The 143,294-nt window shown below is 26.7% G+C and overlaps 12 protein-coding genes across 16 annotated transcripts; 4 read left to right on the top strand and 8 right to left on the bottom strand.

The window, feature by feature from the left end:
* Window positions 1–4,193: 4,193 nt before the first annotated feature.
* On the bottom strand, window positions 4,194–26,988 carry LOC134830984 (protein bric-a-brac 1-like). Its single transcript, XM_063844609.1, has 4 exons — window positions 25,542–26,988; window positions 8,878–8,935; window positions 6,408–6,820; window positions 4,194–5,068 (listed from the first exon to the last, which is right to left on the bottom strand). Exons 1-4 carry the CDS (start codon window positions 26,484–26,486, stop codon window positions 4,349–4,351), a joined length of 2,136 nt encoding a protein of 711 aa, XP_063700679.1. The 5' UTR covers window positions 26,487–26,988; the 3' UTR covers window positions 4,194–4,348.
* Window positions 26,989–42,071: 15,083 nt separating this feature from the next.
* LOC134831023 (tryptophan 5-hydroxylase 1) lies at window positions 42,072–45,034 on the bottom strand. The gene is made up of 8 exons (XM_063844656.1): window positions 44,602–45,034; window positions 44,435–44,542; window positions 44,315–44,372; window positions 44,202–44,252; window positions 43,955–44,116; window positions 42,757–43,003; window positions 42,245–42,694; window positions 42,072–42,182 (listed from the first exon to the last, which is right to left on the bottom strand). Exons 1-8 carry the CDS (start codon window positions 45,008–45,010, stop codon window positions 42,141–42,143), a joined length of 1,527 nt encoding a protein of 508 aa, XP_063700726.1. The 5' UTR covers window positions 45,011–45,034; the 3' UTR covers window positions 42,072–42,140.
* A 5,141-nt stretch (window positions 45,035–50,175) lies between these two features.
* On the top strand, window positions 50,176–53,357 carry LOC134831559 (JNK-interacting protein 1). The gene is made up of 4 exons (XM_063845314.1): window positions 50,176–50,311; window positions 50,439–51,516; window positions 52,616–52,797; window positions 52,861–53,357. Exons 1-4 carry the CDS (start codon window positions 50,232–50,234, stop codon window positions 52,931–52,933), a joined length of 1,413 nt encoding a protein of 470 aa, XP_063701384.1. The 5' UTR covers window positions 50,176–50,231; the 3' UTR covers window positions 52,934–53,357.
* A 4,696-nt stretch (window positions 53,358–58,053) lies between these two features.
* Window positions 58,054–62,056, bottom strand: LOC134829029 (uncharacterized). The gene is made up of 5 exons (XM_063842022.1): window positions 62,027–62,056; window positions 61,540–61,780; window positions 61,101–61,482; window positions 58,556–58,686; window positions 58,054–58,502 (listed from the first exon to the last, which is right to left on the bottom strand). The coding sequence occupies exons 1-5, from the start codon at window positions 62,042–62,044 to the stop codon at window positions 58,054–58,056; spliced, it is 1,221 nt and encodes a 406-aa protein (XP_063698092.1). The 5' UTR covers window positions 62,045–62,056.
* Window positions 62,057–66,413: 4,357 nt separating this feature from the next.
* On the bottom strand, window positions 66,414–68,541 carry LOC134829578 (uncharacterized). Its single transcript, XM_063842728.1, has 4 exons — window positions 67,367–68,541; window positions 67,194–67,309; window positions 66,803–67,133; window positions 66,414–66,744 (listed from the first exon to the last, which is right to left on the bottom strand). Exons 1-4 carry the CDS (start codon window positions 68,451–68,453, stop codon window positions 66,521–66,523), a joined length of 1,758 nt encoding a protein of 585 aa, XP_063698798.1. The 5' UTR covers window positions 68,454–68,541; the 3' UTR covers window positions 66,414–66,520.
* A 1,495-nt stretch (window positions 68,542–70,036) lies between these two features.
* Window positions 70,037–71,355, top strand: LOC134831070 (neuralized-like protein 2). The gene is made up of 4 exons (XM_063844711.1): window positions 70,037–70,210; window positions 70,319–70,370; window positions 70,427–70,974; window positions 71,035–71,355. The coding sequence occupies exons 1-4, from the start codon at window positions 70,168–70,170 to the stop codon at window positions 71,151–71,153; spliced, it is 762 nt and encodes a 253-aa protein (XP_063700781.1). The 5' UTR covers window positions 70,037–70,167; the 3' UTR covers window positions 71,154–71,355.
* Window positions 71,356–72,156: 801 nt separating this feature from the next.
* On the bottom strand, window positions 72,157–77,534 carry LOC134831170 (uncharacterized). The gene is made up of 6 exons (XM_063844832.1): window positions 77,327–77,534; window positions 75,195–77,252; window positions 74,119–74,294; window positions 73,846–74,059; window positions 73,639–73,782; window positions 72,157–72,695 (listed from the first exon to the last, which is right to left on the bottom strand). Exons 2-6 carry the CDS (start codon window positions 77,223–77,225, stop codon window positions 72,543–72,545), a joined length of 2,718 nt encoding a protein of 905 aa, XP_063700902.1. The 5' UTR covers window positions 77,226–77,252; window positions 77,327–77,534; the 3' UTR covers window positions 72,157–72,542.
* LOC134831171 (uncharacterized) lies at window positions 72,857–73,644 on the top strand. Its single transcript, XM_063844833.1, has 2 exons — window positions 72,857–72,968; window positions 73,026–73,644. The coding sequence occupies exons 1-2, from the start codon at window positions 72,879–72,881 to the stop codon at window positions 73,626–73,628; spliced, it is 693 nt and encodes a 230-aa protein (XP_063700903.1). The 5' UTR covers window positions 72,857–72,878; the 3' UTR covers window positions 73,629–73,644.
* A 1,247-nt stretch (window positions 77,535–78,781) lies between the features above and the next one.
* LOC134831896 (phospholipase A-2-activating protein) lies at window positions 78,782–82,757 on the bottom strand. The gene is made up of 4 exons (XM_063845729.1): window positions 82,411–82,757; window positions 81,107–82,339; window positions 79,679–79,978; window positions 78,782–79,619 (listed from the first exon to the last, which is right to left on the bottom strand). Exons 1-4 carry the CDS (start codon window positions 82,545–82,547, stop codon window positions 78,899–78,901), a joined length of 2,391 nt encoding a protein of 796 aa, XP_063701799.1. The 5' UTR covers window positions 82,548–82,757; the 3' UTR covers window positions 78,782–78,898.
* A 336-nt stretch (window positions 82,758–83,093) lies between these two features.
* Window positions 83,094–84,409, top strand: LOC134830597 (G protein pathway suppressor 2). The gene is made up of 3 exons (XM_063844134.1): window positions 83,094–83,293; window positions 83,357–84,120; window positions 84,177–84,409. Exons 1-3 carry the CDS (start codon window positions 83,185–83,187, stop codon window positions 84,276–84,278), a joined length of 975 nt encoding a protein of 324 aa, XP_063700204.1. The 5' UTR covers window positions 83,094–83,184; the 3' UTR covers window positions 84,279–84,409.
* A 4,709-nt stretch (window positions 84,410–89,118) lies between these two features.
* On the bottom strand, window positions 89,119–113,060 carry LOC134832715 (gamma-aminobutyric acid receptor subunit beta). Of its 5 annotated transcripts, none has more exons than XM_063846839.1 (10): window positions 112,460–112,563; window positions 111,864–112,362; window positions 109,859–109,953; window positions 108,510–108,577; window positions 101,936–102,162; window positions 100,826–100,908; window positions 95,962–96,099; window positions 93,453–93,737; window positions 92,830–93,332; window positions 89,119–89,908 (listed from the first exon to the last, which is right to left on the bottom strand). In XM_063846839.1, exons 2-10 carry the CDS (start codon window positions 111,986–111,988, stop codon window positions 89,744–89,746), a joined length of 1,689 nt encoding a protein of 562 aa, XP_063702909.1. In that variant the 5' UTR covers window positions 111,989–112,362; window positions 112,460–112,563; the 3' UTR covers window positions 89,119–89,743. The 5 variants fall into 5 exon arrangements, with proteins under 5 accessions (XP_063702909.1, XP_063702906.1, XP_063702905.1 ...); XM_063846836.1 differs by lacking the exons at window positions 89,119–89,908; window positions 112,460–112,563 and adding exons at window positions 91,085–91,358; window positions 112,905–113,060; XM_063846835.1 differs by lacking the exon at window positions 89,119–89,908 and adding an exon at window positions 91,085–91,358.
* A 4,471-nt stretch (window positions 113,061–117,531) lies between these two features.
* Window positions 117,532–140,475, bottom strand: LOC134829233 (glutamate receptor 1-like). The gene is made up of 21 exons (XM_063842232.1): window positions 138,986–140,475; window positions 131,336–131,488; window positions 131,015–131,142; window positions 129,170–129,299; window positions 127,036–127,289; window positions 125,395–125,580; window positions 125,049–125,270; window positions 123,258–123,597; window positions 123,073–123,161; window positions 122,829–122,996; window positions 122,686–122,773; window positions 122,411–122,563; window positions 120,393–120,476; window positions 120,246–120,281; window positions 120,092–120,116; window positions 118,795–118,837; window positions 118,622–118,703; window positions 118,372–118,497; window positions 118,184–118,289; window positions 117,790–118,066; window positions 117,532–117,694 (listed from the first exon to the last, which is right to left on the bottom strand). The coding sequence occupies exons 1-21, from the start codon at window positions 139,083–139,085 to the stop codon at window positions 117,626–117,628; spliced, it is 2,859 nt and encodes a 952-aa protein (XP_063698302.1). The 5' UTR covers window positions 139,086–140,475; the 3' UTR covers window positions 117,532–117,625.
* Window positions 140,476–143,294: the final 2,819 nt, after the last annotated feature.

The following is a 143,294-nucleotide window of genomic DNA, read 5'->3' as shown; positions in this document are numbered from 1 at the left end:
TATTAATTATTAACAAAATAATAATTATTAAGACATGTTTAGGGATAAATTATGAAAAATTCTTACTTTTTATAAAAAATATGTGATAAAAATTTTAAATCAATTTTTATTATAAAATTATATAAAATATTCTGAACTGATAATTACTTTGAGTTTTTTTAATATTTTAAAAAATACCTGATTATCATAAAACAAAAAGTGCTATATTGACTTACAGCTCCCTCTGTCGACAAAAAAAATTTCGCTGAAAATAACAACGCCATCTATTGTTGGTCTTATTAAATTATTTAAAATTTTGCATTTAGGTATTATATACATATTTTTGTAAAATTTTAACAAAATAATATTTAAAAATGTCTTAAAAAAATTATTAAAATCTAAAAAAATCATTAGCTTTAAAAAAAAAAATTAATTTTTATAAAATATTAAAAAATAAGAAAATAGCTTATATTAATTATTTGTGGAAAATTATAAAAAATATTTAAAATAATAAGAAAATTATAAACTAATATTTATTTTTTATAAAATATAAAAAATAATTATTATAAAGTAAAAATCATACAAAAAAAAAAAAATAAATAAATAATAAAATAAATAAAAAAGAAAAATTTATAAAAAAAAATTTCTAAAAATTATTTTTAATTTATTGTAAAATAATTAAGAAATAATTTAAACAAATATTTTTTTAAAAAAGTTTTAAATACATAAATAAAATAAAATAATTTAAAATAAAAATTTACCTTTAATTTTTTTTTAATAAAAATTCAATAAATAATTTCTGAAAAATTTCAAAAAATTTATAAAAACAAACAACATTTTATATTATTATTATTATTTTAATTTTTATTAAATTTTAAATTACAATAATAATTGTTTCTTATACACAGAGATAATTCGATCATTGCGAATTGTTTATTTTTTTTTTAATTTAATTTTATTTTTTTTGTAAGATTTCAAGATGATGATGTGATACAGTTACTTTTATATTTTGTAAATTATATCTTTGATACAATATCTATTGCATTATCGTCTATTTACTTTAATTATCTTTATAATTATTTTTTTTGTTTTGTTAAATATAATATTATTAATACGAACATACATACACTAAATAGCATACATAATTTTTTTTTTTTGTTGTTGTTGTTCTTGTAATATAATTTGTTGTTTGTTTTTGTGGTGTGACAAGAGTAACAAATTTTTTTTTATCATTGTTGTTGGTGGTTTGTAAAGAAATGCTATGAGTTTTGTTTTTTGTGATGGAACGTATTTTTTAATGTAATAAATATATATGTTAGTTTTAATAAAGGTGGAAATTATTGTTAAAAAGCGTCATTTGCCACTTTGCTCGTTTTTTTCTACAAATATATAGTTTAATGGTAATAATAATAAAGATAAAGTGAAGATATTACGATTTCTATTTTTATATATATTAAAATATATAATTGTTTGTTTTACATCATTCAATTGCAGTCTTGAATGAATGACAATGATTGTTCGTTTTTTTTTCTTTACTCCAGTGTGCGATAATAATTAATTAATTAAAATTTTATTTTAAGGTCAAATCATGCAAATATTTTGATTTTTTTTTTTACAAATTTTTTACTTTTTTTCTCTACATTTTTATTGTTTCAGTTTTTTTTTTGTATTTTACCACAATTGAGTTCTATAATATGTTCTGTGTGAGTTTATGTGAGTCTACGAGTAGTATTGAAAGAAATGACCAACTAAGTATAAGACATTATTATTTTTTTTTCATGTGTGATTGAAAAAGTTTCGTTTTTTCCTTTTTTAATTGATATTTGTTTTATTTTTTGTTTTTTTATTTGATTCGAGAAAAAAGAATCATGCAAGATATTGTTTCTGTTTCCACAACCTCTTTAATTTTTATATATTTTTTGTTTGTTTTTGGTTCATTTAAAATTTTTAAAATAAAAAAAAATAATAATTTATTTATTTATATTATTAAATAATAAAATATTTTTAAAAAATGTCAGTTTATGTTTAAATAATTTTTCCGTAAACTTTTTCCATTCGTTACTTTGTTTTTTTTGTTTAATTTTGTGTCTAAACGTGTTTTTTTGTGTTCACTTAATTTTGAAGGGTTTTTTAAATTTTTTTTTGGAAGGCACTTCTACATAATGCTGTTTTTGATACACATTGGCCAAAAGTTTAAAATTTCATTTAGTATAATAAAATAGCACTATTTAGCGAAATTTTTACTTTTTTTTTTGTATGCCAAAAATTTCATTCATAATACTTTACATTTTTCTCCTTTTTTTTAGAATAATAATAATTAATAATTTTTTTTATAATAATAATAATAAACAATCAACCTATATTTTTTTTTGCTTCTTCTTATATAATATCCTAAAATATATTTTTTTTTTAGTACGTCCGAAAGTTATTTTTTTATACTTTTTTTTATATATAATAATTTTTTTCGCTTAAAAATTATCATCATCATATAAATTTCCCTAAATTTTAATTTTGTTTTACATAAACTGCATTTTTCTTAAAAAATTAACGAACGTTTAAAATACTAAACTTTTTTTATTTTGTTAGTTAGCCAAATATAAATTTTTCATCACGATTTTTTTGTTGTCGTTTTTTTAGTTAAATTTATATTAATTTTTTTTTAATTTTACTTCATTAAATACAAAGGCCAAAATGACGTGTACTCGTGACACGGAGGTTGTGTTCAATATACTCCCATATGTTTTTGAAGGCATTTTTTTTTCTTTTTCAATCATTCACTTATTATGTTTTTTTTTTCATTTTAAAGTAGTTTAATTTATATAGTAAAGAATTTTGTACGTTACACTTGAGGTTTTTACACTTTTTTTGTCGAAATTTTGTGTGGCTGTTTGTTTTTCTCTAAATACAATTATAATAATATAATTTTTTGTTTTAATAATTGCAAACACCAAATATGAGAGATTTTTGTTAAATATAAAGATTCTCACTTTTTTCAATCTATATAATTTATAATACATGGTAATATATTAATAGATAATTTTTTTCTTGTATTTTTGTGAATACTTTGAATGTTCAATACTTTCATGATCATCATCGTCTCTTACTTAAGGTGAACTTTTTTTAATGTTTCTTTTTGGAAATCTTGTGGCGTGTGGCTGGAAAACGATTTTGGTTTATTATCTTCCACGATTTCGGTTTTAATTATTGTAATTTTAGATTTGAATTCTACTTTATCGGTAAAATTTGTCGGTGTAGTAGAGCAAAAATCGTAAGTATGTATGTTATAGAGCTCCATACTGAAGGTTTTCTACAGTTCTACAGATTCAATATGGAGCTGTATAACTGAATCTATAGCTTCTTACTGAAACTTTCTATACAGAAACTTCAGTATGGAGCTCTGTGACATACCTTTATACGAGTTTTTATACGTTATCTATAGAAATCCGTACAGAGCTCTATAGGAAACATACGAAAATTCGTATGTATGTATGATATAGAACTTTATACTGAAAATTCTGTACAGGAAGATTCAGTATGAAACTCTATATTATATACATACATACGAATTTTCGTATGTTTCCTACAGAGCTCTGTACAGATTTCTATAGATAACGTACAAAAACTTGTATCTATGCTAAGAAGCTTCATACTCAGCCAATTTTTAGAAGATTCAGTATGAAGCTTTTTAGCATAAATTTGTACAAATTCGACTTTTCGTATGTCTCCTATAAAGCTTCATACTGAAATTCTGTACAGTAGGTTTCAGTATAAAGCTCCATAGGAGACATACGAAATTCGTAAGTATACCTTATAGAGATTTATACTGAAACCTACTGTACAGAACTTTCAGTATGGAGTCTCTATATTGTATAACGTACGAAAACTCGTATAAATGCTACAAAACTTCGTACTGAATCTATTTATAGAAGATTCAGTACGAAGTTCTATAGCATTTATACGAGTTTTTAAAAATTCTGTACGACAAATTTCATCGATAAAGTAGAATTTAAACTAAAAATTACAAAAAATGTTAAAATATGGTAAAAATGCGGAAAATTAAAACTATTTTGTGTGTTTTTCAGTGAATTGGTGTGACTATCAATTAAAAATAATTCTTGTATCACATTGTTTAACTAATCTAGATGTGTGTTTTTCATGTTATTTTTTTGTGTAAGTGTATTATGTTGTGTTGAAATATTTAAAAATATTTGTTGTTGTTAAAAGAAACTAATAAATAACTTTTTGGCTAGCAAAATTTTTAAAACTTAAGTTAAAATTAATGAGGTATTCTTCAATCCTTGTTGCGAAATACTATTTTTTGTGTTCATTTTAAAACTTATTTGTGAAAAAGACACATAACACGCATTTTCTATTCGCCACGACAATCCGCCTCAATTTTAATCGGCGTATCTTTGTACGAGTCAACGAGCGATGATGACGACGGCGATTGCGAATTTTTCTTTGGCGTATCGCGATCTGTGTTGCTGGACGAAAAATGATGACCTCTGTAATGTTCGCCGCTTGCGCTTTCGCGTCGCGCCTCAAGCAGTGTCGATGGCGACGTTGGTGGGCTCACTTCGGGCGAAATAATTCGTAAGTCGTGCGCATCGTTCGACGGCGATGTCGCGAGTCGCGTAATACTCAGCGCCGTAGCGTGACACAAATCGTCGCGAGCATCGCTGCTACTGAAATTCTGGTTACTTTTGTGGGATTGTTGTTGCTGCGATTGCTGCTGCTGCTGCGACTGCGAATGGATATGGCTAAGATTTGGCGGCGAACCGATGTGTTGCGGCGTGGATGATTTGCTCGGCGTTAAAGTTTCCGGCGGCGATCCTAACTTTGGTATACTGATATTTGGATGAACGGACAAGTGCGAGGGCAAGTGAAAGCCCCCAATGACGTTGTTACCTTCCGGATGTTGTTGATGTTGTTGCGCCGCAGCTACCATATTGCACATTTGTTGACGAACGGCAGACATTGCAGCGGTTACGGCATCAGAAGACAACGGATCGGCACCGCTCATCATTTGGGATCCGAGACCGTTTGTGGATGGCGGATAACCCAAAGCGGCGTCTTGGAATGGAAAGGGCTGAAAATAGAGGAATTTGTGAGGTAAAGTTATGAAAAATTATCAAAAATGTTAAAAAATTCATAAAAAAATATAATTTAGGATAAACAAGTAGAAAATTTTTAAATTTTTACTCAGCAGAATTTCATATTAGATAAAAAATTAAAATTCGCGAAAAAATTTTGATATCACAACGAGACCTATTCATCTTAAAGTAATGAAATTATTTAAAAAGCAGCAAAAATTTAATTTTATGTGCTAAAATATGTCTTTTAAGATTAAATTGAAATTTCTTAATTTTTTTTTTAAACTTTAGGTATATTATAAAATTAAAAAAAAATGATTAAAAGAAATAATTTTAAATTAATTTCTTTAAAAATAAGAATGTTCTGAGGGTAAAAGTTTATAAAATTTTAAAATCTTTCATTGAATTATAAAAAATATTTTTTTCAGGTTTTTACCTCAAAATTTGATAAAAAATTTAAAAATTATTAATTTTTTTTTTTTGTAAGTTAAATAAGATGAGTTTTGTTTAATTTTTTACAATTTTTTGTTTAATTTGATGAAAATATTTTATGAAAAATTAAATTTAATTTTTTTTGAATTTTTATTGATAACTTAATAGAAATTTTTAATATATGTAGCCTGTGATTATTTTTAAAAATTCTTAAAATGGTAAAAATCATAATTTGTTAAATTAACATAAAAATTAAATTTATTATTAAAAATTAAAAAAAATTAAATTTAATGTAAATTATATATCTTGTTAAAATTTACAATTTTTGATGAAAATTAAATTTTTTTCATAAAATATTTTCATATCAATAAAAATAAAAATTAAACTTTAAAGTTTTTTTTTTAATATTAAATTTAAAAAAAAAAAATTAATAAATTTCAATTTAATCTAGAACAGACACATTTTGGCTAAAATTATAAAAAATCTAAAAAATCATTTTATTCAAAATTTAATAATTTTAATTATAATATAATTTTACTAAAAAAAAAAATAAAAAGAAGAAAAATTTAAAAATTTTTAAAATTTTATAATTTTTTTTTTAGATTTCAATGGAAAGATTTTTAGATTTTCTAAACTAATTAATGCAGAACAATTTATTTTTTCTTTTAAATATTTTTTTTTGATTTGTACTAAGTTTTTGATAAAATATTTTGATATAAATGATTACTTCATTGTATTCATGTATCAAAATTTACTAAATTTAAAAATTTTTCATATTTTTTGAAGATAAATTCATAAAAATTTTTCATTTTCGAAAGTCTGTTTGCTTTCAATTTGTAAAAATTCTATTTTTATCAAATAATTCAAACATTTTCTCTTAAAATTTTCAGTTTCATCACTCACCGAAGCCCTCCCATACATCGCCATCTGCTCCTCCTTCAAATCTTTGGCATCCCGAAACACGACACTCTTAATAACCCCCTTGATATGTTCATCTGGCCAGATCCCGAGCAATATCCGCTGCGGTCTTCCCCTCCCTTTCGGACGCAAATCTGTTCCGCCATCAATTGACGGCCCAAGCATGTTATGCACGCGATTCGCATACAACACAAACGTCGGATACGGAATATCAAACTTCCGTGCGGCCTGCGACAACGACAATCCTTCCTTGAGCACGCTGAAAATCGCTTCGGCCATCGTTTCGGGGCGCCACGACTTCAAGGGACCCCTTTCACGAAACCGCAAATGATGAATTAGGTTTTGACTGTTCCAACATTTTTGCCACATCGACTGTAATTGGTATTGATAACTATCACCTGGAACGAAAAAAAGAGGAAAATCGATTAAAATTAAGAAAAAAAAAATTTTTTTTTAAGACGCGCCGATTGATTCGACGACGAGCTGCTTCTTTTTATTATTTATATTACGCGGCGTTGTACATTAAAATATAAAATCCAGTATAGATGTTTCAATTATTGATATTAATATTCCTTTGAAGTCGAATTTAAAATAAATTATTTACCACTCGATGCATGCGATTTGTTTACATTAATAAAATAATAATAATATGTTTCATTAAAACACACCATCGACATATTTACTCGGGCGTACGAAGATTTTTTTTTTATTTTTTTTAACGTTTATGTAATCTTCTGATGATTCATAGAATTTAAATATTTAAATAATAAAAAGTTGAAAGAATTTTTTTTATATTTTTTTCTAACGAAGGATCAATCATTAGTAAGAAAAAATTCTGTTTTTAATATAATTTATTTATATTAAAAAAAAATTTCTAATTTGTGTTATTTTTACTTTGATATTTTTTGTTGTTTTCGAATAATAATAACAACATTTAATAGGAAGCCTACAGTTTTTTTTTTGTATTTTAATAACATGCCTTGCATTTCTTTTCTTCATAATCAATAATTTAACTATTATTATTATTATATTTCTCTACCGCTATATTGAGGCAATTTATAAAAATAAAAACAGACTCATTTGTAAACTATATACGCAACAGAAAATGCCATGCTGACAGACACTCACAAAAAAAAGAGTAAATTTACGTATGTACAACGTTTTTATTATTATATATGTAGTATAAAAATATATGAATATTTTTTTTTCAATAAAATTATATTATTATTATATACAAATTGAAACTGATGTTTTTTCTTTCTTAAAATATTATTGTATAATCTCATTTATTTTAATGAGAAGTTATTATATTTTAGCTTTTTTTTTGTTTCAGCGCCTGTATGTTATACACGGTGTGTATTTATAAATTTATATTTGCTTTATTAGCATAATATGTAATAATATAATAATAATCGTCTACAAGTTTCCTCTTTTATATTTTATTTTTAATATATACGTGTAGTGTAGTGTAGAGATATAAACCTATATGGACGACCATGAGAATTTCGAACGATTATTAAAAGTATAAATAATAATGTATAATATAGAAATACTTAAAAAAAATAATTATGATTGTTGTTTTTTTATTAGCTCTTTTTTTTATTTTTTTTTTACTGTACGCAGTGTTTTAATATTTGCTGCCGTTACCGCTGCGAGTACTAAAAAAATATGTCTACGTAATATTTGATTATTAATTTATATATATTTTGTTTTTTTTTTATGAATGCGAAGAAAAAAAAATAATAAAAATTTAACTATAAATCGAAATTACCAGTAAAATGTACACGTTTTGTAAGTTTTTAAGGCACACAAAGTTTTGTTTGTTCGCTGCGTACGTATATGATGTACATGTGAGATTATACATTTTTTTATTTGAAAAAAAAAATAGTTGTTGTTTTATATTGAAAGATTTTGTAAATGATATGTGTAAGAGTATAGTATGGCCTATTTTTTTTGTAATAATAATAATTTCAAAGGGAATTAAGGTAAAGATTATTTTATTGAGATAAATTTATCTTTTCTAATGTTTATTTCGTGGATGGTGTATTAAAAACTTAGAAAGGTCAAAATTATTATAACTTCATTTTTTTAATGTTTATAAGAAAAAAAAATTTTTTTTTTCAGAAAACAAAAAAAAAATAACTTTTATTATTACTTCGCCTTAAAAAAAATAAAAATATTTTTTAATATTAATTTCGTACCAGGCGATAAACTAAAATTTTATTTTATTCACATATGTGTAATTAAGTTTTTCGAATAATAATACATTTATATTATTATTTTTTATTTATCATGAGACTTGTAAACGATGGCGAAATAAAACTTCAAACAAAACGCAATCAAGTAATAATAAATACATTTCTCGATATTTTTTTTTTATTATTATTGTATAAAAAAGGCAACTTTATATTCAAACTATATCATTATTAAAATAATAATAAAAAAAAATACTTGCCTGCAATCGATGATGATGGCGCACCAAGCCATGCTTGCGAATTTTCTAATAATTTAGCCTGTAAAAAAAAACATATATGATTGATGTATTAATATAAATATACAAAAAAAAAATGTATGGAAATGTTAAAAACTTGAAGAATTATTATTATTATTAATTTTGTTTCGATTTCATATTTAAACAGTATCAAGAAGAAGTTTTATGTTTATCGTAATATATATTTACTATTTATATAATTGAATAATCGTGAGATTTCCACCGATCATTAAATACAATCTACTCGATTATTATATATGATGCCTACTGTCTTTTTATTATGATTTTTTTTTGAGTTGTTTAAAATAAAAACCGATAATAATATAAAATACGGATGCAAAAATCACATAAGAAACAGGTAATCATAAAATATATGTGGAATAAAAATAAATAAAATTGGTGTGTGCACATATAAAGACCAACAAAAAAAAAAAAATAAAATGCTGTTGAAACCTTGAGAACTCTCGCTGTTCGGAGGCAAAAATATGTTACAATGTAAATTATACTTTATTAATAATTTCGATGCCCAATAATTTTCCATCTTATATGAATGTGTACGAGAAAAGAAAAAAAAATATAATAATATCTAAAAAAAAAAAAATAAAAATGTATATGGTAGAATGTTCATTTGTTCGATTCCCGTTTTTCTGTCTGTCTTTAAAAAAAAAACTTTTTTTTTCGAACGTTGTTTATACTTTATTTTTTAATATTATACGCATATGTGGAGAATTTTTATTACGAAGTCAAGATTTCGATTATATTATTATTATATATTTTTTTTTCATATTCAGTAGTTTTATGTTATATGTCTAACGAACAAAACATACATTTTGTACACACATAAAATAAAATAAAATATAAAAAAAAATATAAATGCAAAGCAAAATGATAATTTATTTTTATATTTATATATATTTTTATTTATTATTCATATATACAATGTAGCTACATGTTTGTTATTTTATTCTTCGTACATATATGTTAATACACATTTTTTTGCTGTACGTAAACAAAAAGTTATGATGACGAAGAAAACGTAGATATTTTATTATTATTATTATTTTAATATTATTATTATTGATTCGATATAAGTTTGAGGCAGTATTTATAGAGCTACTAAAAATACATACATATCGAGCGTAATTGTATATGAAAGTTCAAGAAATTATTATTAAATATAATTGTTTACTTGAAAATAATTAAATATGAATGAACGTTGTTGTTGTTACACACCGCATACAGTTGTGTATCTTGTTTTTCTACATTGGGTTTGATTATAAGTCGTTCGCATTATTTATAATAATAATAAATAAAACAAGAATTAGGAATTTATTTACGATGCGATGACGACGTTATGGTACCGACCGAGGTTAAAAGTTATTTTATTTTATTTATATTTATTTACTGACGATAAAAAAATATATCATATGAAATATTAAATGAAAATCTACCCCTTGCTATAGAAACGTTTTTTTTTATGATGAAGAAATATGAATCAAGAAAATGAAATAAATATGTAGAATAATACGTCATAAATGTTCATCCATATAAATATATACAATTTTTTATTATTTATAATATAAACTGATAGTGTACACGTCGTCATCATACACATGTCTCGTCGTATGCACAAAAAAATATGAAAACACAAAAAATGAAACGAAGAAAGGAATTCTACCATGTGTGTATGTTTTTATGTCTGTATGGTATTACATTATTATTTATTGTTAACTGCTACAAAAATTAAAAAGAAACAAAAAATATACATAAACATGTATATTTATGTGAGTAAAAGCGTTTTCTACCCTCTATGTCATGCTATGCATTTTTTATAAACTTTTATTATACATCCATACTTCATGTGCAGTATAGTCAGCAGCGGCGGCGGCGAGATATAGTGCACACACATGTGTGAGCCACCAATCTACCTCTTGGTACATTCTCGCTTCTCTTCTACAAATATATTTACTCGCACGTTAAAGAAACAGTATTTCTAATAAATATTTATGATGTAATATAACATTGTTTTTCATGTTTGTTTTTATGTTTGCTGCCGCTCCACGACTCATTCTGATGTCTCTATACTTTTCACAACAACAACAACATCAACAAAACGAAAAAAAAACAGCAGAAGCAGCAAGAACACGATGTGCGATGTCTATTATACGTCTTTATTTATATTCGAATATTTTATTATATGTTATAATATATATTTAAGTATATGATAAAAAAAAGGATGTGAAGCCATAAGCCTTTTGCTACTTTTTTCGCTCTCTCTACTTTCTTTTTTCATATTTTTTCTACATTCATATTTTATCATTTATAAAAAAAAAATATGAAATAGAAATTCATAGGTCAAACTGCTTTATCAGAAATAATATGTGTACTTATGGAGGATGTGACAATTATGTAAAAAGTTTCCTGTCACATTTTTTATATTTATTCGTGCTTATTATTAGCTTGCATTGTGTAAAAGATATTTATGAGTATTCAACGAGTGTCTTTTTAGTGAAATATAGATAAAAATCAGAGTTTCAGGTAAGTCTCTTAATTTTTTTTTTACCGCATTTCGAAGATGAGGAGTACAAAATTGTGAAATGGGGAGTACAAAATTGTGAAATGGGGAGTACTAAAAAGCGTAGATATATAACATCGAAATGCGGTATAACATGTCGTTCTTTAGACGACTAATTTCTCTATTTTTTTTTGTAATTTTTTTTTTGTTTTTAAAAATAATTTTTTAAGTTTCTTTTCAGGTGTCTTGAATGCTATTTCAATTTATGACAAAATATCTTAGATTTAATATCTTTTTTGAAAAATAAACTTATTCAAAGCATGAGGAACATCATGCAAGAACCAAATGAAAAGCTTCCGTCTCTTCCAAGGAGCTTCAGAATACTAACTTAAGATGCCATGGATCTTCCATGGATCTATATCTTCCATATAGATCTTTTAATAATTTGCTTAAATAGCGTTGAGGTTCTTATGAAAATTTTTGGATCGTTATGAACACTGTTTGGAAGACTTCAAACAAGTAGAGATCTTGATGCGGAAGGAAAATGTTAGAACGTTCAAATTCATCTTTCTTTTATTAGCATGGTATATTCTAAGCAAGTTGCTATAAGAAACAAAATTCGGCAAAAATGTTAGAGCTTAACGAAAGTACTCGAAGAATCTCGATATATTGAAAATATTTGACCTACAACAAAACCAAAACAAAACTAAGAAGTACATAACATTTTTATTCAGGAAACCTGACATAGTTAAAGATACATTTTAAAAAACGTAGCTGACATTTTAACGACTCGAAATGAAGAAAATTAACTTATGAAAAAGGTTACTTATTAAATTTCTTGTAAGATTCGAGAATTTTTTAAAAGGTAAAAGTCAATTCAGAGTAAATATCAAAAAATTTTCTAAACTACCCTTTGACCATTAAATGAATTCGTAACGTAAAAGCATTATATCTCAACTCAATTACAATTTGATACAAAGTTACACAGTCGTAAAAAACAACTTAAAAACAGACACTAAGTTCGTATGTTGTAATGACCTTTCCAAATACGATTTAACATATATATATGAAAATTATTAGACGGAGATAAAGTTTCAAATCATATTTTTTTATTATAAATATAAAACATATATTTTATATTATTAATATTGAATGGTCCGATGTAGTTCAGCAGCAGCAGCAGCTACAAACAACAACAACGTGATATATACAATATATAAAATAATAAATATCATTGTAATTGAATTGAAGAGGAAAATTATGTGAAATCGAATGAATAGGAAATGAATCGATTTAGAAGACGTACACATACGATGCATATAACAAACGCGTGTCAGACAGTACATACGTTTATAATTAAACTTTTCAATAAATGTAATAAAAAATGATAAATCTACAAGTGCACTTATTTCCAGTTTTTTAATTTGTTTCGACGACCTGGAAAACGACGCGCACTGTAGCAACAACAAATTCATTGTCGGGGCGGCATACACGAAAAAGTCTTGATGCCTTGTTTCAGTTTTTGATTAGTGTCTGTGTACCTTGCTAAATATCGAAAAATATAAAGAAAGAACGTCGTTGTGAAAATGTACATACGAGAAAACGAGCGAACGCTTGACCACAAACTATTGCAGCAGAATTAATGTTTGAAACATTTATGCATAAATTTGAAAATGGGTGATTGATATATGATAAGGTGAAATAAATTTTCGATCTCACGTTCGTTAGAGTTCTTTTCATACCCTTTTTCACGAAAAAGCTAATTAAAACAAAAAGCTGAACAGGAAAAAAGGCGACACAGTCGAAAAAAGGGATGAAAAGAAAATGAAAATCTTTTCAACATATAGTTTTTGGGACTGCGATGCGATGAGATAGAGAGATGCAGTCCAGCGTATTGAAATTTTTTTGTTCGATTCGATGATGAGTCGATCCGTTGATATTTGCATCAATGTCTGTGTGTTCGTTTTCTAAGCATTTTTGGCAAAAAGTTTTCGTTGATAGGTAAGTTTGCGTGCAGCGAAGCATCACCAGAAATGATGTTCTCTGTATATTTTTGAATGTGCATCTATCATCTCTTCTATTGCAATCTCCTCGCACACATCACCCCATCGCACGACGACGGAACATGTAGGAAAATTTTTAACATTTATATATAAAATACATATAAATTTCAGCGATGCATCGCATCTCATCTCACATTTCGCTCAAGTAAATGTTTTTGACCGATTCCTCGTCGTCTCTACGCGCGCGACGCGGCGATGTTTGTTGCCTATCTACGCCGCCACACGGAATACGTCGCGACGTAAAACACATTTCAAAGCATGTATGAGAAAATAATCAGTAGAAAGGGGTGAAACTAACGAATCATGCATGCATGTGCGAGGTACGATAGGCAAAGCGCAAGCAGGAGTAGCAGTGCGCCTTTTACCTAGAATATTTATATTTGTTAGACGTTTCAATCTATCATACCAACTGTTTCGAGGTGCCTCTAGTAGTACGTATGATGCGGCGATGATGATGACGATGATGATGCAAATGCAACAACATACAACAAGCCACCTACAACATCCCCAAACATATCAAATATACGCGTCTTTTATTATTTGTTATGAGGTGCACACACACATGTATCGTGCCTACCTCGCCTTAGAGTAGAGCAGAGACGAGCGAACGAAAAATTGTTTTATTTCATAGACGCGCGTATGCATAGACCACCCACAGACAGTCCAGTTGCTGGCCCTTATTTGACAATTTTTGCAATTTCTTTTTTTTTTCCTTTTCGCCAAATAAATATATCGAATGCGAGGCGAAGAGAAATGAAATGATCTCATAGGAAAAATTTTCTGTGCAGCAACGCAATCAGAGAACTCGCCTATGTTGTGCGGAGACAAATTTCGTCAGGTGAATTGAATTAGAAAATGTGAATATGCTTTTTTTTTGTTTCGTGATATGCGAATTGGAATGAGAGGAGTGGACATGTGATTGTTAATAAATATGCGAGAAAAAAATCTCCGCTCTTTTTTTTTCGTCGTCGTCGTCGTAGGAAATGCATTAACTCCCCATACCACGAAGCATTTCTATGGAGATGGTTTGATGGACTGTCTTTCTGTCGCGAAATGAAACAACTGAACCGCGATATGATATTTTTTGTGTTTGTGAGTTTTTCGCGAATTTGAAACTTTTTGCATTTTTTTTTTTTTTTTGACAAATATTCAATTTTTCATATTTTTGTCTTTTTATCATTTCAGATAGAAGCAACTTCAAAGGGATATAAATTTTGAAAGTGAGTATAGTTTAAAATCTATTCCAATTAATTCAAACCAAGCATTAAAAAATATCTTAAACTTATTTTTTTTGAAAATATTTCATAATTCCATCATAAATTATTTACTTAAAAATTTACATTTTTAAAGCATTTCTACAATCTGAAAATTTTTTTTTTACAAATTTTTATTTTTTTTTAAATCTTGTAAGTACCGTAATATTAATAATTTTTATGAAAAAAAAATAGTCCGTTCTTTTAACGAAAATAGAAAAGTTCTTCCATTACCAATTTTTTACGCAAAATATTTTAATTTTTAACAAAAATTCGAATTTTTCAATTGAGAATGAATAATTTTGATGAGCTTTTATAGTTTAATTTTTTTATTTTATTTAATTTTTTGATTTTATGAGAAATAATTCAAAATTTATCTTAATAATTGCAAAAAAAAAAATCCAAAAATTGATGGAAAATATTGTTTTATGAACTTCAAAATTGATTTTCTATTTTTTCCATTAGAATTATCTACATAACGGTATATAAGGTCGTTGGTAACAATAGGATTTCTGAAATGAGGTGTTTGAAAATGATAAATGACGATCACATTACATCATTAATTGCCATTTATTCACTACAAGTCTCTCATTTCAGAAATCCTATGGTTACCAACAACCTTATATACAAGATTTATAAAAAAAAAACAAATTTTGTATAAAATAAAATGTCAGATGTTAGAAATGCTTTAAAATTTTTAATTTGTAAGCAAATTTTTTTTTGTAAGCAAATTTTTATTTGTAAGCAAATTAAAAGTAGGTAAGTTGAAAAGAAGGTAAAGTTAGTTTAAATATTTTCGAAAAATCCTTAAGAAAGTTTAAGTTATAGTTTTCTAATTTTTAATAGAAACGAGTTTAATTCGTGAGATTTGAAAAAAATTCAAAACTTTGTACAAAAAGTATAAAAAACGATTGAATTGAATGACTTTTTGATACAGTAACATGAACATTTTGCTTCAACATGCGAGATGACTTCAACTTTTAATAAGTAATAAGTCACTAATAATATTCATTTATATTTATATTTTATACATGTCGGTCGAGTGTGAGTGTAGTATGAGACCATGTTGTTTGTTTTTCAAATACAAAATCAAATCATAGAACAAATAGAATTGATTTATTTCAAAATATGTATGACGTGTTGTAGATTAATGCCGTACAAACGTACCATCGCACAAGCGATGTAGTAGAGATGAGCTTGGTATTAGCATTACTATAACAAATTTTCCTAAATATTATTATGTTAGAGAAATGCAAAATACTCTACGCATACGGAGGTTTTGTTGTGAAATTTGCTGCCCTTATGTATATTCGAATGCTCCTTGTTGTACAAACATACCCAACATCTCTATGAATTAACTATGGACTTGATAGCAAATTTGTTCCTACTTATATTTAGTTAAAAAGCATACATCACCGTATGCTAGTTTTGGGCTAGAGAGCGGAGTGTATCGCTATAAAAAGCATTGTCCACACACTGCACTCGGGCAGGAGTTTTACGGAGGATGTCGACGACGACGACGAAAACGACGATGTCGAGAGTGGAGATATATGCGAGAATACCAATGGGAGGCTAGTTAGTGTGCATGCCAGTGTGTACAATTATTATCAAAGCAATATTATGTGCAGCAGTAGCAGAGTTGGTGTACATTGGTATAAAAGCAGAAAATTGAAAATAGAAAATAAACAGTGCCTCATATAAATATATAATGCAGAAAATGGAAAACTAAAATGTTTTGATCAAATGCTGCTGCTGCCGCTGCGTGTGCATTGCAAAGATAGAAACATATTTATTTGTAGTTTAAATGCAGAAAAGGAAAAGCATAAAATTTGGTATTCTATTTAGCCTAACGGAACACAACAGAAACGCAACTTGCCATCTTTTCATATTTATTTTCCTCGTGCACACACCAACGATTGCGATATTTTTGCGAGAGTGCATAAGAAGACCGGGCTTTACAAGAATTTTATCAACAAAGGTTGTGATAAATTTGTTTGCGGTTAACCAATCTTCCATTTAATTTTTGTAGTATTGAAATCATTACCTCCTCAACCTGAACATCGTATGAGCCGGCACCGGTATGAATATATGATCATGTTTTATTTTCGAAAATAAAGGTTTTCGTTTTTGTACATATGCACTCTCTCTCCCGCTACGACCTATGCCTCTGAACGTCGTCATGCGTTGCATTGAATGCATTTTCAGCCGTTCAAAAAACTGTAGAATAACAAATTTTTCGTCAACAGAAACTTTTAACTATTTATTAAGCTAAATCAAACCTGTTCCTTTTGTTGTGTTCTTATAATGCATCATCGTACGCTCATATTATTAGTATATTGTTTGTACTATCGAAGGAACACGCAAAGCGAAACAATGTGCACTGTACTATTCATTAAAACTGAAACGGCTTATTTGAGTGATAAAAGAAATTTTGCTACAATTAGCTTTGGATATTTTGGATTTTTGTTTGGCTTTCAATCGAGCGATAGCAGCAAATGTCGAAATGTTGACGACAAAACGTTGATGTATTGGCAGAATTGGTAATAAGGGACGCTTTTTAGATTTTGTGGGTTTTTCTTTCTTTTCTATTGCATTTGTGCATTTCAAGTATTCTTTTGCCCGTAAGACAAATGTCATTTAGAATGTTATTTAGAATGTTAAATGCATTTTTGCGGGTGAATCAACGAGCATTGTTTTAATTGTTTGATGCGGTCTCGGGAGATTTGAGGAGGTTTTTGAAGGAATGGTAAGTATTTTGAAGTACTTTTTAACAAGTTTTTAATTGAACTTTTTCTATTTCAGAAGTTTTCAGGAAGGAAATCAAGTAAGGTAAGTCTTATAAAATTTAGCTTCAAAGATCTTTTTTAGGTTATATCAGAAGATCAGAAGAGATCCAACAAGAACAAAACTATTTAAAAGTCGAAACGTCGCAACAATAAAGAATTGATGTAAAAATAACAACAACAACAAAGTAAATTTAGACCTGAAAGCCCAACTAAAATAAATAAATTTGAAATTAAGAAAGGTCATGAAAAATATATCAAAGATTCTTGAAGTTAAAAGGTATTAACCAATTCGATTCATGATTTGATGTCAAGACATTATGGAAAACTTCGTGGTTATCATCAAATGCTCGCAATTCATGGTTAATTGACGACTGTACGAGACCCATTAGTGGATTTGACCCTCCAAGAAAGATATGGGTGAAAGCAAATCGATTCCGTACTGACTGCGGAAGGTGTAATTACTTGTTGCATAAATGGTCACAAAGGGACTCGCCAAATTGTGAATGTGGATCAATGCAAACTATGAGTCACATTTTACAAGATTGTACGATTACAAAATTCAATGGAGAATTGCGAGAAATGCATGAACTCAACCAAGATGCGATAGACTGGCTATCAAATATAGCTCCATCAGTATATTTCATTTTCAAAAAAAAAATCATACGATAAATAAACCAATTTAACGATCATCTTCAAAAAACATTTAAGGATCCTTACATGTACAATTTTATATGGATGAAGACTTTTTTAGTCAAAATTAGTTACGAAATGGAAAGATATCAACTTAAAGATTCTAATAAAATTGAAATGCTCGTCAAATAATTTTACAATACGATCCAAAAATTAGAAATAAATCATCGAAAGAAAATATTCCATGACCTAAAAGACAAAACGAGACACATATACACTCACGAAGAAAGTTTAATTAATATTTCCGTTAAACACAAATTCAACATATCATTTTAAATATATTAGCAAAGATGTAATTTTAAAACATTTGGCACTAAGCAAAAGTTAAATATATATCAAATAAATTGATCAGACACAATTTCTAAAATTCTTGCGTGTGTGTGTATTTATATTTATGATTATATTTCATAATAATAATAATGAAATAACATAAAAGTACAATAGTTGATATAATATGATATGAAACATGTTCCAAAATATAATCAATTTAGCGAAATGTGATAAATTCGTATGACTCGCATAGCTGATGGTGTCCAACACCACTGTGTTTATGACAAACACACACACACACACACACACACGTTCGTAGAATAGAATTAAAATCAATGCGAATTGAATCAGTGATTTTGCGAGTGCAACATATAGCCCGCTATACAACCTGTTCATTCGTAAATAAACGATTTAAATATTTCATTTAAAATTATACATTAATCGATGTGTGGTATGGCTTATAACACCCATGATAATTAACTGATTAAAGAAGTGATACATCAATTGATTATTATTTGTATTATGATCTATATTTGATAAGGTCTCATTTTTGCGTAATATACCCGACACTCGTGCTGCCACACTCAACAATATGCTATTGGCACATTGCACATTTTTCACTTTCACTTCGGGTGGGAAAATATGCGTGGCACGACGTGCAAAAATTACCGAGTGCAATTGAGTAAATTTTTTGCGTGCATTTTTTCGTGTGCACTCTCTCTCTCAATGAAAAGTGCGGTTAAAAAAGGACTTGACCATACATTTAATCCGTCACCGCACACGACATATTACAACAACAACAACAACAACTACTTAAACACACAAATCTCCGCATATATTGACACTGGTTAATAATTTGAGCACATGAAACACACGTTGTTGTTGACACATGTACTTCGGGTAGGATATTAGTACTGTGCTCTTACTCTACGACAAAACGAGTAGCTAAATGTACCCGAAGCATGGTATGAGAGTATACGAGTGAGTTGATGCGACAATAATGTGCGAGTTCTCGTAACATCGTTCTCTCGTGTGTAATCACATTTTCCACTTTTCACTTTCTAAAAAATTCACCGAGCCTGTTCCGGTTCTTGTTTTACAAATGCGACGATAAATTAAAAATTCACATTTTACCAAAGAAATAAATCTAAATATCGTGTTTTTTTGATGGCGCAAAATGCGCCGCATTCCTCTCGATGGTTGTTGGAAAAAGGAAAGCAAGAATGATCGGAAACAGAAGTTTTTCATGAATATCTTGTGCGAAGCTAAAGGAGTTTCCGTGTTACGAAGAGAAGTTTTGGAGATTTCCAACCAAGCAGTTAAAAAATTCATTCAAAGACATTTTTATGTTGGATTGGATTTGAGTCACGTGACTTCTTTTGAAACTCAGAATGAGAGGAAACTCATATTTTTCCATTTATGAATGAATTTTTGATGATAGGCTTTGATTTTACATCAGCGAACTTTTCATTGAAATGCATTAGCTGCGGAGATCACATCAAAACTGTTGAATAAAACAAATCAGCGGATTTAAGAGATGAGATATCAGTTCAATAGACGACTATCAGCCCTATGGGCGAAAAACGGATCAGATTGATCCCTTAAGGGTTCAACCTGATCCCCTTTCGAGTTACTCTTCCGCAGACCCAAAAAATTGAATCTGTCAAGAGATCATTTTGATCCCTTAAGAGATCAATATGACCTCTTGAAGGGATCAAATTGACCTCTTGAAGGGATCAAATTGACCATTTAAGGGTTCATATTGATCTATTAAGGGATCGAAATGATCTCTTGACAGATTCAATTTTTTGGGTCTGCGGATGAGTAACTCGAAAGGAGATCAGATTGATCCCTTAAGGGATCAGGTTTACTCTTTAAGATTCAAATTGATCCCTTAAAGGGATTTTGATCCCTTAAGGGATCAATCTGACCCGTTTTTCGCCCATGGGGAGGAAAGTCTTTGTTAATCTTCAATCTTCAGCCTTAAGAAACTTTGTTGAATCAACCTGAAAGAATTTCTAAACAAATGTGAGTTCAAAAAGTGTCAAGTTAAGCTTCAATGTCTTCTTAAACTCAAATCAGCTCATCAACTGTCATCGATTGATACCAACTTTGACAAAATTCTTCAAAAATGTTAATTACATGCATCAATTTCCCTTTACCTTTAACCACTCTTAATTGCACAAATCATAAATAACGCGATTTTAATCCCTTTTAAGCCAGCGATCACTCGTTGCTGTATATACCGCAGCATCTAAAGCACTATATGCATACAAGCTATTAATGAGTTGCCAAGACAATCCATTCCCAATTTTATTAACGAGCTACAAACAAGCAACATAGACGTCGCCTCGTACATTAAATACACAAAATGGCCCAAATATTTCATAAAAAATTAAGAATATGTTGGACTGCCATTTGTTTTATTAATATCATTTATAGTTTATGATCGATTTTGAAATTGAAACAGTTAATCGAATATCAGTTTGAATTTCACACATTTGCATAATTATTTGCTAGTTTAATTTAATCCTATTTTAGGGTTTTCACATGCGAAATCAATGAATGAAAATTTTGTTTGTTTCTCCGTTTTGGTACATCATTTTATGTTTATGATTTATACACACAGCGAAAATTATGTGTGCATGTCTGCTGCTTGCATTGACCATAGGTAATGTGTCAATTAAGGTGAACTCTTTTAATATTTATGTATGTACAACAACGAGGTATGACGGCGATGTTTTTGCTCTTTATTTTGGCACCATATCCATCCATCGCGCGCCCCGCGTAACGCTTGACGACGAACTGACATCGTCATCCAAGTAAGTGATTGAATTTGTTTTGTGAATGTCGAGATTATGACGAGACATCCTATTGTAGGTTAGATGTTTGACATTTCCGATGTAAGTTGAGCGGTTTGGCGATATATTGCCAAAAATTGATAATTTTGCTATATCTGTGAATCGTGAAGTAAAATTTTGAAAAAAATTGAAATAAGGATTTTTTTTTATTTTTAGAAATATTTCATTAATTAAGAGAAACTAATATTTTTCTTTACTAATTGATCATTTTTATTAAAAAAAAAAATGAAATTTTATGCAATTTCTTACATTACAGATACTTGATATTAGAAATAATTTCTAAAAATCTCTAAAAAAAATATACCTATGTTTTAGAAAAATTAATTAAAAAATATAAAAAAAAATTACTAAGAAAAATTTTTTTTAAATTTATTAAAAAACTTTTAAAAAATATTTTAAAATAATATTAAAAAAAAAAAAAAAATATTTAAAAAATATTTATCAAAAAAAATTTATTAATGTTCATAAGATTATTTAAGAAAATAAATAAAAAAATATATAAAAAATATATTAAAAAAATATATTAAAAAAATATTTAAAATAAAGAATTTTTTAAAAAAATTATTTTTTTTTTTTAAATTAAAAAAAATATTTAAAAAAAATTAAAAATTATTTAAGAAAAAAATGCAATTTATTAAAAAAAAATATTTTAAAAGTAAAATATTAAATAAATAAAAAAATTATTAAAAAATATAAAAAAAAATTTAAAAAAATATTAAAAATTTTTTTAAAAAATTTATTAAAAAAAAAAAATATCTAAATTAATTTAAAAAATATTTTTAAAAAATTTATTAAAAAAAAAATTATAAAAAAAAAAAAAATTTTAAAAAATTTTTAAAAAATTATTTAAGAAAAATTTTTTTTGAAAAATATATTTAAAAAAATACAAACTAAAAAAGTAAAAATAAAAAAGTAATTGTGAGAACAAAATTAAAAAGTGCGAAAAAAATTTACATTTAAGAGATCTAAAAATTTGAGAAACCGAAAACATTTTTGATTATTGTATCGACCTTAATTAATAATTTTAACTAAATCAGAGGTAAGAATTTTTGTTCTAAATTCATGAAAAATTTTTTAAACTGTCAAATTGGTTCTATGAACCCTTTAACAAAAATTGTTGGTAATAAAATATTTTTTTTTATCATTTTACAGGAGAACATATTTTGGGCGTTCGCGAGATATCAAGAATTAATAACGCAAAGGTACGCGAAATTTTTCCATTTCATAAGTCTCAATGAATAAAACATACTAATTTGAAGTAGAAGCATAAAATTCGCGAATCAATAATGCACACATATGCCTCCTATGCTACATTGGATCCATTCGTGCGGTACGTAACATATCTATAACTGGCTTAGAGAATCGCATGTTAAAATATTTTCGTGTACGACGTCGTCGTGGAAAATTTTTGGAGAAAGAGGCAAACATGGGGTAAAGACTTTTATTATGAATGTGCAGAACAAACCAGCTAAAATTTTGCGAAAACCTCTACCTCGCAAATATATATGAGTTATATATATATATATATTAATCTGCATCTCTTTAGAGGTAGCAGTAGGTTTTTTAGAATAAATGCATGCATATAACATAAGCGCGTCTATGCAAAATTCAATTGTTAAAATGATACAGGCAGAGAAGGTGGTTTTCTACATTTATAAAAGGACACGCTATACGCGCCACAGTATTGACATGGAGCATAAGAGAGAAAGCAGGACTAGAAATAGACTTTTTGTGCATACATATTCGATTTTGTATTTTATACTGCGAGGGAAAAGGATTAAAAGGATCGTGCGTTCCTGTCAGATATTATAGTTTTTCCGCACATACGACGACGACACACAGGCACGATACCTGCTCTTCGAAGTTCGGCTCCTATCTATCGCAATAACAACAACAACAACGAAAAAGCAATAGGAGTTGAAAAAAGCGGGACTACAGAAAAAAAACTTATCAATGCCTGCAGATTTATTATGTTTTAGTGACTGTTCGCTCGTCATATGTAGCGAGAGACACAAAAAGAAAACGCGCTGCTTTTTTTTCGGGGACTGCATGTGCTTTGCTCCACTCTTTGTCTAAACACATATGCACGCAAAATGATTAAAAGGAATGATTGCAAAGGCTCTTTTTTTTGTAGTCGTCGTGTTTTCGGGAAAAACGTAGCGGAAAATGATTAAAAAGAATGACTAAAAGCGCGGCGTGCTATCATTCGAAATTTGCTTATATATACATTTTATTGGATTTGAACATAAGGCGTGATTTTTTTTTGTGCGATGCGCTCCTTTTTCTCTTGCCAATATCTATCTTCCTCTGATGCTTTGTGCAGTAAAAAGCACAGATTGAAAAATAGCGAGATGCAAGTACAATTAATTGCATCCCGAGATCGAAATTAGTAGCGAAATGGATGAACGGAGGTGCTTCTGACAATATCAATTTTTATCGAGCATATCGGCGATTCAGATGGGAAGGATTTACTTTCAACAATCTTTTTTTTTGTTTCGTGCAATGTTGTTGTTACAAAAGAGAGCATTTGATTGATTTGAGCATCAATCAAGGATTTTTGATCGGGAAGAGATTGGAGTGGCATGTTACTGTGAAGACATGCAAGTTTTGTGTTGATCGAAGCGATAAATTGCGTGGAATATGTTGCTTGATCGATTGCGATCAATGATTTGTCCGACGGATCGACAAGTGAACAAAGAGTTTCATTGATCGTGGATATGAAATGTTGGATATGTTTGAGATTTTATGATTAATTTTATGCAAATTACGTAAGATTTTGCTTTTTTAATGAAAATTAGAAAAACATTTAATTGAAAAATTTATAATTTTTTTTTAATTTTACAAAATTTTGTTTGAAATTCAAAATAATTTAATTTTTTAATATCTTATCAAGAAAAATATTTATTAAGAAATTTTTAAAACTTTTTTTAGTCAAGATTTTTTAAAAAATTAAAAAAAAAAAAATTTCATTTTTTTGTCATTGATGGGTTCATGGCTGTATTATTTTTTTATTTAATTTTTTTTTTTTCAAATTTAAAATTATTTAAAAAAATTTTTTTTTTTGTTTTTTAATCAAAAATTAAATTTTTATAACAAATTAATTTTTTTTTTAGAAAAAATTCTATAATAAAAAATCAAAAAAATTCATTAAAAACGAAATTTCTTCGAGATAAAAATATTATGATTATTTTGAATTATTAATTTTTTTATTTTGCATTTTTGTAAAATTTTGTTACATTATTTTTTTTTTCAATTTAAATTAATTTCTTTTTTTTTTAATTCAAAGTTAGTTGAAAGAATTAGTTTTTGTTAAAATTTTCAATCAAAATTATTAGTTTTTTTAAAAATAATTTTTTTTAGAAAAAATTCTATAAGAAAAAATCCTTAAAAACGAAATTTCTTCAAGAATTTTTTTTATTGTCTTCAAATATTTTTTTAAATTTCGCATAATTTTAAATATTTAAATATTTTTATTTTACCTATATTAATTTTATATTTTTAAATATTTTTGTTCAAATTGTATTATTTAAATTAATTTAATTTTTTTTTAAATTCAAAGTTGTTGAAAATATTATTTTTTATTTATTTTTAAATAAAAAAATTTATTTTTAGAGCAAATATTTTTTTTTAGAAATATTTTATTTATATTAAATATTTTATTTTATATTTAAAAAATCTTTAAAACAAATTTCCTTCAAGAAATTTTTCTTTTTTTTTACGAAAATTAACATAAAAATCTACCGATAAAAAAATTAACACAAAAGACATTCAAAAATAGTGCAAAAAATTTTTTTGTTTTTAAATAGAAGTTGATGATAACAAAAAAATATAATACGTTAGTAATAAAAAGTCCATTCTCGCTGGTTAAATGACACTTCGCCACTGCTCACAGGCCAGAAAAAGTGATAAAACACTATTTCAACATTCATGACATAATAAAAACGTGAAAAAAACATGCTAAACATTTTTATAAATTTTTTTCTCTAACTAAATTTTGTCATATATTTTATGAATTTTTATTATGACTTCCGACATTGTTTCAACATTTCGCTCAAAGGAAATGTTTTATACAGAATTTGATTTAATTTTGATCGAAATGTCATTTTTATTTTTTTTTGTTGATCAATTCAATAAACTTCTTCTTGATACTCAATTAAAAAATTAATTTTAAGAAAATTTTTAAAACTCACCCTTTCTTCCTCTCGTATCATTTCAGCGATGCCCGGTTTGATTTCCATGTCGTCATGCACCATTGGAATTGCTCCGACAGCTTCTAGTTGCGTTGGCGTGCCCGGAAATGCTGGCGAAATCGCTGCACCCACAGAAATGGCATTCGGGGGAGGAATACCCCCGCCCGAGGGAATCGGCGATGGAGGCTCCATATTTTCCTGCACACTGTTACTCGGCGATTCGATGGAGCTCGAACAATCGCCCGATGGCCATCGACGTTTCCGCATCTTTGGTATGATATTTGTGTCACGTGCCTGCGTCTCAACGGGACTTTCTTGACATTCCTTCGTTAAACGTGCCTTTTTGACGACAGTTTCTTCCGTGGCGAAAGCCGTACTTGCCATCGTTTCGGGAATTTCCGCGGTAAGTTCCTGATCACTATTGACTTCAGCTAATCCGCGAATTTTCAGCATTTCAGCAACTTTGAGCAAGGGTCCGATTTGCTCTTGGGAGACGTTTATTTCGCCTTTGTACATGAATTCGACAGCTGCCTTGAGTTCGGCCCATTTGATGTCGCGCATTATGATGATGGGATGTTGGCAGGGATTGTCGAAGAACAACGTTTGAAAGTACGGGCTGCATGCCGAAAGGACCATCTTGTGCGCTTTTATGGAATGCCCATCGCAGGCGAGCGTAACATCGACAAAGGACTCACTTTGGAGCAGCTGATCGAAGACGCTCGTCAAATTTGTCTGATAATTATTCCAACGCAAGCAAAATTGCTGGGCTTGTCCGTTACTACTACTACTGGTATTACTATTGTTGTTGTTGTTATTGTTATTATTATTATTATTCGATTTGGAGATTTGGGCGGCATTCACACTGCTGGATCTCGGCGATGGACTATAACTGTGCCCGTAACTGGGCGAACCAGACAGAGCTTGTAAAGATTCGTGAAGTGACATTTTTAATTAATTTTTTTTATTGGTTCTTAATATTTTTTTAATATTTTTTATTATTTTTCAGTTTAATTTTCCGATTAATTCAAACCAAGCAATTTAAAAAAGCATGTCTCATTGTTGCATTTCCCGTACGACGACGACTAAACTGTTGCATGATAAGAGAATGTTTGACGGTTCAATCATCATCATCAACGTGATCATCAAGCAACATACACGAAAAATTTGTACCTAACTATTCAATTTGTTTCTGTGTGTCACATGTGACAAAGCATTTTAATCACTCACTCGCCCCTTCTGTAAAACTGAGCGCTCGCTATACTCTCCTGCGTCGCCTCCACGATGCCCGTACGTCGTATATATGGCGGAATATGAATGAATGTTGTTTGTTTGATATCGTTCCGTAGTGCACAAGAGTTCGTACACGAGAGTCAGTCTCTAAACACAATAATAATGTTTCTTTTTAGTTTGTAATATTTATTATTGTTTAAGTTCTGCCGTTATTATATTGACGTTATTCATTTGTCTGTGTAGTAATAATAATAATTATTATTATTTATGAATGTAGAGTATATATAAATATATTTTATTACTATTTATTTTTATTACAAATACAAAATGTATGTTCCCATAATAACATTTTTTAATATTATATATGTATCTGCCTTTTATTATTCAAGTGCTTATTAATTCAATATATATATATATATTTATATTTATTTTATATTGTACACATCTACACAAGTAATAATAATAATAAGTATGTTGTTCTCATTCCAGCTTTTTAATAATTTGTATTTATATTGGACTGACTCGCTGTGTTTATCGTCGTCTATACAATGTATATGATGTGTGTGTTACTGCTGCTATTATTATATATACATGTTTATTATTATAATGCGTTTTTAATTACTTTAGCTTTTCTCGATTTTAATGTAAATATACACACACATTTATTTTATACTTTATTTTATATTCACTCTACAACATTAGTTTAATAATATAATATAATTCATAAAAAAAAATCATGATAATAAAAAAACACAACACGTTACACTCGGCATTCGTATTCGTTCCAAATGTTGTTATGATTAATAATATTTTTTTTTTATTATTATTATTATTTATATTGAATTAAATTCTCCTTGAAGTTTTTTTTTATTATTTCAAATTTAATTTATTATTTATTATTATTTATTTTAATTTATACTCGGAATGAAATACGTTGCTATCATATACACATTCAAAGTTTAATTAGAAAATTGATATTTTTTATGGCTGTAATATACAAATAATAATAATAAAGCATAACAACGTACAATGTCTTTGTATATATATATATTATGGATATATATGTTATATATATATATATTTTATATTAATATTTATTATTATTATTATTATTATATGCCTTTTGCCGAAGTTAGAGAGGAGTATAAATGATACGATGTAAACATCACGACGTTCAATTGAACACTGAATTTGAATTTTGAAGAAAAGAAAAACATACTGAAAGCATACAGCGAGGGAATATAATTGTTATTGAACAATTCTACGACGACGACGACAGTATAGTATACTATAGTATCACTCACCGTACGTCGAATGTTTTTATTTGTGAGCGCGCTCCTATCCTCCACGAGAAAAGTTACTTTTTTGTGTAGGTGTGAGTTTACAATCGTGTAGTGTTCGTGGTTAAGAGCCGATCAAAAACGTGGTTCTCATCTCATCTGTTTTCCGTACAGCCGCCGTACAGGATCATACGCCTATAGGACATATACGTGTCTCTCGTATTTGATATCAAGAATTATTATAATAATTTTTTATTCTTCGTTTTATGATAGATACGCGTCGTATACGCTGCCGCTCTTCGCGAGCACTACACAACACAAAAAAACGAAGAGGTATTTTTCCCCCACTATCGCAGAAGAAAATGTCCGGCCTCCATATTAATATATGTGCATAACGCGCGCGGATATTTTATATTATATTGTATAAATACTCCACTTTTTCGGGGGGATTTGGCGGGTGGACATGCAGCACATGCACGATCTTTGCTGCTGCGGTGCGACGTGCTGATGCCGCTTCGTGTACGAGAGGCGGGCCAATCGACATGTCACGTGTGCTTATTTTTTAATTTATGTTAATTTAATATTTATAAATTAATATTTTTTTTTTGTCAAAGAACTATTTTTTTTTCTTGTTTTCCGTCTCTGACTTTTTTTTTTTGAACTTTTCAATTAAATTACACGACGACGACGACGACGAAGCAAGCTAACTATTTTGTTTTACATTATTAATGATGATAAAAAATGAATGCAATTTTGTACCTTCTGTCTGTACAAGAAACAAGCAATCTTACAACTACTATACAACAACTTTGTACATTTTACATGGCAGAACGTTAATTTATTTATAAAAATAAAAAAAGGACTGATAAAAAAATATAAGGCAACATTAAATATTTAATAAATTCTTATAAATTTTTAATATCACGTAACTTTTCTTTTTTTTTCATTCATTTGTGTAAATGCAATCGCAAGCAGAAACATTTTGCCCTCCGTGTAAAAAAACACTGCCTTCGTTGAATAATTGATATGATGTTTGAATAATATCATTTGATGAACATAAAAAAAACTGGGTAAGTTGGGGTGAAAAATTTTATCTAAATTATGACTTTTGGGTATAAGTTGTGATGATTGTTTTTTGTAGTTGTTGTATTATTATGATAGGGAACAGATATCTTTTTGTAAATTTTTGATTATCAGATGTTATAAAAAGTTTTTAAATAATTATTTTTTTAAGATTTTAAAGGATTTTTTTAGAATTCATTATAAAATGTTTCATTATTCGTAAGAAATTAAAATTTTTTGCTTAGAAATTAAAATAAATGTTTTCTTAGCAAAAAATGTAAAATAAAACATGTAGTATGAACTTGATTGATTTATAGCTTTATGTTCTTACAATGGACTTTTTGTTGAATAAAGATGTTTTTTATTATAAATTTACTTGAATAAAACAATAGTTTTGTTAAATTCTTTAAAATTAAATTTAATTTTAAAAAAAAAGTTAGAAAATTTTAATTTTTTTCATAATTTTTAGAGAATTTTTAATAAAAATTAAATAAATTTATAGAAATTATGTAAAAATTTAAAATTTTCTAATTTTTTTTTTAAATTAAATTTTATTTTAACGAATTTTAAAAAAAACTTTAACTTTTATTGACTTTTATTAAATAAAATTCATTAAAATTTGATTATAAATTAAACATAAATATATATTTTTTTAGAAGATTTTGATGAAAAATTTAACTTTTAAAAATATAATTAAAAAAATTTAAAATCACTTAATTTCAGAAAATAAATTTTTGAACAGTTAAATACCTAACATTATTAAGAAATTTAGTTATCTTAAAAATATTAAATTCAGCTAATTATTTTTTAAAAATTATTTTTATAAAGCTTTATAAAAAAATAATAAAATAAAATTATATTAAAACTTTAATGAAAATTAATAAAAAATTATTTAAAATTGTGTAAAAGAAGATTTTTAAAATTAACTAATAAAAAAATAATAAAAAAAATAATAATATTTTTAAAAAATGATAATTTTTAAATAAAAAAAATATAAATTAAATTATAGTATACAAAAACTTCAAAAACTTTTTTAATAAAGGTTTAATTAAAAATTATAAACGTTTATTTCCTTTCATCATCCATCTTTCTTTTCATGTACATAAAAATCGATTTTTGAAAAACATTTCTTTAATTAATTAAATTAATTTATTTTATATTTAATTAATTAAATTAAATTAATGAAAAAAAATATATATTTAATGAATGTAAAACTTAATTTAATTTAATTTGATAAATTTAAATAAATAAATTTTATATGCATACTCTATAAACCTATGATATAAAATATATGTACCTCCCCTATTTTTTTTATTTTTATTTAATTAATATTAATTAAATTCTAAAATTCTAAAGAATATACAATTTTAATTGAATATAACTTTGAAAATAATTCAAATTTATTTTTTTAAAACTCAACTTTATATTTTTTTTTCCTTTCTAATCTCAATAAGTCTTGAATATTTTATATGAAAAAAATAATAATAAGTAATAACAACAATCAAGTCAAAACATCAAAACCAACCTCAACCTATGTTCATCGAATTCATTTGAAAATAAATACGAACGAAGGTAAATTAAGTACAAGAACATGAAAATGACTAGAATGCGTGTTTACAAAGGACAATTACGGTTGATTTGTGCATTTATTGAATTATTTATATCAAATATATAAAAATTACTGCAAACTATTTGTTTATTGATTTTCCCTTCTTTTTCCAACTTTTGTCGTTTTAACCAATAAATTGTATGAACTTTTTTTTTCAGGTAGTTTGCCTTCCTTGAGCCTTCTTGTGCAATGAAGTAAAACGTGTTAATTGTCGATTATTATTAAAACGGGTCTCAATGAATAATTCGAGGAAATTGTCTTCTGTGGAACAATTTGAGCTGCCAGAATAAATCAAAATGCAAAAATTACAAAGACAAAGTCGGCAATTCTTGACTCAGATCTGATTGCAATTGTGCAAATAGTATCACAGCAGCAGCAGGAAAATAACAACGCGCCACAAAACATGGAAAAGAGAGGAGAATTGCCTATAAATGCAAGATCAAAACTATAAATACAAATTAGTTTTAGGCAAATATGATGACGTTTCATTTATTGCTTAAGGGAATACCAGAAACGCCGCATGACTGTTTTAAAACAAAATTTCTATTCAAAATCACCGATTTATTATTTCGCCTGTACCGCTACTCTTGTCGGTATGTAAAGCGCAGTGAGTGGGTGAATGGAGTGTCCTCTTTCTCGTGTCTGCCCGAAAAATGTTGTTTGTGCGGTTTTTAATACAAAAATCTCTTAAAAATACATCATAATTGCCTATTTTGTCCCATTTTAATGTAAAATATTCGGAAATCCATCCATCTTCGCATCATATCAACACATCAAGTGTTAAAGTGCACTTGAATCTACCACGAAGTAAACGTTTTGATTTTTATTTGTTACGCTATGAAGACATGTATCACCCTTCTGTCGCGAGTCTCAAGTTTGTCTTCTGGAAAAATGGCGCGTTCCCTTCGTCATATTTTCATATAATTTAATTTAATTTGGCGAAAAAACCACAAAATTCACTCCCCTCAAGAGATATTTGCGTCAGCAGACTTGAAAATTGTTAAAATTACATTTTCACAAGATGCAAAAGTTATTTCGTGATGCCATCTTCATTCCATAAATAGTAAGTAGTAATAATAAAAATAATATAAATTGAAACGAAAACAAGAACTGTATCAATTAGTATTCAATCGAGAGATATTTTTATGTTCATTATAAGAAAAAAAAAATTAATCCACGGAGAAAGAAAAAGAAGAAGAAGCTGCAAAAGTTCAGACAATGTTTGTGTATTTTTTAATAATAATATTATTATATTTTTTTATATATATATTTATATATATAAAGTAATAATCAAACGATAATATTTTATTTTAATATCCTCGTACTTTTATCATGCACGAAAAATCGTGATCATCTTGTGAGATCTTTATTATTTAACGAAGAGAGATGAAGAAAATCATATTTTAAATATTTTATTATTGATAAAGCAAGAAAAAAATATACATCGAATATAAATAAGTAATAATATTATTATTTTAGTGCATTTTCTGTGAAGAAAGAAAAAAATTGTTTGAGAAAAAATATTTTTTTTTCTTATAAAATTTTTTATGCAGGTTTCTTATCGGACTTTGGATTGATAATAACTCATGAAAGCACATTAATGTTATTTTTAATTGGAATTTATTGAATTATATATTTGTATTTGTAATTATTACGTTCATAAATAAATATGAATAAGAATTTAAAGCGGTAATTACGCAATTTATTGAAAGAAATTATTTTTTAAAATATTTTATTAAAAAATAAAAATATTTTTGTTAAAGTATGGGATTGAAAAAAAATTTAAAATTATTTGATAATTTTCAAAATAATAAATTTAAATTTAAAATAATAAAGAAATAATTATAAATTAAAATTCAAAAAATTATTTATTATTTTTAATTAAATATAATTAATAATAAAATAGTTAAAATTAATAATAAATAATATTAACTTTTAATATTTAATAATAAAAAATTTTAAAATAATTTATTATTAATTTTTTTCGTTAATTTAATTATATTAATTCTAAGAATTATTTAATTCTTAATGTTTTGAAGGAAGTTTCAAAAGTTATTCTCATTATGGATTTTTTTTTCATTAAAATACTTTAAAAAAATTATTTAAAAAAATACTTCAATATTCAAAGTATTGAAATTATTGAAAATGTCCTCTGGCAATCAGTCGAAATTAAGAAAAAAAAAATTTTACATTGTATTAATTTTCTTAGAATCGATAAAATATAATTTTTAAGTAATTTTAAGAGATACAATTTAAGTTTTAATCGAGGTTTTAATATTTTTTTTTAAATTGCTTTAAATTATCATACAGAGACTCAAAAATTCATAGAAATTCAAAAATATGATAATAATAATGCGAAATATATAATCAACTTTATATGACTTTAAATTGAGAAAATTCACGCTTATTACGACAATTAGTAAAATCTAACTCAAAATTAGTAATATTTTAACTTTTGTCGACTATTTTTATGCATTTGTTGCAATAAACAATCCGGCATGGACAAAGAACGACCGAAAGTTTAATAAATATTTACCCACAAAAGTTTGAATGTCAATTAGTTAAGGCAACTAAGGCAACCTCTCTTCTGATGCAGTGTTCGGTAATGCAATATTTTGTCTCGTTATACAGTTCGTTGTAATATTTGCAAAATTTCACTATTTAAATTAAGTAAAGCTTTTATATGGTTTGAACTTTAAATCAATCCATAAAATGGCAATGCACCTTCCAAAATTGCTAAATTTCATTTTAATCTCGCTCCGTTCCCAATTTATCATAACACATCTTGCTCTAAACGAATTACTGATCGATTAAATGACAATTTCCTTTCAAATAATAAATAAATATTAAAAAAATTAAACTATACACAACTAAAAGCTAATTTATTCGAATAATAATATTTCATATACGGAGAACACGAAAATAATTATTTTCGAAACTTCGATACAAATTGAGCTGCAAAATTGTTGTGTATTTGTTGGTCGGCATCATTTCATTAGTTCTTATAAAATTTTCCTCAATTTTGTGTGTAAAACATGCACAGAGAGTCTGATATAGAGAAGAAATGTAACACAAAAATAAATAATCTAAAATAAATACAAATGTATTGAAAGAACACTCGAAGCTGCTTCGTGTGTATATTGGCGCGTTGCAATATGCAGTCCAGCATCGGAGTAGAGACTCTAAAATTCATATTCATTAAAATTGAATTTCAGATTTATATAACAAGCTCTGAATATAAACTTAATTAGAATTTAATTTTGTTGTCATTTTATTTTTGTATTCTCTTTCGTACTGACATACCCAGCGTGTGTGTTCGCATTTGTCTCTTATTTTTACTGTGATAAGAAAAGAGATTAATTTAACTCAATAAGGAATCAAAATAATTTCTTTCGTTTTAAAGAAAATGTTATTTATGGTTTTCATAGAAATATGTCATTGATTAGATGTCTCGATTATACTTTATAATTTTTTCTTGAGTTTCGAGAAAAAAATGAATATACTTTTAAGCCGTTTAATAGTTTTGAGAAGAAGTATACAAGATTAAAAGGATAGTTAATATAGAGTTCTTTTAAGTATGTTTGGCTATTTAAAGTTTGTGTTTTTGACTTCTGGTCTTTGGCTTTGCTTATTGATCTACTTCCAGGATCTTAAGTAAATTTATTTCAACTTTAGGATCTTTTAATGGTTTTGTGTAAAATTTTGTTCCACTCTACCTCTTTTTGATCTTTTCATATTTCAAAGAAAAAATTTAGAAGTTAATTCAATAGATTAAGACGTCAACTTAACTTTTCTTAAATACCTAACTTAGCGATACAACGACAATTTTTTCAAGTTCGTTTTTTAACTGTTCAAAGTATTGGTCGATTGTTTCTTTGTCAAAACAATAGGCTGAAAATTAAAAAAAACACTTTATTTTAAACCGTATGAACAAAAAAAATGAAGTCATCTCAAATAAAGCTCAAAACTAATGTCCAATAAAATGTTGAATACAAAATGGGATAAAACTAACAAAAATTCAAGTAGAAAAAAGTTTATTAAATTTACTAAAAAATTTGACGTATAAAAAATTAAAGTTATAATTAAGTTCAATGGTTAAATTTAAATTTAAATAAAACCAGAAATAAAAAAAAAATAAAACTAATATTTTGAAGTGTAAAACTTACCTCTTTCCCATCCACAGAGCCTCACGTAAAGTTGCAGTTTTGTACAATTATTTTATCTATTATATTGTTATTTATTCCGAATGGAGAGAACATCGTTGAACGAATTCCCGTACTTGACCAGAATAAATTTTAAAGTTGTAACGACGACGACGACAAGCTAGAATTTTCGGCAATCTCATAATAAATTTATAAGACACACATATTAATTAAAATATGTTAACTCACATTTTTTATGCGATTTTTTTTGTTTTGTATTTTTTTTTGGCAACCTCCTGAACAGCAACATAGACGTGCATCATTTTATTGTCAGGTAAAATGCGACTGACCAGCAAAAAAAAAAGTTAAATTTTTAAATAACAATTAAAAAATGTCAGTCAAAAAAAAAGCCACAAGTAAGGCCATATAATGATGATTTACATTTTTCAATTATTGTTAAATAGAATAAAAATAATAAAAATTCCTTGTTGTCCATCATTTCAATTAGGTAAATGGCATCATTTTTAATAGTTAATAAATTTCTGTCAATTTTATTGCGCTTACAAATCTGCATTGAACGTGCATATGGAGTGCGACGTGCAAATGTGTTATTTATCAAATTACCATTGATATCATTCATTCAGTATATTTTGTACGTATGACACGTGCTGCCATGTATCTGTGTATACGAATAGCTATTATTATAATAAAATATAGTATAGCAGAAGACTCAATCATCTCACACTATAAACTACTCACCTTTTTATCATTTCATTATTGCTTGTGTCAAATTGTGTACCTACTTCTTCTCGTGACATGTGTACTTGAACAGAAGCTGGCTACATGACAAAAGGCAAATTACCCAAATACAGAAGCTACGACGGCGACATGACAGTAGGTGCATTTAATTCTCCTTCTTATGCATCTCGTACTCGTGTCGTCGTGCAAGTAGTCATCGTGGGGCAATGCACGAACAAAATTTTTTGATACACAAGATTTATTGGTAGTCTTTTATTCTCTTATTATTCGATTGTTTCTTCTTCTTCTTCTTGTTCCTCCTTGTTTCCATGCTGCTGCCGTTTTTGCTTGAAGACGCGAATTTCTTTGAAAAACGAGAAAAAAAGGAGAAGATTAAAAGGTGTTGAAAGTTATGGTGTAACACTCATCATCAGCAGTTGTTACTCTTGTGTTTTTTTCCGCTATGATTATGTTTGCACTGCATGGAGGAAGAAGAACGAGCGAAGAAAAAGTGTGTAATAGAAGCTACAGGTTGCTGTTGTCGCTCTTTTGTTGGAGATTATTAACGCATTTTTGGAGAAGAAGTATATGCAAAGAGGAGGAAGAGGAGGGAAGTTGTCGGAAGTTTTTTGTTGTTGCGGAGGGATTTGGTAAAGATTTGACCTTGGGGATTATTTGTTAATTTTGTGATTTATTTTTGAGGATTATAAATGAGGGTTTGAGTTTTTTGTGCTTTATCTCTAGAGTTACTTCAGAGCCTCAGATCGATCAAAATAACTCTCCTGAATTTTTTTAATCTTTTAAACCTTTTTAAAGGCCTTAATGAGGTTTCAAATCAATTCAAAGTCGAAAAATTAGCTGAAAAATATCTCATTTACTTTTGAGTTAATTTTTCGACTTTAAGAAGACTTTGAATTCCTTTGAAACCTGTTTAAGGCCTTTAAAAAAGTTTAAAGTGATTCAAAGACTTCAAGGGAGTTTTTTTTAATCAATCTGAGGTCCTTTTGGAGCTCTGAAGTGACTCTATAGATTCAAGAGAGTTATCTAAACCAATCCTAAACTTTCAACAGGCTTCAAAGCAAATCATAAGATCCAGTAGAGTCTTCTGAACCTATCTTAAGTCTTCTTAAGCCTTTCAAGCGAATCTTTAGATCTAAGAGAGTTCACTGAACCTATCTTAAGTCTTCAAGTTGATTTGAAGCGAATCTTTAGCTCCAATGAAGTTTACTGAGCCTATCTTAAGGTCTCAAAAGACTTCGAAAAGATTTGAAACGGTTTTCATGAGCTACCTTAGGCTTTAGAAAGCTTTGAAGCAATTCAATAGATCTAATATGGTTCTCTGAACTGATCTTAAACATTATTGAAGCTTTTATAGATTCAATAAGTTCAGAAGAGTTATCTAAACTAATCTCGAGGCCTCAATAAAGCTTCAGAGTGAATCTAATCGTTCAAGAGATCCAAGATCTAAGTGATCCAAAGTCTAAGATCTAAACTTTAGACTTTCCCTTATCTAAACTTAAGATCTTGGACTTTGGATCAATTAGATCTTGGATCTCTTGGATTAGATTCGAAACCAATTCAAGATCTTAACTATTCTTAACAAAGGTTTTGAAAGGCTTCATTGGATTATTTCAACGAAATAATTTACATGAATTGACTAATTTAATTTACTATCAAATTTTTTAACGATTTCAGAAACTCCAATAAAGTTCAAGAAAGATGTGATTAAAAAGACCTTTCAAAGAAACTCGCCTATAAATTTCTAATTAATCACGTATCGGTCTCAATTTCATTTTAAAAAAAACTCTTCTTTGTAATTTTCATTACTTCTAAAGTTTTTTTTTTCACAACACGATACCTTGCCGAGCACCTCGTCGTCATTATAATAACACATCTAAATAAAATATTATTCCAAACAAATACATCGAATAACATTTGTATGTCAATAATTAATACACATATCTAACTCGTGTAGCAACTAACTAACGAACTAGGGAAAAAAATGTATTTATTTCTTTCATACATGCACATTAATAATTCCATACGGTACACATAAAATTACAAACAGCGTATTAAAAACATTAATTATTAATATTGTGTTTTTTTTAAGTAACTAAGGTTGTGCCTCGTGTTCCGTTCTTGTGAAATACATTTTATATAAATATATATATTTATTATAAATATGCCTCATTTTCGCTTTTTTACACTCGGAATGGAGGAGTCCTGCGAGCGATTCTGAAACAAAAAAAAAATTACAAACATACAGACAATTTTTTGTAACGTGAAATTTTCACCATGCCATGGAGAGGATGAAAAATATAGATTCGCGGAAAAAATGTAATGCATGGCTTTTGTTATTTCATTAACTTTTCTTGTCTCCGTTCGCATATTTATTCCTAACAACAACGTACAGTGTGTATTTTTTTTTTAAATATTGAATTAAAATAAAAATAAAAAAAAAGAAATGCTCGTTGTTCATCTCCTATCACATCAGAATGAGAATGTTTTCGGGTTACGATAGAAATCGGAGCGTACGAACGAAAAAAAAGTGAAGAAAAAAATATGAAAAATATTTTTATAAAAAGCAATATACGGACATACACTCGCCAGATATATGCGGGTGATTTTTTTCCGGGTACGTATTCCTCCAACTTATATTTTTTAATGCAGTTTCAAAGCATCATTTCGCGTATTTTTTTGCGCGCTATTCGTCGCCGTATGAGAGTTATATGGCAATAGGTAGTATTAAATTAAGCGTCGTCGTCTACGAAACAACAACGATGATGATGATGATGTACACCCCTTGTGTATTTACACGACATGACAGAAAGATACTGCTCGGCTCTGTTATAAATGCGTTTCTGTATTTTTTTCCTCCAGTGGTACAATAACTCTTTGATTATATATATTTCAGCACCAAAAAAGAAATAGAGGAAAAAAATAATAAAATAGAGAAAAAATTCGCGTAGAAAGTTTCGTTTGGAGGAATGACGAATGATTGTGATGGATTTTCATTTTTGAATCCTGTGAAGATTTTTATAAGTTTTGACCTAATGCACATTTTAAATTATCATCCCAAAGTAAATTCTGAATTCTTTTAAATTTTTTGACTTATTAAACTTTAAAAATTTTTAGCCCTATTTTTGCTATTTTTAATTTTAATTCAATACGCATTATGAATTTTTAACCCAATGCATATTTTAAATTTTTGACCTATCTCACATTTTAAAATTTTATCCCATTACACATTTTAAAAAAAATCTTTTAATTATTTACCCGAGGCAAATTTTTCATTTTTGTCCCAATGAATATTTAAAAGATTTTTTTAAGAAATTTTTTTTAAACCTTGCCTTTTGCAAATTTAAAATTTTTCACCCAATAAAGATATTTTAAGAGAAATTTTTAAAACTTTGCCCAATGCATATTTTGAAATATCATCCAAATGTAAATTTTGTCTTATTTCCATTATAATTTCTTAACCCAATGCGTATTTTGACTTTTTAACCAATTGCATATTTAAAATTATTAACCCAATGCACATTCCAAAAAATTTCCTATTACAAATTTCGAAAATATTATCCTCGTTACTAATTATCACATGGTTTAAATTTCAAAATTTGCATTGGGAAATTTTTTCGAATGTGCAATGGGTCAAAAATTTTCATCAAAAATTCAAATTGTGTATTGGGTCGAAAAATTAAAATGTGAATTAGGAGTAAAATTTCAAAAATCACACTTGGATGATAATTCAAAATGTGCATTGGGCAAGACTTCAAAAATTTCTCTTAACATAAAACCTGAAAATTTTCATTGGGTCATAAATCTCTCACAGACAATCATCAATCCCTCCACAATTTCTCATTTTTTCTTCAAAATGCCAACACAAAAAAATAGAAGAACGCCACTCAATGATGTAGAATACTATTCCATATCCCGTCGTATATTTGTTGTTGCTGCCATCGTTGCTCCTGATGATGATGACGTTCTCTATCTCCTCCTGTATATTCTCGTTCTTGTTTTCTTTTTTTTTTTCGCCGACACACAATTTTTTCGTGAGTTGATCCATTTGGCAACGACGAAAAAAAAATCGTCGAACGAAGCGAGCGAGGCAAAAGGAATTTGTACAAGTGAAGTGTAGTATCTCTAATGTTTTTTCTGTTAAAACAAATGAATATATGCAATGCATCACACACGCAGCAACGAAATATGCATTGCATAGCGAATGGAGAAAAAGAGAGAGAGCAAAAAAAAAAATCGCTGGCGATTCTAAATTTTGTGCCATGTCCTACAGGTTTTCCTCTTTCCTTTCGCCGTATTCTCGCCGATTTCTCGATGATGTCGCCGCGGCGCGTTCAAGTTGCACAATTCTACAATTCATATATTGATGATGGGGCAGCAGCGGCGGCAGCGACAGCGACATGCATGCACACATGACATTTTTTTTCTTTCTTTTTCAATATTGTTTCCGTTAGCTCGCGAATTCTACACTTTTTGCCATTTTTTCAGCACGGAACAGCACATAGCGGCGCTCTGATGAAACGAATACCCGACAACAACACATAACTTCGGTAATTTTTCTACCTTTTAGATAAGTTGGAGTATGAGAAATGCTCTTTCTCCTTTTGTGTTGCACAAATTTTTTTTTCGCAGCATGTCCGTACGAACGCACAGATATTTTTTTCAAGGGATGATTTTCGTGTAAAGAGACTCTCGTGCGGTACAAAGGGGTGTTTTGTGTGTACGTCGTGCGATATTATAGATTTTTATAACGGCGAAAAAAAAATGTTCTGCATACACAGAAATACTTTTTAAAAGTAAAATATAAAACAAAACACAAAAAAAATAGTAAGAGCATATGAAAGTGGGTGGCGGTGATTTAAATTACGATCGTAGATTTGTGTGTAAGGGTATGGCGTGTGCGTTAAATACGCGCGCACAAAACAACACTCTTCATTTTTTCATTTTCTCCGATACACCGAGTGTGGAGGAAAATTAAAAAAAATATATATAAAGACAAACGTCCAGCGTATTTTTTTTTTCATTCTACAACGCGCACAGACCTGGATCAATATTACAACACCGCTAAGGCTTGTATTTCAATAATATATAACAATCTAATTTTTTTATTATTTTCTCTGTTTTGTACTTTTGTTTTTCTTTTGCAAGCGCGCTACACTTTTTTTTTCACTCTTCGACATGCTGCCCTGCGATGCGATGCGTGCGTGTGATTGTGTGAAGGTATGCAATTTATTTACATGCAACTAACTCTTTGGAGTTGCCTTTCGTCGTCGTCGTTTGGATTATTTTATTTTTTTTTGTTGATGAACCTTGAATTTTTATAAATTTTTAATTGATTAGATTTTTGAAGAGAATTAAAGATGATAAGAATTAAGTACCTAAAATAAATAAAAAAAAAAATAAAAAAAAAAAAAAAATAAATAAAATAAAATATAAAAAATTATTTCAATAAATTTAAAAATAAAAAAATAAAATTTGATAGAAAAAAAATTGAAAATTAATTTTAATTATTTTTCAATGGATTAAAATTCGAAAATGTTATAAAAAATTTATTAATTAATTGTTTAAAAATTTTCCCAATAATTCATTTTTTTTTAAATTTACTTTTCTGAATTAATCTTTTTTTAAAGATATTTAATTCCATAATAAAAAATTTAAAATTATTTTAATTTTTTTTCTGTCAAAATTATTTTTCTTTCTAGATATTTAAAATTAAAATAAAAGGCATTGAATTTTTTTTCATCAAAAATTAAAAATAATGAAATTTTATTAATTATTATTATTAAAATTTATTAAAATAAATTAAAAATTGCTTTAAAATTAAAAAAAAAAATAAAATAAAAAAATTTTTAATGTTATTTTTTTAAATATTCAAATATTTGAAATTAATTCAAAATAAATTTATTTAGAAAAGGTATTTAATAAAAATTTATTTATAATTAATTTAATGAATGCATTTATGTTTTAATTAATTAATTTTTATTGAAAATATTTTTTTAATTTTTTTTATTTTTAAGATTTTTTTTACAGAATTTTAATTTTTAAATTTTAGAAAATGCAAATGTTTAATTTAATTAATAAAAAATTATTTTATTTTTTTTAAAGTAATGTAAATATTTTAATTTTTAATATTTTTTTTTGTAAAAACTAAAAAATTTTTAAATTAAAAAAAAAAATTAAAAATTTATTAAAAATTAAAATTTATTTATTTTTTAATTTATTTATTAAATTAATTTAAAAATTTCTTAAAAACTTAAATAATTCTCTATTTTTATATCGTCAAAATTATTTTTTTAACTTACCTGAAATACTAAAATTTTATTAATTTTCTAATTTTTTTTATTATTTCTTCACTTAAAATGTAATTTTTGTAAGAAAATATTTGAATCGTGTCTTAAGAAGCCTTTTTAACGCCAAAATTTGAATTAAAAATCAAACTTTTTACTTTGTACACGAACAGACGAATATATTTCCAGCCAAATATTGGTCCATAAAGTTCTTAAAATCTAAATTTTACTCTCTAAGCTGATCTGTCAGAGCCTGAAGGACTTCTATCGTTTACCTAAAAATACAAATTTTTCATTTAAATAATTTTTTTAAAGAAAAAATTAAAAAATTTCACACCTGTAATCCCGATTGCAATAATCCCGTGATGTATTCGACATCCAAATTCTGATCCAAAGCCGAAACTTTCTTCAAAGCCGACGACAAGATGCTCAAATCGCCTTTTAACTCACTCACAACTGCCGTAATCTTCTTTGCATTGCTTAAAACTTCCACACTTTGCGTGTACGGATTGTAACGCACCATAAAAGGACGTTTGATGCCTTCTGCATACACGCGCATCTGGTCTTTCGCCTCCTCGAACGAGTCGGTGTAAAAATAGTTGTTTTGGTATGACGTGATGATGCATTCGACGTCGCAAACGACTTCCGGATCGAATTTTTTGATTTTTTCCGTGGATTGGATCGCGTGTTGGAGCTCGGCGACAGAAGATAAAAGTCCGGCGCCATAAACTTTGAAAGATCCGTTCGGTTGGCGGCATAATCCGAACTCGACGGTGAAGAAATAGAGCTGAAAATTGTTAAAAATTGCCTCAAAAAGCGAGAAAATTTAAATTTTAATGGAAATTTTACCGTTGCAAGTTTACTGATGTCTTCGTCGGAAGCTCCAAGTGACGCCAAACCGATTTCCTGTGAGAATTGGGCGAAACTTGGATTTGCCAAGAGCGGCATGTGACCTAATAGCTCGTGACAGCAATCGGGTTCGGGAGTGTAAAAGGGATCAGAAGCATGTCGGATGTATTGCGTGCAGTGAAAAACGCGAAAAGCAAGTCCTGATAAGAAATCTCGTGGAGATAAATAGCCTGCAACGGGTCGTAACCTGAAAATTTATGAAAAAATTTAAGTTTTTAAAGAATTTTTTTTAAATATTCATCAAATTCTATTAAAAATTTGAAGTTCAGAGGGAAAATTTAAAATAATTTCTCCGAAAAAATTAAGAAAAAGTTAATTTTTGTAAAGAAATATTCAGAATTTAAATTTTTTTTGGAATAAAATTTGAATTTTTGAAGAATTTTTTACTTTTTGAGTAAAAATCTTGAAAAATTCATCATCAAATTTCAATTTTACTAAAAAAAAATATAAAAATTCTATTAAATTGAAAAATTTTTTAAACATTCATGAGCTTTAAAAAGAATTTTTGTTATTTTCACAAAAAAATTGAAAAAAAAAGTTCTTGAAGATTTTTATTTTTTTATCTAAAATTTTCTCATACGAGAATAAAAATTTAAATTTTTTACAAAAAAAATAAAAAAAATAAAAATAAAAAATAAAATAAATAAAAAATAAAGAAAATTAAAAGATGAGAATTCAAAAAATAATTTAAATCAATTTTTGAATTTTTTTTTAATATAAAATTTTCTAAATTTTTGAATTTTTATGAACAATTAAAAAAAAATAAAAATAATTAAAATAAAGAATTGAAAAAAATTAAAAACATAAAAAATTTTTGATTTTCCTTCAAACAATTGTTTACTATTTTTGTTTGATTTTTTTAAATTTTTTTAATCTTTTTTCAATATTTTTATTATTTTTTTTTTATAATTTTTTTTATAATTTTTTTTTAATTGGCAATTTATTATAAGAAAAATTAATTCTTTAAAATTTTTTTTATCAAAAAATATAAAAAAATTTAAATTTATTTAATTTAAAAAAAAATAATAATTTTTTGTAAAAAAAATATTTCAAAAAAATTTCCATAAATTTTCAATTTTTTAATAAATGTTCAGAAAAAATTTTCCAAAAAAAAAAATAAATTCTTAAAAAAACTTACTGAAATCCCGTCTTCCTCTTGAGAAAAATATTAATATCCTCCAATTGCGGCAAATGATCCTCCCGATATCCGCAATACTTGACGAGCTGCGGCCAGTTCTCCATATATTCGGGAACGGCATGTTTCAAATAAAGCTTGTGCAATTCACGGAACACAATTCCCCTGCAAGCACGAGAGAAAATTCATTACCAAAATTGAAAATCTTCTTTTTTTCACACTATTTTTTTTTTTTGCATTGTCAACTAACCAAGTTTTAATTTCTTCTGGCGTGTACTGAATACGCGGAATGGGATTTCCACTGAAAAAAAAGAGGAAAAATCGAGAAACGAGCGAAAAAAAGAGCGAGACAACGCTACTTACTGCTTGTATGCATTGGCAATCGAAGCAAAATATTCGCGTCTCTGCCGATAAATTGGATCTAAATGAAAAATTTTTCTCGTTTAGCGCCTGAATTGGCGAACAATGGAAAGCATTTTTCACCTTTAAATCCTGGATGATCGGCATCCAAATCTGATCCGTACATCAAAACGTTCTGCGCTCTATCTAGGTCGCTGATTTTCCGCGGGAACCAATGCATTTCGCCAAAATCTGCACGAAAAAAAAATTTTAATCCACTTTTCTTTGCAGGAATTCGTTTTGCGTCATACCGAAACTGCCAGAAACGGGAGTTGGGGGCGGAAATTCTTCACTATTGAACTGCGTTTGGGCATAATTCACGGATTTTACTTCGCGTCGCAGCATTTTGAGCACTTGATCGAGATTTTTCGCGTCGCAGTCGATGTCAACGAGGACATCTCCTTGCGCCGAATTTTCCGAGGGACGTAATTCGAGGTGAAGTACGTTAATTCCGAGCTCTTGGAACACTTGAAGGGCCTTCGCGAGACCCCCTACCTCGTTTTTTAGCGTAAAAATGATGGAAGTACGATCGGAATGCTCACTTTCTTCACTGATAAAGTCCTTTTTGCGATGCAGGGGACTCCCTTCCTTCAGAGCCCATTCCTGCCCGTCGCTGTGATACAACCACAAGCCAAGCAAACTCTTTCCAGAAGCACTCATTTCACTTTTTTCCGGGGAGATGTCGATGTTGCAACAGTTGGCAAATCACTACTGACAAACATCGGAGCAACAATCGCCTTTTATACTCGAAAATTTCCTTTTTCTTTTATTGCTTGTCAAGTTTTCCCATCTATATGTGCGTGCTGCTGCTGCCTGTTGAATGCCTCGTAGAACAATCGAAACAGTTTTCCTCCTAGTTGATTTCTTCGTCGTCTTGATTTTCTTAACTCGCACTGAATTGTGTACCATTAAATTTATCAAGTTGATGGAAATCGGGCGGATGCGGGGAGTGACAAAAGGTAAAGTTGCATCTAAAAAGTTATAAAACAACTTTTTAACAAGATTTAACAAGAAAAGTCGAGAAATAAGTTACAAAAATTAAATTTTCTTGCGGTTGAGATGAGGCGTTACGTCATTCCGGGATGGAACTTACCTATAAAATTGCAAATGTGTTCGACAAACTGCTGAGATAAATACATTGAGGAGGATTCGTTTCAGTTAAAGATACATTTTGTTCGCATTTCGCAAGGGATAGGCGAGAAAATGTTTCTCGTTTGTCGGATTTGTGGCAGGTTCGTCTCTTCGTGATGCGGCAATCTTTGGGTGAGTGATTTTTTTGTAATTTTTTATAAAATTTTAATTGAATTTTTGATTTTTTAAAAAAATTAAATTAAAAAATTAAAATTTAGATTAAAAAATTAAATTAAATTATTGACTTTTTCTTAAAAAAATTTAAATTTTACTTGATTTTTTCATTTTCTTTCAAAAAATTTTTAAAATTTAGTTAAATTTTTGACTTTTTGTTTTACAAAAATTAAAATTTTTTTTTGTAAATTGATTTTATATCAAAATTTTTGATAAAAAATCTTCGATAATTCCAATTTTTGACCAAAATATATCCGAAAAATTATTTTTAGTTAACTTTTTCGAACAAACGATGCAATATTCAATCCTTAAGGTTAAATTAATTTTTGCAAAAGGCCTAAAATTAAAAGAAAAAATTCATTAAAAATAATTTTCAAGAAATTTTCAAAATTTTAATTGATTTGGGTAAATTTGAATAAATTTAATATTTTTTAATATTTTTTTGTTAAAAGTTCATCCAAAAAGGGACAATTTTGGATAATTTTTGAACTGTTTATTACCTAACTGGTCAACTTTAATCCCATTAAAGAGCTAAAATGTTCAATGAAGTTCGTTTTTGGATTTTATTTGAGTCGAAGTTGATTTTTAAGGCCAAAAAATTAAACAAAATTTCATAATATGTCCTAAAAAATTAATTTTTTGACCAAAACTTACCCATTTTTGTTGAAAAATTGTCTTCCAAATTTTTTTTGAATCAAAATTTCTCTTAAAATCAGAATTTTGTTTAAATAATTTTTACTTTTTAAATTCAAAATTTTTTAATTTTTAGCTTTTTTGTAATATTTTTTAAAAATTTAATCCAAAAATGAATTTTTATGTAAAAACATGAATTAGGCTCAAAAATTTTAAACTAAAATTTACGAAAAAATTAAAAATTTTTCATTTAATTAATTTAAAATTAGAAAAATTTTCACAAAAACCTAATTTTTCACTAAAAATAATTTCAAAATCAAAATTTTAATGAAAAAATTTTTAATTTTAGAACTAAAAATTATCAAAAAGTTTAAATAAGTAACTTTTACTTACTAAAATTTCATGTTGCTTTTTAATTTTCCAAAAAATTTTTAAAAAACCTAAAAATAAAAGAAAATTTCATAATAAAATTTTTTTTTGAAAAATCTTACCAATTTTTGATGAAAAATTGTCTTTAACTCAAAATTTCTCACAAAAATTCCAAATTCGAGTAACTTAAGCTCGATAATTCGATTTTCTCCCCCCGTTAAAAGACGTGCCAAATCTCATGATTGGTTGAATGAAGGAAAAATCATGCACTCATTTACGTCCTTTTCAAGAACGTAAGCAATAAACACCCTCGTCTCAACACACTCGACGTGTACCGCACACTTGAAAATACATTAAAACATATAATAATAAAACGTTTTGTCAAATAAAAGACGGGATTTAATACAACTAATTGATGCTGGTAGTTTGTGTCGACTGTCGAGTGGATGGCACAAAGTTACATCAAAACCAGAGAAATTTTCTCCTTTCTTCTTCTTATCGTTCGTTCGTTCATTGTTTTTGGCTTCTGGTCCATTTGCATGACTGACTGACCTTTTGAACAAATTTTAATTTTAAATTTATTTTCAGAATAAAATCCTCCCCCATGCAACCGCACAAAAGTGAACAAAGGTCAAATCCGGTGTTTGTTCAGTGGTTTTTTCTTGTGTCATCAGAGGAAAATCCTGCAAAAAAAAGGAGAAAATTAAAAAGAAAACTTTGAAGAATGGAAAAAGAAGAAGAGAAAACAAACACTTGAACTTGAGTCCAGTTTCAAATACTCGACAAAGTGCTTTGAACGAACTTTGCTCGTAGCAAGGAGAACGACGTTCATTCATTAAATTTATCATCAAACAATTTTCCCTCAATTTCTCTCGAGTGTTGCCGAACGACACACTCACTCACGTGATAGAGAAGAAAATTTTCATAGACAAAGTCGTCCCGCAACATGTCATTGTTGTTGTTGTTGTTGTGGCAAAAGTAGAACAAACAGTATTTAATGTTGCGTTTCGTTCGTCTTCTTCTTGTTTGCTGCCGTTTTCTCTTTTCTTCTCCTTCCTTTTTCATTAAAATGAATGGAAACCTCGTTTTTTTGTTTGGATCATGATAACTTTCATTTATCATGTTGCTTGTTGTTGCTTTTCTGCTGGAGTCACGTGAATGTGTGTGTCTCTGTAGAAATGTATTTACGGAAATGACGTCAGCAGAATTTGTTGAATAATAAGTTTTTCTTTGTGGAATGTTGTTGTTTTGATTTTTTGGAAGAGATTTTTTTTCAGGGTTATGGATTTCAAGAAAAATTTTATTAATTTTTTTGTCTTAAAAAGGACTAAATTTAGTCTAAAATTGACTTTTAATTTTTTTTTTGTACGTTCAACTTTCATTTGAAATTTTTTGTTTAAAATCGCATATTAAGTCAAAATTGAATCCTTTTAATTTTGAACAAATTTAAATTCTATGAACATATTGTTCGAGGTTTATAAATGAAAAATTTGTAATGAAAGTCGAAATTAAATTGAAGCGAAATTTTTCAATTTCTATTCATATATTTAGACTTTTTTTCACAAAAAATCTAAATTTTTTATCTCAATAAACCTATATTTTGTTTTTATTTAAAAGGAATTTACATGTTCAGATGATTTCGGTTTATGCCTGATATCGAAATTTTTTTCTCCTTTTAAAAATTTTGTGCAATATATACTTTTAGTTTATTTTTTTCAAATAATTTTTTATACAATTTAAACATTGAAATTTTAATTAAAAAATTATTGGAATTCAAGTTTTGTGAGAAATTTTACGATTATTTAGGAAATTACAAAATATGATCAAATAAAATTTGCTAAAATTTTGTCCAAACATTAATATTGGTATCAATTTGACTAAAAACTTCAAAATATCCGCTAGATGGCGCTTAAAAAAATAAAATTTGATAAAAGGATTAAATTAAAAAAAGGTAAGTTTTTATAAATATTTTTTACCTTACTTTTGATGGTTAGGATACCTTTTTAATAAAAAAATTCATTTTGATTTTTGATCTAATGAAAGTTAAAAAAGTTTATAAAGCGCCATCTAACGTATATTTTACTGTTTTTCGTTCAAATTGATCCCAAGGTTAATTTTTTAATAAAATTTTAACAATTTTTTCTAATTTTCTAAGTTTTACATTAAAAATTTTAATTCAACTTAATTTTACTTTTAAAAAACTTTAAGCAGGTAGGTATGAAAAATAAATTAATTTCTTCTTTTGAATAAGCATAAATTTTTTTTTAAAGAAAATTCTGAATTTAATTTCTTAATTTTTTTAACCAATTAATTTAAATATGAGAAAATTTAAAAAAAATTAGTGAAAATTCTTAAAAAATTTTTTCAAAAAAAAAATAAATAAATTTTATCCTGGAAAATAAAATCGAGATAAAAATGTATAAAATAATTTCAGCTTGATAAATTTATAAATAAAAATTAATTTAAATCACTTTAGATATGAAAAAAATAAATAAAATACTAATGTTTGATATTTTTAATTTTATTGACGTGAAATCAGTTTTCAATAAATTTTTACATATTTTAAGATTTTTTAAAATTTTAATTAAATACTCACTTGATATTTTTTTGCATCTAAAGCTGAAAAAAATTATGTTTTTAAAAATTTTTATAAAATTATTTTTTTTTGAAAATATTTTTTTATTAATTAAACAAAAATCTTTTAAATTAAAATTTAAAAAAAAATCTAAAAATATTTAAAAATTTATTAAAAACTGATTCTACATTTTTTTATTGAATTTAGCAAACGTCAGTATTTTATTTATTTTTTTTCATGAAAGAAAATTTCATTGACTAGACTTATTTTTTAATTTTCCTCTAACCTTGATAAAAAAATATTTTCCTCCAAAAACGGAGACACCTAAAGTCAAATAAAAGTTTTTCTTATTTTTTTCTTCTTTTTCCATTCGCAAAACAACAAAAAAAGAATAAAAACAAGATATTTTATTATTATTTACGTTTATCATCTTTCATAAAACTACATATTCCTCTTCTCCGCTTATTACCATCAAACAACATGAAATGGTTATCTTTAACACATCATAAACTCTTCTTCTTGTTTTTTTTCTTTTCTCTTATTCCTCAACAATTTTTCACGACTATCTTTCTCACACACAATTTGAATCGTCTAGAAATGAAACAAAAAGAAAAACTAAAGAAAGAAAGAGAAAACTCTCTCATGAATAATTTATCGACATTTTTACATAAAATAATAAAATTAAATAATCGAACGACGTTCCATTCACGAATCCTTTCTTTCTGCTTTTATCCCTCGAACAATTCCCTTACACACTCTAATTTAAGTAGTGTGTTAATTCCATGCATGTCTTGCTATAAAAAGTCCCTCCTCTCAAAAAACGACGCCGCTGAAAAGTCCTGACATGCGCACTTTTCGTCACAGGATTTGCGTCTATACATCGCAATACGTGTCAAGGAAAACTTTTTATGGCAAGTGCATTTTTGTTGAAAATGTTGACACAGTAAAAGACTAATTCCGTAATATTTTTTTGGATCTTGTGGAAAAAAATCGCAAAAAATGGCAGATACGGAGTTTGAGGAGTTGCGACCTGTGGAAGCATTGCCGAAAAATATCATCAGTGTGACTCCTTTTTACTCGTAAGTAAATTTTTTTCGGGTCTTTGCGAATTTCGTCAAAATTAGAAAATCGATAAATGCGAAAAAAAGGTCAAATTCATGATTTGTGATGAAAATTTATGGGTTTTGCGTGTTTTTTTCGTTGCAGATTGGTAGCTGATATCGATTTAGATGACGATGTGCTGTCGCCCAAGAGTGAGTCACCGCAAGATGGTACCACAAAAATTCCCGAGAGCAAAGACACAAAAACAGAAGGCGACGAAAGTTGTCATCAACCATCAAAAACGCAACAAATCCTGTCAAATATCTCGAATATCTCGAGTAGCAGTAGTGCTGAAGACGACGATGGGCTTTTTAGCATGTCTCACACGAATAACGTGAACAACAACAATGAAGGCGATTTTGACGTCGATGTTCGGGGAAGTACTCAGACTCAAGTAATTGCTCCATGGAACGCTTCTGTAGATGCCAATAATGTCACGTCAACGGGTCGTCGAAGGAGAAAATTGCCCGAAATCCCTAAAAATAAAAAATGTTCAATTTTACCGCATTTTACGAAGCAACCAACACTCGCTGATGAAATTTCGAGAACCATGACGTCGCAAATTCATCAGCAATCTCGAACGAATTCCTTGTTGGCGCTCAAATGCAGTTACTTACTTGACGAAGACTCGTCGCCCGACAGCGATCGATTGCACAGTTTGGGTGACGTCGATAGCGGTCACAGTACAGTTCATTCCCCCAATGACAATTACAAAAGTTTGTCGCCTCCTTTTCCCGCGAACTCGATGACCACAAGTTTCGGCACGATTCCCTTCAATCAGTTGGAGATGCTGGAGGCGACACATCGCGGTTTGCATAAATTCGTGCCGCGACATGCTGACGAGATTGAAATTGAAATTGGGGATCCGGTTTATGTGCAAACGGAAGCGGATGATTTGTGGTGCGAAGGTGTGAATTTGAGGACGGGACGACAAGGGGTTTTTCCGTCGGCGTATGCCGTGGATTTGGAGTACAATGACTTTGATTCGACAGCGGAGCAGGTGAAGCGGGAGAGATATTTGCTGGGGTATTTGGGGTCTGTGGAGACACTTTCTCACAAGGGAACGAGTGTCGTTTGTAGTGCTGTGCGGAAAATTGTCGATGGCGGAAAGGGAGCGCCGAAAGTGCAACCGTGTATTTTGGAGATTAATGATCAGGGATTGCGGATGGTTGATCGATCGAAGGTGAGTTTTTTTTTGATATTTTTTCAATTATAAGCTTAGAATATTTTTTATAATTTTTTTTTATAATTTTTTAATTTTTTTTTTAAATTTTATTTTTAAAATTAATATTTTATTAAATTTTTTTCAATTATTTTTTTTTAAAAATTTTTTTAAATTTAAAAATAAATAATTTTTAAATTTATTTTTTATTTTTTTTTTTTTTGATAATTTTTATGTTACAAAAATTATTGACTTTTTTTCTTCAAAAAATCTTGATACCTTAAAAAATTTTTTTATACATTTTTTTATATATTTTTTTAAATAATTTTTTTAATATTTTTTTTTAATTTTTTTTTTTAAAAATATTTTTTTTAATGAAAAACAATAAAAAATTTTTTTTTAAATTTTTTTTTAAATATTTTAAATTTTTATTTTTTTGTATTAATTTTTTAAATATTTTTAATTAAATTTTTATTTTTTTTTTAAAAAAATTTTTTTTTATAATTTTTTTAAAATATTTTTTAAATTTTTTAATTATTTTTTATAATTTTTTTAAATTTTTTTTTTTAATTTTTATAAAAATTGTTTTTTTAATTTTTTAAATATTTTTTTTTTTTTTTTTTATTTTTTTTTTTATATTTTTTTTTTTTTTAATTTTTTTTTTTTTTTTTTATTTAATTTTTTTTTTTTTTTTTTTTTTTAAAAAAAAAAATTATTTTAATTTTTTATTTTTTTTTTTTAATTTTTTTTAAAAAAATAATTTTTTTCTTATTTGCTATTATTTAAATTTTAACCTCCATAATTTTTATATTAATTTTTAACTTTTACAAAAATTTTTTTTTTTTCAAAAAAATTTGCTTTTTTTTATGAAAATAAGTTTTTTGGAAATTTTTATGAAAATTATTTTTTAATTTATATGAAAGCTTTTAATATATGCCAATAGTATCAAAAGAGAAATGTTTAATTCACTTTCAAATTCGCATAAAAACTTTGATTTTTTACTCTGTTATGAAAAAATAAAAAAAAAATAATTTTTATAAATTAAATAATTTCATTAATTTTTTTTATAATTTTTTTTTCAAAGAAATTAATTTTTTAAAACACTTCTTTCTTTTTTCAGAAAACCGACAAAGGGCCTTGCATCGACTACTTCTACTCCCTGAAAAACGTCTCCTTTTGTGCTTTTCATCCGAAAGATCACCGATACATCGGTTTCATCACGAAACATCCATCGGTTCAGAGATTCGCCTGTCACGTCTTCAAGGGTAGCGATTCAACGAGGCCTGTTGCTGAATCTGTCGGGTAAGCTCTTTTACCAATTTTTCCTTCAAAATCACTAAAATAATTTTAAAAAAAATTTTTTAGTCGCGCTTTTCAACGATTCTACCAAAAGTTCATTGAAACAGCATATCCAGTGGAGGACATATATTTGGAGTAAACAAATATTAACTTAGAAGTCTTCTTCTTTACCGTACTCTTGAAAGATATTAATAACATATAGTGACTCATATTACTTACAAGTTCATGTATAAACACAAGAAATCTTCCCAACGCTTACAATTGATGAGAAAAATGACCAAAATTAACGCTTTTTGATAAAAAGTTAAAAAAAATCGCTATCCGTTAAATTTTTTTAGTGAAAATCCATTAAAACCTGTCATTAAAAAAAAAAGACGGACAATCAAAAAAATCACCCAAAATTTTTTTTTTTTGCTTAATTTTCAGTAGAAAGTGAAAAATTGTATATAAATTAAAAAAATATCAAATTAATGTTATGATCTGCTATCTAGAGCTTTAAAAGAGACCTTTTTAGAGCAACCTATCAAAAATTTCAAGTAATTGTCAAAAATCGTAAGCAAACATCTACCAAAAGTATTTAACGCAAGAAATTAATATTTTTGAAAAAAAGTATAAAAAAATATATAAAATATATATAAAAAGTTAGAATTTATAATTTTCAACAGAATTGTCAGCACAGACAGATAGATAGATAGAAAAATGAAGGAAATTCAAAATAAAAGCTTCTTAAGATGATTTAAGTTCATATAATTCGGCAGTTTTGTAACATTGCTTCGTCATAACTTGGCGGCGGATCGTCACCGCGATTAATTTCTTTATTTTCAATTTCTTCATCTAGTCTAAGGATTTGTAATCTTTCAGCTTTGAGATGTTTGAACAATGCAAAAATACATAGCCACATATGAAGGTCGAACAGCAACCATGAAAAGATGAAACAAAATCCAGTGAAGGACATTTCTCCTGCTGAACCAAAGGACGAAAGCAAAAGGAAAATCGTTAAAACTGCAATGCAAGCTGTGTTGATGAACAATTGTGGGATTAAAAAATGATGTTTCTTGACTTTGGTGCCTCTGATGAGAAAAAATGAGGATATTATGTCCAAAACTTTTAGTTTGAGAAAAAATTTCCATAGAAATGAGAATACTGAAAAAGTTTAAATAAAAGTGAATTAGTTGAAATTTTTTGAATACCGTAAAGTAGATAATGATAAGAGAAAAAAAGTTTAAATTCAAGTGAAACGAAAAAATGTAAAAATGAATAAAAGAAATTAATTTTGAATTTTTTCTTTTTTTTTAATTTTTTTAATTTTTTTTTTTATTTTTTTCTATTTTATTTTTAATTTTTTTTTATTTTATTTTTTTTAATATTTTATAATTTTTTTATTTTATAATTAGGCCGCTCCAAATTTATTTCAAACTTTTTGTCCCAATTTTTAAAATGGGGGGGGGGGGGCATTTTAATACAAAATGAAATTTATAAATTTTATTTTATACCAATGCATTTTATTTTTCTTATTTAAATTTTAATTTTTTAATAATTATTCATTTTAAAAAAATTTTTCAGTTCACTGATTTTTTTATTTTTTTAATTTTTTATAATTTTTTCAATTTTTTAAAATTTCTTGTAAAATAAATTTAATTTTTTGAAATTTTTATTTTTTTTATAATTATTAAATTTAAAAATAAAAAAAGAAATTAAAAATAAAATAATTAATTAATTTTAATTTTATTAAATCTTCAGTTAAAAATTTTAAAAAGTAAAAATTTGAAACAAAAAATGATAAAAGAACGAGTTTTGACTTCTAATTTCATTAAAAAGACAGATTTTCTCTTAGAATTATCAACTTTACGGTATTTTTAGTCAAAAAAAAACTTACAATCTTTCACAAATTCAGTATTGGATCCATGACTTAAGATATCCATAAGAATTTCAGCTTCAGCGGATTTAAATCCTAAAAATATCCAAAACGAAGAAGTAAGTAATCCAAGCCATCCAATAGCTATGCCGCCTGTTACGAGATCGCAGAATAAACAAAAATTATTGATTTTCATTTTTTTTTTAAATATGATCCTTGAAGTTTTTAATATCAAAGTCACAAAAAGTTAACTTCAATGTGAAATTGACACTTGTTGCGAGATTTTTAATTTTTTTTTCTTAAAAAATAATTTAAGTTTAATTTTTTTCTTGAAAAATTCTTGATAAGGCACAAAAAGCTCTTTCAATTAATTTTCATTCGACGATAACTACTTTAAAACTACTTTAATGTCCCGTAATTATGCATGTAGCCTTCAAAAGTTATAACAAGAAGTAAATAAAACAACAGGGTAAGACGAAACTCAATATTTTAAAATTTTTAACCGTTGATTTTAAAGTTAAAAGCTTCAAAAAGGTACTTCAAAAAATATTTTTTATTAATAATTACTCTTAAAGCTGTCTAAAAATTTAAATTTACAGGCCAAACGTGTAATTTTGTACTATTAACTTAACTATTTCCTGTGCATTATCGATTTTTTTTCCTTCAAAAAATTTTTAAACATGATCTCCAGACAACAAATCCAGCTGAGACGTTTCCCCATTAGCGAATATCGCACTTTCATAACTTGGCGGAAATGAAGCTTCGTAACTTGGAGGAGGCTCGTGAACAAAATTTTTCTCAATTTTAACGTCATTAATGCTCACAACTTCTGATCTCGCAGTTTTGAGATGTTTATATAAGGCATAAAGGCACAACCATATGTGACAATTGACTAAAAACCAAATGAAGACGATGCAAAATGATCTGAAGGAGATATACGAGTCGTAACAGAAGAAACAAAGCACAAGAAACGTCGTTAAGACTAAAAGGCCAAGAATTTCCGTGAATAATTGCGGAACAACTAACAAGTGATGTTTAACTTTGGTGCTGATGATGAGAAAAATTGAAGTTATTATGTCTAAGGCTTTTAGTTGGAGGAAAATTTGCCATAAAACGGATAAAGCTAAAAAAAATTAATTTAAATTTAATTCTTGAAAAATTTTCGATGACTTACAATCATTAACAATTGTATAATTCCGTGGATCTCGCATCATATCCATCAAATTTCGGCAATCCATGGATTTGAAACCGATAAAAATCCAAGCTGATGATGTTAGTATCCCGAGTGAACCGATTGCTACTCCTCCAGTCACGTAATCGCAGAAAAAACAAAATTTATTGATTCTCATTTCGTGGGAAGGTCCTTGAAATGAGGATTTGAATATCAAACACTTGTTGCGATTTTTTATCAAATATTTTCGTAGATCAGGTAAACTTTTAACTTTTCCTCTTTTTAAAAAGTTTTGTTAAGACACGAGATTTTTTTTTAATAATTTAATTTCTCTTGAAGATGCAGATTATGTAAATAATTGTGCAATTGTAAACATGGCCTTCAAAAGTTGCAACAAGGACTAAACAATGCAACAGGGCGAGATGAAACTGAAAGTTGGTTTGAAAAATTTGACCGTTATTTTTCAGGAATTAAACTGCAGTACGATGTACATACACAACACATATGACTAAGATACACTTGCCAAATAGCAGAAGAAAGTTCCCGTTTAGACATAGTTTAATGATCAGAACATCGACCCGAAAGACTCAAGTCACATCAATTGATTTCATAATTTTATCGAAAAAAATATATGGCATGAGATTTTTTGATGGTTTTGTGTTAATTAGGCCCAAAGTAGTCGAAAAAACTTAAATTTAAAATTCTAGAATTAGCTCAAGTGTTTTCTATGCATTTTCAGTGAGATTGGGTGTGTCAAAGAGGTACTTAAATATACTCAAATGCACTAAAAAATTTCGAAAATCTCGAGAGCTCGTTCCAGAATTTTGAATTTAGGTTTTTTCGACTACTTTAGGCCTAATTAACACAAAACCATCAAAGAATCTCATGCCATATATTTTTTTCGATAAAATTATGATATCGTGTGATGTGATGTCGAGACATTTTTTCTACTATCTCGTGTCTTTGTGCGATTTTAAAGAATTAATTAGGTTGAATAAGTCACAGTTTTCACAATTGACAAAAAAGTTTTATTGGATTAACATTTAGTCCCTTAGTGCCTCTTCATAACTTGGCGGAGGTTGAATTTCAGTCTCACGATTCTTTGGCAAAAGCTCAACTACGACTACAGGTTGTTGCAATGTTTCAACTTTAAGCTTTTTGTATAAGCTATAAATGCATAACATAACATAACAGTCATAAACAATCCATGGTAAGATGATACTACATTGCAAGATGAAAGTAGCATTAAACGAATCCTTTTGAAGCGAATTTACGAAACACAAGTAGAGAAAAATCGCCAAAACCGTCAAAGTTGCCATGTTTGTCAATAAGTGCGGAGCCGTAAATAAATATCGTTTTTCTCTGGATCCTTTAATGAGCAGAAATGATGAAATATATTCAGTCATTTTTATTGTGAGGAAATAGCGCCATAGCAATAAATAACCTAAAAGGAAAAAAAAGTAAAATTTATTCAAAGAAAATAAGAAAAACTTACGAAAATCTCTTTCTGGTATTTCATCGTTGGAAATGCGCATCAGAAATTCATCTTCATAGTCCATTGTTTTTATATTAATAAACATCCATAGAACTGAATTGCATATTCCAAGCCAACCTATCAATATTCCGCCATCCAGGAGGTTAAGATAACAGAACACTGTGGTAAGTAGTATCATTTATGAGTTATTTTTTTTATTTTAATAGAAATTCTCGAATTTCCTCTAAAGACTTGTCATTTCGTTATATATAAATTAAGATGCTCGTAAAAATTAACTTTTGTAGCTGCAATTTTCTATTGTTATTTAGAAAACCAATTTTTTACGATTTTTTTATGACTTTTGAATTCTTTTGAAGCAAAGTAAATTGTTTTCTACAGGTAGCCTTCAAAGTTTTTCAATGAGTGACATGTTACAGGGTAAGAACGAAATTAAATTATGTTTGAAAATTTAAATCGTTTTTAACATTTATGATAAGAAAGTAAGTTAATAACTTACCAGATGACTCCATTTTTTGACAGTTTAAAAAAGTTCAAGGCTCAAGGTTAAAATTTTAATTTAAGAAAGTTTTTAAAAATTTTTAATTTTAAAATTTAATTTTTAATTAATTTAATTTTTAATTTTAAAATTTAATTTTTAATTAATTTAATTTTTTAAATTTTAAGTTAAGGGGCTATATAAAAATTTTCTCGTGCTATTTGAAAATTTTAACTTCATTTTAGATTTTCACAAAAAAAATTTTAAACTAATCCTTTGAATAGTAAATTAATTTTATCTTCATCTTCTTTTAATTCTTTTTTACACTGCACTTCAATTTCATATTTTGGAGGAAGATCAACCAATTTTCGCCCGATGTTATCTGCCATTGCATTGAACTTCTCATATTGAATCTTTTCATCCTCAATTTTGTTGAAAAGACTATAAATACAAATCCACGTATAAATATCGAATGCAAGACATAAAAATACCAAAATGCTCTTTTCGAATTTATCGAGCAATCCTCCATGAACATCTTTACCCAAAATGTCACAAAATATCAATATTAATGTCACAATTCCAACAATGTCAGTCCATAATCGTGGAACTAAACAATAATGATCGTTTTGAAGATATCCTTTGATCATATAAATTGACGAAAAGAGGACCGTAAAGTTATATATGAGAATCAAAGTCAATAAAACGTAAGGCGCTGAAAAAAAAACATTAAAAAAAATTTAAAAAAATATTTAAAAAAAATCTTACGAATTATACGATGTTCCAGATAGTAGAAAATTTCAAAGAAAGGAAATTCAAATCTTGAAAATCTCGGATAGCTCAAAAATATTATCCAAGTTAGAGAACTTATGATGCCAATACATCCAAAAATTAAACTGCTTACACGAAGGTTGATGCAAAAGCAACATTTTTTAACCATTTTAAGATTTTCTGAAAATTGCACGCGATGTTTTTAGCTTGATAGGAAAATGTAGACTGATAACGTGAAGAAATTGTAGTCTCTCAATTCATATGAGACGTCATTGCGATTTTTATTGCAAATTTCTTGAGAAGTTCTGAATGTAATAATTTTGCTTCTCAGGTAAGTATTTTTTAGTTGAAAAAATGTTCTATGATTTTCCATTTTTTTTTTCAAAAGGACATCTTGAAGTACTAAAAATATATTTTAACTTCTATTTTTTATTTAAATTAATTTAAAGCTCTAAATTTCTGAAAGAGTGACAAAACAGGGTAAGAACGAAATTTAATATTAATTTGAAATTTTTAACCGTTAAATGCATCGTTGCATTGTTAAAGTTGATTGCATAAGAATTTCCTTTCTTTTTCAAAAGAAATTAATAATAAATTCTTAAAAAAAATTTTTTTAGGTAGAAATGTGCTACATTAGCGAAGGCTTGGCTTAACATCAACATCCGCAATAACGAGCTTAAGACGCCAAAACATCAAAAAAATAATAATAAAATAATTCCTCTTGTTCATGCTTTAAAAACTTTGAAGACACTTCAAAACTACGTTTAAAATTTCAACAAAATACATCGAATCGACATTTATTTTGAAATTTCAAGTAATTTAATATCATCATAAAATTGCAAAAATATACAAAGAAAGGCAATTGCTTCATTGTTCATCGACAATAATTCCCATAGTTGCTTCGTAACTCGGAGGAGGATTTTCTCCACGGTCCAGATCTTTATTCACGAGATCCTGCTCATCATTTCTTACCGCTTGTAATCTCTCGACTTTGATATTTTTGTACAAAGTATAAATGCAAATCCAAAGATAAAAGTCAAAAGCAAGACATGGCATGAGGATAAACAATGCTAAAAAAGACAAATCCGTATGAGAGGTAAATAAACAAACGAAGAAAAACATCGCAAAAACAGCAATGCCAACAATATCTGAAACCAATCTCGGAATCAAAAGCAAACGTCTCTTCTGTAAAGTGCCGTTTATGAGAAAAACTGATGAAACGATGTCCAAAAACTTCAGCAAAAGGAAAGAGAACCATAAATAAATGTGAACTGTAGAAAAAAAATAAATAATTTCATGAAAAAATATTTTCAATAGAAAATTCTTACCCATTTTATCTTCAGAAATATGATTAAGAATTCGCATAAGAATTTCCGCTTCATCATGCAAGTTTGGAATCGGAACCAATAAAAGAGCTAATAAAAACCAAAGTACAGATCTGAGTATACCGAACCATCCAATTGCTATTCCGCCATCAGAAAGATCCCAATAAAGGCAAAATTTGGTGATTGGCATTGATTTTTTTTATAATTCACTACGTTAAGGCACAAAATATGATATTATTTAGTTTATTTTTCTGTATCGATTACAACTTTTTTTTTTAATGTTTTGCTATTATTTATTCATGGGGCGTTGAATCAATTTCCGTTTTTATAAGGGATGAAATTTTAACAGGGTAAGAAAAAAATTAAAATTATTTTAAAATTTTTAAACGTTTAGTTTTAATTGAAAATTTAACTTTAAATTAATTAAATTTAAATTAAAAAATTAAATTTAATTAATTAATTAAAAAAATAAATTAAATTAAATTAATAAATTAATTAATTAAAAAATAAATTAATTTAAAAATTTAATTAAATTAAAATTTTTTCAGATCTTAAGAATATAGGTAACGATGAGGACAAAAAATGATGAATTCCAGAAAGTAAATCAGGAGTTTCATTCTATATTTAGAAGATCATCATCATCATCAACGCTAAAACATCAAATTTTAAGAAAACAAATAATTCCTCTTGTTCATGCTTTAAAATTTTTTGAGACACTTCAAAAATCACGTATCAAATTTTACGACATTCAGTTTATGAGGGATGAAATTTTAACAGGATAAGGAAAAACTGAGAAGTATTTTTAAATTTTTAAACTTTCTTTCAGTTTAATTTAAAAAATTAAAATTTAATTAAAGTAAAACCAAATTTAATTTTTTTTAGCTTTATAGAATGAAAAAATGGATAGAAAAATTTTTTTTTCCTGAATATTAAAAATTAAAAGTAAAGTAGGTACCTACAAAGTTTGGTTTGAAATTTTTACCTTTTTTTTGCTTTTCAAAATTAAGTTTGACAATTATTTATTCAAATATCAAACAAAATGAGTTTTCTCAAAATGATGAAATTCCTCTTATCTCGAACATTCAAAGGTTACAAAACAAAACATCGCACAATGATAAGAAAATTCATCAATTTCACAATTAATCACTTAAAAAAATTAACATTTATTCAGTTTTCATATTAAAATGGGATTCAATTGAATTAAAAAAGGACACTTTTAAGCTAAATTCTTGTAAGCTGGCAACCCATCGTTAATCCGATCATTCGTCACCATCTCACTCTCCATCGGTTGCGTGGTTTCATGTTTGATTTTCTTGTACAACGCATAAATGCACAACCACAAATAAATATCGAGCACAAGTACTGACAGCGTAGCAACGAATCCAAGAACTTTTTCTGACACGGGCACACCTTCGACATCGATGCTAATGAGATCCACGATAAATCCGAGAGCGAGGATTATGATACTGCCCATTTCGCTAACCATCCACGGAATCAGAAGCATGTGTTTGTTCTTGATGGAGCCCATGATGAGACAAATTGATGCCGCCAGAGCCACGAGATTCAGGATTATGAAGCTGATTAACATCACAAAAAGGACTGAAAAGAGTTTTTCGTTAGAAAATATTTTTTTTTTTCTAATTTTGAGTTTCTTACAGGAACCAGCAACTGTATGAGGATAAACTGATGGAGGATGATGATCTGTGATGTTTTCGTGTGGATATTCGTTTAATGCTTCTGACAGCTCCTGCAAAAAGGCAATTCCGATCATGGCAAGGATCACGGAAAATACAGCAGTTGCCACGCCAATCCATCCTAAAATTACGCCGCCCGTTTGTAATTCGCAGTAAAAGCAGCACTTTTTCGGTAACGACACCATTTTTTCACTGAGATTTTGCTGTAAAAGAAGGGAAAAAGTGTTAATGAGACAGTATTTAGGTAAGCGTGACTCACTGATTAAAACTTTAAACACAATTCAGTTCAAATATTTTTTACGCTCGAAAAAAATTTTAATTAAACATTTACTTTTTCTGTGAATAACACTTTTAATAAATGTTTATTTAATATTTTTCAGAATTTTTGGAGAATTATCTTGAAGTAATGTCATAAAATTCATTCAAAATTCAATTTTTTAATTAATTACAAATTTTTTTAATCTCATGTAATGAACGTGATCATCTTAGAACTTGCTTAAACTGCGCAATTAAAAAATTTTTCAATAAACAAGAGATAACTGAGGGCAAAAAATGATGAATTCCAGAAATTAAAACAGGAATTTTATACAATTTGTACTTCCTTATCAATGTCAGAAACCTTGTGACCTAAATTTGCTCGAAGTTAATGTGATGAATTGCCTTTTTTGATTAACAGAATGAAGATTGCGTCATTTTGAAGTGCACTGTCATGGATCATTTATTCTTTAACATACGTTCGTAGTTAATATCGCACTTTTGTACATGTTAAAAAGTTATGAAGATATTCTATATGGAAATTTTTCAAGGATTATTTTAAAGAATAATTTAAAAAGTTGATTTTTAAGGAAATATGGGAAATATAAAAGTTTCGTGAAATTTTAATGAGATAAAAAGTCACCTTGAAGTGAAGAAATTGTAAAAAATTGTCTAAATAATTGCCTAAATTGTGACTAATTGATTTTTTTTTATATTTTATCAATTTTTACACTTATTTATTTACTTTTTTATCTTTGTAGGATCCTCAAAATGAACAAATGATGAAATTGAAGACACAAATTGGAAGCTTTGAGAAAATTTTCTTGACTGAAATTCGTCGATAAGAAAGTTTGGTAAATATTTTAATATAAATTTTGACATTTAAAGCAAAGAATATGAAGAAAAATCTAAAAAGTGAAGTTAAACTTTTTTCAAAATGATGGTTTTTCTTCATTTTTTGATAATTTTCGGTAATTTAAAGAATTAATGAAAAAATAAAATTACTTTTATTCATCTTAATGATTCATATAGAGATAAAATAACAGAAAAAATCTCGACTGATGTTTAAATTAGGTCAAAAATACGAAAAAATATATTAAACTTATTAGAAAATGTACGGAAAGATGCTTTCGAAAACCTTAAAATGATCAAAAAATTTCATTATCTCTTAAAAATTTAAACCTAAACTCAATTTCAAACGGAAGAACAGTTGTGCAAACAACTAAAATCCACTTAAAAACTTTGTCGAATAATAAAATCGTCATCGTTAGAATAATTTTTGAATGCTCGATGCAACTGTATTCAAAATTCATCAAATCTCCTATAGAACCCAGATTAAAATATTTTATACAATTGCGTCACACAAGACTTATATATAAAATTTGTGGAGGCGCCCTATACATAACACACAAAAATTCTATCAAAACACATTTTTTTTTGTTCTATTTTCGTCACGAATTTACTCCAAATTCATGCCTGACTTGATTCAATCTCGATTTACAACGAAATTGATTGAAACATGAACGACTTAAGAGAGAAACTGACTGTTATTAAATTTAATAACACAGGATCATCCATCAACGATCATCATCAAGGTCTTAGTCGTAAAAAAAAATTAAATGATACGCAAAAATATTTAAAATCTTGTAGACAGTATCAACTTATTAAATCATTCCGCGATGACAATTACTTCTGTTTCTCACAATTCACACCGTGTCCCCGGATTTAATCGAAATTTCATTCAAGAATGAGAAAATTATTTTTTATAATCATGATTTTTATAAATAACGGTGAAATATCACAAACAAACACGAAAAAAATTGGGCAACAATGCACGAAGATTGTTGTTGTTGTTGTCAAAACATCCAAAATCAGCACGACAATTATTATTATTATTATATTTCGTACTCGTAGGTCTCTTTTGTCTATGTTAATAAACCGTATAATTTTAAAATAATGGCAACAAGTTTATGCAATAAAACGAGAATTTGTCTCTCACAGACAAAATTGATACTCGGCACAATTTTTGTGTGTTCAATTAAAAAATTAGTTCCACTTTTTATGTAAATTATTTGCAAATTATACTTGCTATAGATACATTAGATAATATGCAAGAACTTTCCTTCCTGTGTTGAATAACGTACGTGCACACATTTTTTATTAGAATTTTACGTAATTTCACAATTCACTTACTTTTTAACTTTTTTTACTATAAAATTATCTTTTTTTTTATCTTATTTTATTATTAAAAATAATTACTGCATAATTTAAATACGTTTATACAATTTTTCTTAAAGTTCCGTTGTTGTTATTATTATTAAAAAAAAAAACGTGCGTCGTTGACCGACAATTAGACACAAAAATATTACTAAAAAAACGAATACGAGAGACAAATGTTTGTTTGTTGAGTTTAATGTTGTTCCGTTAACATCGTGAAGTGTACTGAGCTCGCAAGTTTTGTTGTGGATGAGTTTTGTGTTCAGTGTTTGTTGTGACTGTTACAAATATAAATACAAACACTTAAAATTTAATACAAAAATTATTTAAAAAAAAAATTATAGTGCACTAAAAAGTGAAAAATAATAATTTTTTGAAAATTTTTTTTAGATTCGAGAAGAATTTGGATTATTTTGAGATTTATTTGAAACATAAATGAATTGATAGAAAAATAAGCAAAAATGGTAAGTAAAATTTATTTGAAAATTTTAATTGATTTAATTTTTTTTTTCTTTTTAGATATTTACATCAATTTGAATTCGAATCATTTTTTAAGTTGAAGCCAAGAAGTCAATATTGTTCCAAAGAAATAACAGGGAAAACATTCTATACCGTTCGATGAATTGTGTTCATTCTGCATGGCTTTAGTATTGTACTTCGAAAGTGTCCCTAGCAATCCAAACCGATGTTCATGGTTCCTAAAGGAAATTGAAAGAATCTTAATGAGACAATTCTTCATATGGAAGAAACTAACCAGATATGCTGAAAGTCGAAAGTCTGTAACATATTTCATCAAAGAAATTGAAAAGCACAATAATTATAAAGAAAAGTTTCTAAAGAAATTCTAAGAAAGAAAGAAAGAATTTTCTAAAGAAATATTTTTAGAACGATACTTGCAAGATACTATTAAAATTTCTCGGACATTTTCTTTTTTAGAAACAAGAAAGAGATTCTTCAATTAACTGATGCAGCCAAAAACTGGTTGAAGAGATTGAATTTATGATTCTTATTAAGTTTCAAAAAAAGCATTCGCTAAATAAATAATAAACACGAAAGTACAACAATCAGAAAGTTAAGTCGAATACCTAAGTAGTTATATTTTTAAAAATTTGGAAAAAAAATGTTGACCATAATTTTTAGCAAGATTTTAAAAATTTTCTAAAATTTTAAAGTATTATAAAAAAATTCATTGAATTGAAATCTCATGACTTTGAGCACTTTTAACTGAAGCGTGACATACAAAACAAAAAAATGTTAATTTCAATAAAAATCATCTAAAACAACGAATATCGAGTATACAAGTACAAACATTGATCATATAAATTTCAATACACAAACAAAATAAAAACAGAGCAAAATAGCGGCTCGAATCGCAAAGTTCAGTTGCGCTACTCACTTACATGATGTAGATCAATCATTTATATTGTTTATAAAAAAAAAAAGTTATTTATTAAATTTAATAAGAAGAAACGCGAGACGTCTTTTTTCTCTCTTTAATTTTTTTTTTGTATTTATTGCGTGTTGTGATTAAATACAATTTTTTTTAAATGTATGTGTGCGAGATTTCAATGTTGTGCGGAGGAGATATGGGCATGTGATTGACCGACCAACAATTAAATTTTATTTATTGTTGATGTGCATTATCATTTTTGTGGGATTTTTTCTCTCAACTGCTGACCTTATCGGCAGTGCAATGACAATGAGAGTTGTATCTTCTGCTGTAAACAGCTGTATTAAGTTGTTTGTTTATTTTTTCTCAAAATAATTACTTGTGACGTCATTTATTGCTACTTTCTGAGAAATTTTTCTTATCATGATTTTTTGTTTGAGATGAGATAACATCGGTCGGAGTAGAAAGCCTTGGAAGGGCAAAATTTTAATATTTTTTTTAATAAAGAAAAGTGTAACAAATTATTTTTGGGTCAAACGTGATCCAGCAACGTGATCGAAGATAATCTTTGGCGATAAAAGCGTAATTATTAATTTCTTAGTAATCGGCCGATTAATTGAAATGATGGAATTTCTATAAAAAAAATTAACATTTTGTGACATCATAAAAATCTGTTGTTTGTCACTTTGCCAATATTTTGTTTGTTTTTTGATATTTTTCAGACTTTAGACCTTAATATTTAAGACTTTTATTATCTCGGATTAAAAAAAATATTTTTTTTTGTAAAAAAAACATGTAAGTTTAAATTTTTGTGCGATAATTTTAAGTCATTTGATATGAATTAACTCACATTTTTTTTTCAACAATCCAATAAATTATGCAAAAAATTACAGGAAACCGTTACCTGTCAGTAAAGTCAATAAAATTTGCATATTGCAAATTAACACTTGCGGTCTAATGAAGAATTCTCCTCGTTTTGTATAAAAAATGACTTTATTGCATAAAAATAACAAAATATCCGAGTAAAAATATATAAAGAATATTGTAAAAAGGCCTCTCCATTCGAGCTTAACTCGAGAAATCACAAATATTTGGCTTTAATTTCTCGTCTCATAATCTTGCCAGTAGCATTCTTTGGAATTTCATTCACAATAACGATGCTTTCGAGCTTTTTGTATGGCGCAACTTTCTCCTGTACGAAATTCATGATTTCTTCTTTGTTGATTTTGGTATTTGGCTTTGCGACGATGAATCCTCTCGGAGCTTCGCCTGTGGTTTTGTGAGGGACTCCAACGACAGCGGCGTCTAAAAATTAAAATTTTTCAAAAAATTTTAAGAAAAAATTAAATTTTTTTCGATTTACCTGCAATTTGTGGATGACACTTGAGAATACTTTCCAACTCGGCGGGCGCTACTTGGAATCCTTTGACTTTAATGAGTTCCTTCATGCGATCTGTGATGTAAAATTGGAAGTTTTCGTCGTAATAACCGATATCGCCGGTTCTTAACCATCCGTTTTCGACAATAGTTTCTTTGGTTGCTTCTTCATTCTTGTAATATCCCTTCATTATATGAGGTCCTCGTATCAAAACTTCGCCAGATTGTCCCGGACCGAGACCAATCATCTTTGGATCTTCGATATTTATGATTTTAGCTTGGGTTGCGGGACTTGGAGAACCAATACTGCCAAAATTCTATGAAAAAAATGATTTTTGAAATTTTTTTTTGGATTTAAAATCGTAAAAATCACTCACCATATTGCCAATTGACTGCATCATAGCGACCGGAGATGTTTCTGTCAATCCATATCCTTGTGAAAATTTCACCTGAGGTGCTTTTGTTTCCACAAAGCGTTCAACTTCAGCTCTTCCTATAATAAATTTTTCATATAATATAATTTTTAATGAAAATTTTTATGAAAAATCACCTAAAGGAGCAGCTCCTGACATAATCATCCGTGCCGACATCAAATAATCGGGCTTTACATCCGCACTGTTGCTCATAAAAGTAACGATCGGAGGCACTAAATGAATTAAAGTCGTCTTATGATTCCTCAAAACGTCGACAAAAGTATCTGGCTTGAAGGCGGGCAGCGTAACAAGCTTACATCCCAACTGTAATTTGGAGATTAGAGTACAAGTCCATCCATAAATGTGGAAAAATGGCAAAACGCAGGGCAAAACATCCTGAAAAGTGTCACTTGCTTCAATGGCTAATGTTTCTCCGCCCAAATTTTGACCCAACATGACACAATTGCTCACGATATTGCGATGTGTGAGCTCGACGCCCTTCGCAACGCCCGTCGTTCCGCTGCTATAAGGCAACATTACTGTGTCATTCGGGTCAAAAGTGCGATTTTTCTCTAAAATTTCGAACGACATGTTATGAGGGTCCGTTATTTCCTTGAAATCGATCGTATTTGGCGGTAACGATGCATTCTCCCGATCTTTGACCATGATTATTTTTATGTCCATATTTGACATTTCCACAGCTTTTGCGATTTTTTTGTAATGCTCTGTCGTACTAATGATGATTTTTGTATCGGAATTGATCATTTGCTTCGAAATTTCGTCACTCGTGTAAATTGGATTGAAAGTACTGATCACGCTGCCTGACTCGATGCATCCCAAAGCCGCCACAGCAAATTCGGGCATGTTTGGGAGACAAACAGCAACTGTCTCGCCCTTTGTCACGCCGAATCTTTTAATCAAATTCACTGCAAGGGTCGCCGAACGATCCCTCAACTGAGCGTAGGTGTAAAATTTGCCGGTAATTCCACATTCGATCGCTGTTTTTTGTCGAAACTTATCAACGTTAGACCATACATATTGGTCCAATGTACATTTTGGTACGAGAATCCGGTTTGTGTATAGTGAATTCTGTACGATTCCTTCCTCCGCTGGAAATAGACTTTGATCTTCCAATGAAACCTCGTCGTAACTTGTTGCAAATTTCCGTATCTCCGGGCTTATGAGACGACTTTGACGGAGATTTTTCGTGATACTGCGCAACATTTTACTTTTCTAGATAAACGGATACGGCGATAACGAGAATTTTAATAGAAGAGGTCAATGAAATGCGAAACACAATGAGACATAAACACAACTGACTGAGACGGGACGCAAAAAAATCGCAATTCGAGTTTTGCGGGTCTTCGGTTTACCATTTGATGAACTTGAAGGGTTTGCAAATACTCGGCTTTTTTAAATCTCGATTTTCGAGTAAGGAAAATTTACTAAATTTTAGACAAAAAAAAAATGAATTTGCTTTTATAAGTTATCTCAGAAAAATAAATTTGCTACTTCAACAAAATGAATTTTCAAAAATTTTAAATTTTTTACTTTTCGAAAAAAAAAAATTAAAATTATTGAAAAAAATTCATATTTTTGTATGTACCTGATAAATTTCCATTGGATCCATTTGGAGCAAGATTTGACAAAAAATGCTTTGACACAGTTTTTGACATAGTTTTTGATTTAGTTTTTCTCTTGATTTAGTTTTCAAAACAAAACTATGTCAAAGAAAATTTTTTTTTTCAGTTTCAATTTTTTGGCAGTTTTGAGTTATAAAATGATTAAAAATGATAAATTAGAGCCCTCTGACAAATTTTTATTCATTTGGAGCAATATTTGACAAAAATGGCTTTGACACAGTTTTTGATTTTGTTTTTTGCTCTTGATTTAGTTTTCAAAACAAAACTATGTCAAAGGAAAAATTTTTTTTCAGTTTCAATTTTTTGGCAGTTTTGAGTTATAAAATGATTAAAAATGATAAATTAGAGCCCTCTGACAAATTTTTATCCATTTGGAGCAAGATTTGACAAAAATTGCTTTGACACAGTTTTTGACATAGTTTTTGACACAGTTTTTGATTTAGTTTTGCTCTTGATTTAGTTTTCAAATCAAAACTGTGTCAAAGAAAAAATTTTTTTTTCAGTTTCAATTTTTTTGCAGTTTTGAGTTATAAAATGATTAAAAATGATAAATTAGAGCCCTCTGACAAATTTTTATCCATTTGGAGCAAGATTTGACAAAAATGGCTTTGACACAGTTTTTGACATAGTTTTTGATTTAGTTTTGCTCTTGATTTAGTTTTCAAAACAAAACTATGTCAAAGAAAATTTTTTTTTTCAGTTTCAATTTTTTTGCAGTTTTGAGTTATAAAATGAATAAAAATGATAAATTAGAGCCCTCTGATAAATTTTTCCATTTGGAGCAATATTTGTTTGACATTTTTTAAGATTTTCTTGATTTTTTTTTCATAAAACTATGTGAAAAAATTTTTTTTCAGTTATCTTTCAGTTTATAAAATGCTCGAGAAATATGAACCATATATAACTTAACGAACATTTTCGATGGTAATGTTTTTTTTTGTTAGAAAATTTTTTCAAGCTCCAAAAATGTTTTTCTTTTTTTAAAATTTTTGAATATTTTTGTAACTCTTTTTCAATTTTTCAGAATCCGAATTTAAACTACGATAAAATCCGAGAGCTCGAATCTCGAGCTTCAATAACTTTTCAAAGCCCGAATTTAAAAACTCTCCTTTGTTTGCCTCCGTTTTACTAAATGCCTACAGAGGTACGTAGCTGTATGACAAACGTACAGAACGGCAAAACAATCAACAAAAAATCGCAAAAATCGAAAAATCTTGTAAATTGTAAGTTTGTGCTCGAACAAGTAGCAGATAAGGACAAGTTTATGTGGTAATTGTGACTGTCGCACGGGCATCATGGAAAACACGAAAGTCCTTTCCAGATTTCATCCCTTCCACGGTAATTCATCATTTACGTGAAATTCACTTCCGTATCAATTTTTCGAGCAAATTTACAACATTGTAACAATTTTTTCATCTTCTACTCGTTCTTCTTATCTCGCTTTAGGTGCGAACATCATTTTGTGCGAGGACAATACAGTGGCTTATCGGAAAGCGAGGTACGTTGTTTTTTACATTCCATTGACAAAGCAAACAATAATTTTCCTTCTTGTAGTTTCGCCAACGCATTGACATTTTCCGAGCAACCCATCAGACCAGGCGAACTCTTTTTGCTCGAAATACAGGAGAACGAACGCGGATGGAGCGGACATATTCGTTTGGGACTCACACAACTCGATCCGAAACTCGCCGCCAACTCGGACAAAGTTCTTCCACAGTATGCCTTGCCAGATCTCGCGAATCTCGGCACGAGTTGGGTGTATCCCGTATCAAAATTCGCGGGACCTTCGATGCACGAAAGTCAAATTTTGGGCACAGGTATGATCGTTAAAACGTCTCGTGGGCCCGTGCCGAAGAGCATGTTACGCCCGAGTAATGGGAATAGCGCGGAAATTTTGTTGCCCACAGATATCGGATCGCGAATTGGCGTGATTTTCGTACCTGTGCCGCACGACATGGAAAAGGCACAAATGCACTTTATCATAAATGGCGTAGATCATGGGCCGTGCGTTTCGGATATTCCGTATAACGATACGCCGTTGCATGCTGTCGTCGATGTTTATGGCACCACAAAACAAGTCAAGATCATTCAGTTGTATGAAAGTGAGTTTCTTGCTTTTTTCTTTAAAAAAAAAATCGAAAATAAAAAAACTTTTTTTTTAGTCTCTTCCCTGCAAAGCTACTGTCGTGATGTAATTCTTAGTATGGTCATGAAGGAACAAGTGACGCATTTACCCTTGCCCGAGCGCTTAAAAGAATATCTGACGATAAATTGCAGTTAAGCATCTCTAAATAATTTTAAGGACTTTCTTTCTCATTCGGACTGCAATCTCTTCGTTTCTGTATTCCATTTTTATTATATTCTTATTTAGGGTTTAGCATAGGTCATATATATATTTTTATCTCGTGAACATAAAATATAAAAAAAAAATATTATTGTTAAAAAGTACTAACAACACTTATTTTTTAGTAATTGTTGCAAAATAATAGAAATAAAAATCAATCAATGTCAAGTTTGGAGTTTTTATGAATTAGAAAATTATTAAAAAAAAGGTAAAAAATTTTAAAATTTAATCGAAAAAACATTTTTTAATCGAAAAATTGATTTTTTCCCAAATTGAGAATTTTAGAGGTAATATCAAACGTCATTTCGTATATTTTTTAATTAAAGGAACGTCTCGTCAATTGAAAATTCTTCAAGTTAAACTTCAAAATTATTAAATATCACATATTTTTTCAAGAAATTTTAAGGATTTAAAGTCATTTCTGTTTCTTTTGAAGCAAAATCTTTCAGAATTTGTCTTAGATCTCAGAATTTTTTGATGAAATGAATCACATGAGTCCTTTTTACTTTCGAATTTGAAAGTTGAATATGTTTTTCGATGCTTTGAGATATTCCATTCGACTTGCCAACATAGAAAACGAAGAACATAGCTTCCAAATTTCAGTTAATCACAAAATTTCGATGTTTGGAGCTCGAGAAATCTATTCACAATGATTTAATTAGACAATCCATCTCTTGTTTCCATCCACAATAAGTTATTTTAACCTTGTAATTTGTGATTTTCGCCTTCAAAATAAATCCTTGAAGAAAATTTTTCCTTTGCTAAAAATTTTATGAAGTAAAATATTTGCGATTTTCAACTTTCACACGATGAAACTGCTTTTTGAACCTAAAAAATACTTTAAAAAAATAAAAAATTAAGAAATTAATTTGAAAATTATTCAAAAACCTAAATTTTTTCTTGAAAAAAATTTTAATATATTCAACTCTTCTTTTTTTTAATAATAATTATATTTTTTTGTCTCAATGTGTTCTGTTTTTCTTGTGTTCTATAGTTATTTAACATTAACTACATTTATTTAATTAAATCTGTAAATATTTCTTTTTAAATTACTTGCATCTTCAAATCTTTTCTTTTGTGTCATTTAACCAATTATTTAACTAAAATCTACAAATTTAATAAATTTTCTGTCTAAACAGGAATATAACTGAAAATATACCCAAACATCTGTTGGGAAAAACTTAACTTAATATTTTAACGAAATTTTCCGTTTCTAATAAAATTTTAAAAGTATTTTAGAGATAGAGAAAAAAAATAGTGATACGTCTTCTTCAAAGGTTGAAATTTTTAAAAAGAATGTTTTTTTTTGCGTCAGAAACTTTGAAGTTACCAATGTCCATTGATTAAAAAGTTTCTGAATTTCTCTTGGCATTCGGCGGAGGTCCAATGTTGAATTAGAATTTGCTCTTCTTCGGCAAGGGCTTCGTCGATTTGTTCGATCAGGTCCTTCGTTAAAGTTGCTTTGATGGATAAAAGTGCCTAAAAATTAAAAAAATTTAAATTTTACGTTAATTCTCATGAATTTTCAATGAATTATTTTAGAGTATTAGACAAATGTTAAGAGAAGTTTAAAAATAGAACTATGGGAGAATAACTGGAAGAGAGAGTATATTTTCCGTATTTTTTGGAAAAACATCAGTTTTTACTTAGTTTTTGTTGTAAATGATGCGGAAAATAAATTTTGTGGGAATTTTCTTCATTTTCGTGGCTTTTTTAGTCAATTTTGGAGCTGGATATTATTTTATCAACGGGGTAAGTTCTTGAAAAACCTCGAAATTTCAAAGATTTTAACTTTTTTTGTAATTTCAGACGAAATACTTTGAAGAATGTGACAAGTACGCCGTTTGTAACATCCTGTACGATCGTCACTGGATGCCAGATTTGATTGAAAACATCTGTACTTGTCCTCAGGGCAGTGTTTGTCCCACAATGTATGCCGATCCCATCGACGAGTATGCAATGCAGATCAATTCTCGCACGCAAATCAAATTTTGTGAGCCTATCGATAAATTGAAAAAGTGCAAACGGAACGAATTGGCAATAACTACGAAGAAAATCCTGTATTTGGATCATTTACGAAGCGCCAAGGCAGTTTTGCACTGTGCCTGTGACGATTTCTCGTCTTATTGGAAATTCAATCAAAGTTATGGCGACTATTTGGACAATGACAAAGCTTTAATTGAAATTTTCGACGATTATCAATGCACGGAGCTCAAAAAATGTGAGCCACGGGAGTTTTGTGGATACGCCAGATCCGATTTTGGGTTCATTTTTCATCGTTGCTCGTGTCCCTTGTACCATAAATGCGGTTATGACGTCGAAGATGAGGACGATAATGCGGATGTTATTGAACTTTTCTACAATGGACTTGGATATCGGGCACGATGCATCCCCACAGAAGAGTTTTATTAACAAAAATTACCTGAGTCGAGCTGGCGACAACCGCACGAGCCGTCGAAAGTACTTCGTCGTTGAAATTGCTTCTAGAAAATGTTCGTGTGACAAGTTCGTGCTCGATTCCCTCCTCAGCGGTCAATGAACGATTACAATAAAAGAGGTCACTAACCTGTAAGATTAAAAAAAAACATTTTTTTTCTACTAAAATGACAAATTCGAAGAGATAACGTACCGTGCGATTCTTAATTTTGTTCAGTAGTCGCAGCACGGACAAACCTTCGGGGAAGTAACCCATCAAACCGTAAGGCGCGGATAGTTTGACGTCGTCCCGAGCAAGTACAATGTCAAATAACGGCAAAATTGTGACGCCGATGCCGCATGCTTCGCCGCTTTGGAGACTGCAAATTAGCGGTTTGGGAAAAGTTGCAAGGGCAAAGATGAATTTTCTAAAAATTTTAAGGGAAATTAGATTTTTTATGAAAATTTTTAATTTTTGAAGAATTACCTGACAGCTGAGGCGAATTCGCGTGCAGCATTTGAACGTTTTTCTTCGTCAATTTGTACCAAAATGTTGTAGTTGATGCCGCGACAAAAGTCCGTGCCAGCTGAAGTGATGACAACGGCATTGCAAAGTGTGTCGTTCTCGAGTTGTTTCAATGCGGCAATAATTTTGTTGAGCAACTGTCAAGGGAAATTATGAAAATTGGGTTATTTTATGAGGTAATGATGGTAAATTTACAAAAAATTTTTCGATTTTACAAATTTTTCGAAAATTATTTGATATTTTGATTATCGAACAGTTCAAAAAAGTCAAAGTATCTACTATATTTAAAAATTCAAATTCAATCAAATTTGCAAAATAAGAAAAATTTTTATGAGAAAATTGAAGATTTTTCACTAAAAAATTGAAAATTTAAGAAAATAAAAATTTTATAATTTTTAAAAATTTTTTAATTTAAATTTTAACTGGATTTTAAGAATTTTTTTTTTTTCAAAAATTTATTAAAATTTGAACATTTTTTACTTTTTCAAATTTAAATTCAAAAATCAAAAATTTTTCTAATTTTTTTTTTAAACAATTTTAAGAATTTTTTTTTTGATTAAAATTAAAAAACTCCTCAAAAAAAAAAAAAAAATGATGAGAAAAATCAAAAATTTTTGATAAATTTTTTAATTTAATTATTTTAAAAATTTTTTAAAATTATTGGAAATTGTTTAAAAAATTTTAAAAAAAAATTTTACATTCTAATTTCCAAATTTTTAAAAAAGTAAATAAAGAATTCGTTTAAGTTGTTCATCAATTTTATCAAAATAAAAAAAAATCGTTGAAATTTTATTTTGAGTCAATATTTTCTTATTTTTTTTTTATTTTTTTTTTTGTCAAAAATATTCAATTTTGTAAGAATTTTGTATTAATTTTCAAAATAATTTCCAAAATATGTAAAAATTTAAGAAAATTCATCAAATTTTTGATTTTTTGAAAAATTCGATATTCAAAATAAAAATTTTCAATTTTTTTGAAGTTTGTAAAATCAAAAACATTTAAATTTTTTACAAAATTTTCATCAAAGATATACTCACTTGCAACGTCAGACAATCCTTAACCTTCCCATCAATACTCGGCAGTGTCAAAATCGCAAATTTATCGTACTTTTTAATGCTCAGCTGCTTCGAATCCAGCGCCTTTCTCTTATCCGGACTCAAAACTTGCGGCACAACTGGCTTAATGGGCGTCAAATTGAACGGTTTTGGCTTCAACTTGCCCCGAATCTGTTCGACTAGCTTACTTGTGTCGAGTGGCTTCTTATTTGCGGATTTTTTCGCATTCGGTTTCGCAAATTCAAAGTTTTTGCCGCGCGGTTTCTTCGTGGGCGGCGGATTTGCCTTCGTAGCTGTTTCAGTTGTTGTTTCAGGAACTTCCGACGTTGATGTTTCTGTCTCCGGGGCATCTTGCGAGTCATCGAGTTGCGATTGATCGAGCGACAAACGACGCGGACTCGTTGTTGAAGAGTACGAACTGTTCGAACGACGTCTTACGATCATCGAATCGTCATTTTGACGCGCTTTGTAGACATAATCCCACGAATCGTTTTGATTGGTTTTCCGTTTTTTTGCGGGAGTTTGTTTTTTCGCGGCAGCAGATGAGGCATTTGTAGCTGTTGCAGTTGCTGAAGGTGTCGCGGAAGTAGTTGGAGGAGAAGGCGTCGGAGTTGGAGCACGTTTCGCACGAGCAGCACGAGATGGCGTTGTTGTCGGAGGAGATTTTGTTTGTTTGATGACTGCCCGCTTGAGGGCGTTGGCTTTTTTCAGCAAATTATTTTGTTCTTCCTCGACGTCGATCAGTTGTTCTTCCATTGCGGTCTTAATTTCCGGCAAATCCGAGTTATTTTCACGCTCGACGGAGTACAGCATGTTAACAGCGCCCTCATCCCCGAGTAATTTATCGATTTCAGACTTTCCGGTGCGTTTTTTCTTGTTAACCGCAACAACAACGGGTTTCTTTTCCTCCGTAATTGCCGGCGATTCGTCTTCATTTTCGGTTTTTACGACATTTGTCACTTTTTTGATGGTTGTGTTGCCGATTCGCGTGCCAACAGGTGGCGTTGGATCATCCGGATCCCAAATAACTTTCTTTTTAATGACGCGACGACGTTCAAATTTGATGGGAGACGTTACTTTGGCGGCATTTAGGATGCGTGGAGGTTCAACAGTTTGAATTATCTCAACAGAACCCGCATCATCCGAGACAACGGCTTGCGTTTGTTTGCGTTTTGCTGCCCCGCTCTTCGTTGCGGGTTGAACTGCGGGCTTATTGACACGAGAAACGGGCGAAACTGTGTACGTTGTTGTATTATTTGACTTTGAATCGGCAGTTACCTCGAATTCGACTTCGTTATCGCTCCAATCGTCGACTATGGAACTCACGAGATCCGTCGTCGTTTCGTGTTTCGATTTTCTGCCACGTTTGGGCTTCGGTAGACTCATCATTTGTTGTAATGCGATCTCAGCTTCGTCTTCGGGGTCGGGATGTGTTGCCTGCGGAGGTTCAAGAACATCTAAAATTACCGCTCCCGCCTTTTTTTCGACATGAGTGACAACTTCGGCACTGTCATTCCCTTCAAGAATCGCAATGAGGTCTTGATCCTTAATTTTTACAGAAGCTCCTTTATTGCCATTGTTCGTAACGACATGAACAGCACCCGATGATCCCGGTTCAAGCTCTTGCATCGTCGCTTCCAGTTCTTTGTCGAGTTCTTCGCTTGTCACAAACGTTCGTCTCAATTTATTGCGACTTTGAAACAGTTGTCCTGAACCATTGGAGCTCTCATCCGACGGATTTGTCTTCTTAGGACGTCCTCGAACCCCAATCGGAGTCTCTTGCAGCTGAATTAATGCAATTTCAACGGGATTTTGCGTCACAGGCGATGCCGGTTTGATAATTTTGTCCTCCAAAACTTGCAATTTTGGCACAACTTTCGGTTTCTCGTCGTCCTGCTTGACAATTTCACCCAATTCGGCTTCGATACTTGCCTCCAAGGTACCCGCATCTTCAGTTTCAGGCTTTTCCGCTACTGCCTCCGACACAGTCTCCATATTTTCCACTTCTGCCATGACTGATGGTGCAGCGAAAGGCTTTTACTGCAAGAAAAATGCAAGAAATTAGTTGAGATGCATGGTTCAGTGCATATTTCCAAAATGCCACACACACATACCCATACACAAAAAAATAACAACGCTTCGAGCTCGATTTATTTCGTTCGCGTTTGGTCCTCTCTTCGCATTATTTCGCAAAGTTTTTGTTTGATTTTTCTTCAGCAGACTTTGTGCTTTGAATCCTACGCGGTTTTGAGGGATATTTTTCCTTATTTTTTGGAGAAATTTGATTTTTTGATCGGCTCGGCAAAGAAGCGCATCAATTGATAGGAGACGATCTGAAGTGATAAATTTCTCTTTTTGGGGTGCCTCATTTACGGTTTTGCACTTTTGTACGCCTCATTTTACGATCAGCTGACCTCGTTTGAAATTTGAATTCGTTAAGGTTTGAATTTTGATTTTCAGAATTTTATGAAAAAAAAAAATAAAAAAATCATTCATTCAGAGTAAAAAAAAAAATTATTAAAAATTAAAATTTATTTAAACATGTCAAAGAAAAAAATTTTTTCAGTTTCAATTTTTTGGCAGTTTTGAGTTGCAAAATGATTAAAAATGATAAAATAGAGCCCTCTGACAAATTTTTATTCATTTGGAGCAAGATTTGGCAAAAATTGCTTTGACACAGTTTTTGACACAGTTTTTTTCTTGATTTAGTTTTCAAAACCAAAACTATGTCAAAGAAAAAAATTTTTTTCAGTTTCAATTTTTTGGCAGTTTTGAGTTATAAAATGATTAAAAATGATAAAATAGAGCCCTCTGACAAATTTTTATTCATTTGGAGCAAGATTTGGCAAAAATTGCTTTGACACAGTTTTTGACACAGTTTTTTTCTTGATTTAGTTTTCAAAACCAAAACTATGTCAAAGAAAAAAATTTTTTTCAGTTTCAATTTTTTGGCAGTTTTGAGTTATAAAATGATTAAAAATGATAAAATAGAGCCCTCTGACAAATTTTTATTCATTTGGAGCAAGATTTGACAAAAATTGCTTTGACACAGTTTTTTTTTTGATTTAGTTTTCAAAACAAAACTATGTCAAAGAAAAAAATTTTTTTCAGTTTCAATTTTTTGGCAGTTTTGAGTTATAAAATGATTAAAAATGATAAAATAGAGCCCTCTGACAAATTTTTATTCATTTGGAGCAAGATTTGGCAAAAATTGCTTTGACACAGTTTTTTTCTTGATTTAGTTTTCAAAACCAAAACTATGTCAAAGAAAAAAATTTTTTTCAGTTTCAATTTTTTGGCAGTTTTGAGTTATAAAATGATTAAAAATGATAAAATAGAGCCCTCTGACAAATTTTTATTCATTTGGAGCAAGATTTGGCAAAAATTGCTTTGACACAGTTTTTGACACAGTTTTTTTCTTGATTTAGTTTTCAAAACCAAAACTATGTCAAAGAAAAAAATTTTTTTCAGTTTCAATTTTTTGGCAGTTTTGAGTTGCAAAATGATAAAAAATGATAAATTAGAGCCCTGGACCAAGATTTGACAAAAAAGGCTCTGACACAGATTTTATTTGAATTTTATTTTCTGTCTTTAAAATTTTCTCGTGAAAAAGTTCTTTATTTAATTTTTACTGAACAGTACGAATATCTTAAAAAAGCGAATACCTAATTTAAATATAATAATTATTATTGTTTAACCATTTCATAGAGATCTGAGGCAATTTCTCGCAAACGTTCATAATTATCGGTATCTCGTCCCTCCGCATGTCCCTTCATCTTCTCAACAACAATTTCCATCGACGTGACAACCTCGAGAACGACTTTCTTGTATGCCGTTTCCGTCATATTTCCGATGGCTTGATACATTCTGAAAATCGCATCAACTTCCGTGACCCACATCAAGGCATCGACAACACATTCGGCGATTTTCTTGCAATTTTCGCTCACGGCGACATCGAGTTGAGCAATCGAGAGGTTCAAAAAGAGCACGGAAAGGGCATTTTGCACGGCGACATTGCCACTTTTGACGCCTCTCACCCCGTTCATGATGCCCTCGAACTTTGCATCGATCATGCAACGACCCCAGCGATGCGTTATCATGTTGCTCAAACAACGAATTGCCATGATACGATTTGCGGCGGGAGATCCAGCTTCTAAATTCTCAATGATGATCGTTAATAACTCGAAATTGACAATTTTTGAGCAAACTTGCTCCGTGCGAATTGCTAAACGGATGACATCGAGCACGGGGAAGAGACAATCTTGAGGCCAGCTGTACATTTTTTTGAGAGTTCGTTCCGTTTCGTCGGTAATATCGTCAGCGTTTGTGGTTCCAGCGATTGCGACGACATTTTCCAAGAGTTCTTTTGAGAATTGTTGTTCGCCGCCGCTTTTAATGTTGAATTCCCTAAAAAAAATTAATTTTTTTTTAAATAAAATTTTTAAAAAAATTTCATGAAAACTCACTGTAATTTCAGTAAAATTTTGGCAGCGTCATAAGTTGCGAGTGTATGATAATCTTTGTTCGGATAATGTTTGATGCCGCGATATTTTCTGCCATTTGACGAAGTATAGCTCGAAGTTCCTGTGAACGGATCGAAATTTGCTCCTGTATCCATTGGAATAACGGGAGCTGAAGAGCCATTTGTTGTCGTCGTGTAACTCGAACCGCCTGTGAATGGATCAGCATTTGCTGCAGTGACTTGAAAATCGTTTCCTGCTCCTGGCACGTAACGTCCTTCGCCCGTAAAGGGATCAGCGTAGCCTCTAAAAAGGAAAATTTGAAAGAAAAATTTAGAAAATTGTCAAAAAAATAATTTTTAACCACCTATTGCAAATTTTAAATTTTTGACCCAATGCACATTTAAAATTTTTTTCTTGAATTTACGTTTCAAATTTATGTCCTACTGCGTTTTTTTTATAATTAAATGTTATCCTATTGCAAATGTTATGTTTTTTCATACTTTTATTTTGATTTTAATTTTTTTGCCCAATGTATATTTAAATTATTTTGTCCCAATGCATATTTTTAAATATTTATCCCATTTCACATTTAAAATGTTTTTCTTATTACATATATTTTCAATGTTTATCTCTATTTTCCATTTTAATATAAAATTTTGGAACAAGCCCAATGCAAAATTGAAAAATTGTATCCCAATGAACATTCTTAAATCTTGTCCTAATGCATAATTTAAGAATTTTTTTTTTGAATTCGTATATAATTTTTTTTATTTATTGAATATTTTGAAATTTTAGTTCAAAATTTACTTTCTTAACATTTGTCCCATTACAAAATTTTAAATTTTCTTAAAAATGCAAATTTTAATTTTTTTATCCCAATGCATATTTTGAAATTTTCTTCCGACTTTTTTCCCATTTAACATTTTAAATTTTTTTTATTGCATATTTTTTTTAATTTTCATCAAAATTTGCATTCTAGATCTATATTTTGAGAAAAACCCAATGAAAAATAAAATTCTTTAATCCCAATGAACATTCTAAAATATTGTCCCAATGCACAATTTAAATTTTTTTTTGTAATTTGACTTTTTTTTAACTTTTTTGTCGCATTAAAGATTTTGAAATTATTTTTCTCAATTTGCATTTTTAAAATTTACTCCATTGTATAATTTTAAATTTTTCATCCCATGTCACATTTTAATATTTTTTCCTATTGCATATTTTAAAGTTTTCATCAATATTCCAATTTTTTTAATTTTTTTTCTTCAAATTTTTTCAATTTGAGTCAAAATTCATATTAAATTTTTCCCCAATACATAATTCGAAGGTTTAATCCCAATGCACATTTTAATTTTTCAACCCCAATGCACATTTTGAAATTTTTTCATCAAAATTCATTAAATCTTTTAAAATTCATTTAAAAAAACTCACCCAGATCCAATCACAGGAACACTTTCCGAATTTTGCACAATAAAATTCGCAACTTGATCCAAATAAACTTGAGGCAGTTCATGTTTGTGGATAAATTTCTGCGCTACAACCCACGGATCTTCGCCCAAATTATACGGAAGCTTAATTGGCGGCGCTCCTTCTTGAATATCAACTGTAAAAACGTAATCATATTCCTTCCCTTCGAACAACGTTTTGCCCGATGTCTTTTGCGAGCCACCCGAAGCCCCTGTAACATCTCCCAAACACTCCCATTTGCCCGCCAACCATTGATAACACAAAATTTTCCCGTTTGGTTGTCTTATGAGCTTCGTTTGGGCTTCTTGTGTGCCGTCTTGCAACAACGCTTCAGGCCCCGGTAAGTCATTAACTTTCACTCCTCCTAACTCTTTGCTACTTTCAGCAATTCTTGTCTGTACCGCGAGCGTAAAACTAGCGAGAATTTGTTCAGAAGCGACTCGATCGGGGGTTTTTGTGAAAACGCGAATCATTCCGTCGCTCGTTCCAACGACGATATCCGAGTTTTTCATGCAAGTAACAGTCCATACGCTCTGTGCGGGCAATTGAATCTCATCTCCAAGCGATTTTCCCTGCGAAACGCTCCACATTCGGATTGTACTGTCTTCGCCTCCTGTCACAAAAGTGTCTTCATCCATGATGGAAATTGTATAAATGTAGTTACTATGTCCGTGAAATTCATTAACGCACTCCCAGGAATCGTTCCAACGTCGAATTGTGCCGTCATTTGAGCAACTTAGCAGTCCTCCGTCAGCAAGGGGGGCTAATCCCCGCACACAATCCGTGTGTCCTTTGAGCACGACGAGTTTTTGTCCCTTCGAATCCCACAAACGGATGAATTTATCGGCACTTCCCGTCGCGTATTTGCCGGATTTTAACGTGCAAACTGCCCAAACCGCCGCTTCGTGCCCTTCAAAGGTGACACAAGTGAAGCCGGTGTCGTTGATGGTCCATAATTTGGCAGTTTTATCCCAACTTCCGGAGAGAATTTGACCTTCTTTGTTGGCATTGGCGATCGAACAAACGGTGCCCGTGTGACCTTTGAGCGTCATAAAGGGCTTTACCGTGTTGAACTGATAGATGCAAATTGTGCTGTCATTGCTGCCGGTACAGATCCAATTCTTATCATTTACAACACAAACCGCTCCCACAAAGTTCGAATGGTCTTTCATCGTGAGAATTTCTGTGAATCCATTCCTAAAAATCGAAAAAAAATAAAAATTTAAAAAAAATTTCCTTGAAAAATTAAAAAAAATTAAACTTTTTACCCCTCTGGCTTCCAAATTTTCGCCGTTTTATCACGCGAACCGGAAATAATTGTCCCGTCAGGTCCTTCCGTGACAGCTCTTACATCCAAAGAATGTCCTGCCAGCTCGCAACTCAGCTTGTACTCATTGAGGCTCATCTTTACCGCGCTCGTACAACAACAACTCGTTAAAAAAGTCAAAAATGATGCAGCAAAAATTCACGAAGACCTGAAATTCTCTTGAAATCTATCGGTTTTTTAATATTTTTGTACAATTTCTTATGAAAAATTGATTTTAAGGCAATTTTTGATTTAAATTCCTTGAGAATTCGAGGTTTTCCGGGTAAATTCTCGTAAAAATCACGAAAAATTGTTTACGCAAAGTAAGAATTGCTGTTTGACGTCTTAAACGTCATGCGAAAGGCGTTTTTTGGGATTTCCATTGTTCTCGGGTGACGTTCGTCTGTTTGCCTGTGGAGAACAAAAGAACAAAAAGGATCATTTTTACCTAAAAACGGATAGGAGGAGACAAGAAAACAAGTAAGGAGCATTATTTTTTAAGATTTTTTGTGGATTTTTGTGATTTTTTAGTTTTAAAAATATTTTTTTTCTAAAAAATCAATATGGGTGAGTCGAATGCGCTCGCGATGGTACCGCGAATAAATTTGATAAGGCGCTGCGTGATGTCAAAACCATCAAATTGACGAAAAACAAACGCCGTGTAATTTTATTTCTTTGTTTTTTAGTGAAAAAGTGCTTCAAAATAGTCAAAATAAGTGCGAAAAAGTACCTCAAAATGCCTGCAGCTGCTGCGGCGGCAAAAGCAGAGAAAACGGAGCAGCAGGAAAAGCTCTGGGCGGCAATTAAGCGGCATGTGTTGTCCGAGAGGAAGCGTAAAAAAGAGGGTAATATTGATTTTTTTTGTAAATTTCTTAAAAAAAATTCAAATTTTTCTTCAATTTTCGCAGAACTCGAAGCTGAGGTCGACAAAGAGCGTCTCCGGAAGGAACGTGAGGCACGCGAAAAGGAAAATGTCATGACGCTCGGCGAAACAACCGAACAAATTAACTTGCTGGAACGAAAACTCGAAGATTTGAAGAAGGAAAAGTCAAAATTGTTCATTCAGCTGAAAAAAGTCCTCAACAAAGACGATAATCGCAAGCGACAATCGGAAAAGGATGCGCCGCAAGAGAGTTTTCCGCCCGCCAGCAAAGCCAGTTCGCAAATTCCGCAATCTTTTATTCCGCCGTACCAACAATATCCGCAAACGAATGCCGGAAATCAGGGCAGTGGCGGGCGCGGACCCGAAAATAATCATCCGATGCACAAGAGGAAGCGATCACCGTCGCCGCCAACCCCGAATTATCATCGTCCCGTGCCCGAAGATCATCGACGTGCGAACGAACGAGCCGTTTTGTGGAATAAATCGATGCAATATCGTCCGACAGCGATTACGACAGCAATTCCGTATCACGTGCCGCAGCAACAAGGCAAACCGCAGATGTATCCGTACCACGGGATTCGACATGGATACCCTCCGGCACCTTCTTCGTCGCAAATTAAGCACGATGTGCCGCCAAACAAGAGTCAACCTGCGAATATTTATCACATTGACGTCAAACATCAAGATGTGAGACCCGATCTCCGACAATCCGCCTACGATAGCATGGCGACGTTGCGACGCGATCAAATTCCGCTCTACCAGATACAAATGGGACAGAATCCGGGACAGGTAATTTTGAAAATTTCATTTATTTTGAGAGATTTTTTTAAAAAAATAAATTTTAGGTCGTAAAATCTGGCGGAAACCTCCCTCAAGTGAGTTACGGACCTCGACCGCCATCCAGTGGAAACCCTTCGCATTACCCCTCCTCCATTCATCGCTACTAATTACGTTTTTTGTGATTGTCTGTCGCTACTCTAATTAACGAATTCTACTACACAACCTCTTATTTTTAACTTTATTTGATGTAACAAGAATGAAATTCAGTCTGATACAAAATAAAACTTTAATTTTAACTAAAAAATATTTTTTATTTATTTTTTTGTACAATTTTTGTCCTTAAAACTACCTGCTTCTTGATTTTTGAATCCCAAATTGTCGTCTTTCTGTAAGAAAAAATTAAATTTTTGTTATTTTTTGTCAGAAAAATTGTTTAAAAGCATTTTTGATGAATTATTTTCAGAGAGAAGATTAGTTATAGATCATAATTAAACACGTAAGATTATTAAAATCTTAGTTTTAATTCAAGAAATAATCAGAATTCATCATTAAAAGTAGAAATTTGTTAAAAAAATGAATGATTCTTACCTCGTTCTGATGCTAAAATGTTGTTTTGATGCCTGGATGCGTCAAAAATTAAGTGACAGAATATTTTTGAAAATTTTGTTCGTTAATTATATATGTTTGTATATGATATATTTTTTGTAAAGTATATTTTATATCAAAATTTTATTGATTTATAATATTTTTAAATTAATTTTAAATTATAATTGTATAAAAATTATTAAAATATACAATTTTTTTTTAAATATTATAATGATAATCAATAATTCAAAGTTACAAATGTTTACATTTTTTTAATTTTAAGTTTTTGTTCGTAAATTTTTATTTATTTTTAATTAATTTAAATTAATAATTTTTTAATTAATTCATTGTTTTATTATTTTAAAAAATTATTATTATGAAAATAATTTACTTTAAAAATTAAAAAAAATTATTTAAATTAAAAATTAAATTAAAAACTAAAATAAAAAATAAATTTTATAAATTATATAAAATATATAATAAATTGTTAAAATTTATATAAAAAAAATATATGAATATTTAGTAAAAAAATAAATAAAGTATAGGTTAGATATTAATCCAATATTAATTGTTTTTTAAATAAATAATTTTTTATTTATATTTTTAAAATTTATAAAAAAAAATTATTAAAAAAATCATACAAATTATTAATTTTTATTATATGATTATTTTAATTTTTAAGTTTTTTTTTGTAAAATAATACAAATTTTTATTATTTTTTAAATATAATTCAAAATATATTACTTTAAAAATAATATTAATAAACAATATATTTTTTTAAAAATTAATTTTAATTTTAAAAATATATTATTTTTAAAATTTATTTTTTTTTTATTTTATTTAAATTAAATATAAAAAATTAAAAAAAAAAAAATTAAATTAATATACATCATATTATTATACCTATATATAAAACCAAATAAATTATTTAAATTAAATTCATTCTTTAATTATTTTTTGTTTAAATTCTTTGCGAATATTTAGTAAAACAAAATAATTATATTAATTGATTTAAAAAAAATTAAAAATTTTTACATATTATGATAAAAATCATTAAAATTATACAAAATATTAATATTTCATATAAATATTTTAATATAATACTTACCTTTTTTATAAAAACTTATTTTTAAATAATATTTTTTTCAAATAAAAACAAATTAAACTTATTCGCTTTAAAATACTTTCATTTTATTGAAACAATTGATACATAATTTCTTTTTTCTTCATTTTTTTAATATAATAGTATATCAAACAAAACATTTTTTTTCTTATATAATAATATATAATATAATAAATCTTCAATATCAATCAATATTATAAAAACTCAACAATTTCAATGTAATATACTTAAACAATCTCTTTCAATAATGCAATGATAAACGTTTTTTTTTGTGGGCTGATATTATTTATCATTTTTTTTACAAAAATGTGTGTGTTGTTGGTTTTTTCCTTGTTGTTCTTTTTTTTTCATTTTTATAAATTAAACCTATATCATATATATAATAAATTTTTTTCATCTATAATTTAACTCTGTTGTTGTTTCACTTAAAAGGGATTATATTATTATCATTTTTTTTTTCAATTTGTTATTTTTTTTAGGACTAAGTTATAAGTTGTTCAGCTTATTTTTAATATTTTTTTTTTCGATAAACTTAAAACTTTATGGTGCATTTAAAAAAATGATTTGTGGTTGATTTGTTATTAATTTAGAGGATAATGCAGTGTTTGTTTTTTTTTGTTCTTCCTATAAAACTTGGAAACTTTTTTTTTTATTATTATTTAGATTTTTTTTAGCAATTTTTATGTTAAATGTTATATAATTGATAATAATTATATTCCTTTCGTCTTCTTCATATATATTTGCCATTCGTTCCTTTTTTTATTTATTATATATATTTTTTTTTGTAAAAAAAAAGTAAAAAAAAATATTATGAGAAATTATTATGTTACACATATCTAATTATTTTTTTTTCTGTGTGTGTTGTTTCAATTTATAATAATGTACAATGTTATAATGTTTATTTTTTTGCTACATAATAAATATCAACCTGCGAACTTGTTGTTATGATGAGTATAGGAACAATGCAAAACCGGTAACATTATATATGTTGTTATAATGTTGCTCAGTTTTAACATTGTCCGATGTTCTAAGCTACTATTTTTTAATTGTTTTTATTTTTTTTTCTTATAATGTTCTCATATAAAATTTTTTATCATTTATATTTTTTTTATGTTTAATTTTTTTTCTTTATTTTTATATAATCAAAATTATCCAAACAAGGTAGTGTTAAAAAAAATTATTGGTTTTTTATATTTTTTTTTACTTTTTAATTTAAAGTTAACCGCAGAGTGATAGAGAGAGAATTTTTTTAAATATATTTTTTTAATGTCTTGTAGTGTTGTAGTTGACTGTATTTTTTAATCATCATTTTTAATGATTGGCAAGGGATATAAAAACACCATCGACTTTTCTGACTGCCATTTACAACTTTTTTTTTTATCATACCAACTTTGGATAAGTGAGGCTATATATAATAATTTTTTTCGTTCATGATTTTTATTAAATAAAGTTTCATATACAAATGTATATGATGAGAAGTTATTTTAAAAAAAAAATAATTAATTAAATAATTTTTTTAAGAAATAACAACAAAAATATTAATAATCTCATACAAATATCCAATGCTATTAATTTAATAGCATTGACTTTTTTTTATACTAATTAGTATTTAATAAGTTATATATAATATAATACATAGGTTGTTTTGTTATAATTTAAAAAACTTCCTTAATCTTTTGTTCCAGAAGCTATACAATTATTAATTGTATATATATATCATATATATTACATATCATGTTGTTGTTAAGTATTTTTTTTTAGAGAAAGTATCTCATTGTAACATTCTTGAACTCAAATAAGAAAATTTTCTCTATTTTATATATAAATACTTATATTTATATTTTTTTTAATACGAATCGTCTTATATCTAATTGTAAGTGCTTTTAAATGGTACTTTTTGCTCCACAACTGCCTTTTCGGGCTCTTGGGAATAAATTCATAAATGAGACAAGATTTTTTTTAACACAAGTTTCGAGTATGTATCGTGCATTCGGATTATATTTTTTCATTATTTAGTGTTAAAATGTTTAAATTTTTATGAAATCCTATTTTATTAACTTTTTTTTTTAGAAAAATCGAACAAAACATGTGAAAATATCGCGTGTGTGAGTGTTTTTTGAGAATTCGTGTATTTGTGTGTTTTTAATAATAATAATAATAAAGTTATCATATTAGATATAATAATTCATATCTCATCAATTTCGGCATCAACATCTATATAAAGAACTTTACTATATATTTTTTTATTATTATTTATTATTTTAATTCATTTCACTGTGTTTTTTGTTTCTTAATAACATGATTAGTATATAGGGCAATATACTAATCATATATGTTGAATCGTTTAATAATAATAATAAATTTTTTTTATAAGTATGTTTTATTATATATTTTTTAATTTAATTATTCTATATTTATTTAGTATTAATTCTATTTTAGAATTTTCAGGTTGATATACATACATAAGCGTATATGTATATATATACAATTTCTTTGAATCATCATATCATCGTTTTTGTCGCCTACTTTCATCTTCTCATGTGAGCCTTTTTTTATTACTTTTATTTATTTACTGCACGTATGTATGTTTTTTGATTTTTTTTCTTTGGTAAACAAATATATATTATGAATCAAAGCTTATTTAAGTATATATATAAATATTTTTTTATATAAATATCTATAAAAACTGGATTCGTTTTTTTATTATTTTATGTTTTTTTTTGGGAAATTCATCCAGCGATTTGATTATACGAAAATTGATTCAATTCAATATATATATATATACTTATTCGTAGAGCATATGCTCATCATATAGTTTTTGTGTGTGAATGAATATGTTAAATGATTTTTTATTATATATAATTATAAAATATATAATTATTTTTTTTTATTATTTTATTTAATTAAAAAATTATTTTAATTAAAATTTATTAAAAAAATTATTATTCATATACTTAATAATAATAATAATAATATAAATTTATAATAATTTTTTTAATGTTTTAATTAATTTTTAAATTTTAATTAAATTTTAATAAAAAAAAATAATCATATATTTATAAATTATTTAAATATATGATTTTTTTATAATTTTAATTAATTTTTTAATTTTAATTAAAATATAATAAAAAAAATAATTATATATTTAATAATAATATAAATATATAATAATTATTTTTATTATTATTAATTAATTAAAAAATTTTAATTAAAATTTAATAAAAAAAATAATCATACATTTTATAAATTATATATAATAATGTTGTTGATGTAATTTTTGAAGATCTTCGTTGGTAGTCCCTAATATAAATTACTTGTTCTTTTATTATTATTTTTTTGTAGCAATCCAAATCCAGGAAATATTTGAAATTCATAAATGAAGCGTTTTTGTATGCATTCCGGAACAAATTTTAAAATTGACATTTTCGCAGTTTTTCTTTATCTATACTAAATTAATAATAATAAATGTTATATTTTAATAAAAATAATAAATAAAATATATAAAAACCCTGTTAGACGAGGTGTGATTCGGCGTGGCGGCGACAAAAAGATCTGACAATCCATGGAGAGTAAGGGTAGACAATTCTCAGACAATTTTTGTTAAAAATTATATTTTTTTTTTTGTTGTTGTATATAAAATTTTACGTACATAATTATTACATTAATGTTTGACACACGGCTTCTTATTTATTTTTGTTGTTGTATTTTTTTTTGGTAAAAAATAAAAATAATAATTTTCGAAAAAAAATTTCTTCTACGTGTTTTTAGACGTATAGAAACCGGGTGCATTGTTAAAACGCGTGTTTTTGTGTGTTTTTAACAAAAAATTAATTTTTTTTTTTGGTTTAATATTTATATACGTTTAATACTATTTTTTATTATTATTATTTTTACTTTAATATCATTGTTTAATAATGTTTCTGTTTACTTTTCTTCGCCCAACAAGACCAGATCATCAGCGACAACATCACTCACGTGCAGATATATGATCCAGTACATAAGGTTGAAGCAAACGAAACACACGGGAAATACTATGCGAGAATACTTATCGATATCGGATGCGGTAATGCCAAGAATTTTATTGATATCCTGCAAAATTTATTTATTAAAGAATTTTTTTTTGTTTGAAAAACAGAAACAGAACCAGAAGGACAAAATGGCGCGAAACCGATTTTTTATTATTATTTTTTTTTTTTTTATTAAATTATATATTTTTAGATTTACTTTTACGAATGAAAGAACAAAGAACATAAAAACATCTAAAAACGGTACAAAACAGATATTTTTTTCATTATATATATTTATATAGGTTATGTATGTAAAATCATCAGCCCTCGCCTTTTAAGGGTTTGTGTTGAAAAAATATATTTTTATAATATATATGTTATGTATGTATATTATAATGACGATCAAAGTAATGAAAAACTATTTATTACTTAAAAATTTAAAATTATTAAAAAAATTCTAAAATATTATATTAAAATAATTAAAAAATGTATATTATTATATATAATGAAAAAATTAATAATTATTTTAAAAAAAATTATTAAAATAAAAAAACACATCTACTTGCATTGCAAATTGTACAAATATTATCATATTCTTTTGATGTGGAAGCCCGAAGGTATAAACTATATAATATTATTTATCTTTGTGGTCGTTGATCGTCAAACTATTGTTTGTCAATACAGCTGCAATAGAAGCAACAAAGCAAAATTTTTATTTAATTTTTTTTTTAATTAAAATTATAATTTACTCCTCATTCCTTTGATTATTTTTTTTTTGTAAGTTTAATTATTATTTTTAATGCTAATTTTAAACATAGCACTCAAACCGTTTGTTATTTTTTTTTAAATTCATTTCTATATGTTATAAGTTGTTTGTTTTATATATGTTGTGCAAAGAGATTCGATATTATATATAAATGTTACTTAAAAACGAATTTTGGCAATCCAGCCGGAAGTTGTTTTTTTTCGTAATATTAAATAACTTCGCAGGAAAAATTATCAGCCACATTATAAATTTTATATTTTTAATTAAATTAAAATTTATAAAAAAATTAATGCGAAAAGTTAACGCAATTATAATATTTTTTATGATATATTTTTTTTTATTTGTGGAACGTATTGTTTTTTTTTCGTGCATGTATTAAATATTTTTTTCTATATTCAAAATGTTATTAACTGTATATTTACAACGATTTTTTTATAATTATTATCATAAATGTTTATATCAAATATAATAATACTAAATATATGTTGCCGAAAAAATGTGTGTTTTTTCTACGTTTCTTGCTATTTTTTTAATTTTTATTAATTTTAATTATTTTTTTTATAATTAATTATATTATTAGTTCATTTGTTTTGCTTTAAGTTTACTTTTCTTCGCCCAACAAGACCAGATCATCTGCTACAACGTCACTCACATGCAGATATATGATCCAGTACATAAGGTTGAAGCAAACGAAACACACGGGAAATACTATGCGAGAATACTTATCAATATCTGATGGTGTAATGCCAAGAAGTTTATTGATATCCTGTGTAAGTAACACAAAATTATATATTTTTCATTTTTTGGAAACCACCCATATTTCTGCCGTGTTTTGCAGAACAAAATGGCGCGTAATGCAAAAATAATTTTTGTGTGCCATCTATCACTAACTATATATTAATTTCATATATACTATGTATATAATATATATATATAATAGTTTATTATATACTTTAACGGACATGTGCATATAATCGCCGAATATGTTTAACTTTCGAAACATTTTCTTCCTGAGAAGTTAAACAACGGAATATGCATCTGACCGAAAGTTTATATTTTTTGGGGGCATCCGGCTAGCGCAACTTTCTGGATATCAATTTTTGGTAAAATACGATTAAAAGTTGTGCTACTGGATGAAGTGCGTTTGTTTGTTTGTCTGTTTTCTGGCTAATAATAGGCTGCAATTTTTTTGTTCTTGTTTAGCGATTTTTTTAACCTTCATGATTTTTTTTTATTCTATATATGATTGTGTTAATGTTATGAAAAAAATTAAAATAATAATGTTTAAAAATTTAGATTTGTGTTAAAATAAAAATTCATTGTCGATCATATATATTTTAAATATTTATTTTTTTTTCAATTTTTTTTTATTTTAAAATTTTAACTTAAAAAATGTGTTAAAAGTGTAAAATTATTTTTAATCATATATCATTAATTTACATATATATTTTTTTACACACATTATTTATATTATATTTTTTTTCATGCATTCTTATATTTTTTTTATTAAATATTATAGTAATATTATTATTTTTTTATATTATATAAAAAATTAATTATTAATATATAATTATGTAATAATGGTAATAAAGCAATTTGTAATAGAGATTATATAATATTTATAAATAATATAATATATTTAATATATTATATAATATATATTATATAAAATTAATAATGTTATAATATTTATATAATATTATAATAATAGCTTATTTTCTTTAAAATTTAAATTATTTTTTTTTAATTTAAAAAATTTTAAGAATATGATCGTTTGATTTTTATATTAATCAAATCTAAATATTTATACTAATTTTGTAATTTTTAATAATATTATTTTTTTTTTCAATGATATATATAAGCGTTTCTGACTAAAATTTAAAAATATTTTTAAAAAAATATAAAAATTCTATTTCTCTATATTTTTTTTTATTTTAAGGAATTCTTCGGTAATTTCCAATAAAACACCTACGACAACTAACAGACGAAAATAAAATAAAAAATATCACAAGAAAACATTTACCAACAAAACATGGACAAAACTATAATTGGATTTTTTTCACTCGGTTTCTCTAATTTCAATTTAAAAAATATGAAAAAATGACGATTTGCTTATATATGGGAAGTATAAAAAGCATAAAAAGCTCATGCGCCATTTTGTCCTGCAGCAGATTATTTTTTTTTTAGTTTTTAAGAGAAAGAAGAAGAAGAAATTTAACAAAAAAAAGAATACGAACCTTTCCTGGATGTATCAAATGCGTTGGCGGCGCTTCGGCATCTGGCGGAGGCTCAGGCGGGGGCGGAGCTCCTTGCCCTGCACGCCCCCCATTAATTGTATTCTCTAACGTACCCCCCTTGCTGTGTGCCTTAGGATCGTGTACTTTGAATCGCACTTCTTGGAATAATGGACCTACTAATGAACAACCTCGTGAACCTACATTTTGTTGCATCGGCATGCCGCCCTGTCCCTGCCGATTGCCCATTTGCTGTTTCGGGCCATGCGGATGCCCGTGACTATGTCCGTGTCCGTGCACGTGGCTATGTTCGCTGCCATCGCGCACATCATCACGCTGCCGTCCCACGTTGCCGCTCACAACGCTTCCGGGTCCCGATTGGTTCACAACCGCTTGTTGATTCCCCTCGGCTTGCAGTTTCTTCTGTTCGGCGATCTTTTGGATCGCCATGAAGCGCTGTTTGCGCATCTGTATCCGCTTCGCCATGTAACCGACAGTCGCGTATTCTGCGGAAAACGGTAGAGAGATCAGTTTTGAAAACAAAGATGGCGGAACATAACCAAAAAATGAACGAAACGAAAACAAAAAAAAACACCGAAAAGCCAAAAAAGAAGAAGAAACAATACCTAATAAACTGGCAAACACCATCACGAAACACGTTCCTAGATAAACGTCAATTGACTTGACGTATGATATTTTAGGTAATGCGGCGTTTGTTGAAGACATCAGTGTTGTCATGGTAAGTACAGTAGTTACGCCTAACGCTACACGAGCTGGAGTGGCATTTCGGTTCAACCAAAATGAGACCCAGGATATAATTACAATCAGTCCAGAAGGAATATAAATTTGGATCAAATAGTATCCCATAGATCTAACGAATTGAATTTCACAGGCTAAACGTGAATAATTTCCTATAAAAAGTGATTACAGAGACAGAGTATAAGTACGATTGATCCAAATCTCTCGTTAAATAATTATTAATTTTTTTTTCAGAAATTATATCGAAAAAAGTAGTAGTTTTGTTTAAAGTCAAACTATGTTTCATTCAAAATTGAACCTTTACTAACATTATCAATGAATATTAATAACCTACAAGTGGATGCAAAAATGAATGAATTAAAACTATTTTTCATTAATTATCAAAAAATTAATAAAAACTGATTTTTACTTCAAAAAACAATGATCCCGAGGTCATTAATTAATTAAAACAGCTAAAAATAAAATGAAAAATGTATTTTATGCGTTTGAAGGACTGAATCATCCTTAAATCGTGGAAATCATTTTGGAAGAACTGAAATATTTTTTTTTGGTATGAGGGGGCAGGGATTTCGTGAGGGGGGTTTTTGCTCGGAGGGCTCCATCTCAACACGAAGTCTAACATGGATGCCTCGATTTTACTCGATGCATGCCCTCCGACTGACTACGCAGGATTTTCCTAATTATTTTTTTGAATTGTTTTTATTTGCAAAGTATTCCTAAACGTCATTCATGCTTCCACCGGCAGTTATACTTAAACATAGTTTTTAATCAACTTTAAACAAAAACTTACAAACTTTTCTTTAAAATACTATCAAATACAAAATAATATATTTATATATATATAATATATATAATTTAATATATGAATATATAAAAAAACAAAAAATCAAACAAACGAAAAAAAAACAAAAAGTTGTGGCGTGAAATGTTTTGTCGTGTGTTTTCTCTTAAATGCTAGAAGTTTAACTGTCATATCTTAAACGTCACAGGAAGTTTTTACTTTCGTGCCGTGAAATGGAAAGAAAACAAGCTGTGGGGTGCTAAAACTTCTAAAAAAAAGTCATCATCATCGTTTGAGACATTTATTGTCCTTTGTTTAATTAAAAACGCATTTACATTTTTTACAATAATTTTTTTAAAATAAACCACGTGACCATTTTTAACTTTTTTATATTAAAAATGTCACGTGGTTTACTTAAATTTATTTCAATTAATTCAAACCAAGCTAAACTAAATTATTTTTTAAAAAAATCCATGTAGAAAATAGAAAATTTGAAAAAACCACGTGACCATGCAAAATTTCATATAAAGAAATCACGTGACTTTTCTTGAAAAAATTAATAAAAGCAACCACGTGATCAATTATAGATGATCACGAGTTCCTTTTTACCAAAAGTCACGTGGTTTTCTTTATAAATTTTAAGAAATTTAACAATATTGGTCACGTGGTTTTTTAAAATTAATTTTCACAATGTAAATACGCTTTTCGATAACCAATTTTTATTGTTTTTTATTTCGAAACACAATTTTAATGTATATGTGTAATGTTTTAGATATATACGCATGGAATCAAAGTCCTCGTAAGTATAAATCATCAGTTTAGTATTAATTATTATTATTTTAGCTACTAAATACAGGAGGCGGCACTACAGATGATGAGATAACTTTATTATTTTTGTATAAAAAGTTTTCATGTTTTAGTGTATGTTTTTTATGCAATATTCTAGCATTCAAGTATAATTAATTATTAATAAAAAAAAATCTAAAAATATTATGGAAAAGCAGAAAAGGTGTGTTGGATTCAAGCTGACTACGAATAATTAAAAAAAAAGTATTAATAAAAGCAATTGTTGTATGATTAATTTTTTTTGTTGTACTTTTTTGTGTCATATATCTGAGATAGAGAGATTTTATTCATATTTATCATGACGATAAGAGAATAAAATGTCAAAAAAGTGTAGTTTCATCGTAAGGTCTAAATGTAAATCAGCATCAACATGAAATATATATATTTTGTAATAAAAATGGAAAATAACGGATTCTGAATATTATATTAATGAATGAAATAAGGGGGAATCATGCATTTTTTTTCTATAACAATTTTTTATCTATAAAAATAAATAATTTTTTATAATAAAGTTATAATATATATGATAAAGCGAGTTGAAAAAAGATTTCAAGTTCTACAAATATCTATTAAAAAAAATATGAAAAAATAAAAAAAAACGGGATTAAATATTTTTTTTTATTAAGATTAAATATAAGTTTTATATATAATATATATTATAAAAATAAATATATAATATATAATAAAATAAAATAAAAAATATAAGAAATATATAATGAAAGATTAAATCGGTAACCGTCTACAGGTACCTGTTGTTAGACTGATTTCCATTGCTCTTTGTCGGTGTCCCAAAACCTTAAATTGAGGCAACGATACTTCGCTAGAAACTCCAACGGAGTTAGGACCTTCATTCCATTTATATCGGATATCTCTCATTGTGTATCCGACTGTTTATGAGTTTACGAGTTTCGATTTTTTTTTTTAGAATGATGGTGTTTATATTTTTTTTATACAATTGATTTAATTGTTTGAGATTGAGAAAAATGAATATTTATATATATAATATATATTTATAATATATAAAAATATAGATAAGAAGTGAAAAAATAGAATCCGTTTTGAATCTTTAGTTTTTTTTTTACAAAAAAATATAAGATTGTCCGCAGAAATATGACAGATTTGTACGTTTTTTTGAAATATTATTATAAATAAGAATGATGGCTGCACACAACAAAAAATTATTCGTTACATATTTATATAGTTTTCGGGAATATATATATTTTTTTCGCCTTGTATATTTTTTTTTGCGACGAGAACACATATTTTTTAAAAAAATAAATAAAATAAAATACGGTCATGTACGTTTAAGTATATAAGTTTAAGAAAAGTGTCAATTATTAACAAAGTTATTATTTAGTTAAACATATAACTAAATAACATGTGTATGTTGTGTATGTTAGTGTTTTAAAAAGAGTGATAGAGAGATAGTGTATTTATATATATATAATATAATAATATGTGCATTTTTTTGTAGTTTTTTTTTTAAAGCACTATATATTTTAGAAATGCAAATGGAAATGAAATTTAGAAATAAAGAAATCAATTTCCATTGCACGTGTATTTAGTAGGGTACCTGTTGTTAAGCTAATTTCGGCCGCCCTCTGTCTATGGCCCAAAACTCGAAATTGTGGAAGCTCTACTTCGCTGCTCATTCCGACACTATTTAGGCCGTCTCTCCAAAAGTACCGGATATCTCGCATTGTGTAACCGACTTTAAAATTACAATAATACATTTTTTTATATATTTTTGTTTGTTTTTTTTTTGTTATTGTTGTAAAAATTCCTTACTTATTTTTTTAATTACTTAAAAATTAATTAAATTAAAAATAATAAAAAGTTTATTTTTTTTGCCCTAACACAGACATGAAAGCTCACTTTTCAATTATTATCATAAGACTAACGTTAAAATATATATTTTTATATATATTATATATTAAAACGTTATTAAAATTAAATTTTTATTATAATCGTTAAAATGTTAGTAATAATAAATAAAAAAGTTTTTGTGGATTTATTCCAGGATTGAATTAAAAAATAAAAATTTGATAATATATATGATGATGATGGATGCAGATGACATGACAAGTATTCTAATAATAATTTTTAATAGCTAGATGAGTAAGGTTCATGAATATTAACTATATTAGAATAGAATAGATGTTATATAGTGACGTTTTTATATTATTTTTGTATTTTTTTTTTAATTATTATTAATAATTTAAATAAAATATATTTAATTAATAATTAAAAATATAATTAAATTAAAATTTTTGTGTAAAGTTGATTTTTTTATTATTATTTTTTTTAATATTAAAATTTATCATGCATTTTTTCGAACATTTATAAAACATTAATATAATTATTTTTTTATGTATGTACAAATGACGTTTTTTTATTATTATTAATTAATTAATAAATTATTATTAATATAATAATGTTATATTAAATTTTAATTTTGTAGACCGATAAACTTTTTAATTTTATTATTTTAATTAATTAAAGCGCTCCTGTTTGAAATGTTATTTTTTTTTTATTAAAAAACTTATAAATGATATGTGTATGAAAATAATAATATTTTTTGTGATGAAAAAAATAAATAAAAAATATAACAAATATCAGGCGTCACCCCAAACATGCAAAGATGTGAAAACGATGAAAAACGAGCATGCAAGCTAAATATTAATAATGAATGCTTTTGCAGAAGCATTTTTTTATTTTATTTTTTTTTGAGCTTAAGCTTTTTTGTCATAAAAGAAAAGGAAAGCTCTTTTTTTATAAATAAATATTTTTTTAAATAAAAAATAATAATAATATTTTACAATTTTTTTTAATTTGAAAATGTTAGCTTTCAGCGTTTTATAAGCTTTTTTACAAGCAAGTAAAATTTATGAAAAAAAGGTTTATTCACACAACAGTTTGTTAGTAAGTATAATATATATTTTGGAATAATTATAACAGAAACATGTTAATATAATATATACCTTGTTACAATATATATATAATTATATATATTTATAATAATTAATTTATGTGAATGAAACAAAAATCCAGAGAAACCCACTTTTTATTAATTTTTTAAAAAATATTTCATTTTAATTATTTTTTTTTTTAAATATTATTAACAAACTACAAAACCCAATAATTAATAATAATAATCATATTGATCAATCCTTTTAATAACATTTCACCATATATAATAATAATAATTAATACAATTCATAAACAAAGTCAAGCAGATGTTGTGAAATTTGTCAGGTCACGTTCGGTGCACAGATACGAGATCTCCGATACTTGATACAGCCTGTTCATTTTATATTAAAAAAAGTTTTTTCTTGTGTTTCTTTTTTTTTTGTAAAAAAGGGTTTTATTTTGTAAATAATTAAACAGCAACTGTAGTTTTTTTTATTATTAATATTTGTTGTCAAATTATGTTCAAACAAAAGATTTTTTTTTTTCTAAAATTAACTAAAAAAAGGTACCCAATTTAATTTATTTTTTTTGAAAAAATAATAATGTAAGCATTAAAAGTGACTGTTTTTATGTAGTATAAAAGGATAATGAATATGATGATATTTTTTTTTGTTTCATGTTGGAAGAGGACTTGAACTTGGGCAAAAAAGGATTTTTTTTTATGATTTAATGAATGATTCAAAACTAATAGTAATTATAATTTTTTTTAGACGAATAAAGGGAGACATGAACATTAACACGAATTTCTATTACTTGTAAAAAGAAGACCATGAATCATCATGTCTGTCAAGTTGAGTGCTTTTCATGTAAAGCTTTTTCTTATTTTGCTCCATTTTTTCCAGAAATGGATGTTTTTTTACTTGAAAGTGTAAAACTATAAAAAAATATACAAACACTATGTTTTAAGAAAAAAAAAAAGTTTTTTTATGCAAGCTTGAAAGCACTACAAATGCTTTTTTACACACGCACGAGTGGGTTTCTGGTACAAAAATCAAAGAAAAAAGCTCTTTTATTAATTTTATTATTTTTTTAATAAAAACATAGTGTCCGCTTTTATTTTACAAAAAATAAAATAAAATAATAATAATTTAAATGTGTTTTTGAAATTGTTTGTGTTGTTTTTACAAGTTTTTTGTATTAAATAATAATATATATAATTCTTAAAAATTTATTAAATAAATTATAATGATAAATTTATTATAATAAATTATTAGGTAATTATTATTTAATTATTATAATAATAATTTTTTATTAAATTAAAAATTTAAAAAAAGCGTGGAAAATTATATAATTTTCAAATTATTATAATTATATATATTTATTAATAATAAATAATAATTTAAAATAATTATTAATATTAAAATTATTAAAAATAATTATTATTAATAATTATATATAATTATTTTGTAAAAATAAAATTACTCAAAATATTTTTTTTATACACGAGAAATTTTTTGCGGAAATAAAAATATTTTATTGAAGCAAAAAATAAATAATAAATAAAAAATAATTATAAAAGTGTCTTGTCAACAGTTATTAATAATATATAATAATTAATAATTATAGTTAAAAGTGTTTGAACATGATTACAGATTTATTTACACAACAAAATATAATAAATATTGAAAAACAAATAAAACGCATTATTATTATTGGGATCGATTATCATTAAAAACTTTTGTTTACAATCACTCAACTGATAAAATAAGAAATTGAAATTTAATATACAAACAAATAAAAAAAAATCATAATTGTGTGTTCTAATATTTATTTTATTGATTTATTTCTTTTGAGATTTTTTTTTTTATTTTTTTAAATATTTTTTAGTTAAAAAGTAAAGGACACTCTTCTAACGATCCAGAGTATATTTTGTTATGATATATAAAAATAATAGAGACTTTAGAGGAGAATCAAGTACAATCATGTATAATTTTTTTTTGAAATCAAACAAATTGATGTGCGATTGTATATATTTATGTATAATATATATAAATATATGTATAATAATAATAATTCCGCCCAATTAAACGGGGGTGACACTGAGACTAAATACGTATTGGATTAGCCATGTAAGTAAGTATGTCAACCTTCTGCGGTTGCTGTAGGAGAGAAGGCGACCGAAAATTAACTGGTAATCAACTTAAACTATTTATATATAATATATATCAAAAATATAACAAAAAGATACTATATAATTATATGCGTGATCATTAAAATATTTTTTTTTTATTTTTCTTGACAAACAGGGGCCGTTTAATTATTCATTAACGTGTTACTGATGTTTTGGTAATTAAGTTCCATTTTTTTGTTATTTTGTTTTTTTCGAATAAATTGGAACGTTGTCAAGTAACAGATCAATAAATAGTTTGAGAACTCTTTGTTGTATGCATTTTTCATGAACTTTCATCTTTTTCGTTTTTTTTTTACGTTTCTTTACTGAATTTAAAAAAAAGTTTTTCTTCTATACAATATGGTTCGTTTAAATATTTATTTAGTAAAAGTTAATTAGTTTTCTTTTTTTTAGATAGAAAGAGAAAGAGGAATATTCTGTCATTGATCTGCTGAGAAATCATATTCTACGATTCACTCCGATTTTATTAATTTTAAGGAAGGATTAAGAAAAATTGAAAAGGAAATACTTACAACTTTCGATTTCTATGTGACACAATTGCCGATCCATTGGAAAGTATTGTAAATTCATTGGGCAAGAAGCGGTAATAGTTAATCTATAAAAAAATATATAAAAATTTGTTATTAAATTGTAATTTTGGGTTAAATAAAGTAAAATGTGCATTGGGATTTTATATTTTTTAACGAAATTATAAAAAAATATTGAATTTCGTTAACAAAATATAAAATCCCAATGCACATTTTGATGATTTTCAAATTTTTTAAAATTTTATTCAGAATTTGCAATGGGATTTTCTTAGTTTTTTGGTAAAAAAAAGAATCCCAATGCAAATTTTGACAAACTTTGATTGGGCAAATAGAAAATTTTCTTTGAAAAATATTTGAAAAATAAGATATTTATTTTTTATCCTTAACCTTCATAAGAATTACTTCTAAAAGCTTTTAATTGATAAAAATAAAAATCCCAATGCAAAGTTTGAATTTATCGAAACTAATTTTCAACTATTCAAGTAACAATTTTACGTGAAATATCAAAATATGCATTGGGAATTTATATTTTTTAAGAAAATTATAAAAATTTATTCAATTTGGTTTAAAAAAATATAAAATCCCAATGCACATTTAGAGGATTTACAAATTTTTTAAATCCCAATTACAAATTTTGACAATTTTCTCAATTTTTTGATATATCGAGTTGCAAATTTTGACAACTTCTTATTGGGCAAAATGGAAATTTTTCAATGAGAAATATTCAAATATGCTCTGGGATGAAATTTTTTCGTCCTTAAACTTCATAAAAATTGCTTCTTGAAGCTTTTAATTGATAAAAATAAATATCCCAGTGCACAATTTGAATATTTCCAAAGAAATTTTCAAATAATAATTTTTCTTGAATCAAAAAATGTGCATTGGGAATTTTAAAATGTGCTCGCCCCAATGTGAAATTTGCTTATTTTCGAAAAAAATTTCATGAATCATCAAAATGTGCATTAGAAACTCTAAAATTTGTTCATCCCAATGCACATTTTGATTTTTTTTAATAAAAAAAATCCTTAAATTAATGAAAAAAATTCATTTTTCCTCAACAAAATTCAATATTTCAATGAAAAAAAACCAACTCACCGAATACTTCTTGTTATTGAACCTGAATGATGAATTCGAATGAACTCATTACTTGTTGTTGCTATGTGAAAATAGGATTGTTTTTCGTTAACGAAAAATGTGTCGGGCACCCAGATGTTCTTGATGAACTCCGAACCGACAGACAGCGTTTCGACGCCGGGCCTTTTTCTAAATGCTAACCGCGGATCTGTCCAGAACTGACGGAAGTAGAAATCGAGCGTAAAGTCCTAAACGAGCGGGGGCAAAAGAAAAAATATTATTAATAATTAATTCGAAATTTTTACTAAAAAAATTAATTTTAATTAAAATTTATAAAAAATTCTATACAAAATATTAAAAAATGAGTTGTTTAAATTTATTGTAAAAAAATCTTATTATTTTTTTTTATTATTTTGTATTGATTTTAAACTCAATCGAGTATTCATGAAGTAATTTATATTTATTTATTTTTAAAAAAAACTACTTGAAAAAAATTCGGTGACATTTTCTTCATGATTACGCTCCTGAGTCTCTTAAAAAACAATAAAAATGAAAATTTTATCAAGGTTCGTGATAAATTTTTCATTTTTCTTGTCAATCTAATATATTTATTTACATGATAATAAATAACAACAAAAATAATCAAAATAAATAAATTATAATAATAAATACACATTAATTTGTGAAAAAACACACACATAATAAATATACTTTTTACATAAAAAAAAATTTCTTTTCAGGTGAAAAAAGGGAAAATAAACAGCGTTACCTATACAAAGGTGCAACATCTACTTTTTACTTAAATATTTATAGGATGTCATGCTTATTTCATATTTTGCTCACACATCGTCAACCGGATGCCTTTGACGAAACGCTTTTCATCTCGATCATCATAATAAAATATTCAGTTTTCATCAAGCAAAAAAAAAAAAGTGGATGAAAAACGTACATTTCGTCTCAAATTGAATGAGTAAATGACGAAATAAGCATGCTCCGAATGATGAATTTATATTTATATATAATATACAGGGAAGCGGCAATGTCGCATGCAAAATAATAAATATATATGTTTATCCATAAGAAATGATAAAATATATATATAAAATTGATCCACAATATTTTTTTTTGTTTATTCATTACTTTTTTTTCAAACCTCGTCTTTTTTTGGTTTAAATTGAGTTTTTTTTTCTGCAAAATTTGAGTGATAAAGCAACTCATTATTTTGTAAGTTATAGATAGTAGTTTATATATTTACAAGTTTTCGCTCACATTTACACCTTGTATCATGTTTTATTTGTAAATGAAAGCAATTTTTTAAATAATTATTTTTTTACACATTTATTTGAGAGCTCTTCGTCCGTCGAAGGTTGTCACTTCGTTGTGCGTAAGAGAAGTATATTATGATAGAAAAGTAAGTGTTTCTTGAGTTTTTATGTTTTTTACACAGAAAGTGTGTTATTTTATGGCAGAGAGATCTAAAAATAGGAAGGAATCGAGGAAAGGATAGGAAAAATTTTAATAAATATTTTTTTTTATATACAAAATATATACATCTTTCCAAGATTCGTTCACTATTTTATTAAAAAATAATAATATTTTTATATAATTTTATTAATTATATTATATTATATTAAATATTAAAATTATTAATATAATTATAAATATTAATAATTTTAATTTTAATAAATAAAAAAATATAAACATTAAAATTATATTATATAATTTTTTTTATTAATTAATTAAGTATAATGTTATATTATTAAAAATAATAAATATTAATAATTATATATAATTTTAATTATTTAATTAATTAAAATATTATACAATTATTAATATATATTATTTTTAATAATATAACATTATACTTAATTAATATAAATAAAAATTATATATTATTATTATTATTTTATTAAAAATAATAAAATAAATAGACGAGGACTTAAAATAAAAAGATAAAATATATTTTACAAAATTTTGGCCTGATCGTGATAAAAACATGTAATATAATGTACAATTAGAAATAAAAATTATAAACATTTATAAAAAAAATTAATTATTATTTATATGTCACACTTAACATTATATTTATATATTATAAGTTATTGTTCAAGGCTATTGTTTATAATAATAATTATAATTGGTCACGTTATATTTGTGACAATTATTAAGTTGAGTATTGATTTGGTTTTCATATATAATTGTGAATTAATTAATAAATAAGCAAGGAAGTTGTTTTCGTCCTTGGAATATATAATGATAGAGCAGAAAAGTTTAAATAATGACAATACTACATATACATACGATTATTATTATATTAAATTGTTTGTCCCACACACAAAAATAATTTAAAAACATAAAATAAAAAAAAAACTTTGACAAAAGGATTAAAATTGCAACAGAAACAAAAATGACATCCAATTTGAACTAAAATAGCAGATTCATCTTTTGAATTGCTCTCTCATATATATAATTTTTTTTTCTCCGTGATTTATATTAAAATTTGAATGAAACTGCGTAGGAAATTAAAAGATAATAAAATTAAAATAACACATCATGTTACATTTGACATTTACTTGACATTATATGTATTATTTTGTATTTTATTGTTATATATATTATTAAGATATACTTTATACATGAGTCACATAACGACATTAATTAAACAACATTTGGATTATATTATGAGAAAGAAGTATTTTTTTAATATTTTTTTTAACTAGATGAAAAATAAAAGAAGCAAATATAGCTTTTGGTAAAATCTGGTGTAATTATACAAAGTTTGTTATTAATTTTTTTTTGTTAACTGATTATAAACAGCATTTGTCACCATTCAGTTATTATCTCCAAAAAACAAAAATATTTATTTTTTTTAGTATTTTTTAATTCAAAAACAAATAAAATAATAATTTTTTGTCATATATGTATATTAATTATATATATATAATAATGATGTAGATTCAACAAATATCTGTACAGCATTTTTTTTTGTATTAAATTTAAACAACAGTCATTAAAATATTTATAATTTATAATAATAATGATAATAATAATAATAAAAAAGTCATTTTTGTGGCATGTACCATTAAAACTTCGGATACTGAACTGATACTGAGAACATACATTGTCACACCAACCTCCACAGGGGGACCTGGAATATTCATATTTTGATCAACAACGTCGATAATGATAATAATTTGTTTGTTTTTAGAGAATAGTTTCCAATTTTTTTCTTGTTTGTCGTTTGATTGTCTCGCTGAAAAGCTAAAATTTCTTTTTAACTGAAAAATATTTTTTTTTTAATAACAGGACATGAAAAAGCTTGAACAGGGCTCAAAATTATATTTTTTTAATTTTTTTTTTTAAAATTTAAAAAAAAAAATTTTTAAAAATATTATTTATTAGTTTTTAATAATAAAAATATATTATTTAATTATAATTATAATAAAATTAATAAAAAAAAAAATAAAAAAAAAATAATTTTTTTTTTTAAATATTTGTAAATAATTGAAAAATTTCCCAAAATTTTCCGAATTTTTCATGATTCTTAAATTTTTTAAAAATATTTTTTTAATTATTTTTTTTAAATAATAAAATTTATGTTAATAATAAAATTATTTAAAAAAATTAAATAATTAATTAATATTATTAATAAAATATTAATAAATTAATTAATTTTAAATATTTTTTTAATTTAATTTTAATAATAAAATTATTTTTTTAAAATTTAATTATAATTATAATGTAATTATTAAAAATAAATAAAAAAAAATAAATAAATTAAATAATTTTTTTTTTTTTTAATAATTTTTTTAAAAATTATTTTGAACTCTGTTAATGACACAGGGAGATAATTTTGTAATTTTCGACGAATTTTATTTTTTTTTCAACTTTTTTTTTTTTGAAAACCAAATCAATGCGCATTGAATATGCCTACAACTCAGCATGCACTTTGGCACACAAATTCTATATACTTAATATATATATAAATACTCATTATTATTAAAGTAACGTAATATATAGGTTATGATTATTATTATTATTTTTTTTTTAGTTAAAATAATAGAAACATACAGTGTGTAAGTGAGAGAAAAGTAGAAAAAGGGCTTTCTGGATAAAAATAGAAAAGTTTCTATTTGAAAAAGGAACTTTTGATCCTTTATTAAAAATTATTATTATACTGTTCCTTGTTTTAAAATACATGCGATGCACTATTAAAGTGCACATAAATGGTTAATTTTTAAAGTGTATGATGAAAAAAAGTGTTTCCATCACAGGGGGAGGGTGAAAGAAGGGGGAGGGGGTGAGAAACATATTGTTACATTTTTCTCTTAAAACTTAATGCATTTTGAAGATTATATTGTGCAATAAAGGAAGCAGTTTTAAATATATATGTTATACAATATGTATATATTATAGTAGAAGATAAAAGAACATTTCGTGTGTTTGTGTATAAACATATTTTTTTTTTGTGTTGTATAATAATCAGTTAATTTTTTTTTCGTAATTTTCATCCTTTTTAATATAATTTTGTTTAATTTAAATTTTTTTTTTAAAGAAAAAAATCTAAAAGTAATTTTTTTATGGTAACTACGTTTTGGGATGCCAATTTTTATGACATTTTATAAAAATAAAAAAAAAACTCACAAAAAATAGTATAAAGAGGGGGAAATAAATCATAATGTTATACAAGTACACATTTACTGTCAACCACTAAAAAAACAAAAAAAAAATTGTCCAAACCGAAAAATTATAAAAAAAATATATATATTGGAAAGTTGTTCAATATATATGTTCAAATATATCAATATATAAATATACACATGTAATATATATAATTTAAGTATAAACTTAGGTACGAGGTCATTTATTGTACCATTTGAACTTCGGACAGTGAGCTGATCGATAGCACGTACATTGTGACTCCCACACCCACAGGAGGTCCTGAAATTAGTGGATAATGTGGCAAAAACTATTTTTTTCTGTTTTTTTATATCGTGCGCGCCATTAAGTGTTAAAAATCTTATATTATAATAATTTTATAAAATTATATTTTTTTTTAAATTAAAAATTATTTTTTTTTAGACGAACTAAATTAATTATTATTTTTTTAATTAATTTTAGTGTGTGAAAAAAATTATTTTAAAAGGTATACGTTATATGGTATACTTTTTGTACAAAAAAATATATATATAAATATAATAATAACGAAATATGTTACAATTTTACAATGAATCTACAGAAGTATGGCTTGGCGCTGTAATTTTATTACACATTGCCACACAATTTTTCATTTATTCTTATCCTCCGCTAATATTTTTTTTTTTTTGCATAGTGCATATTCAGTGGCATATATGTATGTTATATCGTTAAAAATATAAATCAAATAAAAATGTAGGTTGTTAAACGGATTTCAAGGTAATATCCTCCCAACTATACTAAAAAAAAATCTCTAACTAATTGGTTTCATTATTTATATTTTATCATGTTTTATTATTTTTAGAAAATTTACAAAACAGACAATGAACAAAGAACAAAGGGCGAAAAAGGTCTTGATCGATTTTTGATACTTTGGCATGATTTTCAACACTTGAAATACAAAAGAGGGCAATTTCGATGATCAAAAAAGTTTACAAACAATATTCGACCCAATTAGTATAAAAAGTGTTAAAAACTGCATTTTTATATATGTTGAGTGTGTGTATTATATATGTTGTGTGTGACTAGCTGTCAACATAATAATAATAATTTTTCTTTCTAGTTCACGTTCGGCAATGAAAATTTTTTTTTACACTCAATGACCCAGTTTACTGTGCAATGCATGTATAATATATAACATTATAATAATAATTAAAAGCATAAAATTTATTGTTATAGGTGAGCTGCGAGCACATATTGATTTAATAAATTTTTCCTCTAATTTTTATACATTTATCGTCGCTTTCTTATATAGTTTTTTATTTTAAAAAAACCTTCAAAGGCTTTAAATGACGTTATTTAGTGTGTCATTGATTAAAAAAGTGTAAAAAGGCAATTTTTGCTTTTTTTTATATATTTTTAATTTTTTTTAAATATATATTTTTTTGTGTATTTATATTCCGAGTGATTTTTTTTATTTATTTATTTATAAATATTTATAATAATAAATAAAGTGGATCTTTATATTATTTTTTTTTCAATATTTAATATTTTTTTTTTAGAAAAATCATAAATCATGAATTTCTATATAATTATAATAAATATATATATTATGTTTAACTTCGCTTGTGATATAATTAAAAAATAATAAATTTTATTACAAGAGAGAAAATATTAATATTTGATTATATTTGAGGATAAATATTAAAAAAAAAAAAAAAAATATTTTTTTTTATTAAATGATATATGTAGCGTACTTTTTATTATTTATTATTATTAATTATATATATTTGTTTTATTAATCTAATAATAATTAATAAATATATATTAATATATATAATAAGTTTGTAAAAATCATAAAATGTTGAAGAAAAAGGGCGTGAAGGAAGAAAGAATAAAAAAAATAAAAAATTAAGATAAAAAACTATCTAAGCCTACGGTACATAGTCAATAATTGTACCATTTTAACTTCAGACAGCGAACTGATTGACAGCACATACATCGTGATTCCCACTTCGACCGCAGGTCCTGAAATATTTTATGTGGCAAAATGTGTGTAAGATGCGCCAGTTGTTTAGCCATTTTTTTTTTATTTGATATTTTTTACGATTTTTTACGAACACGAATATTTTTAAATGATTTTAGTACACAAATGGAGAGAAAAGAACAGAAAAATAAAGGGCATGAAAATGATGAAGATAGAAATTTATAGATAGAGAAGAGAAAAAAGAAAAAAAAAATTAATACGTAAAATTTCTTCTAGCAAGAAATTAATTAATTAATAAAATATTAACAGAACACTCAAGATCACGATATTATAAAAAAAATTAAAAGTTAATTGTATTGCAGTAAAATTCTGGATACAACCATCTGGGTCTGGTTTACAAATTTTACCGATACAATTTTATCATGTTCCTGTTTGTCCTTGAGTTAAAAATTATTTTTTTTTATTAATTAATAAAATGAGGCCCTACATGTATATTTTTAGCGTTACACAACTACAGCAAGATAATTAAAAAATTTCCTCCTTCGAAAAATTTTCTTTTTTAATCAAATTTCTTAATTATTAATTAATATATAAAATTTTATGTATAAAAAAGTATATGTTGCGAAAAAAGTTGATGTTTGTTTATTTTTTATATTATAAAGTATACAAACTCTCGTTAAAAAAAAGTAACTTTTTTTTAATAATTAAAAGCCAAATTAGATTTGCGTTACTTGTTTACATTCATATATGTTGTATAATAATATATATTATATATTTATATATATATATAAATATATATGTTATATGAATGTATTAAAGTAATGTTTGTAAAGAGGAAAAAAAATCTTATTAATAAAATATACTTTATTTATATTATTATTATTAGATTTGCTGCGTTTGTTCAAATTTATGACAAGTCTCTTCTACAAAAAAAGTTGCGCATGCTCTTTACGTTATGTTATTACTTTGTTGTTTAGCGAGAGAGAGAGAGTTGTAGCTGCGAGTAAGAATGCTGCTGATCAAGTTGTATTCGTAGTACATATTTATGTATATTATAATATAATTTTAGCATTTTTCTTCACATATTTTTGTTGTTTGTATATAAATATATAATATATACGATATATGATTGATATTTGAAAACTAAAAAAAAAAAAATTTTTTTTGCAATGAATGTTTAAGAAATGGATGATTTTTCGTATTATTCTCTATTCTTATTTTTTTTGTTCGTCGCTTTTTCCATTGTTATCGAGTTATGTTATGTTATATATATAATAATATAAAAATGAAAAGAATTCGTATGAAAAAAATAAAATTCTTACCTCCGTAGTTCGGCCTTACTCTTTTATCATAGCTTACACTAAAAGAATCTAATATTGCAGATATATTAACATCACCTAGGTAGCTTCCACCGGGACTGTTAAAGAGAAATTACGAGAGAAATTGGGTTAGATTTACTTGTTTTTTTTCGCATCATATATGTTTTAAGGATTGTTTGCTTGAATTTTGCTTGAAAAAAAAAATTAAACATTATACATAATTTAAGTTTGGATCTTTTTGTATATGATTTTTTTTTTGACACAAAACACCAAAGAATTTATTATTTAATGACTCGTAAACCTTTTTTTATGTTGTATATGTTAGAATGCTAAATTGGTTTTGGTCAGTTTTAGATGTTATATTATATCCTTAAAACTTCAAAAATTTGTTATATTTGTAAAAATATATGTTATACAATAAAAGTATTTTTTAAAGAAAAACATTTTTTTTAACAATTACATTAAAGAAAAATTAAAATTAGGATAATAATAACTTTAAAGTATCATAAAATTCTAATTTTTCATATAAAATAAAGATATTTGACTATTTATGATTGATATTTTAATATTTTCAAAAAATAAATATTTATAATTATAACAAATAAAATAAATAAAATATAATTAAATAAAAAAAAAATAAAAAATAATTAATTATATTTTTTTAACTGTATTTTTATTTAGGTATGATTTGCTTTTTAATTTTTTTTTTGCATTAATTTTATTATTAAAAAAAAAATAAAATATAAAAATATTTAAATAATTATTTTTAAAAAATATATATAAAAAAAGAATATTATTAATAATAAATTAAATTATTAATATTTTTAATTTTATTAATTATTAATTATTAATTATTTTAAATTATTAAAAAAAAAAAATTATAAAAAAGTTAAATTTTTAAAAATAAATATATTTTTTTAAATTCAGTTATTTAGTATTTATTTAATTATTAATTTAATCATTTAATTAATTTTTAAAAAATTATTTTATATTTTTTTATTAATTTAAAATAATATGTTATAAAATAAAATAAAATAATTATTAATATTATTAATTTAATTAATTAAATAATTTTGTTTGATTAAAAAAATTTTAAAAAAATATAAAAAAATAAAAATGAATTAAATTTTTTAAAATAAATTATTATTCGAAGACGAATAATATGAATATTAATATAAATAAAAAAAAATATTAATTTAAATTAAAATTTAATTATTATTTAATAAAAAAAATTGTTTAAAATTAATATAAAATAGAATATAATTATTAAAATATTCTTTTATAAAATTTTTAATTAATTTTTTTTTTAAATATTTTTTTTTTTTTATAATATTTTTATTGAAAAAAAAAACATTTTTCTATAACAAAAAAAAAAAAAAAATACAACAAAAAAATTCATTCGCTAATTCAAAATATAAATGTACATTATTTCTTTGTTCATGTCGAGGTTCATGTCATTTTTCACAAGTCACATTTCTCTCGTGTTCCTAAATGACCCGTAACACTATTTTTTTCCCTGTTCGGTCTTTCTTCTTCCTTTTTATGGTAATTTTTGCGCTCCTTACTCGGAATTTCGTTAGTGCATGTTTTTTTTTCGTCGTTACATGTTTCGAAAGATGGCGCCGCCGTGCGCATGAAGACTTGTTGTAACACAAGAAATTTTTTTTTTTCGTATTATTTTATTATTATTAAGAAAACAAAATAAATAATAAAATGTACGAAAAACCCTTTTTGTGTAAATAAGAAAAAAAAAACGTATTTTTCAGATAACAATCTCTCGTTTCGTATGTTTCTTTGTGTTTCGTGTGTGTATGGTACTGTTGTTCGTGAGTTTGCATATTATTCACGACATCAAGACGAAAGTTAATCAGTGTTAATCTGAATTTAAATCTGATTTATTTTTATAGGATTTTTTTTTCGTTTTTTCACAAAGAAAAATTAAAAAAAAACGAAAAAAATGCATTTTTTCAAGCAAAAAAAAAAAATAAAAATATTGATCGCAACTCACCCAGATCCCGCATTGGCATATGGTGGACTATTTGATATATGCGGTAAAAATAGTGCTAAATTAATAGTTAAAAATAACGTTCCTAAAGGAACTCGCGTTAGTATCTCTGTATCTGTAATAGACATAGCCACTAAATTGATTTTTTTGGGATTTTATTCTTTTTTTTTTGCTGCTCTCTGCTTCGGCTGCTGCTACTGAATTTCTGCTCGTCACCCGAAATACTTGACGACGTTGCACATCTCACCGCAGAACTTTTGTAGAGTCTCTAGTTGCTACAGGAATGTTCATTGCTCGTCGCTCGTCCTCGCACCTCGTCGTCGTCGTCACACAAGAAGAAAGTAATGATCTCATATTTTATGAGGCAGATTTTTCACGAGCTTCTTTTTTTTCCTTTCTTCTTTCACATGAGACTATTTTCTAATTTAATTTTTTTTTTAAAACACAATTTTTTTTAATGATGATGGATCGATGTGCGTTCTAATATTTGGCCATTGTGCACCTAAAAATTTATGAAATTTTTTTTTAGAATTTTTTTTCACTAATTTTTTTTTTATTTTTTTTTTAATTTTAATTAATTATTTTTTAATGTTTCTTACTATTTTCTAAACGTTATTTCTTTCTTATTATATCATTTTTTGTGTTAGTTTGAGCAATTTTAAAAGTTATGGCAGGAGCTAACAAATTTTTATGTCAGACTGTATCTTTGGGTGGGACACCTAACTCAAAATACATTGAAATCTGTGAAAATTTTTCAGAGTTTGCGCAAAGCAAAGTAGAACAACAATAGAACTTTTGTTTTTTTTATACATATAAAATATTTATTGTGCAAGGATTTTAGCTTTTCTCTCGTCCGTCGTTCGCTCACAATTCGCAACACACACGCTCTCGCACGAATTTTTTATATCGATGTCAATAATTAATTGTATACTCCTCATACACGTACAGTACAGAGCTACGTGTGTACGTGCAAAATTTGCTCCTTTTTTTACTTGCACTGTTTATTTTTTTTTTTGCAGTTCAAAAATTTTATCACAAACTTACAATTTTTTTTTATGATGTGTGATTTAACTTTTCGCGATTTTATGGCGATTTTTATTTTTTTTTTTAATTTTATTGCAAATACAAAAACAAATATTTATCTTTTTTTTATGATTTTTTGTTGGTGAATTTCTTACTCGCTAAAGTTGTAGCACACGAGAGTGACTGAGCGCGACTAAATTCGAGTTTTCTTGCTTAGGTCACTAAATTTTCGCTCTCGCGCGCGACACTTGACGTCATAACATGTTGCGAATGGAGACGGCACGTTGTTTACGGTGCGGCAGGAAAGAGATGGCATTTATGGCTGGGGTGAATGGCGAAAAGGGATGTCGGGATCCGAGTGACAAATAGAGCGCTTGCGTTTCCCTGGGAATCTTTGTAGCTTCAATAATTATTGATTTGCTTGTACGGCGGATGTGTGGCGTGTGTGTAGGTCCTCTCTCTTGTCGAGTTTGTCGTGTTGTCGTTTTCGTGTTGATGATGGAGCAAAAGTGCGTGTGTGTTGTGGTAAGGCAATGGTATCAAAAGAGTGTATTTGGTTTATTTATTAAAGGCATTTGTTGAGCTTTTGTATGAAATAACAGTAAAAGTATAACAGTTTTTTGAATGATGATGTTTGAATGAGGCGTTAAAGGATTTAAAAAGGAAATTGAGACGACTGGTAAGTTATGAAAAATTTAATTAAATAAAAAATAATTAATAAAAATAATATAAGACAATTATTAAAAAAAAATAATTTAGAGTTAAAATATGTTTTAAATTAATTTAACTATTTTTTTAAATTAATATTTTAATAAAAATATTTAAAAAAAAATTTTAATTTAATTTTTATAATTTAAATATTTGAAAATTATTATTTATTTATTTTAAATAATTTATTTATAAAGAAATTATTTTTTTTATTTTCAAAAATTTTATTTTTTAATTAAAATTTAATTTTTTTAATAATAAAAATTATTATTAATTAATTAACTTTTTTTAAAATTTATTTATCAATTATTTTTTTAATGATTTATTTTATTTTAAAAATCGATTAAATATTGAATATTCGAATAAATATATATAAAATATATAATAAATAATGTTATACAAAATAAAATTCTTAAAACTTAAATCAAATATCAATTTTATTTTATTAATTTTAATTATTTTTTTTATTTTTATTATTTATATAGATTTTTATTACCATAAAATATTTTTTTTAATTATCAAAAAAGTTACATAAAATTTTACCTTTTTAATTAATTTTTTTTAAATCAAAAAAAAAAATAAAATAATAATAATAATTTCTTCACCTAAATAAAATAAATAATAATTTTTAAAAATAAAATTAATAATTTTTATGTCTTAAAAAATAATCTTAATATTTTTTTTAATATTGTTTTTTTACTTTTATCCATGAATATTTTTTGCTCAATTCAAAATATTATAAATAAAAAATTAAATATTAATTCAAAATATTAAGGTCTTTAAATTTAAATCAAAAATTTATTATTTTTTTTATTTTAATTATTTATTTTATTTTATTTTTTTTAATATAAAAAATTATTATTAAATTATTATTATTAATTCTTATTAAAAAAAAGTTAATTAATTTTTTAGATTTAAAAAAAATATTTCTTTATTAAAATAAAATAAATAATAATTTTTAAAATTCAATTAATGATTTTTATTGATAATCTTAATATATTTTTTTTTTATTATTCAAAAAATAAAATATTGAAACGACAAATTATCAAGACTATTAAATTTATTTGTTGGTTTCATTTATAAAACTTTAAATAAAAAAAAAAGCAAAAACTATATAAGAAAAAATAATCCATAAAATCTTTTAAACTTTTTACGACCATACAAACAAATTGTTTTATTTTATATTAAAACCCAAGAATAAAGACCAAGTAAGTGAAAGAAACTTTCAAAACAATATAAAAAATGGAGACGCCTTGTTCCAATATTTAATAAAGCTTTTTACAAATGCATTTACAGAACAAAATTGCATTCAGCGTTTGTTTGCATTGCAAGTCAAAGGAGATATTTGCTCACTGAAAAATTTCTAATACATTAAAAATCAATAATAAAAATATCCACTTGAGGCTAAACTTTATTACTTTTCTTCTCGTAGATTTCTCGTTTTAAGTAAATTTTTGACAAATATTGTTATTTCAATCTTTTACACAAACATTATCTCTGATCCTTGTCACCTGTAGCAACATTATTTGTTGATGAAATATTTGATTTTAAGGTGCTTTTGTTAATAATGACAGTTTGATGAAATTCAAATAATAATATTCAAACGATGAAATTAATATATAATATAAGCCCAAGACAGTTCAATGTGTTGAATGAAATGGCTAAAAGCGATTTTATTTGTAAAGTAAACAGAAACTTACACAGGAACTTCCGTATTAGCCGAAAACTTAGAAAAACAAAAGTTTTTGTGTTAAAGAAAACAATTTTTTTTTAATATATTGCAAAAATGAACCATTTATTAACAAAGATGTATGTTGTTTATTATTTATTTATTTTTTTTTACAATAAATTTATTTTTTTTTTGTATATTTAACTTTTTTCATATTTTTTTTTTATTATTTATTCATAATTAATAATTATTTTATTATATATTTTAATAACTAACTCGTATATTTTGTATACATAATTTTATCATATATATTTATTTTTTAATTAAATTTATTTATTTATCTACATTTTATAATTTTATATTATATATTCTCTATTTTGTGATACAAAATAACAAACAAATAATTAATTGTCAATTAAAATTATTTATTTATTTAAAATAAATAACAATAATATATAATAACAATTATACAAAAATGTTTATCTCTATTAATTATTACACAAAAGGATGGAAAGGGATTATTTTTTAGGTATTTGTGGCGTCATTTTACATCATCATTATTATTACAAATTACTTTTTTTATAAATTTATTTTGTTTTTTTTTAAGAAAAAGTATAAAAAATGTTATAAAGACACCCCAAAATTAATTAAATAATTATATAAAACATTAACAAATAGTATTTTAAGCTCATATATTAACAAAGATGTCCAACCTCCGTATTTTCTTGTTGATTTTTTGAGTCACCATTGTGACTATTTTCTTCTTTTTTATTATTTAGAATAATGTTTTTTTTTGCTTCCTTAAAACTGTTATTAATTGTACGTAATATATCATATTTTTTTAATATTTACACTTTTTTGTATTATATTATATTTTATGTTTTTATATAAAGAAGAGAGGATTTAATAATATTAAGTTTTTTTACGTCTATGTACAACATTGCGGATAAGTAAAGCGTTGTTGACAAGTTGTGGGTGTTAAAAGTGCTTGACCTTTTGAGCATTTTTCTATTGATTTTAATTATATAAATTGGCAGTTACATTACTTGTGGGACATCAGAAGCTGTTTTATTTATTTGTTTCTTTAATTAAAAAAATGAGATTCAATAGTATTCGTTCTGAATGGAAATGACTCACATTAGCGCATTTCGATTTTATGGACCTTTTTTTTACAAATTTCACATTTTATAACTCCTCATACTTTAAAATTTAATATTTTTTTCTTCTCAAGGTTTTAAATTTCACATTTTCTTACTCCTCAGTATTAAAAATTTAATATTTTTTCTCTTCAAGGTTTGAAATTTCACATTTTTTACTCCTCAAGGTCTTAAATTTCACATTTTCTTACTCCTCATTATTAAAAATTTAATATTTTTACTCATCAAGGTTTGAAATTTGACATTTTCTTACTCCTCATTATTTAAAATTTAATATTTTGACTTCTCAAGGTTTGATATTTTACATTTTCTTACTCCTCATTAGCGAAAATTTAATATTTTTTCTCCTCAAGGTTTGAAATTTCACATTTTCTTACTCCTCATTATTGAAAATTTAATATTTTTGCTTCTCAAGGCTTAAAATTTCACATTTTCTTACTCCTATTTTTAAAAATTTTCAACATTTTTACATTTTTAAATATTCAAATTTTTTTACCCCTCATTCACATTTAAAATTTAATTTTTGGGACTCTTCAAGGTTTGAAATTTCACAGTTTTTTACTCCTCATTATTTGAAATTTAATATTTTTACTCCTCAAGGTTTGAAATTTTACATTTTTTTACTCCTCAGTATTAAAAATTTAATATTTTTACTCCTCAAGGTTTTAAATTTCACATTTTCTTACTCCTCATTATTAAAAATTTAATATTTTTACTCCTCAAGGTTCTAAATTTCACATTTTCTTACCCCTCATTATTAAAAATTTAATATTTTTACTCCTCAAGGTTTGAAATTTACATTTTTGTACTCCTCACTTCACATTTTAATACTCCTCAAAGACAAATTTCAGCATAAAACCGTATTTTTTCTCCGAAATGCGGTAAAAAAAATGTCGAGTCATTTCCTGAAACCTATCCTTGGATCTCAAACCGGATTTAATTTAATTTAAAAACAAAAAATGTCAGGAAAAACTTATTTACAGTACAAATTCTTAATCGTATCTAATTAATACAAATCTGAAAAACAAATACAATTCCTTTTATAGTCTTATCATTCCATTCAATTTTCGTGTTTTCGAATGCCCTACTTATTTATTTATCTATGGATATCGGTACTTAATGCTAGTTGTTGCCATTTGCATTGAGGGAGGCGGAGGCAGACAGGGATCGTGTTTTATGATAATTGGCCCCTGCATGGGATCATGGCATCATAGTTGTGTGTGCGGCGTATTGCCGTGACTTGGATCGATGTCGGGTAGGGGATTCGGGGTATAGTACTACGGAGAGAGAAACAATCACGCAAAAGATTAACGACTCAATAATCAATGACAAATGGTTTCGCACTAATTAATTTTTTGTTGCCCTTACTTACCCCGAGTCGCGGCGCTTCAAAGTCACTCAAGCCAGTTTTCTCCAGCGTTCGTGGAATGGAGATATCTGGATGTTTGGGGGTTTTACCCCCGCCGCCTCCTGTCATTCCCGCGGGATTGCCCTTCTCGGAGCGACAACAGAATTCGGTGAGAGCGACACTGAGAGCGAGGAGCAAGCCGCCGATGAGAATGTAAAAGATCCCGGCGACATTGCTCAATGTCAGTTCGTTGCGTTGCGTATCCTCGTGCTTATCCAGACATTCCGTGCGATCGTACCACCTTTGGCGGAAAATGAAATTGCAAAAAAAAAAAATAAGAAGAAGAGGAAGAAGATGAACAACAAATGATTCCATTAATATAAATAAATGAACAACAGTCGAAAGTAATTGAAGGTACCATTTATTTGACAGTTTCGTAAGTGTTCCGTCCTCCTTCAACTTTAGCACAGCCAAATTAATGGCGTCTCTCAGCGGCGAGCCCGATGGCGTTCCGATGCCGAAGCCTGCAAATGACATTTCACGTACGCACAAGCACACGTGGCGCATGTAATAATACATTTATAATGAATTTCGGCTTGTAATTACCCTTTGAGTCGAGATTCCGTCCCACTTTCATCGTGTCGCACGGTTGTCTCTCATTAATGTAGTCGTTCTTTGGTGACTCAATCAGGAGTGCGTACTTTCCCTTTGACTGTCGCACACGTTTAATGCCTGGTTCATGGTAATTAATTCAAATTATTATTCATATAAACGAGCAGCGACGACGAAAAAAAAAACAATAAAAAACGGGGAATTTCACGAAAGAATAGACATATTTGAAAGTAAAATCACCTACCTTCGTCATACGTATTAACGAAGACATTTTGTTTTGATTTCATAAAATTCCACATCCGTTGGTACAATTCAATGTGCGATTTCTTTAGAGAGATTTTTTTTGTGTTTGGAGTGAACAAAAAAGGATAGAAATAAATTACCGGAATTTATGCGTAGATAATTTATGTTAATTACCCTGAAAAATTCATATGTTGATCCGTGCAGCATAGTTCCATATCTGAAATGAGAAAATTTTTATTTGTATTTGTATTTTAGGGCTTTTAAAATTTGCATTTTGTTCCTTTCCTCTTTGAAAAAATTCAAGAAAAAAAATTATCAAAATTAAATTATGATTTTTTTAATAAAAAAATATTTTCAATTTATATTAGAAATTTTTTGAATAAATTAACTTAATTAAAATTTTGATAAAATTTTATTTGAGGAAATTTTTTAATTTAAATAAATTCAATGTATTTTTTTGAGTTTCCTACAATAATATATTTTAAAGTTTAATAAAAATTAATTAAAAAAAAAATCTATTAAATAAAAATATATTTTTAAACATATACCTAATTTAAATAGATTTTTGAAATAAATAATTTTAATTAAAATTTTTAAAAATTAAAAAAAATATTTTTTCTTTAAGAAAAATTTTAATTTTTCTTGAGCTTTTTGCAATAATACTTATGTTTTAAAATAAAATAAATTATAAATAAAAAATTAAATTAAATTTTTTTTTAAATAATTTTTGAAATTAATATATAATTTGAATTAAAATTTTATAAGATTTTTAATTTTTAACAAATTTTTAATTTTATTTAAATTTTATTAAAATTATAATGATTTTTATATTTCAATTTAAAATATTTAAATTTAATTTTTAATTAATTTAAATTTAATTTTAAATTAATTTAAATTTAATTTTAAATTAAAATTTAAATTTGACTTTTTTAAAAAATTGGTTAAAAATTTTGCAATTTTTAACTTTTTAATACTTTAAAAATATTAAATTAAATAATTAAATTTCAAATTTTAAAAAACTTCGAAATAACGATTATTTTTTTTAAATTTTATTAAATTAAAAAAAAATTGTAAAATATAAATTTTTTATTGTATTAATTAAAATTTAAAATAATTTGGTTAAATATAATAAATATATTTTTGAAGAAAATTTAAAAACATGAAAAATATATTTAAATTTAGAACTTTCCTCAAATATATATGTTTAAAATTAATAATTGAATAAATTAATTATTATTTTTATTAATTAATTATTTAATAAATTTAAATTTAATTAAAAAAATAAATCTTAGTTCAAAAATTAAAAATTCTTGAAAATTTGAGAATCGCTTTCTTGTTAATTCAAAAAAGAAGAATTTTGTGAAAGAGAGGTCAAAACAAAAAATCGTAATGTCCTCACTTTCTATAATTTAAGAGGAAAGGAAATATTTTCACGATTTTCTTAGTAGGTAACCGTGTATAAGAGACTTACTCAACTTCCGTTTGCGATGCCAAGTCTGCGTAGTTGTTGCGAATGGAAATCGGGCGAAAAAAGCGGAAAAAGTTTCATAAGACGAGAAGAAGAGAGAAGGTTTTTAATAAGGGGATTTTGTTCATTTCTAGCGGAATGTTATAAATAAAATTACCTTCGGCCGAGTTGATTTTCGTTACCATCCGTTCGACTGCGTGCAGCGTGAGAGAAAAGAAAGAAAGACACAACAGTGAAGGTTTAATTCAACAACTTTGCTCGCACATAAATAAATTTTCGCGTTGCATGAGGCGAAAGTTATTACCCGTGAGAAAAGCCGCCAAGTTGGCAGTGTACGATGAGATGAGGATCAAAGTAAAGAACCACCAGACTGAACCGACGATGCGACCTGCAAGGGAGAAAATTAATTTTTTTTTTGTGTTTCAGGTTGAGTTATTAATGTGCCATTATTTCTACTGTGACGCTCTAATTTACGAATAAAAGCAGTTTTTGGCCTGAAAAAGTCTGTTTGCGACACAAAAATATCGAAAATTCATAATTGAAAACAAAACGCTCACAGATATTTACAGGATTTCTCAATAACTTTTGTTTGTAACGAACGAACAAGGCACGGCAAACAACATTTGTCTTTGACATCCGAAGAAAGAACAGCGCGCGGTGTGTGTGAGAAAAGCCAGAAGGTCTCTCGAAATTGAGATTAAATTTGTTGTCAAGACCTTCAACGACCTTCAAACGCACAAAAACTAAAATTTTCCCCGAAAACGATAAACTTTACATAAATTAAGACACTTTGTTATGGAAATTTTAATCTCGTTCGCGAATTTATTAAAAGATTTTAGTTCGGCGGCGGTGGTTTTTTTTTCATTTATTTTGCGTCGAGGCACTTGCCGACACAATTTCACAAAGTGGTGATTTTTGGAAGGGAATTGACTTCAAAAGAATTTTTTTCCGATGAAGACAGGCTAATTTTATGGAGTGTTGCTGAAGCAGAATGAAGTGAAATTGTTTTTTTGACCGAAAAATTTACTTCTTGAAATTGTTTTTATAATTTTCGTGGAAAAAAGAAATTTTTTCGAAGAAATTGGATAAGAAAGAAGAAATTTTTGTCTTTGATAAGATTAATTTTGAAAATTTTTTTGATATTATTTTTTTTTTAAATAATTAAAAATGTTGAATATTTTTATTTTAAAACTTTAGTTGATAAAAAAGTTTTAATATCAAAAAATAATAAATTTTTTTATTTTTCAATAATTTTTGAAAATAAAAAAAAATATGAACTTTTATTTTATTTTTTTTTAATTTTTTTTTGATAAATTTTATAAATGAAAAAAATATATAAATAATTAAATTTAATTTGTCAAAAAAAAATTAAATCTATCATAAATAATTATATTTAAAATAATTAAATTAATAATAATTAATTAAATAATTTTTTATCGATTTTCTCTAATTTACCAAATTTAAAAATAAAACATATTTGCTTTTATTAATTTATTTTAATAAATTTAATTAAATTTTAAAATAAATTAAAAATAATTTGTTTAATAATTAATTAAAAAATATTTAATTTAAGAATTCATATTAATTTAAAATTTAATTCATTAATTAATTTTATTAAAATATTATTTTAAAAATTTTAATTTTTTTTTTAATTTAAAAATTATTTTTTTTAATTTTTTTTATTTATTTTTTTAAAAACTTTTTAATACAAAATTAAAATTTTACATTAAAAAAAAAATAAATTTAAAAAAATTTAATTAATTTTTTTTTTAATTTAAATTAATAATTTGAATTAATTAATTAATAAATTAAAATTTAAATTAGGAATGAATTTAAAAATAATTTTTTTAATAAATAATAGCAAATATGTTTTATTTTTAAATAAGGTAAATTAGAAAAAATTATTTAATAAATTATTATCAATCATATAAAATTTTAATTTCTTGAATAATTTAATTTATTAATTTTTATTAATTAATATTTTAAAAAATTTCAACAGAAAAATTGTCTCTAATAAAAACAAAAAAAAAAATGTAAGTTTGATAATAAAAATATTCAACAGATTATCAATTCATATGAAATATAAATTTCGAGTTCAATAGCGATTTATTTTTTCTTCGAAATTAATAAAAAATACCGATATTTGATATTTCAGGAAGTAAATATTTTTTTTTCATTTCTGCTACATTTTGAATAATTCCGATAAAAATTCAATTTTTTTACAATTTTCATCCATTTTTAGGTATCAGAATACATAAGCAGACCAAAAACTGCAATTTTTCTTCAAAACACATAAAAGGAAGTAAAAAATCGCGTGCTTACCCGACAACGATCTCGGCGATATATCACAACCCTGTTGCATGAAGGACGTCAAGGAGAACCAAAAGGCGTTGTAGAAGCTGAAATCGTTAACCACGGTATTTGAGGAGAACATTGTCGTGGTATGCTGTCCATTATTATGCGGATTCCGTTCATCTGTGCCATCAAAGAACAAAAACAACAACAACAACAACATTAATCGCAGTAATTAAGGAAAATGTCATCAATGAGGCGTACATGATTGGATTTGAATCATAATAATCATCAAAGTTACTTACCAGTCAATAATCGCCATTCTTGCGGTGAGAATCTCGAAACGATATACAACACCACACTCACGCCAATGTAACTGAAGATGACGCAAATCTACAAAAAGGACGAGTTTTTGGTCTGTCATTAACGTTAATTGTTATTTTCTCACCCAAATTTCCTTCGACAGCGGATTGAGGAAACTAAAAACGCCCGGATTTTGCTTGACGGGCTTCTTGATCATGATGGAGATGCCAAGTGACATGAATGGCTTGCTAAAGTCAATGACACGTTCGCGTTCACTCGTAATTGTCATGGGAGCAATTGCGATGTCAGCTTCCTTTTTGGTCGCAGAGACAGACGAAAGAGATCAGAATTGCGATAAAAAATGAAGATAAATGATCGTCTGTACTTACTTTTCGGATGAGTTCGCCCACCATGCCGTCCCATTCACCTTTGGCATTCTCAGACCCGTAACTGTTATCCTTGACAAGACGTATTTCATCTTTAATTCCACAAATGTGTGTGCGTCAAAGGAATAAAACGAGACGAAGACAGATTATAAAAAGGGTTACCATTAACAATTTCACACTCCGCTTACAATTAATTTCCAAACGCTCGGATATGATGTCGGCCAAATCCTTGCAATATCCCTCGAACCGTTCATTGCCTTCCAAAACTTTTCCTTTTTCCGGCTCGCGCAACATGATATACGGCTCCTCGATAATTGTCGTGACGATAAATGTGCGATTTCGCTCGATTGCCTGCTTTGCGGAGAGTTTTGGCGTTTTCGGTGCCAGTTCCAAGCCATGCGAATCCGACCAGTCGCCAATCTTGACAATTTCACTTGCGAGATTCATCTCGACGACAGACAACGAGAAATTTGTCCGTTTCCCTTGCTCATTGAAACTAATGTTGCCTGTCAAACCCTCGATTTCAATCTAAATCACAAAGAGAGTGAGGGGCGAGATAATAATGGACATAAATTAAATTATCAGGGGAGAGACTTTTTCTCGTTTTATTTTTCTTTTTTTTTTTTTTTGAATTGATTTCGGTGAAAGTTTCGAGTTTTGTGTCGGAATGTCGTCTGTTTGTCATTTTTTCTGTCTGTTGCATTCTACAAGTTACTTTAGAAAATTAAACAACAATAAAAAGTTGAGGAAAACTTGGAAAATCTCGGAAAAATTGGTTGTTGGTTTTCCATGAAAATTTTTTTTATAAAATATTTAAAAAAATTGGAAAATTATTGAAAATTAAAAAAAATTTTTTAAAAAATTTTTAATTTTTTTGATGAAAAATAATTTTTCTTGAAAATTTTAAAGTTTTTTTTTTAAATAATTTCCATGAAAATTTTTTTATGAATAATTCAAAGAAAAGTTGGAAAATTATGAAAAATTAAAAAAAAATTGTTGATTCAAATTAATTTTTTTTAAGAAAAATTATGGAAAATTTTTGAAAATTTTGAAAAATTTTTAAAAAAAAAAATTATTTTTTTTAAAAAATTTTTTAAAAAATTTTAAAGATAATTCTTAGTGTATATTAAAATATTGAGAAAATTGTGAAAAATTTTGAATTTTCCAACTTGAAAAATTTTTCTTCATGAGAAAATCTTAAAAATTTATAAGAAAATTTGAAAAAAAATTAGAGGAAGTTAAGGCATTTAATTTTTATTAAACAAATTAAAATTATGGGAAATTTTAGGAAAATTAATGAAAATTTAACAAACTACGGAAAATTAAAAAAACATGATGAAAAATTTTTTGAAAACTCAAAAAATTTTCTAAATTAAAAAAAAAAATTTAAAAAAAAATCTTGAAATATTAAAAAAAAAAAATTATGAAAAAAAAAAATATTTTAAAAAAAATTATAAATATTTAAAAAAAAAAATTTCATTTAAATTCAAAATATGAAAATTTTTAAATTTTCAAAAAAATTAAGAAAATCAAATAAAATTTTTGAAAAAATTAAAAAAAATTTATGAAATTTTCTGAAAAATCTAAAAAATTATAAATTTTTTTCAAATTTAAAAAATTATCAAAAAAATTAATTTCGAAAAAAAAATTATGAAATTTTTTAAAAAAAAAAAAAACATGAAATTTTTTAAAAATATTAGAAAAATATTCTAAATTTCCGAAAAATGTAGAAAAATTATTAAATATTCTGAAAAATTTATAAAATTCTCTTTTAAAATTTTTAAGAAAATTATCAAAATTTTTTGAAAAGCGCTTAAAATTTTTCTTTACCGAATACCTTAGATTTCCTTTCTCACGTTTTTTTTGTCGTAATTTTAAATTTGTCTTTGTTCATTCCTTTTCACAAATGCGAAGCGACAAGACGAGTCGACACAAAACTCGACATGCGACATGCGAGCAATGAATAAATTGTCACTTACTTTTCGTATGTAACGTGAAATTTTGTCGCCATGTTCCCACACTTGCATGCCTCCAGCGCTCGCTGGATTACAATCGAGCCCTTTGCTAACGTTTACCGGTAAGCCATTGCCGCTCGTTTTCCGCACCGTGTACGCCTTGAACTGATCCGACTTTTTCTTGAGGATTTTGTTAAAAGCCTCCACGAGAACGAACACCGAGTCGTAGATTAAAGCTGCCTGTGCCTGTGAGCAAAAACGCGTGGGGAGAAATATTTATTGGTATTGGATTACAATTTTCTCGCTTTTTTCCACTTCATGTGAGTGGAAGACGAAACGAATTTGATGAAGAAAAAGATATTCCTCTTACCGTAATTGCCCGTTTGGGAGTGTTGCCGCCGCCTGCGACGGAGGAGGATGAGACAACAGCTTCGTGCTTCCTCCAGGTATCCATGAAATGCTTGGTGAAACTTCTGCTCTCATCAATAATGCGAAAACCGGTAATATTTACAGCGGAAAATTCAATTACATTCGTTTCCCAATCCGTATCCATAATCTGTGAGCGAGGCAATGTTTGCGTGCCAAGCACAAAATAAGTTCAATCATCATTAATTATGGAAGACTTTCAAAGTTTTTCTTTGATTTAAACTTGCTAAACTCCTCTTATAACTACTACTGTGAAACCACTAAAAGTTCGCTATTGAATTATAATTTTCATTCAATTTTTCCTCTTTCCGCCTTTTTTTTCTCTCTCCCTCCTAAGCGACTTAGGAAACTTCCCCGTTTTTTCAAGAAATGTCAAAAACGGCTGTGCGCGGATCAACTTGCATACAAAAGGCATCAATTAAAAGTTTTTTCGCATGTTTCGAGGATCAAAAGTTGAAAAATACTTCGGCACGCCAGCCATGACAAACTACTTTTCATGGGCCCAGTTCATGAGATTACATGTGTAATATTTTCGGTAAAATATGTTGTTCCTCATGGTTAAACTTCCGCCAACGCCACACACAAACACGCAGATAATGCGAAAAACCCTTTCCTTATCATCTCACATGACGCGTGGCGAGAGAAAAAATAACGGAAAATAGGAAGCGAACACTTAATGTCGAACATTATTTATCTTACCCATGAACGGAGGAAGATGAAAAATGAGCAGTTGTTGAAGTAGAGAGGAGTTTGAGCGCATTTACATTTTTTTTTCAAAATTTTAAATAACAAAAAAATTCTCTTAAAGATCGAATTATCAAATTATATTTTTTTTAATTTTTAGAAAATTTTAATTTTTTTATAAAATAATTAAAATTTTCGTTTAAATTATTTTAAAAGTTAATTTTTCTTACAAAAAGCTTAATTTTCACTAAATAACCATGTATATCTATTTAAAACAGATGATCTATTTAACCACGTGGTTTTAATAGATCAACTGATCCAAATAGATCACGTGATTTAAAAAGTAAACGAATTTTCTTAAATTTTTAAGAAATTTGATTTTTTTATATTAAGTTTAAAAATTAAAAAAAAATAACTTTTATGTATGAACGTAAGAATTTTAAGTCAGCTTAAGTTGTGTTAAGTTAATTAACTATCAATTTTTTTACTGAAATTTGTTCATTAATTAACAAAATTTTGAGTTTTAAATATCTTTTTTAACATATTTGATCAAAAATTAGTACAAAAATTGATAATTAATTGACTTAACACAACTTAAGGTGACTTAAGATCCTTACGTTCATACTCAAAAGTTGACATATACTTGACATATAAAAAAACTTAAAGTTCTTAAAAATGTTAAAAGAATTCTCTACGTTTTCTTTTTAAATCACGTGATCTATTTGGATCAGTTGATCGATTTAAACCACGTGGTTGAATAGATCATCTGTTTGAAATAGATCACGTGGTTAAACTTATCACGGATAGACATAAAATTGCCTTACAAAACGATTTTTTGTTAAAAAAAATGTAAATGCGTCAAAAACAAAAATATGTGAGGAAAAAAATTGGAAAAACTCACCAAACCGCTAAGCAGATAGTGGTATGTTCGTTTGCCAAGCTGCACATTCCGCACATGTTCTATAATGATATTTTTCGCTGTATCAGCTAAGCAATCTAATACTACATATTTTTGTCCCCATCTATCTGCTGCCTCAACTTGATGAAGATAATTAATTGCTTCTGTAGCTGTCGTTATTCGTTTAACGGCATCAATGTGGAAGAATTCGTTGCCGGGCGTCATATTTTGGTAGATTTGCTGGAGTCGCAGTAAACCTATTGTGTCGTCGTGGTATATTATGGAGGATTAACAATGATGAGTGTTATTTTATTATATTGCTTTCGAGAGTCTGCTCGCATTTGCCTCTGTGCGCGATAATTGTGTGAGATGTTATTTTTCATCCCCCGCAAATACACAAAGACACACACTCTGACAGACCTTTTACGCACAAAGACACCGAAAAAATTATCAGTTGCTAATTTTCTGCTTGTTATTCTTTGTTACTTATTACCCAAGCCAAAGATAAACTCGGGAGTCCTCGAAGACGGAAACAAACATTTTTCGGCATTGTTCATTAAATAAATAGAACAAAAGGGAAAAACATTGATTTCTCATTTGATTCTTTCTCTTTTTCACCAAAAACACGAGGACAACGACGACCCTTCTTTGTTTTAAATGGACCAAAAGAAAATATAAAACAGAGAAAAAATATTACAAAGGAGAAACTTTTCGTCTTTTCGGACGATTTAAAAGAATGTTCGTTCATTAAAACACACGAAAAAAAAACAGCACACAGAACCATTTTTTTTGCTTCTACAGCTCTCTTTGTACGTCTTTCATGACACAATCTAACTTTTTTTTGCGCTTTGTTTTAAATCTTTGATTCTTTTTCTGTTTATTTTAGATAATAATAAACTTTCGACGGCTTGCTCTACAGCTTGGTATGTTTTTTTTACAGAACGTTTTGAAGAAAAAATATTGTGTCTTAAAAGTTCTTATGTCTGTCTGTCATTCTTGTTTGGTATTTATCAGAAATTTTATCATTAAAATAAGTATTAAATTTTGTAAATAAAAATATTTATACTGTTCGAGAAATTCTATAAAAAAAATTGTAACATGTGTGAGAAATACAAAGGATTGTTTAAAAATGTTGATGTCATCATAAATGGATTGGCAGATGGATCTTTGTTTAAGTCTGTTCTGTTCCAAAAAGTAAGAGCTGAACCAATTTTTAATAAAACTTGTTTTAGGAACAATAGTCAAAGATTGATAAGTTATTAGAAATGTGATGGATGAAGTTTATTCGATATGAGTTTTTCAGTTCAATTCTTCATTAGTTTTGGTTAAGTCGCTATTTTAAGAAGAACACTTTTATCAGATACCTTCAAATTTAAGCGTTCATGGGTTGTTCTCATTTTTATGTTTTCTGTTCATGTTAATACGATTCACCAAATCTTCACGAAATTTATGGTTGGCAGGTTTATTGTTTTTTGCGAACATATGCGTTCGTCTTAGATGTCATAGTCGATGGCGAGTAAGAGTTTATGCTTATTCGTTACTTTTTTCTTCTGAGGTGTCTCATTTTGGTTCAGGTCCTTAAGTGATCTTTTCTAATATTAAGATGTAGTTTGTTTGTTGATGCTTGTTCAGTTCTCGATTTTTCTATAAGATTCATTCCAAAAATTAAAATTTCTTTGAAATTTACTAAAATGCGCTCAAGTAATTCCTTCCAAATTATGTTTAAAAATCTCATTTTTTTCAATTCTACGAAATAAACGTCCACACAGCGCAAAAATAAGAAAGATTTAGGTACGTGGGTATAATATTATTGTGAAGTGAAAGAAACATAAGGAAAAACGCATGCGTATCCTGTATAATGCATGTTGCTAGCACAAAAGCAAACGAGCCTATCCACTTGTACAAGGCTCCTTTTTTGCCTAAAAAATAATAAAAAAATAATATTTATGCAATGTCGAGTATAAAATATTTAGCAGACACACACTATTTAATTCTGAATAATATGAGCGATGTAATAACTTATGAGATTTCCTTGCTTGGCAACTCTTTTTATGGCAACGTAGCAGACTCTCGTTGTTGGTTAGTTAAATTCGCAGCTAAAAAAAGAAAAAAACAAAATGAGAAGAGGCATACAAACCATCATGTGTGTCGTAGATAAAGATGACCTTTTTCCATCCATAATGTTTAATAAGATCGACAATCGCACCCGAATAGTCTGGTCGCATGCTTATTGCAAAGTCCAATACGCCAGATGACGGCGTCAAAACCTTCGGAAGAAGAAAGAGTAAGTAAAAGATGGATTGAAGATGATGAGATGATAACATTCTTTTCTTTTTTTCCCGTCTTTCTTTTCTCGTTTTTCTTTATTATTATTATTATTATTATGTACGAGGCCCCTGCGGCGATAAAATGTCGACAAGTCGATTGATATTCGGATTGACGGGAATTGTTTTTTATTATATCAACGTGCTGCTAGCTAGCTGCCTTCCTCCTCATATACGTATCAGTTATGATTATTATGATTTTACTGCAATTTGATATATGATCACGAACATGACGACGACAATGATGATGAGTAATTGATTTTTTCTTGCGAAACTTTTTAAAGAAATGAGACTAATTTTGTGTGAAATGAAGTTGTCGGAGAGTAGCAGCCATTTTGCGAGAAAAATGCACAAATTTGGGATTTTGGTTTTATTTTTTTCGGTTAAATAGGTCAGCGGGATGATTTTCTTTTTTTGGGTCAGTGCTCATAGGGGCGCCATAGAACGATAATTGTGTCGTGTGGAGTTGAAATTTGGGAATATTACTTTTTGAAAAAAGTCAATATTCTCCAATAGATTGGAAAATTCGTTTAATGCATTAAACAGAATATCCCAATTTGACAAATTTCTGAATGTTTATTGAAAGAAAATAAATTAAAATATTAATATTAAAAAAAAAAATAAAATATTAAGTTATTGAAAAAAATATCTAAAAAAATGTTTATACAGTAATTTATGATAATAATTTTAATTAATTTATTTATTTTTTATTTGCTTTATTTAAATAAAAATAAATAATTTTTTTAAGTAAATAAAAAAATAAATTAAAATAAAATAAAATAAATCAATTTATTTAATTTAAAAATTTTTTAAAAATATCGTTTTTGAAAATATTTGAATATTTTTATTTATTTTATAAAGTTTTAGTTTTTGATACACATTTTAACAACTTGTATATTTTAAAAAATTAATTTATTTAAAAAATTTAAAACTTTTATGAAATAACTAATAATATTCAAACATTTTCAAAAATAAATTTGAAATAAATTTTTAAATGAAATAAATAAATTAAAATAAATTATTTATTTTTTTAAATTTTAATTAAATAAAAATTTAAGTTTTTTTTAAACCCATTATTTAATTAAAAATACAAAAAATAAATTAAAATTTCAAAAATAAAAATTTACCAAAAATTTTATTAAAAATTATAATTTGCTTTGTGAATTTTTATTTTTTATATTTTAATTTATTTTTTTTTTTTAATTTAATTTAATTTTTTATTTATTTTTTAATTTTTATTTAATTAAATATTTTCTTAAAATTTTACTAAAAACCCCCAACTTTTGATTGAAATTTGTAAAAAAAAACTTTTAACTCCCAAATTAATCAAAAATTGTATTAAAATCTCACAAAAACTTAAACTTCTAACCTACCAAAAAAAATCAATTTAAAAAACTTTCAAGAAAAAAAAACTTTTACATCCTAAACTGTGCTAAAATTTCACACTACGACACAACGCACGGACCACAATTACGTGTCAAATGTGTGTTTTGAAACATCTGATCGCCGCAGGGTCTAACGCCAAACACTTTTCATAAAAATTGTAAGTGAATGGCAGCGTGCGAGAGAAAAAACGAGAAAGAAAACACTTTTTTTTACTGCTTTCTTCTTTATCAAAATAACAAATTTTTCTGTTTTTTTTTTGCGTATATCCTTACCTTTTCTGGGTACCAACTACTTAGGAACGGCATTTGAAACGTATTGCTGTAGGAATGTAGCGTTACAAATGATTCTGGCGAAATTGCACCGAGTATCGCAAAAACACCTCGAGAAAACTGATTACAAACTGCAAAATAGTGCGCGATAGAAAAAAACAAGCGTGAAATATAAGCGACGAGCAAAAAAGTACACAAACAGGATAAACACTGGAAATGAACTAACAGGAAGTGAAAAAAAAAGGAAAAAAAATACGTCGATGTTCGACATTCGGAACGCCTCCTGTTTGTGTAGCGAAAGTTGTTGTTTTTCAAGGTACTTACTGAGCCGGGATAGCTTGAATGCGTCGGCTGTATTGATCACGTCGACGCCCGCTTGCAAGTCGAAGCGTCGATTAGTTCCATTATGATTGTAAGTCCAGAGTGCATGCCGAAAGATTGATTGTTCCAATGTCGTGCCTTGTTCGAAAATTGCACCTAAAACGAGAGAAAAAAAGCGAATCGTCAACAAAAAATAAATGGAAAAAAAGCAAGAAGACGATGTTCATTTATTATTAAGAGATGCGCAAATATTAACTCTTGTATTTTACACACTTCATATATACGTCTTCATAGCGTCAAGCGCGCGCTCCGCTCCATATATCCGAAAATGACCTATGTCAAGTTTGTTCGGCACAAATATTTGTATGCGGGCAAAAAAATATTTTGTTGTTTGTTTGAGTTTTGGAGCAACGCAAACACCCTCCTGCACGATGACAGACGAGAAATATATTTATCAATTTATATTCATAACAATCACTCGAGCTTCCCCCGCCTCCCTCCCCCCGCAAACATACAGTGTGTGGAGACTCCGAGTGTTCCGACGATGATTATTAATTAATTTTTCATTTATATCCTTCTCCGTTGTCGTCAACACGTAGCCCTCTGCGTTTGCGAGTACGGCACGCTTGAAAAATTAAGACAATAATCTGCTAAAATTATTTTCCTCCTCAGGCTAATAATTATTCGTTTGTCTAATTACTTTCAGAAACATTAAAATTTTACGATATTTATACCTACTTTGGAGAACTTTTTCTATGAACGAGGAAAGATGAAGAAGAAAAAAATAACAAAAAAAATAAAAATGGAGAAAATGTTTTGGAAAATGTGTGGTTTTAATGGTGAGTACTAAAAAGTTAAAAAAGAGAAGTTTTTATGATTTTAATTGAATTTTTCAAATAAAAAAAAAAAAAAAATAATAATTAAAAATTAATAAAAAAAAATTAAATTTTTTTGAAATGAGTTTTATAAGACTTATACAAAATTAAATATTTAATAATGAATATAATTAAAAATTTTTTTTAAATTTTAAAATTTTGTTTTAATTTAAATTTTAGATATCTTAAAAAATTGTTTTTTTTTTAAATTTATATATTTATTTTTTTTATTAATTAATTTTAACATTTCCAAATTTAATTTAAAAAAATTAAAAAGTTTAAAAATTAGAAATTTTCAGGATTTTATTAGTTTTTTTTTCAAAAAATTTTTTATCCATTAATTAAATTAAATTAAATATTTATTTTTTTTAATTTAATAATTCTTGAAAAAAATTTTAAACTTTTTTTTGCCTCAAGTTCAATTTTACAAAAAAATCATAGTTATCGTAAAAAATTTTTCCGAAAATCCTCAAGTAATAATTAATAATGTTAAAATTGCCATTATTGAGGTTGAAAATTGATGAAAACTGTCATAAAAATGAAAATTAATCGATGAAAATTTAATAATTGCTTGTTTCAACATTTTAATGATCATAACGGATTAAAAATGTTAATTTTATTTTTTTTTTAAATAATTGAAAATTTTTAAATATTAACAAATTTGACAAAATTTATTATTATTTTTATAAATGAACTGACATTTTATAGAAGTATTAGTTGAATATTTTTCAAAACATGTGAAATATTAAAAAAAAATTAAATATTAAAAAAAAAAAATTTTTCAGAATTGAAAAATAATTTTTATCTATTTTTATTTTTTGAGTTCTATAAATTGTAATATTTTTAATTATAAAATGTTGGAAAAATTAATTTTTGTAAATACAAAATTCAAAAAAATAATTTAATTTTAATTTTAAAAATTTAAAATTTAAAAAATCTTTTTTATTCATTTTCATTTATTATTTAATTAAAATTAAAAAAAAAATTGTAGGTATTAAAAAATAATTTTTCTACCTCTGTGAGAAGCTTTCTTGATTTTTAATTTTAATTAATTTTTTAATTGAAAATATTAATTTAATTTAAAAATTTTTTTAAGTTATTTAATTTTTTTTAATAATTGTAATTTTAATAAAATTTTTATTTAATTTAATTAATTTAATTAATTTTTTTAATTTATTTTAATAAAAGATATTTTATTTAAATTTTTAATAATTTAAAAATAAAATGAATTAATTTTATGAAATTTCTCAGAAGGAGACAAAAAATCAATCTCATTAAAAAACCGCCCAATATTGAAAAAGAAAATAAAAAACAACAAAAAAAAAACAGCAAGAATGTTAATATTCATTCAGTTCAAGGGAATTTCACTCCTCGGTTTTGCTTTTATGCGTTGCCATGCTAGAAGAGGAGAGATGGAAAATTTTTCAGCAAATCATGTAATTGGGTACAGCAATCTCGACTAAATTTCCTTCCGATTTGGCAAACAAAACAATACAAACCACAAAAACCATATTTAACGCAATGAACCGAACTCTGAAATTTCATAAATCAGAAACAGGACCTTCTCTTGCGACAACGAACGACTCGACTCCTACAATATAATAATAATCAACAAACACCGAAAAATATACGATTTCAATCATCATCTCGCCTCTATGGAGAGAGAATATTACAGGACGACAGAGTAGTTAGCACAGTGTTTGCTGTCGTTAGTTAATTAAAACGAAACCGATGATAGACTGGTTTTAGATTGCGAAGCAGTTTTATGTTGATTTAAGGATTTTAATTGGAGACCTCAGTTTGATATCCGCATTCGAATTCATTGGGCCACATAATGTTCCCCCCGTTGCTTAACTGATGATGACGATGATCTCGACGTCGGACAAAAGACGCAAAATTTATGTCTTGCGATGCACGATTTAATTGTTATTTTCGGAGAGATAGAGTGTAAAATGGTGTTGTCACGTTGTCGTTCGTTCGTTCGGTGACGGAAATCTCGGGGCAATTTTCCGTATGTGCTGAAAAAAATTCTTCGAAAGAGGATTTTTCCGTATAAACATGACCCAAATGGCGTTGTTTGGTAAAAATTTCCACTTTTTTCGTTGTTGTTGAAAAATTCACTACATGTTGCTATGGATCTTCGTGACACAAAGTTATGAGCGATTTTTGAATGGGAAATGTGCTTCAGGAGATGATGATGTACCTACCAACAACTACACGAAATACTATCTCGCATGACATGAGAGTTAATAAAAGATTATTACGAAAAAAAAAATGTTCGGCTGTAATCTTAACTCGTTGCTCGTGTCATTTCATTTCAAAAAACTGTTTTTTTTATGGGAAATTGAGAATTGGATGAGAGGACTGAAATTTATTTTTTTGTGAATGCGCGGATTAAAATAAATGGAAATTTGAGTGGCTCACGAGTTGATGAGTAGTTAAGATTAAATGAGAAAAATAGGTCGGTGATTGTTTTTTAAGCAATTATTTGAGGCTTATGGGAAAATTTTTAAGTACCTACTTCTAAAACTTTTTTTTTTCAAAGGAATTTTTTCGTTAATAAAAGTTTTTTAAAGCGCTTAATGAACGTAGTATGAAATAAACCTATTACACTTTTTCGAGCTTTGAAGTGAAAAGTTTGTAAAAGTGGTTAATTTTTCCAATGAATGGGATTTTCATTGAAAGCAGTTTAGAATTGATTTCGGAGAATTTTTCTCCTTTTATGTTTTTTAAAAAATTTTACTTAAAAATATTCTATTCAGTTTTTTCAATTTTGTTTTTATTTTAGATTAATTTATTTTTTTATTAATCAAAAATTTCTTCATGTTTTAAAATTTTTTTATAATTTTTTAAAATTAAATTAAATTTTTTTTTATAAAATTAATGAAAAACTAAAATTACTAAATTAATTCAGTCATTTTAAAAATTAAAAAAAAATATTAAAGCAGTTAAGTAATTTATTAAAAAATAATGTAAATTAATAATATTAATTAAAGAAATTAAAAAAAATAAAATTAATATAAATTAATTTGTTAAGATTAATTAATGAATTAAAATAAAAAAAAAATAAATAAAATAATAATTTTTTTAAAAATAATTTCAATTAATATTTTAACAAAAATTAAATAATTTTAAATATTAATTTTTTTTTTTTGGAATTAAAAAAATTAATTTTTAATTTTTTTTTATAAAAAAAAATTAATTTTTTTTTTCATTTTTTAAAAAATTTTTTTTAAATTTTTAATTAAAGTTAATAAAGAAAAACTATATAAAAGACAGGACTTTTCAGATAAAAAATTTGATGGTTCAAAAAGCTTTTCATTTTCTTAAATTTATAAATTTAAAAAAATATTTAAATACATTTTTTAAGACAAATAAATATTTCCTAAATTTTTAAAAAATTTCAATTTTTAACTTATTTGTCATTTTTTTTTTAATTATTTAAATTAATTTTAAATTTTTAAAAAATTAAATTTGTTTTTATTTAAAGTTTGATTTTAAACAGATAAAAAATTTGACGATTCAAAGAGCTTTTAATATTGAACAGAGAATTAAATTTAAATAAATTTTTCAAAAAAAAAAAAAAAAAAATAATGATAATATTTTTAAAATAAATATATTTTTCTTAAATTTTCGAATAAATAAATTCATTTTAAGCCTATTTGTCACTTAAAAAAAAACATTTTTTTGATTAAATTATTTAAATTTATTTGATTTTTTTTTTAATATGAAAAAATTACAAAATTAGCAAATTTTATTAATAATTTAATAAAAAAAAAAATAAAAATGACAATAAAGCAAATAAAAGATTTTATAAAAAAAATATTATAAATTTAATAAAAAATATTAAAACGACAAAATTTAGCTATTTAAAAAAAAATTAAAAAAATAGAAATAATTAATTAGGTATTTAAATTTAATTCCCTTATCAAAATTTTATTAACAAAAGGAATTTTAAGAAGTTAATAAAATTTTCTTAACTTCTTAAATAATTCTAAATTGACGAGACATTGACAAAGCTTCTTCACCTAGAAGACGTTCCATGAATTTCACAAGAATTCACAAATTTAATTAAAATTCCAACGAAAAATATTCTCCTTGTTTTTCTCACATTTTCCTTCGCATGAATCACAAACAAAAGAGGCACCAATTCAAGGGGATCACCTTACAACACAAGCAAGCTCTTGAGACTTTTAAATTACATTGTCGAACATGAATTGCTTCCAACTACCCAGAAAACATTAATGCCAATTATTTCATTAAAAGCTGCTTAATTTGTCTTCGGGGTCAGATAAAATTTTGCTTAAAAGTTAAGGTTCGGGGCATCATCAGTGAGTGGGTCAAGTGCCTAATTTAATTACGACATTAAAACAAAAAGAGTTTAATTTTTTCCGGGAACGTCCCTCGTTGTCTCTTTTTCTTCCCATTCTTCACTTTTTTTCTTAGCGAAGTCAATCGAGAACGTGAGAAAAGCAAAAAAGTAAGAAAATATTAAAAGGTGAGGAACTTGGACAATTCACGGGAAATTATTATTATTTTTTCTTCTTTTTCTTCGTTTTTCGGATTTTCAACTTTTTTTCATCTTTGTTTGCGAAAAAAAGCGGCTCGTGGTGGTTTGCTTTGGACAATCACCTTAAGGCTTACTTATCCTTTTTTTTCTTAAAAAAGGTACATTTTCGCATGTTGTAGTGCCTCACAAAAAATGTGTCCTTTCGAAAATTATGTTAATTTAAAGTAAAATTTTTTATCCATATTTAGGGGTTAACTAAAGTCGCTTCTCACACTCCGTCAAGAAAAAAACGAAGAAAGTTGGAGCAAATTCAATTTCCATTAATCCAAGCCAAGCTTATATATCGCCTCCGCCCACAAATTCCGACAAATATTAATAACTCTTCGACCATCATCGATCATGTCTCCCAAAAATTGGTTTTTCTCTGCGTTACGGTTCACCAACATTTCTTCTCTTCTTAGTCTTCTTATGACAATGGCAGAAAGATGAAGACCGAAAATGTTCATGTTTAAGGAAAGTTTATCAAAAAACGCGCTCGCACGATCCCTTTCCTCCTCGTGATTTACTACCGGCTAGCTGCCGGAAAAATTAAAGTTTCTGTGTAAATTTGCCTATCTTGACACCGAAGCGAGAGAGAGAGTGCGTATAAATGGAAAGTTTGCAGCAACAACGACCTACGACAAACTTAAGTGGCCAACAAATCAATTTTTATTGGCGTTTTCTTATCATTTATCTCAATTTCACCCAACTTTTTGCATAATACAGAAAAACTTTTAAACACACAAAAACAGGCAGAAAATATCTTTGGGCGGGAGTTGTATCTATGATTCGCTGTTGTCTCATATACGAAAAATGGAAAAGATGGGAAAAGTTGACGTGAAATGAACAATTTTATCGCATTTCAATTTTTTTATCTGTTTGTTTTTCTTGTATGATTTTTTTTATTTTTATTTAATCTAATTAAGGAGATTTTTTGTTCAAAATATTTTGATTGTAATTTTTTAATCAAATTTTATATTAATTTTTTTTTATTAAAATTTATTAATAATTTTTTTTTTTATCAAAAATCATTTAAATTTTATACTTAATTAACTGAACCATTAAATTGTTTTAAAAATTTATTTTATAATTACAAAAAAATAATTTATTTAAAATTATTTTATATTTATTTTAAATACAATTTTCAAAAAATTATTTTATTTTATTTCTATAATTTTTTAAAAAAAAAAATTAAATATTTTGATGGTAAAAAAATAATTTTAAATTAAAATTATATTAAAACTAAATAAAAGTATCAATTAATTATTAAAAAAAATTATTTTATATTTATTTTAATTATTTTTTTTTTAAAAAGGTCATTAAATTTATTTAATCTCAAAATTTATCACTTTTTATTTTATTTTTAATTATTTAATTATTTTTATTTAAATATAATTTTATAAATACTATAAAAATTTATTTGAAATTTTTTAAATTATTTTTTGTTAATTTTTAAAAAAATAATATTTAAAATTTTTTTTTTGAAAATTATTTTTTTAAAAAAATTTTTCACATTTTCACAAATTTTATGATAAAATTAACAGAATTTAACTTTGTTTGCATATATTTTAATTTTATTGAAATGTAAATTTTAAATACAAATTTTTTAATATTTCATAATTTTATTAATTTTTTTTATAAAATTTTAAAATTAATTAAATTCAACTTTAATTTAATTTTCTTAGAAATAAAATTTTATAAATTTATAAATTTTAATAATATTTATTTTAAAATAAATTTAAAAAATATTTTAGAAGTGTTTATTAAAATTAATTTTAAAAAAATAAAAATAAAATAAGAAGTAATAAATTTTAAAATTAAATAAATTTAATGGCCTTTTTTAAAATAAATTTTAATAAAAATAAATATAAAATAATTTTTTTCTTTTGATTAATTAATTAGTTTTAATAAAATTTAATTTAAAAATTTTTATTTATTATTAAAATATTATTTTTTTTATTTTCAAAAATTGTAGAAATAAAAAAATATTTATTTTAATTAAAAAAAAAATTGAAAATTTCTTCTTGAATAATTTTTAGACAAAATTTTATTAAAAATATTTTTTTCAATCAAATATTTTTATATTTTTCGTTATAGACCAACAATATTAAACATAAAAATATTAATTTAGATATTATTAAAATTCGTATAAAAGTACAAAAACACCCAAAAATAGAAATTTTTTTCGCAGAACATCGCAAAAAAAAAACAAACAAACAAGCTACTCACCTATAGAAATTTTCTCTAACGGAACTTGTGCCTTTGTCTGCGGACCTAAACACAGCATTAACACTGGCACGACGATATTAATCACTGACTTGGGATTCATTATTATGATTATTTTTATTATTATTCCGTACAACGACTGAAACTTTTCTCGTACTTTTTTTTTCTTTTGTATTTTTTTTTTGCTTTCACTTCAGTATCTTGAATGTGATGTCACAAAATATTAACTCTTTCCTTTTTTATTATTATTTTTTTTTCGGTCTTTCCGACAACAGTTTATCGTTATTTTCAACACAGAAAAAATAAAATTTTAAAAAAAGTTCAAAGATAATTTAACATCAGAGTTAATTTAATAAATCAGAGAAAGAGTCGAGAAAAAGGGCTGTGATAAAACACAGACGAGGCAAAAAAGGGGATCACCCTTCAATTTATCGTCTCATTATAGAAATATATGTTCACTATGTTGTATATGTGGTTCGATATTCGTTGACGATAATCCTTTCGGTTGTTTAGGTTCTTAACTTTAAAACCGCAGAGATTTTTTCTTCGCCTATTATTTACGGAAGTAAATTAATTTTTTGTTGCTGTATTTCCGCTTGCTGTCATTTGTTGTCGTCGTCGTTTTTTGCTTGGTAATCCAGCAGTAAATATCAAATGGCGTTGAAACTATCTGTATATTTATATTTAGTGCTTAAGCACACACACACAAGATTTTTTTTTTTTGCTTATGTAAGTTAGTCACACACTTTTTCTCTTCTTCACACTTCTTCTTTGGGATTTTTTTCTTTTTTGACGCCTTCTGACGACATTATCCTTGTGTTTTTTTCCTTGCTTCGCTTTTTTTTTTGCGTTATTGGCTTATAATTTTATTAATTCGATTAATTTTATAGGTCATTAAACAATGTCGTTATCAATTTTATTATTGATAATGCTCTTGTACTACAAACACTAATCTCGTTTTAACATCGAATGTGTGTCGTTGTGTTGCCTTATAAATATTTTACGAAGATAAATTCGCATCCGACCACTTTTTTCGTACATATATGGGCAAAAAAAATTTTTTTGACACTTTTTACTTTTATTTTTTGTTTTTTTACAACCATTAACACCTCTGCGAGCACTTTATGTGTTTATTACATGAGACACGAAAAAATATTTTGTGTCGTATGTTGCAATTTTCTCATGCAGATAATTTTTTGCACGGTCGTAATTTAATCTGCGAACAACGACGACACGACATCGTCAACATTATTAAGGGTATATCCTTATTTAATAAATTTATCGCATATTCATTAAAATGTAGTTAGTCTGTAGCGGCTACGTGCAAAATTTCGCCCGAAAAATATTTATTGCCTTTTACAAAGCCTCCATCTTTATTATTATGCACCTCACATAATTTACACAATTATATTGGGAACATTGATATGAAGAACAAAAAAAAATAGGAAAACTTCTTCTACAATATGCACTATATATAGAGGGCCTTTCTGGCTGTGATAACTGCGTTATCTGAGACAAACAAATAAACTGAAAGAGAAAATGGATGTCGCACTATCTTATAACGGTACGAGATACGGATTCGCTCAAAAATGAATTTTCCAGTGAGAGAAAAAATTTTTGAGAGAAACTCTCTCTTGAACATTTATCATGCGAGAAAATATTGTGCGCGTGATGCTTCGAAGCGTGTTAAGAGCCGTGTACGAGGAGAGCAAGGAGCAAATCTGTTATGGATATTCATAATCATTCTCCGTCATTATGTTTTAAGTCGAAGGCAATGTTATACCATTTGCATAAAATATGTATTTAAACAACTCGTCATGCCACGACATAGACAGGCAACGTACAGCTTTATATTAAATAAATGACTCTTAATAATGACATCCTAATTTATAATTTTTTCTCTGTGTTGGGTGAGAAATTCAAACAAAAAAAAAAAATATGCACAACAAAAAGGGACTTAATAATAAAATTTTTAAAGGAAATCATCGTACTTAGGTAATCCGGTATCTTTTGGGGATTCAATTGTTTGCGGAGGTGAAAATGCTGCCTGCCTGTCGAATGGATGCTGATGATAATGATGATGATGAAAATAACGGTATGGTGGCAGGTAGGGAAATTACCGATCGTTTCCTGGAATCTCCCAAAAGGTTTTTTTGATTGACGACGGACCAGATTTACTTCTAAGTGATTTTTTTTGCATGTTCCAATGGTCAATAACTTAGTTAACTTTTTTTTTCTTTTTTGGAAATGTGTCATTGCATGTTCATTCGTCGGTCGTGGTTTTTTGTGTCAAAAAGTTTGTGATGTTTATTTTTTTTTGGTAGAGAGAGAGGAAAAGTTTCAGTTGCAGTAAAAGGTGAATTTTTAGTAGTTAAATGTTTAATTAAATAAAGTGGGTAAGTAACTCAATTTTGTATTTGAAAATTTTACTCTGCTCTGAAGGTTGAGGGGAATTTTGTGTTTGACAATTTTTTTTTTAAAGTTTTATTTTGGTTTTAAATATAGGTAATTAAAAAATAAAGAAAGGATTTGAATTTAAATGTTTAAAAAAATCTTGCAAAGATTTCATTTATTTTTAAAAGAAAAAAAAATTTGCCTATGACAGGTTTTGATTTTTTCTTGAAATTTTTCTTTCAAAAGATTTTTACAAGAAAAAGATTCAATGTAAGTCTTTATCTTTTCTTACATGTTACAAATTTCTGATTCACAAATATTGTAACATTTGATTCGAGGAACGATTTATTTTTTACCCAGAAGGTATTTCATATGTTTTTAAGGCTCTAAATTCTTCACAAAATAAAATTAAAATGAAAATCTCTTCTTCTAGAAGTCTTCAGTTGATATATTTTGTTGCATATTTCAATTAATTTAACAATTTTATTTTAAAATAATTAATTTTTATTTAATTTTAGAATTAAAAGCATAAATTATTTAAAAAGTTATCAAATAAATTTTTTTAAAAAATAATTATTTATGCTATTATTTTATTTTTTTTTATTAAAAATTAAAGTTATTATTTTTTAAAAATTTATTTGATAATTTTTTGAATTTTTATTTTATTAAATATTTGATTTTCAAGCAAATATATAAAAAATAAATTTTTAATTTATTAAATTATTTTGAATTTATTTATTTATTTTTTTATTTTATTTATTTTTTTATTTTATTTAAAAATTTTATTTTTTTTTATTTATTTTTTCTAAAAATTTCTGCTTTAAAATGAAAAAATATAAAATCAAGAAAAAAATCAAATGAGAGAAGAACGAACTTAAAATTTTATGTAATTTTAATTAAAATATAAAATAAAATTTGCTTTTTTTAATTTTTTAAAAATTCAATATAATTTTTAAAAAAAAAATTATTTAATTCATTAATTTAATTTTAATTAATTTTTTTTTATTTGAACAATGAATCGAGTTACATTTGCTTTTCAAAGTTTTCTCAAAATTCAAATAAATTTTGGAAAAAAATAAAAAAAAATTAAGGATTTTTTTCGACACATTAAGGCATTTTTAATAGGCTGTTTTCGGTATTAATTTATTGAAAAAAAATTTTTAAATTAAAATTGTTTAAAAAAAAATTAAAAATAAAAATTTTTGTTAAAACTTACCTGACGTCTCCACACAATTTTTTTTTTGTTAAATAAATTCAAAGAAATCTTCTCTTAATATTTTAAATGAAATGTCAGTCCAAAAAATCAACCAGTCTGTGATACAAGTTAAAAAAATTCTCCGAAATCGATGAGTAACTTCTCAAGAAAGGCAACAACCCAGCAACAAAGCAAAAAAAATTAGGCAATATGTGTTTCGTTGCGTGAAAATTCATTCACATCTATCGACACTTTCGGCATTGACGTTAATCCTAATCCATTGAAACGCAAAAAGGGACAAAAATTCAACCAAAATCTGTCTTTCTGAGAGTGACATTTTCCATGTTTAATAAATTTCCTTGACATCGTGACCTTTTCTGTTCAGCCAAAAGTTGTACTTCCCCGAAAAAAAGCAAAAACAGAAACCTGAGCTTAATTACAGCGGTGACGAAAATGAAACCTGTAATTGTCTTGTAATTCCCCACAGAGAGAGTTTGAACTCGAAATCCCTCGTCATCTACGTTCAACTGTCGACAAATTCCATCAACATCAAAAAACCCCCCGAACAAAGTAAAAGTGTGTGGTTTTTAAATATTTCTCGATGCCTTCGGGGATTTCTAATAAATACTTTCTAATAAACATTGTTGACGCTCACATTCCCAACAAAAAAGTATCTATTTTATTCCTATTTGGGTCATTAGCTGCTCCCCTCTCTCTCCTGCC

The sequence above is a fragment of the Culicoides brevitarsis genome, chromosome 2 (genome assembly GCF_036172545.1).
Source record: "Culicoides brevitarsis isolate CSIRO-B50_1 chromosome 2, AGI_CSIRO_Cbre_v1, whole genome shotgun sequence".
Lineage (NCBI taxonomy): Eukaryota > Metazoa > Arthropoda > Insecta > Diptera > Ceratopogonidae > Culicoides > Culicoides brevitarsis.
This window is presented reverse-complemented; position numbering and strand designations above follow the sequence as displayed.

Coding starts and splice junctions, on each gene's coding strand:
- LOC134829578 (XM_063842728.1), bottom strand. CDS start 68,453: ATGTTGCGCAGTATCACGAAAAATCTCCGTCAAAGTCGTCTCATAAGC. Junction 67,310..67,366: donor GTCAGGAGCTGCTCCTTTAG/GTGATTTTTCAT, acceptor AATTTATTATAG/GAAGAGCTGAAGTTGAACGC. Junction 66,745..66,802: donor GTGTCATCCACAAATTGCAG/GTAAATCGAAAA, acceptor TTTAATTTTTAG/ACGCCGCTGTCGTTGGAGTC.
- LOC134829233 (XM_063842232.1), bottom strand. CDS start 139,085: ATGAATCCCAAGTCAGTGATTAATATCGTCGTGCCAGTGTTAATGCTG. Junction 123,598..125,048: donor TTTCACGTTACATACGAAAA/GTAAGTGACAAT, acceptor TTTGTGATTTAG/ATTGAAATCGAGGGTTTGAC. Junction 118,290..118,371: donor ACGGAATCTCGACTCAAAGG/GTAATTACAAGC, acceptor TGTCATTTGCAG/GCTTCGGCATCGGAACGCCA.
- LOC134831559 (XM_063845314.1), top strand. CDS start 50,232: ATGGCAGATACGGAGTTTGAGGAGTTGCGACCTGTGGAAGCATTGCCG. Junction 50,312..50,438: donor AGTGTGACTCCTTTTTACTC/GTAAGTAAATTT, acceptor TTTTCGTTGCAG/ATTGGTAGCTGATATCGATT. Junction 51,517..52,615: donor GGATGGTTGATCGATCGAAG/GTGAGTTTTTTT, acceptor TTCTTTTTTCAG/AAAACCGACAAAGGGCCTTG.
- LOC134831170 (XM_063844832.1), bottom strand. CDS start 77,225: ATGGCAGAAGTGGAAAATATGGAGACTGTGTCGGAGGCAGTAGCGGAA. Junction 74,295..75,194: donor AGGATTGTCTGACGTTGCAA/GTGAGTATATCT, acceptor TTCCCTTGACAG/TTGCTCAACAAAATTATTGC. Junction 74,060..74,118: donor GAATTCGCCTCAGCTGTCAG/GTAATTCTTCAA, acceptor TAAAATTTTTAG/AAAATTCATCTTTGCCCTTG.
- LOC134829029 (XM_063842022.1), bottom strand. Junction 58,687..61,100: donor GCTTACAAGAATTTAGCTTA/AAAGTGTCCTTT, acceptor CCTTCGTGTAAG/CAGTTTAATTTTTGGATGTA. Junction 58,503..58,555: donor TCTGGAACATCGTATAATTC/GTAAGATTTTTT, acceptor TTTTTTTTTCAG/CGCCTTACGTTTTATTGACT.
- LOC134831171 (XM_063844833.1), top strand. CDS start 72,879: ATGATGCGGAAAATAAATTTTGTGGGAATTTTCTTCATTTTCGTGGCT. Junction 72,969..73,025: donor GATATTATTTTATCAACGGG/GTAAGTTCTTGA, acceptor TTGTAATTTCAG/ACGAAATACTTTGAAGAATG.
- LOC134831070 (XM_063844711.1), top strand. CDS start 70,168: ATGGAAAACACGAAAGTCCTTTCCAGATTTCATCCCTTCCACG. Junction 70,211..70,318: donor CAGATTTCATCCCTTCCACG/GTAATTCATCAT, acceptor ATCTCGCTTTAG/GTGCGAACATCATTTTGTGC. Junction 70,975..71,034: donor GATCATTCAGTTGTATGAAA/GTGAGTTTCTTG, acceptor CTTTTTTTTTAG/TCTCTTCCCTGCAAAGCTAC.
- LOC134830597 (XM_063844134.1), top strand. CDS start 83,185: ATGCCTGCAGCTGCTGCGGCGGCAAAAGCAGAGAAAACGGAGCAGCAG. Junction 83,294..83,356: donor GAGGAAGCGTAAAAAAGAGG/GTAATATTGATT, acceptor CAATTTTCGCAG/AACTCGAAGCTGAGGTCGAC. Junction 84,121..84,176: donor TGGGACAGAATCCGGGACAG/GTAATTTTGAAA, acceptor AATAAATTTTAG/GTCGTAAAATCTGGCGGAAA.
- LOC134831896 (XM_063845729.1), bottom strand. CDS start 82,547: ATGAGCCTCAATGAGTACAAGCTGAGTTGCGAGCTGGCAGGACATTCT. Junction 82,340..82,410: donor AAAATTTGGAAGCCAGAGGG/GTAAAAAGTTTA, acceptor TTCGATTTTTAG/GAATGGATTCACAGAAATTC. Junction 79,620..79,678: donor AAAATTTTACTGAAATTACA/GTGAGTTTTCAT, acceptor AATTTTTTTTAG/GGAATTCAACATTAAAAGCG.
- LOC134832715 (XM_063846836.1), bottom strand. CDS start 111,988: ATGTCTATTACAGATACAGAGATACTAACGCGAGTTCCTTTAGGAACG. Junction 100,909..101,935: donor TCAATAACAAGAAGTATTCG/GTGAGTTGGTTT, acceptor ATTTTTTTATAG/ATTAACTATTACCGCTTCTT. Junction 93,738..95,961: donor GGAAATCAGTCTAACAACAG/GTACCTGTAGAC, acceptor CACTTTTTATAG/GAAATTATTCACGTTTAGCC.
- LOC134831023 (XM_063844656.1), bottom strand. CDS start 45,010: ATGAGTGCTTCTGGAAAGAGTTTGCTTGGCTTGTGGTTGTATCACAGC. Junction 44,543..44,601: donor TCCCGTTTCTGGCAGTTTCG/GTATGACGCAAA, acceptor TTTTTCGTGCAG/ATTTTGGCGAAATGCATTGG. Junction 44,373..44,434: donor CGATCATCCAGGATTTAAAG/GTGAAAAATGCT, acceptor TTTTTCATTTAG/ATCCAATTTATCGGCAGAGA.
- LOC134830984 (XM_063844609.1), bottom strand. CDS start 26,486: ATGTCACTTCACGAATCTTTACAAGCTCTGTCTGGTTCGCCCAGTTAC. Junction 8,936..25,541: donor TGATACGAGAGGAAGAAAGG/GTGAGTTTTAAA, acceptor TTTTTTTTACAG/GCTAAATTATTAGAAAATTC. Junction 6,821..8,877: donor GCCATCATCATCGATTGCAG/GCAAGTATTTTT, acceptor TTTTCGTTCCAG/GTGATAGTTATCAATACCAA.